Source organism: Dipodomys ordii, unplaced genomic scaffold (genome assembly GCF_000151885.1).
Source record: "Dipodomys ordii isolate 6190 unplaced genomic scaffold, Dord_2.0 Scaffold36, whole genome shotgun sequence".
In the NCBI taxonomy this organism is placed as follows: domain Eukaryota; kingdom Metazoa; phylum Chordata; class Mammalia; order Rodentia; family Heteromyidae; genus Dipodomys; species Dipodomys ordii.
The window spans coordinates 2,198,477-2,326,463 of record NW_012267252.1 but is presented as its reverse complement, the minus strand read 5'-3'; the positions used below and the strand labels follow the sequence as shown (position 1 = coordinate 2,326,463).

The 127,987-nt window shown below is 40.9% G+C and overlaps 2 protein-coding genes across 3 annotated transcripts; one reads left to right on the top strand and one right to left on the bottom strand.

Moving 5' to 3' along the window:
• The first annotated feature begins 7,208 nt into the window (after positions 1 to 7,208).
• Positions 7,209 to 24,935, top strand: Loxl4 (lysyl oxidase-like 4). The gene is made up of 15 exons (XM_013017636.1): positions 7,209 to 7,268; positions 10,646 to 10,940; positions 11,723 to 11,901; positions 12,593 to 12,798; positions 14,138 to 14,176; positions 14,304 to 14,523; positions 15,031 to 15,217; positions 15,392 to 15,546; positions 16,174 to 16,341; positions 17,414 to 17,576; positions 19,324 to 19,567; positions 20,613 to 20,728; positions 21,341 to 21,477; positions 21,776 to 21,887; positions 23,716 to 24,935. The coding sequence occupies exons 1-15, from the start codon at positions 7,251 to 7,253 to the stop codon at positions 23,784 to 23,786; spliced, it is 2,310 nt and encodes a 769-aa protein (XP_012873090.1). The 5' UTR covers positions 7,209 to 7,250; the 3' UTR covers positions 23,787 to 24,935.
• A 3,434-nt stretch (positions 24,936 to 28,369) lies between these two features.
• R3hcc1l (R3H domain and coiled-coil containing 1-like) lies at positions 28,370 to 96,146 on the bottom strand. 2 transcript variants are annotated; one of them, XM_013017849.1, is made up of 7 exons: positions 96,069 to 96,146; positions 53,504 to 55,296; positions 44,991 to 45,166; positions 41,672 to 41,742; positions 40,494 to 40,589; positions 39,464 to 39,604; positions 28,370 to 29,163 (listed from the first exon to the last, which is right to left on the bottom strand). In XM_013017849.1, the coding sequence occupies exons 2-7, from the start codon at positions 55,280 to 55,282 to the stop codon at positions 29,096 to 29,098; spliced, it is 2,331 nt and encodes a 776-aa protein (XP_012873303.1). In that variant the 5' UTR covers positions 55,283 to 55,296; positions 96,069 to 96,146; the 3' UTR covers positions 28,370 to 29,095. The 2 variants fall into 2 exon arrangements, with proteins under 2 accessions (XP_012873303.1, XP_012873304.1); XM_013017850.1 differs by lacking the exons at positions 53,504 to 55,296; positions 96,069 to 96,146 and adding an exon at positions 49,659 to 49,897.
• Between the last annotated feature and the right edge of the window lie 31,841 nt (positions 96,147 to 127,987).

The window sequence follows — 127,987 nt, the reverse complement described above, 5'->3', positions numbered from 1 at the left end:
GATAGATAGATAGATAGATAGATAGATAGATAGATAGATAGATAGATAGATAGATAGATAGATAGATAGATACATACATACATACATACATACATGCATACATACATACATACATACATACATACATACATAGACAGATAGAGCTCAATAGTATTTGTTGAACAATTAAGTAAAAGCATGATCACACCAACAGATGTCTCTGGCTGCTGTGATTCATTTCTTCACATGATATGAGTTAGATGACTTACACTGAGTGGGAGCTGGGTCTTTGCCTCTTTGTGTCCCCACAGTGCCTAGCAAAGGGCTCTCTTTATAAAACGATGGATCTATGCCCAAGGTTTTGTACAGGACAACACCCATGGTGAATGAGGCACATTCACCTATTGGCTTGAATGTATAAATCCTTGCCAAAGGCATAAGGCATTGCACCAGGTTCCCGTCATGCTGCCTTACCACAGTGACAGTAATTCAGAGTGTGGTAGGCAGAAGCTTGTGCTCATTAATTGGTAATGAAGAGAGGAAATTATTTGCCCTCAGAAGCTGCATTTCTGCTGATATGTTGGTGGAATTCCTTTCTCTCACCCTTGTTTACTAACCCTCAGTGCTAAAAGGGGACATCATGTATCTACATGTTTTTTTCTGGATAGTTCAGTCAACACGTTAGAGGTCAGGCCGTCCTAATAAAAGTGGTTTTCAGCTAGTGGTTGAGAAAGGAAGCTTTTCTTGTCCTTTCTGGGCAGTTACCTTCTATGAGAAAAGTAACAATCCTGTAGTTATTTAACTCTTCCTTTGTCACTGAGGTATCAGGAATGATGTAGACTAACAAGTCGGGTTGCAGCCCAGGATAACTGTGACTTTGAACACCAAGATCACCCATGTCAAGGGAAGGACAGACATTTGGAACAGGTTTCACATCCTTTCTGCCTGCCCAGAGCTGGTGGCCTCAATGGCATCTGTTGGATAGCTTGTCTCCAGAAAGATCTCTGACTTAAGCCTGAGAGTCACCGTGACATTGATTCTCATGGCATTGGATAGATGTTGGATTTCCTGTCATGCAGGAAGATTTTTCCAAACCTAGATGTTGACCTGATCTCTTATTACTGGATCGTCAAAGATAGGGCCTCGTAGGGGCAATAATGAGGAGACTCTCTCCCCATCCCAACACCCCCATCTGATGGATGTCGTAGGGACACTGAGGTGTTTGTAGACCAGTAAGACAGATGTGGTCCACTCACCCTACCATGAAGCGATTGAAATCCACTTAGAACAAACTGAGATATGGAAGTTGTGATTCCTAAAGACACTGCTCATCATATATGACAGAATCCTCCAAGAATACCAGAGAGGGCCCTAAATGGCACAAGTCTGGGTCATCTTTAGGGCTCTAGATTCTGTCAGTGCAAATGTTTTCTAGGAGTGTGGCCTAGAGAAGTTCTCCAATGTCAGCAGGCATTAGAATTATCTGGAGGAACACAGATGCTGACCCCCATACCCAGAAGTCTGGGGTGGGGAATGGCAACTAACATTTCTAACAATCCCAAGGCATGCTGATTTTGCTGGTCCACCACCACATGGCTGATGGACTAGGATGTGAGATTGTCAGGTGTGTCTCTAGCTCTATCTGGTATTGTCTGAATGGACCCATCAGACTCACCCTCCCCTTCACCTTCTGACCTGATGCCTGGAGTGGTCTTGGATTACTCTTTAATGCCAGTGGCTCCACGTATCTTTTAGCTCTCTAGAGGGTGTCTTGGCTTCATTCTTGCTTGATCCAGCAACTCATTTGACTTCTTTTCTGGTAGGTTCTCACCCCCAAACCCCAGCTTAAGCCAGATCAGGGAAATTTCCCCTGTGATAGCTCCTTGCTGCCCCCTACTGGTTTCTGGAAGTTGAATATAGCCTGGCTACATGAAAATGAACCCTTTGGAATCCGTCAGTCCCAACCATAAACAACTTTTAATATTAACTGGGAAGATAAAGACTAATTCTGTAAGAATCTGTACAATGAGTCAGGTGCCAGTGGCTCATGCCTATAATCCTAGCTACTTAGGAGGTAGAGATCTGAGGACCATGGTTCAAAGCCAGCCAGGCAGGAAAGTCCATGAGACTCTTATCTCCAAAAAGCCAGAAGTAGAACTGTGGCTCAAGTGGTAGAGCGCTAATCTTGAGCAAAAAAGTTAAGGAACAGCACTCAGGTACAGAGTTCAGATTTTCAAACCCCAGGACGGGCATGCATGTATGCACACACACATACACACACACACTGTAAAATGCTTACAAACATCTGCATCAACAAACTCCAATGCAAGAGAAGGTTAAGCTGCGAGTGTCTGTGTTTGAGATTAGGTGTAGCTCTCTTTAATCAATAGCTTGCTTCCTGAACTCATATTTCCCACAAGATACCTCAATCGATTCTAGAGGTAATTCACAAATAGTTGGTCCAAGGCCAGGAGTGGCTCCTAACACACTTGGGTGTTCCATTTGGCTCTGTCTCCAATCAATGAGTTTCCCCCAGGAGCCAAGAAGAAGCAAGACTCTGGGCCATGGGAAACACCATGAAGGTATTGCAGTTCCCAGGCTAGCCCACTAAAGCCTGGTAACCTCATCTGCCACGAGAGATGGGAAGAGGCAATGCTATCACTATGTCTGTTGCTGTAAAAAGACTCAGGAAAACATCAAGGGATAAGAAATGCCTTTTAATTTAACTTGTGTTGTTTGAGGAAAAAAGAGGTTCAATTACTGGCAGGTGAGAAGGTCAGTGCAGAGTGTGCAGCTCTGAAGGGGCCCCAGGGGGTTCCAGGCAGGAGCACTGTCTTCATTCAGACTACCCGCCCCCCCCCCCCAATTTATGACTTTAATTTAGTTGAACAGAAGCTAAGCACTGTGTTGTGCCTGTATTTAGCTGCTGAGACAATCAGGGGTTTGCGGGTGGGGAGGGTACAGATCACAAATGAAGCTGGTTAGAAGGGAGTTCAAAGAGGGTGTGTGGCTTGTAGGGAAGGAAGGTGGGAAGGGGTTGGCAGAGGGAAGAGGGGCAATGGCAGGGAAGGAGCGGTGACAGTGCTAAAGATGGCAAAGCAGCCTCTTTAAGGAGAGGAGTTAATCAAGAAAAATGGAGGGGAGGGGGAGGAGTAATGAAGTGAGAGCATGTGTCTTCCCAAGGGACAAGGAAACAGCTCTGGGGAACAGATGAGCATGAAGCTGTTGGTAGCAAATCAAAACCGAAGTCCAAACATCTGTGAGAACTCACGGGTATTTGTGCTGGGAATCCCGGATGTGGGGGGTGGGCGGAAGTGGGGTGGGGGTGGGGCTCTGAGTCCTATTCCCAGCCTTCAGAAACCTGGAATTTAGTGTAATCCTTTCTTAACTTCACCCTAACCCTCTTACCAGTCTCCTGTCCGCCCCGCAAAGGTTTACCTGTGAGGAGTTAAATCCCAGCTCCAGACAGAGCCCAAAATCCAGGTCAGACAATCCATTCTCCACTCACCTAATTCGCCTCAGGAAGCTCTGGGCTGCTCCCGCTCCCCACCTGGCTCTGGAGCTGGTGGCCCGCAGCTCTGTTAGCATAGGCTGCTCCTGTCCCCTTCCTGGATTTCTGTCCTCTCTGAAGGTCTCTCTCCTACCCTCTCTGCCCACCAATATCATTGATGTAAGCCCATATCAAGACCTCAATCATCTTTCCCATGAAGTGTCCCCTCCCCTCTTTCAGCCCTAAAGCTCCAAATTGGACCTAAGAGGTCAAATGAGTTTATTCTTCTGCCCTTCCCCAGGGCCTGCCTCTTAACCACATCCCCCTTTCATGCCACATCTACCAGCTCTACACACAATCTAACTCTCCGGTTGCCCTTAGACCTGGGCACAGGGTCCCTTGTCCTGGTTCTCCATGCCACAGAGGGCATTACCATGGCCCCTCTTTACATGGCCAAGGGAAAATGCCCTGCAGAACTGTCTACCCCATCCCCAAACCCAAGTTCTAGGAGTTCTTTGCCCAAGAGCCCTGAGCCTGCCTCCATCTCTTTCCCCTGGGAACTGTCTGTACCTCCATGTGCCCCAGAGGGATGGGACACCCCAGGACCTTGTGCACAGAGTTCTGCACTGATGGAACAGAAGGTGGGAGAGAGAAGAGGTGGGCCACGTGGAGGTCAAGGCCAAGGGAGAAACTTCCACAGTAACTGGTTCCATTACAAGAACTCCAAGGAATGGAGAACTTTTGAGTCCAATCAGATCCTCTAGGCTATTCCAAATGTGTATTTTTGTCAAGGTACAAGGTTGACATCCTTTATTTAGCAATGAGTCTGATTTATGAGTCTTAAATTCTTAGCTGTATATGTGGCATGAGACCTCCTTTGACTTTTAACCCCAGGCCCTGCAAATGTTGGAATGAACCTAGCCAATTTCACACCTTACTGAGTAATGGTGATTTCTCGGAAGCTTCACAGAGAACCAGGGAAGTTGGTCAGGGGCAGGGGAGGGGAGGGGGAGAGGTGAGGGGGTGGGGGTGGAGAGAGTTGCTAACATTACATATCACAAAAGTTCTATTTAGCCACCTTTGCTCTACTCCCAAGTTCCTGTCCCTCCTTTTTCCCCAGGAACCATCTCTTGGACTAGACTCACTTCCTTGGTAGGTCTTCCCTCCTGATGGCACACACCCACTGCCTCTGCCAATCCACCAGACTCCCATCCTGTCTGGATACAAGCCTGGTTAAACAACATCTATCTTGCCAAAATGAATTGTTCTCCTCATTGATCCTGCCTCCTGATATCACAGTTTGTGTGTGTCTTTAAGCCATCACTCCCACTAAACAGTGAGCTTTTTGAGGGTAGAGATGGTGTCTGGTTCAGCTTTGTGACTCTTTCCAGCACCTTGTACTTCAAAAGCTTTCATGCAAGGAGCTTTCATGGAAGAATGATCCTCAAAGGGGGCTGGAACCTGTATGTGCACCACACCACAGCTCCAAAGCACTGGTAAGTTTGTTCCTGGCCACCCCACATTTCCACCCCCCTACTCAGGGAGCTGGATCCATCCTCCCAGGCATCAGGCACTTCTTCCATGAAGCCTCCAGTGTCCCGCTTCCTTCCTGTGTGCCTTCATAGCTCCTGACTTCCTTTCCATGTTCTGGCTCACTACATTCTGTAAGTAATAGCTGTGTGACTTTGGCCATGGCATTTAACTCCTCTGTGCTCTTCTTTATCATCTGTCCCATCCCTATGTTACTTTCAAAGCGATAAAAGTACCATTTGTGGGGCTTTGAAAGGATTGAATAAGATGGTACCTAGAAGCTTGATATGCTGAATCCCAAGTACAGAACCGGGTTGTCTATGTCTCCCAGGAGTGCATTTGTTTACTCCCTAAACACTTACTGAAACTTGCTATGTGTCAGGGCCTGTAATAGAGTCTGGTTTGAGGGATAAATTACATCAAAGGGCCCTCAGAGATGAGGTAGCCACAGACCTGCATGTATAGAGTTTGGTAGAGGGTTATGAGTACTAGACTGAGGATCTGTAATGGAGGAAGTGGTATGTCAGCCAGATCAGAGCATCTAAATCCAACTAGTTGAATTGTACCATCCAACCTTCATGACATCATGGGGTGAAGAGATGACACCTGAGAAAAATCCTACCACCAGTAAGTCCTGGGGCTAGGCCTGAGCCCAAGTCCCTCACTTCTCAAAGGATGGACTCATAGCAAGTCTCCTGGAGGTCCCCCATCCACTGCTTGCCAGCCTGGGCCTCTGCCCAGCCTTGCAAGCTAAGGACTTCCGGGCAACTTCCATTCATTCACTGGGCTCTGAGGGTGCCAGCCCCTGAGCTCCAGGGTATTTTTAGCTCTGGGCAGCCAGGCCCCGTGGGTGATTGGCAGCAGGCAGAACCCTCTGTGTTGCTTCTGGCTCAGCATGAGAGGTGTCTGGGCATGGGGAGGGGCTCAGGCACACCTAGCACCCAGGTCCACAGCTGCCTCATTGTCCCTGGGGGAGGAGCTGGGCTGTGTCTGCTGCTACTGACCCGAAGCTGGGCACATTCTTTCCTGTTGATTCATCACAGGGAATGTTTTGGGCCCAGTATGGGGTGGGGCAGAGCCACTGGGGGGACATCACAGACGTGAACCTCCAGGGGTGGACAGCAGGTCACTGGCCCCAGTGTGTCCTAGTCTTCATCCAGGGATCATAAAGATCCATCTTGCCACGGGGGGGGGGGGAGAGGGGGGGCTTATCACAAAGCTGCCTTGTGACAGGCCTTGTTTGCACATCTGCCTCCTCCACCAGACTGGGAAGACCCCCTCCCCCACCCCAGCCAGTGTATAACACTCCAGCCTCCTGTCTAGCACATAGGAGAAAATCAATGGTTTGCTGAATGAATGCACCTTTGCAAGGGTGCTTGGGCAAGGGGGTACTAAGCTGGGTACTAGGCTGGAATCCTCTGCCCATTTCATAAACGGGATCCTGCTGACACCCAGGGGTGGAAAGAAACTGGGAGAGGAGCAGTGGGGAGGAGGCAGGGCTAGGGTTGGAGCGCCTGGGCACTCCTGCGGGGATTCCCTTCTCAGCCATTTTGGTATTCTTTCTATTCTTTAACCCCTCCCCCAATCCCATTCTCTACTCACACCTCTCCCCCATGAGCCTGCCAAGGCCCAGGGTCGCCTCAGCCCACCCTGTGAAAGGTTCCAGTTGCTCCCTCTTCTCTTTATGACTTGGCAGGAAAGTCGTTGTCTCCTAGGCCTCAGTGACCACTGCTCAGACAGACCACCACTTCCCACTTGCCCCAAGTAGCATACAATAGCTTCCGGGGCCATACCAGGGAGCAGAGCCGCAGCACCTCAGCTCAAAGGCATCCAAGTAGAGATTCCCCCCTCCCCCAAGGCTGCCTGCGTTGTCCTGCAGCCAGGAGCTCCTGAGGTCTGGACCCAGGACATCAAAGTACTCCCACGGGGAGGAACTGAATGTGACTCCTTTCTGGCAAAGGAGGAAGGCGTGCGCTCACCCGGTCCCCGGGGAAAGGCTGCCTGGGGGGCTCCGTCCGGAGCCTGGAGCCCCGGGACTTCCCGGCCTGGCTGGCTGACTCCTGTCCCGGGTAGCGCGCGCCTGGCGCAGGGCCGGCGGGGCGGGGCGCCCGCACTTGGCGCGCCCAGGGCGGGGCCTGTAGCTTCCTCCACGGGCCCAGGTTGGGGGCCGGCAACTAGCGGATAAAAGGTCCCCAGGGTGGCTCGGGAAGCCGGTTAGCGCTGCTCCACCACGGCGCCGGACCCTGCCCTGATGTCTGCGATCCAGCTGGTGAGCTCCCCTCCGCGCCCAGCTGGGCCTCTAGCCCTGGGTCTGATTCTTGCCTTCTGACTTCTGCCCATCTTTCTGCCTCTCTTGGGTCTGCAGGCCTCTGGGAGTCCCTGGAAGCTGGGGGATGGGAGAGATGGAGGAAGGGATCCCATGGACAGTCACCCTGGACCCTGGAGTGGCTTACAACCTGCTCTTATATGGACCAGTGATCAACTTGGGGGCTTGGCCCAAGGCCTGCATGGGTGGTACACACTGGCCCCAGGGTGCCTGAGTATGGAGTCTGTGATCATACCACGTGTAATCATTTGTCAACCAGGGGGGACCCAGAGGAGGAGGGGAGGTAGCCTCAGATGTCACTTCTGTGACCTGGGGGACTGAGCTGGGCTTCCTAGCTAACCAGCCCAGCATTGACTATGCTGGAGAGTGAGAGAGAGGGTGGGGGCCTGGAGGGAAGAGACAGAGGATCCAAGCTTTCCTTCCCCAGCCCCATAGGTGGAACTCTGCTGGCAATGTTCCAGGCCCTCAGTTGGCAATCCTGGGGAAGGGACAGGACCCAAGGCAGAAACCTCACCCCAGGTTGCTACAGAGAAGGGATTATGAGTGATCCCCAAACTGGTGTCCCCAGGACAGTACAAGCCCTGGTGCTTTCTCCTGTCCTTGCCCTCCTCCAGCCCTTACTACTGGGCCAGGGCAGGGCACGAGCCAGTGTCCCCTGGTAGCACCTGGAGCAGGTGCCTCTCTGCCTGGAGCTGTCAGGGTCTTGAATCTGTCATTTGGTAGCACTCAGTGCTGGCACCCACACCATGGTCCTCAAGCCATGGCCTGGGTCATAAATCAACCACCAACAGGGTACAATTTCATTCCCTCTTCCCTTCCCTCTTCTCCCTCCTCTCCCAACATCCACCACTTGAGGTTTTGAGAGCTGGGCCTCTTCCAGACAGCCTGCTGGAATCCTGGCTAGGCAAGGTCCCTTTGCTTCTCTAAGCCTGATCTCCTGTGTAAAGTGGAGATGAGCATTCAAGAGCTATTGTAAATGCATTTTAAAATTATGATTTCCTTCTCTTTTCTTCCCCTTTTCGTTTCTCATTCCATCTCCCCCTTCACATCTCCTTCCCCGCTCTTCTCCTTCCCATCCCACCCCCTTCTCCCTCACATAGGAGAAAGACCAGCCATAGAGGGCTAATTTGCAGCCTAGTCCTGTGCTTGGGCAACGGATGTGTGGAGTCAGGAAGGAAATGCTCCAAGTACCAGGAAGGCAGGGGCTTGAGAAAGCTTCCTGGAGGTGGTAGTAGTATTTGAGCTGGGTATTGAAGAATGTGTAGGAGTTGAACAGTCTAAGATACACAGAAAGGGCACTCCAGGTAGAAGTAGCAATGAGAGCCAAGGTGAGAAGACAAAGTTGAGTGTGAACAAAAGCTATAGGAGGTGGGAGTGCTGAGACAGGGATTGTCCCCATGTCTGATTCTTGGCCCTTGCTGTTGCCTTGGTTCCTCCTAGCAGACTACCTAGAAGGAGCTGTCTTGCCCTAGTGCCCAGAGTCCTATAGCAGAAGCCCACCCCTGGCCCTTGCCCTCGTGGCCTGGAACTGTCCACAGCCTCTAATAAGGCCTCCTCCATGCTGTGGGACTTCAACCACAAGCCAAAGCAGACCTGCTTAGCCTTCCCTGGGGCCCTTCGGAGCACATCATCCTCTAGAGCCAGCCCTCATTCTACATGGAGGGGGAATTCATAAGAAAACTCAACTCCATTTGTGGGAGAGTTAGGAGCATCCTGACTCCAGAGAATGGGGGGAAGAAAGATCATCTCTTGGCCACACAGGACCCATGTGACCACTGGGTCCTAATGGCCAAGTGACTTTGGTATGGCTCAGGTGTGAAGATGGGAAAGGGACATGGGAAGCAATGGAGAGTGTGCTGCTGATAGTGGTACCACCAGTGTTTTAGGACAATAATGTAAAGATTTAAGGGGATGTGAAGGGAATGGAGCAAACCTGGAGAATGGTGCAGAGAAGGAACATCATGCTATGCAAGGCCTGCTCTTCTGAGGGCTCAGCAAGTATCCACTGGTTAAATTTCACAAAAACCCAAATGGCAGGTGCTACTGTTACAATGACTTTACAGAGGGTCACAGTGAGGTCCAGAATTGTCCTAAATCACAAATCACCTTAATTAGGGCAGTGGAATCTGGATCCAGGCAGCCCAATTCCCCCAGTCTGTACTCAGGCCATATCTCTGTGTCTCCCTCTCCTTCTCTGTCTTCTGTCTCTCACATACACATTCGTGAAGGGCAAACCCACCACAAGGTGCTCAGACCCCTCAATCATCTGGGTCTTCCTTCTCTACTTCCTTCCCCTCTAAGACCCCAGCATTGCAGTATGGGAGTAAGAGACGGCACTCCCTGCTCCTGAACAATCTCACCTCTTTCCCCTACTTCCCTCCTCTACCCATCCTGCCCCCTCTGACTAGAGTACCCCCTTTCCTACCTAGAATTCTTACTCCTCCAACACGGCCCTTCTTTGAAAACCTTTCCTGATTCCTCTTCTCTGTGTGTTGTGAAGGTAAGGAATGTATCTCATGTTTCCATTTCTATTTTATTTTTTTTAATACTGGACTTTGGCCTCAAGATCTCACACACTAGACAGACCCTCTGTTGCTTAAGCCATCTCTCTTACCACTTTTTGCTTTAGTTGGGGGTTGGTTAGGGGTTCCTTGTTTTGCCCAGTCTCGTTTGAATCACAATCTTATTATACCTCCGGAATAGCTGGGATGATAGATGTGAACCACCACATTATTGGTTTAGATGAGATCTCAGAACCTTTTTCCATAGCTTGACCTTGAACCTTGATCATCCTGGTCTCTTCATTTGAGTAGGTAGGATTGTAAGCCAGCTACAATTGTTTTGTGTGAGACACCACACCAGGCTGATGTCTTATTTCTGTGTCCCAACACCAGGCCTACTACTGGACCAAAGCAAGTCCTCCAAAAGCGTCTGCTGCACAGAGCACACTGATAGATGGCCCTGGGACAATGGCATATTATATATTTGGCTCAACCTCCTCACCTTGGAAATAAAGAACTAGTGCCTAGTAGATTAAAGAGACGTAGCCAAGCTACACAACAAATGAATGGAAGAGATCTTGACTCTCTAATAACCCTTCCTGCCACCAGCAACCATGGGGAAAGTGGCATTTTACACCTTTGCTTGGGATGCTGGGAGTATCAAAAAATAGGAGAGGGCAGTAACTCTTCAATGAGTTTTTGTCCTCAGGGGAACCACTGGAGGCTACCCACGTGAAGACATTCTCACTCTACAGCACATTGCTGAGTGGGCGTGTGGTAGTGATTGAACATGGTAATCATTATTTACTCCTTCCTCAGGCCCTTGGAGTCACCATGACATCATCCTCACCAGTCACCATCTCCTTGTTCCTACTGCTGCTGCTAGGCCAGCCCTCTCCCAGCAGGCCACAGTCACTGGGTAACAAGAAGCTCAGGCTGGTGGGCCCAGGGAGCAGGCCAGAGGAGGGTCGCCTGGAGGTGCTGCACCAGGGCCAGTGGGGCACCGTATGTGACGATGACTTCGCTCTCCAGGAAGCCAACGTGGCCTGTCGCCAATTGGGCTTTGAGTCTGCCTTGACCTGGGCCCACAGTGCCAAATATGGCCAAGGGGAAGGTGAGTGATGGTGCTGCCCCTCAGGATGTCAAGGAGATGATAGAAGGCTTCTCTCAGGGGTTGGCTCACTGGGGCTCCAACAAAAGCTTCAAAATGTTCACCAGTGCTTAATGTCCATCTCAAATGGCTACCATGAGCACATCCTGAGTGCCCCAAGTGCAGATGGTCCCTGCTCCTGCTTTCTGTAATGAGGCCACCTCCATCACCATCTCCAAATTGTAATCTTTGAATGTGGCAATGGTGTCACACAGTGGGTTCTTAGCCAGTGTGGATGGATAGATGGATGGATGGATGGATGGATGGATGGGTAGATGGATGGGTGGATGGGTAGATGGATTGATGGATGGGTGGGTGAGTGGGTGGATGGATGAGTGGATGGATGGATGGGTGGGTGGATGGATGGATGGATGGATGGGTGGATAGATGGGTAGATGGGTGGATAGGTGGACAGATGGATGAATGGATGGATGGATGGATGGATGGATGGATGGATGGATGGGTGGGTGGGTGGGTGGGTGGGTGGGTGAATGATGGATGGATGAATGGGTGAGTGAGTGTGTGGATGGATGGGTAAGTCTAATAACTATACCTACATGCCATTTTCCAGAAATAGATTCTGAGGTTTTGACACCAAAAAGAGAATCAACATCCCCTCTTCCCCCCATTTTCTACTCAGCATTTGGAGGAGACTTGATAAGTATGGAGTACCAACCAGAAATGGAGCTGCAGCTGCCTTTCTGTACATTCTTGCATTCTTGAGCTTATCTTCCTCTCCCCCTCAGGACCCATCTGGCTGGACAATGTGCGCTGTGTGGGTACTGAGAGCAGCCTGGACCAGTGTGGATCTAATGGCTGGGGTGTCAGTGACTGTAGCCACTCTGAAGATGTCGGGGTGGTGTGTCAGCCCCAGCGTCACCGTGGCTACCTCTCTGAGCAGGTCTCCAATGCCCTTGGGCCCCAGGTGAGGAGGTTGTTAAGGCCCTGACTTGGTTGGTTCAAGGTAGACCTTCCTAGAAATTAGCCTGGAAGAGGAAGAAGAGAGCAGAGCTGGGCTGAGTAGCATCCTGAAGGTTCTGGCCTGAAGCAGGTGCATGGACAGAGGGCCCTAGCTTGATACAGGCAGGCAAGAGGGATAAGAGGCTAGGCATGCCGGGAATCATAGAAACTGCTCCCACAAGGGAAGTGGCAGTGGGGAGTGAGAGGACCACTTCACCCACAAGATGTGGCCACAATTGCTGCCTCTTCCCAGCACAAACAACCGTGAGCTAAAAACAGCCCAAGCCAAACAACAGGAGTGGCAGGGCAGGGCCCTGGTTCCCCTTCCCCCCTCCCCCACTCCACTGGCCTGAGTCACCTCAGGGAGAGGATGGCAGGGTCCTGTAGGGGGCCCCAGGGGTAAACTCCATGCCCAGGAGACGCCTTCTAAATCTCATGAGCTCCTGTTTGGTCTCCAGGAGGGCACAGACCCCACACTGTACTCTCTCTAGTTCAATAGACAAGATGGGGTGAAGACCCTAGTCAAACCCAAGTTTGGCTGCTCACTCACCCTGTGTGATGCCTCCAGCTCTGAAGCAATAAAGGGTCCAGAAGATGAACTTAGAGCTCTGACCAGGTTCTTCCTGTATGAGCCACAGTGACTCTGTACACTGCAGGGCCGGCGTCTGGAGGAGGTGCGCCTCAAGCCCATCCTTGCCAGTGCCAAGCGGCATAGCCCTGTGACCGAGGGGGCTGTGGAGGTACGGTATGAGGGCCACTGGCGACAAGTGTGTGACCAGGGCTGGACCATGAACAACAGCAGAGTGGTGTGTGGGATGCTGGGCTTCCCTAAAGAAGTACCTGTCAACAGTCACTACTACAGGTAGGAGGGGCTAGGATTGTGGAGTCATGGGTGAGTATGGTCTGGGGTAGGAGATGGAGGGAATGTGGGATCTTGCAGGGTTCAGCAAGAGCTGGGGGGATGGATTGGCAGGCTCATGTCTGTGATTAGGAAACAGCTCCATAGATGATTGGGCCTGGACTTTCTGGGTTTTACAGATACCTCAGAATAGTTAACATGAATGAGGAAAGGTAAACTTTGAGATCCTGAGAAATACCTAAAAGGGGTCAGAAAACAGAATTGACTACTGTACCAAATGAAAACATTTGGTGAATGTAAATCTACATCTCTGATTAAGAAGATAGATTTTAATGAAGAGCTATACAGTGTCATCCAAAATATAGACAAATTGCCTGCTGGGCTCAGCTCCCTCAGTAACTAGCTGTGTGGCCTTGGGGAACAATCCACTTTCCCATGAATGATGTCAACCCTAAGATTGGGTTTGCATGTTAGCAGGGCACTGGGTGGGGCCAGTTTGGAAAGAGGAGACTTAAAAAATATTCTGTCAGAAACGTGGCAGAACTGTCAGAGCAGATTACATCAGCCCAGTAAGTCCCAAGCCCAGTCCCAAGCCCACTGGCACTGTATCAGTGAAACTCTGAAGTTCTCACTCCTTCAGCAACCCCTTCCCCAACTCAATCAGTGCACCACATTTCACTGAAGCATCAAATCCCTGGTTGTTCTACCCTGTGTCTCTGACTGAGATGACCGAGGTCTTAATTAAAGGAAAAGGGGGTGCTAAGCAGCTACATGACTCCAACTTTGGGAGTCATGGGGATATGGGCCCTGGCTCCCCACTGCCTGGTAATTGTACACTGGTTCTCATTGCCTGACCCACCACCCATGAGGAAGGCAGCCCTGATTACAGCCTGGGTGTCTCTGGGTGGCAGGTCCTCCCCCTGCCTCCCCACCCCCCCATCCCAGCAAGGCCCTCAACTTGCCTCTTCACCTGTCTCTAGAGGACCTTTCTCCAGGGCAATTCTCTCAAAGCACCCTCTGAAGACACCCGTCATCTGGGCTGGGTAGAGAGCAGATCTGAGTGTTTGTCCCTGGGTGGCCTCAAACAGTAGAGATCCCACTATAGATCAAGCCCATGGACTTTGCTTGCCTTCTCAGTAAATAGGTGTCATGGTTATTTATGACTTGGTCACCCTATAAGGCTGCTGTGAAACTTAGCAATGACATAGGATCAGCAAACAAGTCTGCAGACTGTGAAGTCTAGTATACATGAAAGAGCAATGCAGGAGATCATGAATGGCAGGGGGGTGAAATTCCTGCACCCATGCCCACCCCCTACCCCATTTGCTTGCTTCTGCCATAGGAAAGTCTGGAATTTGAAGATGAAGGATCCAAAGTCTAGGTAAGTAGTAGTCCCCGTAAGGTAGGAGGAGGTGAAGAGGTATGGCATGAAGAGTTTCTTGCCCTTCCTCCTTCCTGTCTCCCTTGGCCTCCTTTAGTCTTCACCTTCAGTCTCCCTTGTCTTCCAGGCTCAGTGGCCTGGCCAGTAAGAACTCCTTCTGGATCCACCGGGTCAACTGTCTGGGGACAGAGCCCCACCTGGCCAACTGCCAGGTACAGGTGGCTCCAGGACGGGGAAAGCTACGCCCAGCTTGTCCAGGTGGCATGCATGCTGTAGTCAGCTGTGTAGCAGGGCCCTATTTCCGCTCACTGAAGGCCAAGTCCCATCGCAAAGAGTCCCAAACAGAGGTGAGCTCCAAGATGTCCTGTACCCATCCTGTACTTTCAACAAGACCCTGCTGCCCAATGGGGGGGAAAGAGAGGACCCAGACAGGGAGGAGGGGACCAATTTACAGAATGGAGTACCTTGGAATTAATTTAAAAGGGATCATTTATAACCCTACTATAAATGGAAAGCAGACATTACTTGCCATGAATACTAGGAAACCATATAAACAGTAATTAAATCATAGCTGAAGCCCATTGAGGCTAAAGGTATTGATGATGAGCCAGGTTCTTTGTTACAAAAGTAGGTGAGTCCTATGAGGCATTTCACCCAGATTAGTCACTGATGAAGTAGAGGTAGAGAAAACCAGCTTGTTCAAGGTGGTACTTACACAAAGTCCTAGGCAGAATCTGAACGCATGCCTTCCTGGCTTCAGCTCAGACTGTGGAGCTTGAAGGCCCTGCCCTGGAGTCGCAGTGAGCTCAAGCCCTTTGGCTGTCCTTTGTGAAGCTGTTTTGTTCCTCCCCCAGCAGGAACTGAAGGTGCGCCTGCGTGCTGGGGCCCAGGTAGGTGAGGGCCGTGTGGAAGTGCTCATGAACCGCCAGTGGGGCACCGTCTGTGACCATGGATGGAACCTCATCTCTGCCAGCGTGGTGTGTCGTCAGCTCGGCTTTGGCTCTGCACGGGAGGCCCTCTTTGGGGCCCAGCTGGGTCAAGGTGAGCCCGGAGGCTCAGGATAGATCCAGAGAACCTAGATGTGCCACTGTCTTGTCTCCTCTCTTGGAGGCTTTGGGGTACCAAGGCTCAGAAGGGTCTCCCCTTCTGGGGAGAGAAAGCACAGTGTGGCCTACAGAGGTGGCAACTCACACAGCCTGTTCTCATCCCCCCTAGGACTAGGGCCCATCCACTTGAGTGAGGTGCGCTGCAGGGGCTATGAGCAGGGCCTCAGTGACTGCCTCACCCTGGAAGGGTCCCAGACCGGCTGTCAGCATGCAAATGATGCTTCTGTCAGGTGCAATGTCCCTGACATGGGCTTCCAGAACCAGGTGAGTGCAGGCTTGAGTATCTCTCCAGCTAGGAGTCCAGGAGCCACTGGGACACCCCTAGGACACCTCCTTGAGCCAGGGGGAGGGAACTCAGGAAACATAGGGCCAGTAATCCCACCTGGGCAATCCACTCACCTTTGGAGCCAGCCTGGAAGTCTTCTGTCACTTGTCTCATCTGCAGCCCTAGAGATAGAGGGACACATGGCTAGGCACACACTTACCCACACACCCCTGGGTCCTCACTGAAGCTGAGGAAGAAGGTGCCTAAGGCCAGAGTCACAGGCTGCCAGCACCAGGGAGGGCATTAGAGATGCCCAGGTTCGAGTGTCATTCATGGTGGGATTTTAGGTAGGAGGAAAGCAACTTTCAGGGAAGAAGCCAGGGTCAGATTCCTCCAGTGGGCAGGGATGATAGTGACCATCTGGAAACCTGTCCTCACTTTGTAGAGGAAACAAGCCTGGGGAAGGTTAATATCTGGTCTACAGCCACACTCAGCTGGCATGTCTCCAGACTCACAGTCCTGTGCTCCTTCTCCTGGGCGGAACAGGCCCATGGCAATCTCGGAGAAACAAGTGAAGAAATTGAAGACATAGCCACATATCCCTCACGGGCCTCTACCCACTGCAGGTGCGCTTGGCTGGTGGCCGCAACCCAGAGGAGGGCGTGGTGGAGGTGCAGGTGGAGGTGAACGGGATCCAACGTTGGGGCACAGTGTGCAGCGACCACTGGGGGCTCACCGAAGCCATGGTGGTCTGTCGACAACTTGGCCTGGGTTTTGCCAACTTTGCCATCAAGGTAGGTCGCTGTCTTGCTCCTTCTCTACAACCTCAGCCTCCTGGATGGAAAGGACCAGAACTTTCAGGCCCTTTATTCATTCACTCAGCAATTAATTTAGAATGAAACCATGAGCTGACATGCTGACTGGAGGAGCCACATCTGAGGGAAGGTAGCTCTTATTAGTAAAGTGTTCACACAACCAGATACATAGTTGTATTTTTAGAAAGGTGAGAAGTCAGCCAAATGAGGTGGGAGAGGAGTAAAACAGCCCACACAAGCTCTGTGGCCAGAGAAAGCTCATTGTCGATTGAGGAAATTTGGGAGAGAGGCTGCAGTGTCTCTTTCAAGGGAGTGTGTGCAAAGTTCAAAGTTCAAGAAAAAGATAGTAAGATGACTTACTACCTGCACCCCAGATTTTTAGAAGCTTTCTTACTTTGCTACCTGGAAAACATTTGAGTGTTGAACGTAACTTGAATAGATAGGCTACAATAGCGGTCCAGCTAAGAAAACATGCTGGGCTGGACCAAGCTAATGACAGTTTGGGGAAAATAAGCAGATTCTTTCTTTTTTTGGGGAGGGGGTATCTGGTCATGGGGCTTGAACTCTGGGCCTGAGCGCTGTCCCTCAGCTCTTCAGCTCAAGGCTAGCACTCTACCACTTGAGCCACAGCGCCACTTCGGCTTTTTTTTCTTTTTGCTTATGTGGTGCTAGGGAATCGAACCCAGGGCCTCAAGTATGCAAGGCAAGTGCTCTAGACCACTGAGCCACCTTCCCAGCCCCAGATACTTGTATCTACTGTGTGAGTAGCAACTGGGGTAACCAGAACAGCATCTCCTCTAAGAGGACTGACTTCCAAGATAGGGATGGGAACAGCGTCAGGTGGAAGCCATAGGGAGTGAAGTTTTGCCTCCATACATGGAAGAAATTCCTACTCCTACAGGGGTCCAGTGTGATGATGGGTGATGATGGACTACCCCAGGGGGCGGAGGGTTCTCATTAGTGAGGATTTTGGGCGGTGTGGCCTAAAACTCAGTTGTACCTCCGAGATGGCTCTCTGGCTCTGACTGGGAGATGCTGGCTGTCTTCTTAGGACACCTGGTACTGGCAGGGGACGCTGGAGGCCAGAGAAGTGGTGATGAGCGGGGTGCGCTGCTCAGGCACAGAGCTGGCCCTGCAGCAGTGTCCGAGGCACGGGCCTGTGCACTGTTCCCACGGCACCGGGCGATTCTCAGCTGGAGTAGCCTGCATGAACAGTGAGTTACAGGAGCGGCTCCTGGGTGTGGACAGGCGCAGGTGGGGTTGGGAGTGGAAGCACCAGCTCTGTTATATCAGGATGCAAAGCCTGGCCTGCCCCTCTGGAGTAACTGGGCGAATGAAAACTGAGAAAATGATACGAGACAGGAGATACACGGGGATTTTTCAACTTGGGGTTTATGACTGGAAGTTTTTATTTTTTAAGGAAAGTAATGGAAAATATGAATGCATGACACTTAGTAAGGATAGTGTTTCTTTCTTGGAACTATGTGTATGTGTAAACAAAATGTTATTGTTTGTAAGAAAAATAGCTTGAGAGCCCTTGTATGGGATATATAAATGTGAGGCACATTAGGGCTGAAGGCCTGTGCGTTCTCTTCCTGAGTTCTGAGATTTACCCAGAAGACCTGAGAACAAGACCAGTTTGTGGCGAGGCTTTTCCCACAGAGCCAGACTCGAAGGACAGCAGCATCTGTTGACACCACCCAACATGGCCTAGGCCCAAATGACTATATGTAGTTCAGAGGTGGCAGGCTGGCTCCAGCCCTAGTAACCATTTGACCTTCTTCCCTGACACACTTCAGTCCAAACCATCCTGAACTCATCAGGGAGCTCTAGACTTCCTCTCAGTGCAATGCCTGCAGGGCAGAGCACCAGACCCACCCATCACACCCTTCTCTGCAGAGTGGTGACGCATCAGAGCGGCTCCCCAGCACCAAGGCCTCAGCATGCTGAAGCACACTCTGCATCCTTCCACATAAAGGGTTACTGTCCAAATACCTAAACTATGGCCTTGTGTTTTGTCACAGACAAGGACTGAGAAGGGGCCCCTTTTGTCTACTGAGGTTACATGGCAACAGCTCCAAATCTCCGTATTTCTGTACTGACACAGGGACAACAATGGTAGAGACATGTGGTATCTAAGATTAAGGGTCCCTGGAAGAGTAGAGGGCAGAGGCTGAGCTGCTTTATGAGATCCAGGCAGCAGCTGATTGGATTTTTTACATACAGAAAACTACCAGACATGCCCAGCATGGCCTCAGAGAGAAGCACGGGGAATACCTTAGGTGGCAGTCAGGCTACACCAGGATCTGGAGGGAGCACAGACCAGGGAACCCTAGCATAGACCAGACAGGTAGAACTCAGGAACAGGCATCCTGGGCAACAAACTCCTCCAACCCTCCTTTCTGGCTGACCCTGGACACTGAAGCAAAGACAGGGAATTGGCTAAAGTAATGAAGTTCTGTATCAGCAGAAAATTTCAAGAGTATTTTATGTATGCACTAAGCTATGTAAAGGCAGTTTAAACAGTGAAAAGCATTTTACAAAAGAAATGGTAGTTTATATCCATTGCCTGTTTATTGTGGGGCAGACAATGATCTACATGCAGTACATATATTATCATATTCCTGCCTGTAATCTTATCTCCAGCTTGCAGATAATAAAAACAACACCCAAAGAAGCCAAGCAGTCACAAGCTGGCAAATGGTGTAGTCCGACACAAGACACAAGCATGAACTCTGGTGGCCTGGCTCCAGAGTTGATGAGCTTAACCATGACCCTTGAGCTATCTCCTATCTTCAAGTGATGGATTCTTCCTTTCTTCAGTTATTAGAACACACGTGACTCAACTGCCTTTTCTGGGATCCCATCAGAGAGCTTAGTGTGGAGGCAAGCATGGGCTGGGGCTGAGGAGCAAGACCGCTGCTTTTCTACCTTTTCCTCTCACTCTGTTTTCTGCTCCAGGTGCTCCCGACCTAGTCATGAATGCCCAGCTGGTGCAAGAGACAGCCTACCTGGAGGACCGCCCACTCAGCCTGCTATACTGTGCTCATGAGGAGAACTGCCTCTCCAAGTCCGCTGACCACATGGACTGGCCCTACGGACACAGGCGCCTGTTGCGCTTCTCCTCACAGATCTACAACCTGGGGCGGGCAGACTTCCGCCCCAAGATTGGACGCCATGGCTGGATTTGGCACCAGTGTCACAGGTTAGTACCCGCCAGAGCCTTGGTCCTAGAACTCTTGGGACAAAGAGACAAACAGCAGAGCTCAAGGACCCAAGGACCTCAGACACACTTGGCAGGGAGCACTGTGCACTCTGCATGTCTTCCTTCCCATACACCCCTGTAAAGAGGAAGGGGTGTTTACAAAGGATCCTTGTAGCATCCACCTACCCTTTTCATCCCTTATCTTCCTTGGATGTACCTAGGCGAATGGTATTCACAGGACCTGCTTCCCACAATTAAGTCCCAGAGAGAAGCCAGTTGCAGCAGCTGGTACTGCGAACATGGCCTAATATAATCTTTGTATGTTTGGACCCTCGCTTTGTCTTCAGAATTGGGGAATCCCAGAAACCTGGAGACCCAACATAGGATTCTGGCACTGCAGACAAAGCTTGCTGGATCCTGCAGTAGCACAAAGCAAGGCCCCCAAAGAATGGCAGAAACAACTGGTGCTAGAAAGGAGACAATGAGCATTCTTTCCTATCAGGCTGGAGAGACACAAAGCCTGTGACAAAGGCAAAATTGAAGGGAAAAGAAGTTTCTGGTTTTTTTTTTTCCTTCAGGACATAGCCAAGGGTAGGGAAAGTTGAGAGGAATGGGCAGTGACTTTGGGCAATGGCTTGCCTGAGATAATGAGCATCTTTTCCTGTAGCATGAAGAGTTGTCATTATACTGAATGGGAAAATGTGGTAGCAATTTGGTCCCAGCTGTTCCTTAGGCCAGTGGTCCTTCCTCCCACCTCTGCCTAGGGCTTGTAGCCAGGCACCAGCTACCCCGAGGTGATCAGGGCAGTTTTTACCTCTCCTACTCAGGTTATGACTAGGTGATGGGGACAGTTGTGTCTTGCTGCCAGCCAATGGAGTAGGCTGTGAGCCACACTAATCTCAGGTCTGGAAGGGAAAAGGGCACTGCCCTACTATTATAACTTTCCTCCCTGGGTAATGATGGGGCCTAGTCCCTCACTCTTCCCCAACTCCTCCAGCGTAGACCCTCTGTTACCATAGACCTGACAGCTCTGCTTCTTCGGCAGGCACTACCACAGCATCGAGGTCTTCACCCACTATGACCTGCTCACACTCAATGGCTCCAAGGTGGCCGAGGGACACAAGGCCAGCTTCTGTCTAGAAGACACAAACTGTCCCACAGGTACACAGTTTCTTATCAGTGCATCCTATGACACCCTTCGCACTGTCTTCCTCTATGCCATGGACAACAGGCCCTGTTTAAAAGCCCTAGACATCCAGACTCCAATATTCAAGGGAATCCAAAAAGATCAACTTCAATGGTCTCCATTCCCTCTAAATTCCCAACATACTTTGCACCACATTTTAGAAGGCTAACCAGTTTCTATCTTGGATAATATTTGCTGTCTACTAGGGTAAGGCCAGGGATTTCTTAGGAATGACCTGGTGTATATACACTGGATCTTCAGAGGGTTGGACAGATGGACAATTTTGTTCAGTAGGGTGAGAATCTCTCAGCTACATTTCTTAGGCCAGCAAGGATTTTTTTTTAATTTTAACTAGCACATCTAGAGAAATTGTCTTTTTGTCACAGACATTGTTATGATACTAGGTTCAACATTTTGGGTACTCAGCAAGTCATTTGACTGAAACTGTAGCCTCAAATCTGTGAACTGGTCTTAACTGCACTGAGCTGACAAGGGCTGGAGTGAGGATTATATGCTAAAGTACATGAAGCTCCTCACAGTGTCTGGGCCCACTTGGTACCTCAGTCATGGTGTGCCTTTCCTTGCAGGAATGCAGCGGCGCTATGCATGTGCCAACTTTGGGGAGCAGGGAGTGACTGTGGGCTGCTGGGATACCTACCGGCATGATATTGACTGCCAGTGGGTGGATATCACAGATGTGAGGCCAGGGAACTACATCTTCCAGGTAAGGAGGCCCAGGGACTAGCCACTGGAGCCTTGTCTTTTTCAAGTCCAAATTAAGGCGTTTCCCCTTACAGTCCCCTATCGTAGTCCTGTCACTCCAAGCTTTGCTGTGGGAAAACACAGGATGGGGGAAGAATATTCCAGGGATCCCAAGGGCCTGGGTGTGAGTCCCAATTCAGTAGATATTGCATAGTTTGGTTTCCCTCTGTAAAATGGAGACATGAATGCCTACTTCCTGGGGTGACTGAAGGGATCTTACACATCAACTTTCTCTTTTATCATCCCCCATCTCACTCCAGGTGGTTGTGAACCCCACAAACGAGGTGGCAGAGTCAGATTTCTCCAACAACATGATGCGCTGCCACTGCAAATATGACGGGCAGCGGATCTGGCTGCACAACTGCCACACAGGTAATTCAAGGGCCACTGTGAGACTACTGTGTGGGTTTAGGGCACAGGAAGATGTTAAACACACCCAAGAGTGAATGGATACATCGCTAGGGATGGGACAGAGGTAAACTTCTAGAATTGGTCAGACCATCAACAACTCACCCAATAACTACTTCTGAACACCTATTTACCCTTTAAGGCTATTTGACTTTAAACTTAAGTTTCCAATCTTCCTGTCACTTCAAGCCTTGTCATGACTTTCTTTCCCAATCCATTTCTTTTCCTCCTTTCTTATGACTTTGCCTGCGACTGTAGGAATTCCCACCATCTGTATTCCTACCTCCAGCTGTAATCACTGCTTCCAAGACTAGGACAAAGAGAACAGAAACACTTACAGGGAAAAAGAAGCAACAAGGGAATCGAGTAGGGAAGCTGCTGCTCTACTTCATCTTCTTTGTGAATAGGACAGCCATTCTTGCATTTGTGGTGTGAAGTGGGACAATTTCGCCTGCAGTCAGCATGTATTAAGGCCAATTACCATGTGAACACTGTGCCAGGCACTCTTAAGATACACGAGCTCAGTATTGAGTACAATGTATAGACATACAGATAACCACAATCAAATGAGTAATCCAAATAAAAATGAACTAAATGTGGAGCAAACAAAGACAGAGAACAACATAGGGACCAGAAAAGGTTTCACAGAGGAAGAGATGCAGAAGACAAAGAAGGGAGAAGCTGGAGAAAGAGCACTGAATTTGGCTTCAGACAGCTTCAATGGATTCCAAAACTTTTACTGAGGACAGTAAGGAAATCCCAACTGTCCTCTCTTGTTCTTCTGTAAAACAGAGCTATGAACATCCAACCTACCAAAGTGCTCTCCAGGGAGAATTATGGTAGTTCTGGAATTTTTCTTGTGAACTTCTAGGACACTGATAAATTTCAGTCAAGGGAACAAGGAGATTATTTATTCTTTTTCTTTTCCTTTCCTTCTGCAGTGCTAGGGGTTGAAGCCAGAGTTTTGCACATACAAGGCAAGCAGTCTACTATGGAGCTACCTTCCTAGCCTCATTTGTTTGCAAAAAATGGCTGGTAATAAATAGGAGAGAGTGAGGAATAATTGATCCAGGGCAGATTTTGTTGTTGTTGTTTTTTCTTTTTCAGTCTGGGCACTGTCCCTGAGCTTCTTTTTGTTCAAGGCTAGTGTTTTACCACTTGGGCCCTAGCACCACTTCCAGCTTTTTCGGAGTACTTTATTGGTGGTAAAAGTCTCATAGACTTTCCTGCCCAGGCTGGCTTTGAACCATGATCCTCAGATCTCAACCTCCTGAATTAGCTAGGATTTATAGGTATAAGCCATTGGCACCTGGCTCCAGGGCAGACTAAGAAGAGAAAAACTACACAATTCTGCGGATCCTTCTACCAAAGGGAGAAGGGGCATCCTTGAGTCAGATGAGAGCCACAGCTATGGTGAACCTGGCCAGGGCCTATCGTCAGCGCGTCACTGCCAGAACTGTAGAACTACAACATGCAAAGAAATGGCTGCCCTCTCTTCTCTCTCTACTCTCTGGCCTCCAGGGTGGTGCAGGTGGGATCAGTTCTCCAGGCAGAGAGAGAACAAAGGACACAAAATGAATCTGGGGTGGGAACAGAACAGAACCACCATGGTTCTTCTCACTCAATAGCCTGTTCTTCCTAATCAAGGTCTGTTTATAAAGAATGACTGGCACCTGTGTCTATGACTGACTTGATGGCAAGGACAAGCTGGGCAGAATAGATCGGTCCAAAGTCATGGAAGGAGAGGGGCTGTGGAAGAGGTGGTTACTTAACCATTTTTCTTTGGCCACAGGAGATTCATATCGAACCAATGCAGAGCTCTCCGTGGAGCAGGAACAGCGACTCAGGAACAACCTCATCTGAAGTCATCACTACACGCTCCCAGCTCTGCCCACACACTAGATACCTCAGCTTACTGGAGCCATGCCCTTCACAGAGCTCTGACTCAGAGGAAAAAGGGCTAGTGCCAAGTGGCACCAAGAATCTGCTCAGGAAGCCTTTTGACGGCAAGATCACCAGGCTGGGTGGTACTGCTTCCTCAGGATGGCTCTGGGCTTGTCCCCTGAAGACCTGTGGCCCACATAATATGGCCTCCAGGCTGCAGTCAGCTAAGCTCCTCTTCTGTAAGGGGAACCAGTTTTTTCCTCAACTTGCTGCAGTTCCTTAGGGATGAGCTGTGGTCCACTCCCCCATCTAAGTGGTGCTTTCCTAATGTCCTAGAGGAGCAGAGGATAAAGGACCATAGTATACAGAAAACAGAGTTAGTTCTCTGATAGGAGCTCAATGAGACACAACTGTGTCAAAGTCACACTAGAGAAGTGAATTGGTGAATGCAGTCTCTTGCTTTACCTGTTTTCCTCTAGGACTCAGCGCTTATCCTCTGCGAAGTGTCTGTTCCTTAGTGTCTTTTCCCTATCACATATTTGGGCGTTTCTTATACCCCTATAAACTCAGGCTTCTGGTACCCGCCATCATCTCCTGATGGGTCAATACCCCAGTTACTGAGGCTTGAGAAGGGACAAATTTCATAAAAGTAGCACAAGAGGACCCTCTTATAGAACTGCAAGCCATCAAGCAGAAAAGGCACTGAGGTGCTATAGACTCTGTCTTTGTCGGGGCCTCTTGCCAAAGAAAACAAGGTGTCCTATACCTGGGGCAATCCAGTATCTTTCAGGATCACCACACACCTAAGTTGCCTTGTTTTTTAGTTTTTTTTTTTTGGGGGGGGGTCTTTTATAGCTTTTTTTCCCCAGAGCTGAGGACTGAACTCAGGGCCTTGCGCTCGCCAGGCGAGTGCTCTTCCGCTGAGCTAAATCACCAGCCCCCACCACACACCTTAGGATTGGCTTAAATTTCAGGTTTTATCCAAGTCAACTGTGCCTTGAGTAAATATTTTACAACAGAAAGAACCTATGTTAAAGAAGACACTATAGAAACACAAAGTCAGATCTGGTAGAAGAGACTATGGAGAAAGCAGAGGGGGAACATTAAAAGAATGAACCTAAAAAAGGCCACCACCCCTACTTGATGTGGTTGCTATGCTTTTGCTCAAGTGGTTTAAAATCATATAGTCTTTTCTTGGATATAACTCTTGACCCTTTCTCCACTGACTCACACCTAAAGAAATGATCCTCCACTGGGAATGTGGCTTAGTGGTAGAGTGCTTGCCTAGCATGCATGAAGCCCTAGGTTCAATTTCTCAGTACCACATAAATAGAAAAAGCTGGAAGTGATGTTGTGGCTCAAGTGGTACAGTGCTCAGGCCCTGAGTTCAAGCCCCAGGACTGGCAAAAAAAGAAAAGAAAAGAAGAGAGAAGAAAAGAAAAGGAAAGAAAGAGAAAGAAAGGAAAACAAAGAAGAAAAGAAAGAAATGATCCTTATAGGTCTGACATCCTAATGCCAATAAAGGTTGTTCATTATGGACTCCTACCAAGGCAAGACCAGCTGTGAGTCTGTGGTTTCCAGTACACTAACTCTAGTTTTTATTCCTCCCTTCAAGCTGGGAATGAGGATGTGCTAGGAAAGAGGATGTACGGGGCATAAAGACTACTCATGAGAGTTCTACCCCATATGCTTCTTTACGCTGGTATTAGCCTACTCTGCTCCCCAGTTATCCTCCCCAGGTTCACACTGAAACACAGGTCAGAGGGCAAAAGGCAGGAGAGAGAAGGTAAGATCTAAGGACTATAAACTTTTATAACACAGGCTACAAAAACAAAATAAATGGTAGCAGACAGAACAGACTTATAACAGTACTCTTCTCCCCACTAAGAACTATCCCAACACAGGGAGTTAACAGGAACATGTCTTGGGTGCCTTCTGTGAATACAAAGAAGTGCTTTCTTCCTTCCTCTCCTCCACTTTCTTTTGCACTACTCCCTCATCTCCTTTAGGCAAAGTAAGGGAACCTATTTTGGCCTGGCAATTTAGGTAAACAAGGGAAGGACTGATTTCCTGTTGGATCTAGCAAACATCTCCTAAACAGTAACAACATTATACTCACACATTCAGCTAATGGTCTGTGAAAGAATGTGCAGCTCGCAGGGCCAAGTGTGGTGACTGATGACTAGATGCAGGTAGGGAGGTTCCCTCGGCTTCCTGCTCTATCTAGTTTCTAAGAGGCCAGAAAAAGCAGGCCAAGTCGACAGCACTGGCCTTAGTCTCAGTCTTGCTGCCCACATCACATGTTTGATAGGTGTGGCCACTTCTAATTCTTGGAAAAAGCTATACAAGGGTTGTGCTGTTACAGCTTGTTGAAAGGGAAGGACATGGGAAGATTGGTGGCTGGCATGACTTATAACTAGATGAGGAATGTTAACAGAATACTGACCACTGAATTCCAGACAGAGTAAAAAACCTCAGAAGACTTTCACGACACATTTTGGCCTCAGAGAAACTGAAGCGCTAGGAATCTCAGCTTACTCTGTAGAAGCTAACCCACAAACTTTCACTCTATGAAATTAGAACTCATTTTTATTATAAATTCCAGATAATCCTGGGGTATAGATGTTTGACACACATGAATCATATATGTACAGCAGAGTGTATAAGCTGTCTTCCCAAATAGCTAACATTTTCTTTTAAAGCAGCCATACTGTATAAACAGATCTACTTATCTTAGTTTGTTCCCTGAGCCTGTAGCAGCCTATAAGTGTTTGCTAGCAAATCCTATTTGTGAAGGCTTGGTTTAGACTTGACTAAGGAATAGTCATTAATGGCCAGTATACAGCAGCTCAAACTACTAGAATATTATAAACTCAAAACTTGGTAAATACAGCAATATTCTAAATTCAATATTCTAAATTCAGATGGTTCTTAAAAAAAATCTTTTCTCTGCTATAAAACTGAGAGGCTGATTGTGAGCTGAAAAAAAAACACAAGTTTTTACAACACTATATTAAAATGGGAACAAATATAACTTCTTAAAATTATGAGCATTACAAAGAAACTGGAGCCGAGTGCCAGTGGCTCATGCCTATAATTTTAGCTATTCAAGAAGCTGAGATCTGAGAATCACAATTTGAAGCCAGCCTGGGCAGACAAGTCTGACAGAATTTTAGCGCCAGTTAACCAGCAAAAAGCCAGAAGTAGAAGTTTGGCACAAGTGGTAAAACACCAGATATAAGTAAAAAGCCAAGTGAGAGTATGAAGCCCTGAGTACAACCCCCAGTACCAGCACATACACACAAAAAGAAATGCAAACTGGATATAATAAGCACACATTACCATTAGCAATGCCTTGAAAGGCAACTTACAGTCAGAAAGGGGATACACCCTCAGAGGTAAGTGATAGGAACACTTATTTTTTCCTACACACAAGGTCACTCTTAGGTTAAGACAATTAAAACATCAGCTGGGGATGTAGTTCAATAGTAGGGTACTTGCCTAATGCAGAAGGCTCTGAGTTTGATCACCAGCACTTGGGGGGAAGAACCAAAACAGAGCAAAGGCATCTCAGAAATATGCCATTCAGTATGAAGTCATGCTGTAACTTCCTTCCCTCAATTTTCATTCAAAGAAGCTACACTATTGCAATAGACCTATATTATCTTAGAGGTATTTGTTCCACAAAGACAAGAGAAATGAAGTCCGACAGCTATAAGCCAAAGTCAGAAAGAGTGTCAGAAGGTCAAGAGAATGACTTATTTATTCTTCCAAACTTGACATGGAAGCATTGATCATAAACAATGGCCAGGAATTAAGACACACAATGCTGATGAGTGGGGACTAGAACTGTAGCAGGAACAGTTAGGCCAGGCCTAAGACCCAAGGCCATTTAAGGTATATTTGAACAGAGTCCCACCCCACCATGTTCTATAGCTTTTTCCAAGAATTAGAACATGCAAAGAATCGATCATTGTTATGAGTACTAAACCATAAAATGAAGAGGCTTTGGCTTAGTCCAAAGCCCAAAGAGATACTGTTACTTCTGTTCTTTAATGGCCTAGCACTTCTTCAGTGCAGAACTACTTTCTAAACACATTGAAAAAGCAGGTATGAGGTAGATAGAGCCTGAGTTGGTGGCTCTGTCCTGCCTGTGTCCTTTGGAGAATCTCTCACTGCCTAGAGGTATTTATTTCATCCTGGCTGCTTCTCACTATAATGGATGGCCTGGTGCTGCTTGCCAGGTGCCTCTGGCACAAGCTGAAAAGATCATACCAAGAACGTGCTGTGTGCCAGATGTTTCCTGCAGGATGTCAAATTTGACAGAAAAGGGGGAAGATAGGAAGTTGGGGTGCACAAGGAGGTCAAGGTCAGAGAAGCTGCAACCTATCAACTCAAAGATAAGTCAGGGGCAGAGAAATGGTCAGCATTCCACTCACTGGGGTTCAAGAAAAGCAACAGATCGATTTAAACCATGCATGGCATTATAGGCATGAAAAGGAGAGGTGGTCTCCTGTTTTATTTTTTGTGGGAAAGACAAACTGATAAATACCAGGATGATGTATGTCATAAAATGGCCTTTAATGTCTCCCTCTTACAACATATTGCTGCTTAAATTGGAACTGGCACACAGCTCCTCAGACTGGCTTCCTATGAGAAGAAAGCTGGCAGACCCCTGGCTTAAGTGCAGCTGGAGCAGCCCCAGGCACTGAGATCAGTATGAACTCAGGAGTCCAAATACCCATAGCTGCTGCTGTTCACCATCATTGGAGTGCTGGAACTGGCAGAGTAAGTCTGTGTATGCCAAGTACACCAGTCATTCTTCTTGTTGTTGTAACTGCTCCCCCTACTTGCCCCAGTATTACTATACTTGGCTTTGTGAGGTACTAAGGAACATTCTGCCTTTACAAAGTCTCAATCTCCCATCACTACAGGTTTGAATCCTCTGTTGTGCTCTTCTTTTGCTTTAGACCTCTTGGGAAGTATGAACCATACAAACACGATGCGTACACGACCCTTTCCAAAGGATTCTTGGATGGCACATCTTCCATGTTTTGATAGTTCCCTTCTGTATCTACCATGGTAGGAAAAGTCGCAAAGAACTGCAACTAGGAGTGAGCACAGGATTTTACCTTCTCTCTTAGCCCTGTCAGTCTTTGTCTTGACCACTTTTTCTTTTTCTTTAACATGTACCTCAGCATGTACACAGCTCTAGAATGATCCTCTCATTTGAAGACTATGAAACATTTGCTAATGCATGGGAATTTATCCTTTTCATTAAGCAATGTTCAAACTGCAGACAGGTCTCTTCCTTCCCAGATGTCTTCCCGTTGTTTGGCTTCCAACCGCTTTCTCTCTGTAAATAAAGCATAGTGTTAAACATGATTGTATACTTCAAAAGACTAGAATCCAAATTGCAAAATACTTTAATCATAAGACAGGTAGACCCTGATCCTAAGGGTTAATTCTTTTCGTTGTCCATGTGTTTTGTTGTTTTTTAACTAGAAATACACACTACTAAATCATTTTTGTTTCCGTGTGTGTGTGTGTGTGTGTGTGTGTGTGTGTGTATGTGTGTGTGTTACAGTAACAGTACTGAGGATCCAACTTGGGGCATTGAACATGCTAAGCATACCCTCTACCAACTCTACCCACCATGTCTCTTATGTAGTAAAAAAGGGCTAATAGAAATAAAAAGTACATGAAACATGCAAGGCACACACTTTTCATCCCAGCTATACAGGAGGTTGAGATAGGGGTGGGGGAGAGTAGAATCACAATTCCAGGTGAGCCCAAGCAAAAAAGTTTATGAGAACACATCTCAACAGAAAAAGCTGTGTGTGGTGGAATATACCTATCATCCCAGCTACAAGGGAAGGGTAAATAGGAGGATCACAGTTCATGCAGGCCCAGGCAAAAGCAAGACCTATCTCAGAAATAACCGAAGTGAAAGGGACAGCAATAAGACTCAAGCAGTAGAGCATGTGCCTAGCAAGTGCAAAGCCCTAAGTTCAAACCTCAGTACCTCTGTAAAGATAGAGCCTGGTGCTGGTGGCTCACGCTTGTGATCCCAGCTACTTGAGAGACAGACCTGAGAATTATGGTTCAAAGCCAGCCTGGGATAGAAAAGCCCATGAGACTCATCTTCAATTAACTACCAATAAACCAGAAGTGGAGCTGTAGCTTAAACAGTAGAGTACTAGCTTTGAATGAGAAAGGTCAGGAACAGTTTCCAAGCCATGAGTTTAAACCCCAGGACTGTCACATGCATATGTGCATATAAGCATGCATACACACATGCATACATACACACACAATCAGAATCTAGCAAGACAGATTTTTTGAGTCTTGCTAGTATTTATTTTACTTCTACTTTTCTGACCAATACTTCAGAATAACTTCACATTATTCTTAGTGCACTGCTGTGTATGAATGTTTCAGTAAGGATTAAGAATATGTTTTAATATTCCCCTTCCACTGTGTTGTTTAAATTGAAGTAGCAGCCATTGGGTTCCCCTCATTATTTCCCTACTACAAACTTCTTGAATAAATATTTCAGAGGCAAACCAAATTTTTGCAGAATACTTCTAGGAATCAAAAATCTTCAAAAAGGGCTGGGAAGGTGGCTCAGTGGTAGAGCACTTGCCTTGCATGCATGAGGCCCTGGGTTCGATTCCCCAGCACCACATAAGCAAGAAGAAAAAAGTTCGAAGTGGCGCTGTGGCTCAAGTGGTAGAGCGCTGGCCTTGAGCTGAAGAGCTGGGGCTGGGAAGGTGGCTCAGTGGTAGAGTGCTTGCTTTGCATGCATGAGGCCCTGGGTTCGATTCCTCAGCACCACATAAGCAGAAAAAGCCGGAAGTGGCGCTGTGGCTCAAGTGGTAGAGCGCTAGCTTTGAGCAGAAAAGCTCAGGGATGCCGGGTGCTGGTGGCTCGCGCCTGTAATCCTAGCTACTCAGGAGGCTGAGATCTGAGGATCGCGGTTCAAAGCCAGCCCGGGCAGGAAAGACCGTGAGCTGAAGAGCTGAGGGACAGCGTCCAGGCCCAGAGTTCAGGCCCCACTACTGGACCCCCCCCCCAAAAAAAAAACTTCAAAAATACACAATTCCAATATGGAAAAATTACCATATATAATTGGTAAAAAAAAGAAATAACTTTTTAAAAACAAAAAAATGTACAAATCTAGATAAGCAACCTCTAATTTTAATCTAGAAACTTGGTTTTCTCTCTCTCTATCTCTTTTTCTTGTCAGTTATGGGGCTTGAACTCAGGGCCTGGGCGCTGTCCCTGAGTTTTTCTGCTCACGGCTAGCACTTGAGCCACAGCTCCACTTCCAGTTTTCTGGTTGTTAATTGGAGGTAAGAGTCCCATGGACATTCCTGCCCAGGCTGGAATCTTTAGATCTCAGCCTCCTGAATAGCTAGGATTGCAGCCATGAGCCACCAGTGCCCAGCAGAAACTTGGTTTTTTGTATGCCTGTAGTTCCAAAAGGCTAAGGCAGAAGGATCACTTAGGTCTAAGACCACCCTGGGTAACATAGCAAGATCATGTAAATAACAAACATGGTTGGGTGGCCCACGTACTGTTAGATGCCATAATACTAGTTCTAATTTTATGGCTAGTCATTTATCTTGACACCATAAAATGCAGGTGATAAGCCTAAATGCTTCTTTTCAAGGACTATTATTCCATATTGATAATGTCTGTAAAAGGCTTTGCAGGTTATGAGATAGGTGTATTACAGAAATCAAGGTGAGTTTAGAGTGACACTTGCTATTTCAACATACCTTTCCAAATTAGCAGAATCCCTAACAAAATTTCTCAACTATATTTGACTGTACTTTAAGGGAAAGTGACTGGCACTTGGAAATGTGAGCAACAGAAATTCCCTGCTATTTGGGCACCATCTTGTGGCATTATCTGAATATAGCAGCAGTTACAAATGGCAAGAAATGGGGGACTCCTATGTAAGTAAGATTTAGACTGGGCTGGGATTCTCCAGAAGAGTCAAGTATAACTAATTTGTCCAAAGGATGCCAGTATTTCTTAGGTAGGCAGTGTAGTTTTGATGCTTAAAACCATGGATAAGTTAAGAGGAGAGCTAACTGCAAGGCACCTTTGAAGAATATCCATCAAAAACTGGTTCTGAATTCCAAGGAAAGGAAAAAAAACAAGAAGAATGAATTATTAGAACTCAAAAATTTTAATAATAAACAAATAACAAGACAATATGGACAGTTATAAAAAAAAGCTATCCATAGTGTGAAACTATGACTGTCCCACAATCTACAATTCTAAAATCCAAACATTTCTGAAAGTAAAGTTTTTGTTTTTATTTTAAAGACTGGGCCCAAACTCATTGATAATGGTAAATCTAATCCAAAAGAATACAAGGTGTTTCAGTCTTTACATATCTCATTTAATATAGTCAGTCACACACTTTGCTGCAGATATATTAATGTTAAAGTGTTTGATTTTGGTGTTATGAAATATACATTACAGATACTGTATTATCTTTCTAAAGTTGTAAAAGTTCACACATCTGATAGCTTGTACTGATGCTTTCTACTAAAACTAAAAGCTCTATACTGCCAATAATAATGTAAATAAAAGTAAGAAGAAATTCTGTTGGCAAACCAAGACAAAACTAAGAATAATGGGAAAACAAGTCAACATATACATGGAAAAACAAGTCAACATATAAATAGAAAAAATTTAAGAAATATAGAACAGCATAGAGAAATACAGGGTAGAATGAGACTTCAAGGAGCTAAGAGCTCTCAAGCTTTTGTGTATGTGTGCGCTAGCCTTGAACTCTGGGCTTAAGCGTAGTCCTTGAGCTTTTGTGCTCAAAACCAGCTCTCTACCACTTGAGTCACAGTTCTACTTCCAGATTTTTGTGGTTAATTGGAGATAAGAGTCTTTTCTGCCCAGGCTGGTTTTGAACCACAATTCTCAAATCTCAGCTCCTGAGTAGCTAGGATACCAGGTGTGAACCACTAGTGCTGTCTACTTCATCAATTTTAAGACAAGTAACAGAAACTTAGGAAACTTAAGTGACTTCTCTAAAATTACATAATCAGTGAAAACTGAAGCTGGAATCCACTACCTTCATATATGAAAATATAATCTGAAATATCTAAAGTATCTTTAATAAGGAGAAAAGAATGCCAATAGTATCTGGTGGATTATATGAAAAATAATTCCTATAACTTTAATAATAAAAAAGGGAAATGGATTAAATAGAAAGCCATAAGGAAGGACAAGGAACTAAAGTAAAATAGAGGATTAGCATGAGATAACATTTGCAAAAACTTTCCATAAGACTTTCACTCTCTACTATAAACAAGTGGACAGAAATGACTACACTATGTGAGTTGATTTGAAATCACTGAGGGAATGGAAAGGGGCCAATTTATTGTCATATTAAAAAAGTGAATAAAGAAAAAGGGCTGCAAATGATGGACTTTCAAGTTTTACTTCCACATCTAAGAAAAATGATCACAAATCCACTTGTAGTCATCTATAGAGTAATAACACACTTTGTGAAGAACAAGCCTAGTTAAACTAATTTAATTGCTTTCTTTTATGGCATGACAGACCTAGTAGATCAAGACATAGCATAAGTAACCCTTAATTTTAGCAACATTTCAGAGTGTAACCATTAATATAATACTGGGAAAATACAATTTAGATCTCATCAGGGGGTATTTAACTCCAGAGAGAATGATTATTTCAAGGAAATATATGCTATTTATTTTAGCAATACTTGGCAAACTGGTCAGTTAGTTTTATGATTGATATTTTTTATCTCTGATTTAGGAGTTTATTAAAGAGCAACCAAGAGCATGGTGGCACATCTAATCTCTTAGCACTTGGAGGCTGAGGTAAAAGGATGGTGAGTTTCAGTCCAGCTGAGGCTGTATTTCAAGACCCTGTCTCAAGAAAACAAAAACAACTGACACCAAAAAACAGGTAAATACTGCATGGGGGCGGGGAGGAAATCACACTAGAAGTATATACTCCAGTAACAAGGAAGACCAAAAAATTACCTGAAGGCCTAGATTATGAGGCAGTAATGTAGCATTGCAGAATAAGAGAACTCCTAAAAAAGTTTCCAGGAGGAATCAGCTGTAGTGAAATTTATCTTATTATAGTTGACTAAGTTGACAGACGATTTTATGGTTTAGTGGTTTAATTAATCAAACTAGATGATCAAATTGTTTACTTACTCTGTCTTTTAGGCCTATGAACCAAAAGATGGCCTTTCAGAGCCAGCTAATTAATCACTTCCTCCCAAGAGTAAAAAGAAACAAATTTTGAAATAAAATTATAGGGTAGCTTATTCTGAGAGGCAATAATATCTATCTCTAATTTTAAGTAGGAAGCAAATGTTTGGAAAAATGGAACATGGGAAGTTTTTATATGTATTCTTGAGTTCAGTTTTTTAAAATGTGGCACTCCAGGTGATAGATGCTTTTATTTTCTACTTAGTATATCTCTGATCTGTTATATACTCTGCGGAACTAACGTTTAAGGCCTATGTACTAAGTAAACTTCCTCTTGATATGTACAAGTGACTTGCTGAAAATGATTTAGGAATTTCCTTTTCCTCAATTCCTCCAAGAGTAACTTAAATTCCCCAATATCTTTATAAAAAATTATCTTTCACTAAAAGGGTAGGAAAACCCAGATAGGATGGAAAAATACTAGCAGAAAGAAAAAGTATTTAAAACTTAAAATAACAAATTACAAGTTCATTAATAAGGAATGTTTCAAATATAGTGGTCCACTATGGGTTCTAAAATAAAAAAATGGAGGACTTGAATAGAGTTCAGAAGTAAAATCAAAACATTCATGAAAAAAAAACTCTAAAGAAGCCAGTATCATTCATACATTCAGTTATGAACATGGGGTAAGTCATGACTGATTAGAAATATCTGCCACATATAATGAAGAAAGAGCAGCAATATATAATAAAAATTTGTCATTACTGGCTAACATTATTATAATACAGAAATTCGCATTAGCTACACACCTTTTTTTTTTATTATCAGTGCCTGGACACTGTCCCTAAGTTATTTCACTTAAGGTTAGTGCTCTATCACTGAGCCACAGCACCACATTCTGGTTTTTTGGTGGCTAATTATATGTCTCACAGACATTTTTGCCCAGGCTGGCTTCAAACCACAATCCTCAGAGCTCAGCCTCCTAAGTAGCTAGGATTATAGGCATGAATCACCAGCACCTGGCTATATAGCACCTTCTAAAACATTCTTACATAGATAAGTGAGATTATATTGCGCTGAAATTCTCCTTGGTTAGATAGGATAAACATTACTTTCACTTTGTTTAGCAGAAAGAGGTATAATGGACTTGGCCAGAGCCACATAGCTAATTAATGGCCAAATTTCTAGTTCAGCCTGCATTCCATTATTCCTAAACAATCTGCCCTTGATCTTTATAGTTAAAAGTTGTTAGAGGGGCTGGAAAGGTGGCTCAGTGGTAGAGTGCTTGCCTCGCATGCATGAGGCCCTGGGTTCGATTCCTCAGCACCACATAAGCAAAAAGAAAAAAGCCAGAAGTGGTGCTGTGGCTCAAGTGGTAGAGTGCTAGCCTTGAGCTGAAGAGCTGAGGGACAGCGCCCAGGCCCAGAGTTCAGGCCCCACGACTGGACCCTCCACCCCCCCAAAAAAAAGTTGTTAGAAAAGAATGTGTCCGGATGTTTTGTAATTCTATTATGAAAAAAGAAAGAGGAAACTGGTTCAAACTACCCTGTGGACCATGGGAGGATTTTTAAATTTTTATTATTTTCAAATAGTTGTGTAATGGAGTTTCAATTTCACATCTCTTCCATCATTCTCGGCCCCCTCACATATGTCACATCCCCACCAGTCTCCCAAGTTGCCTACTTCCATTTCCACACATATATTTCAGTAAGCTAACTGTATTTGCCCACCAATTCTGTCACCATTCATTGGTCCACCTGCTCTCAGTCATGTTTCAGTATCCTGGTATTCACTTTGTTACACTATCTGTTAATTATTCAAAGGGAAATCCACCCCTGCATATACCATACTTTAATCAGTTTGCTCATGTATATATAGATGCATACACCTTGTATACATTTTCATATATGATTCTATTTTAGGTTTAACTGCCACATTAGAGAAAATATGTATCTTTTGTCTGAGTTTGACTTATTTTACTCACTTTGACTTTTTCCAGATTCATCATTTATCATTCATTATGTAAATGACAAAATATTATTCTTCCTGATGAATAAAATTCCATTATGTGCATCACCCAAATTTTTTTTGATCCACTTGTGTCTAAAGGAATTTGGATTATCATAGACAGTTTTTTTTCCGCACAGTGAAAGCTGCTAACCACTGATACACATAAAGAAGCCTCTCACCTTTTATTCTCTAGAAACTTAAAATACTTTTTTGTTTTCCTGGTGCTGGTACTAGAGTTTGAACTCAGAGCCCTGGGTTCTAGCTTGGCTTTTGTCACTCAAAGCTGGCAGTCTACCACTTGATCTTTCAAGTTCTGGCTTTTTGCTGGTTAGTTGGAGATAAGAGTCTCTCAGATTTGTATGCCTGCTTTGGCTGCATGCAAATCTTGATTCTCAGACTTCAACTTCCTGAGTAGACAGAAATATGTGTGGGCTACCAGCACCTGTTCATTTGTCCATCTTTACAAAGTTTTCCTCTCAGGGGAAAATTTTTTTTACCTGCCCCAAAAGTCCTTCAAGAGAGATTATACTATTGTAGAGGAAACATTAGTTCTAATTAGAAAGACCTACAATCAAATCCTTCCTCACATTTTCCTTGGTGGTCAACTATAGGCCAGTTACTTAGCTTCTTGAGGCCAACTCTAAACTGCAGATAATATCATCCATCACAGAGTGATCATGACATAATACTATCACAACATGTTACAATGCCTGGAATTTCCTTTCAGACCTTTTTATAACAAAACCTTTTCTATGCCTTTTAATCTTAAAATCTTCAGAAATGAAATAGGAGTAGAGGCTGAAATTGTAATTCAGCAATAGAGTGTTTAACTAGCAAAAGCAACAACATGGCACCAGCACCACAGAGAAAGAGAAAGTAAGAGAGAGGAAGAGAGAGATGGAGAAAGAGAAAACAATTGCTTAAAATATGTAAATATAGTTCATATTTTGTTCCTAACTCAAGTCAGACAGAACAAAACCTCGTCTTTTAAGTCTCATAAATAGGCAAGACAATATTTGGCACAGGGTAGGTAAGCAGGGAACACCAACTGGAGTTGACAGTATTACAAAAACTTTAAAATAGAAAGAAGAAGAAAAATGTATGCACTCAAGTTTGTCTTGGAATCACAATTTAACATACTGCTACTATGAATAATTTTGCTATTATTACAAATATAGCTACTAATATCATATACTTAAATATTAGTTACTAACATTTGCCTGATTGAAACAGAAGCAAAAGTTCCTATGATTTTTGAGGATGACTAAATATCTTTCATAAATTATCTTTTCTGCTTCCCATTTTTATGGCCGAGGCAACAGGAGTCTCTGGAGAACAAATAATTATTGCCTAAGGTCACCTAGCCAGTAAATGGAAAAGCTAAAATGACTCAGGTAGTCTGATTTTAGCATCTATAATGTTATCAACTATGCTGTACTAATCCCACTGGGAACAAAAATATTTGTTCTGTTCTTTCAATACCTAAAAAGTTTTTTGAGTTTCCACAGGAAAAAAATTAGGTAAGAAATATAGATTCTATGTAGACAACTATATGAGCATCTGCTCATACTGAAAGGTGCCAGAAAGAGAGAAGCCATGAACTTTTCCATTTTCTTCATTTTCTCAAATATGAATAGATCTCTAAGGTGAAACAAACAGGATCTTCTGTAATTTATGCATCAAGAGATAGAAAGAACCTATCACAGTGGATCTCTCTATTTACAAATAAAGGTATCCTTGAGTCCCAGCTACCTAGAAGGTTGAGGCAGGAGGTCTGTAAGTTTGAGCATAACCTGCAACATAGCTATACTCTTATCCCCAAAAGGGTAGATACATAAAGTAAGTCCTTTTCCTAAACAGTAATAGGGTACAATAGTCTCATTTTTAATCTCATCATTAAATTGTCCTTTGTATAGCCAGGCATTTATTTAAAACAAATACTTCCAAGTAGAGCTGCATGCTAATGTGTCTATAGACAGCTAGAGGGGAATAATTAGATGATATTCATGTGAAACAACTGCTGCAGTAACTGTAAAGCACGGTACACTGCAGAGGGAGTATCTCCTTTAGATATTGCTACTACTGCTCTCTACTCATCTTTCTTTTCTTTTCTATCCCTCCCTCTTTCGTCCTTTCTTTCATAGTACAGGGGGTAAAACCCAGGGCTTTTCATATGCTAGGCAAACACTCTACCACTGAGCCACTTTCAGCTCATCTTTTGGGATAACTGTAGTTGTCACATAGAATTATTTTCTCCAGATGTAACCAGTAAGAGGTTAGGGATACTGAACATTTTAAAAAATCTAGTTCTTTCATTACCACACTGTGACCAGAGGAATCTGCTCCTGTTTCTGTAGTTTATGAGATGTTTTGATTAAACAATGCACCCAAAAAAATAAAAACTGCCTCAATATAATCATTAAGGTTTCAAAAATTAGTTGGGTTCCACTCTAAACTCTAGCACCTGCCATGACACACTCTGTCACTGGTTATCTAGCCAGTACAGCCGAGAGTCCAAAAGCTGCCTGCTATCACCAAAGCAGAGTGGACAGGAAGTATTAATGGCCTTGTTAGACTGGCAATAAACAAGCAGTGTGAAACTTCAATTGGTTTAATGGAAAAATGAAGTTACTTCTCGGCAAGTGGAATTTTCAGAATAAATTGCCTCCACAGATTTCACAGATCTTGGGGCTAAGGCAATAAGACTGTCTAAAGCCTAAAGGTTGATAAAAAGCACTTAAGTGTCAAGCCTGAGTTCCAAGTCTTTACATACAATTCAACAGCTTATAAAGAGGAGACCTATTTTAACCCCAACTCCAAGGAGAGAAAATCCTTGCTTGTAAATCTGGAGATATTTTCACAAACTCTTAGGGACTAGAAAATAATTAAAAGACAGGGGGATCTAGATGTATTCTAATTGAGCTACTCAGTACTGTCTGTAAAAAGACAAAAAACCCCTTTACAGTTACCATCACCAATGTCAATTGCAAACTTTCCCTTAATTTGTCTTCTACCCAAGATCTAAACCATTTGATAACATCATGGCAATATCATGGCAATCATGACCCGGTAAAACCACAGCAAATAAGGTTTTCTGTCTGGAAGACAATTATGTCTTCACAGGTAATTGTTCTCAGAGCTTGGAGCAAAAACTAGAAAATTCCAAGAATGAGCTGAGGTCAAACCTACTTGTAGATAATCAGAGCATGGACTAGAATGCCTCTGTATGTGGAACAGGAGACAAATCTTGAAAAGTCTTCCTTCTGAAAATAAAGCTTGAAAATACTTTCTATATACTTGAAAGGCTTCTAGAAAATGGAAATGACAAAATGTAATGGGCTTCATTCATTTTTCATTATTTAAATGCAAGGCTTATGGTGAACTCTAGGGGCACTAGAGAAGATCACTGAGTCAACTCACCTCGGGCTTCTTGCAGTTTCTTAAGCTCTGCTTCTCGTTCTGTTTTGCTCTGCTTGCTTCGAACCCCAAGGGCACTGATGACCAACCTTCTGGCTAGGGCTGCTGAAGTCTCAGGTCGCTCTTTTGCTGGCTGGAGGAACTCTGAATGGGAGAAGAGGAGGGAGGAATAGGGAGGAAGGAAGTGAAAGCACTCCAGCTCCAAATGATTTAACTCAGTAATTAACATGCAAAATTGACTAACAAGGGCTGCATCAGCAGTAATTAATACAAGCCTTATAGATGATGATCAGAGGAAATTAACATGGCAAAGCACAAACAATCCTGACTTCATTATCTGCATTAACACACTTTCCTTCAGTGACTATTAAAATAGCAAAAACAGGTATACTAGGTAGCAATATCGCAAACTAGCTACTATATATAGTATTTGCAGTTAGTATCACCTGTTCTTCAAGTGGATACTCAGATGGAGTATTTCCAACATGATCTTTTTTCCCTTTCTGTCCTTAAATGAATACTTCTTTGTTGGGTATGATAGCATACATCTGTAATCCCAGCTACTTAGGAAGCATAGTTTGAAAATAGCCCAGGCAAAATTATAGAGACCCTGTTTCATAAAAAGGACTGGGAGTGTGGCTCAAAAAATGATTAGAGTTTGTAATTCAGGTAATAGATCTGTTTTTCTTAACAAAACAGTAAATTTTACCATACATTTGCTGCTGTCAAAAACATATAATGCCAAAGAACAGGTCACTGACTATGGAAAAGACTACCAGCTTACAAGACTACCAGAGAATAAAAAAAATGGATACATAAAATTTACAGTTCTATACATTTAAAAAAATGATTATAGAATGCTTGTCTAGCATGCTTGAGATTCTGGGTTCAATTCTATAAAAAAATAAAAATAAACAAAATCTGTACTTCCCCTAATAGGAAAAGTAAGTCTTTTAGAATCCTGGGTAGGATGCAAGTACTGGAAAGAACAATAATATCATCAATGAGAGAACTGCAGAGATGACAGGCTCACCTGCATAAGCTCTAGCTTTAGCCTTGGCTGCTCTTGTAGCTTGTGACAAGGGCCGGATCTTCACCATGGTATGTTTAATACCCAGAGCATCACGAGCTGCAAGGATGAATAAATATAAGGAAGTGGAAGACATCATAAGAAAATTTAGGGCTAGTTCTTAGAAACTATTTCTAGATGTTATTTTTTATAACAAGAAAAAAATTATCATAAGATATAAAAAATCTGTAAAGAACAAATTGGTAGTGATTATTTTAGATCAAGGATCAATAAACTATGGCTTTAATACCAAATCCAGCCAACCACCTGTTTTCATAAAGAAAACTTAATAGCTGGGTGCTGGTGGCTCATATCTATAATCCTAGCTACTCAGGAGATTGAGCTAGACAGAGAAGGAATGTCTGTGAGACTCTTATTTCCAATTAACCACAAAAGCCAGAAGTGGCACTATGGCTCAAAAGACTGGTGGCCTTAAGCACAAAGAACACCCAGGCCCTGAGTTCAAGCCCCAAGATCAGCACTAAAAATAAGTATTCAATAAAACAGAGTCATATCCATTTGTTTGTAGACTGTGTTCTACCACAGCAGACTTAAAGAGTGACAGACCTTTTGTTCCACTACATCTAAAACTGCTTTTGGCTTTTTACAAAATAAGTTTGTAGACCTGTATTCTATATTGTTCAGATAGAAACTATTCTAATGTCTTTAATTTCTGTGAATACCTCTGCATCAGATCTATTATAAGCCCAATTATATGTGTATGTATATATGGATATGTTCACAGGGTCCAACCAAATATTCAGCATATGTTCTGCAATTTCTCACTGGTAGGTCACTTCAAATTCATTTGTCTCAGAGGGAAAAATAACAACTGTATGATTTAGTTCTACTATCTTCTTGAGACCTGTTAGTGTTTGTGCACTATAAGGCTGTTATCACATTAACACCACAAATTATGTTGGAAGGAGGAAAGTATTTCTCCAAATATCACTGGAACAAAGTGAAAAAGGAAAAAGGAAACACATGCATAACCAAAGTAGCATATTTCAAAAACAAGTATCTATTCTGTGTCATGTATTAGTTGAATAAAATGACACTGACTAGAATAGAAGAAAAATAAAAACAAGCAAGAGGAGAAACAAATGATAAGAATGGAATACTAAAATTCACTGAATGAATACCTGTAATCGGACTGGAGAATACTCCTAGAGCATGTGTATCATCTACCCATTTAATATCAAATCCTTTCTTTCTGTAAAAAAGAAAACAATTTCTTAAAATAAAACTTACTTTAATAAAACATCTTCTAAATAGACACTTCTAAAGCATTTCATAAGACAGAAGAAGCACATTAAGACAGAAGAAGCACTCAATGAGTGCAGAGGTGGAATGGGAATAATGACACAAAAACAGCTTGAAGGACAGAAGAAGCCACTGAAATTTAAAAGCAATAATACTGTCATAAAGATTACCTGGGAGCATTTTATGTTTCCAAACATTTTATAGACATCAACTAATTAATCCTCACAAGTCTCTTGGGAAGGTAAAGTATTTAATGTTCTATTTATAAAAGATGTTCTTACAGTCAGAAAATGAGAAGAGATGAAAAGAGGTAGCAGAGAAGGGATAAAAGAATATAGGAGGAGGAACCAGGCAAGGTCACTTGGACTTAATGCAAATATAAAGCATGTCCTTGAGAGAAAGACAGAGAAAGGGAATTACAATGCAAAATGTCATTCAAATTCTTTTTTTTCTTAACTCAAGTAATGATAGCAACAACTATAAACATAGAGGTTTTCTTAGTCCTTCTTATTTTTGTAGAAGGGAGGTAAGAGAGATAATAGGAAAAACTGTGGCAAGGTCAGAAAACTTCAAAATAAAAGTGGTCACAATAAGAGAAATTAACATACCAGATTAGAAGTAATCAAAAGAATGATCACTTAGTACTAGGCACTATCTTTATTTTGAAACAATCATTACAAGAGATATTAGGTATTACAAAACTGTTCATGGACTCAATTATTCACTAGAAAAGAACATGGGTTAGAAGGCCAGATATAAATGGATCCAAGGTTCTCCCATCTTCAGACACTGAGCAGGTTAAATCACTCTTGAGATTAAGTTTGCTATCCATAAAAATGGGCACCTTTCTCAGAATTGTTGCAAAAATGGTAGGCAGTAAGAACATCTATTACAAGGTCAAGAACATGGTGTTGAGTACTCAGTAGGCATCTTATAAATGAATGGTACTCATTATTTTTAACTGCAATGTTGATCAGGAAAATTATTAATATTGATGAATATAGTGATAAAACAGAAATCTGACTTTTCTGATTCATAGATATTATAGCTTTTATATCATGACCCTTAAAATTATAATTACTATAAGGAAAAACAATGCTAATATCTTCCCACTTTAACAATGAATCAAAAATATTCCTTGTATGGAATAATAAGTTTTGGAGGTTAATCAGAGATTTTCCTGAATATAAGATGAGTTTGACCATGATATAAAGTGACCACAGATTGAAGACCAAAAGATTTTAACAGTAAAAGTCTCTGCTATAATATAGTTTATAACATAGATGGGAAAAGACCTAGAAGGATTCTGAAGAGACTTTTAGACTTTGGGATTTCATAATACTTTTAAATTATCTTTTAGGAATAAGTTTGGCTTTTATCGAAAAACTGTCTGTGGCTTGTTAAGGTTGGGGAGAAACAAAGCAAATAATTCAGAAGAATTAACTATTCTAGAGGAAATTCTAGACATCAACAAAATCATGATTTAAGAATTATGATTATTAATGACAATCTAAGGTAGTTGTGACTGCTTTTAAAGATCTGTTATGAACTGGTCAGAGATTAATATTGGGTCTGAACATAATTGTAATCAAATAACTGACCTATACTACATATTTAGAGTAAGATTTATGGCAGAGATTAACTCTCCTCTAGGATCTATTCACTCTTTCTTATTTCATTCAGGTACAGCATGGCTGCTCTCCTCAAATCAAGTTTAACTGATTAAATAAATATGTAAGTGCTACATAGTTTTTAATCCATTCTATCACTTTATATAAAGACAAGACACTTTTATAAATAACGTTTTATTTTAAAATTATTTGTTTAAATATTATCTAAACAAGTACATAACTGCTACATATTTTTATAAATAAAGCTTTATTTTACAATTATTTACATATTATCTATGGCTGCTTTTGTGAGACACAGCAAGTTGCCTAAAAAAATTTGCTACTTGGCTGTTTAAGAGTTAGGCACTCAAGGCTGGGAAGGTGACTCAGTGGTAGAGCACTTGCCTTGCATGCTTGAGGCCCTGGGTTCGATTCCTCCGCACCACATAAGAAAAAAGCCAGAAGTGGCGCTGTGGCTCAAGTGGTAGAGCACTAGCCTTGAGCTGAAGAGCTGAGGGACAGTGCCCAGGCCCAGAGTTCAAGCCCACGACCGACCAAAAAAAAAAAAAAAAAAGAAATGACAGTGGTGAGACTGTCAGCTGACCTCTCATCACTGAGAAGAAGCCATAAGACAGTAAAATATCTTCCAGTTTCCGAGAGAAAAATAACAGCCAATCTAGAATTCTATACCTAGCAAAAATTTTCAAGCTGAATATCTGGAACTATAGCTCAGTTGTAGATAAAGCACTTATATCTAGTATATACAAAGCCCTGGATTTGATCCTAAATATTGTAAATCAAAAGAATGAAGGACAAAGCTTTACAAAACAAAAGTTTGTAACTAGCAGACTATTACTAAGTTAAATGATAAACCACCATAGGAGGAAAAAGAATAGTCACAATGGCATATAAATTAGGGGAGGAAGAAGAGGGAAATTAAGTTTGAAAGTCCTTGTAGGATTTGAAAGAGGACATGAAATTAGCTTTAGCTATTAATAAATTAAATACACATTTTATAATTTCTGAAGGAACTACTAAAGAATAAAACACATGACCTTTTTTTTTAAATCATGGAATGAGAAAAAAATACCTAATCAATCCAAAAGAAGGCTAGAAAGAAAAGGATAGGAAAAGTAAACACATACAATAAAGACAACAAGCAAATATAAAAATATATATTTAGATGTGAATCCAAATATACTAATATTACAACAAATATAAATGGACTAAAAGCATCATGAAAACAGATTTAGCAATCATCAGAAATAGTAATCTTCTTAAATGATAAAATGAGGTCTAGCAAAGTTACCTGGCATTTTTAAGGAACTTAGAAGTTTGATATATAATATTTGAGTTTAAATTTTTCTTTTATTATTTTAAAATAAACATTATGATTTACTATCCTTAAATAGTCAATTCAGCATGTCAATTCATATGCAAAATACAACCTAAAAAAGCATACAAAGCTAATGCTAAGGTAAACAGTGGGGAATATAAAAACAACAGATAATCTTTCAGTGAACAAACCAAAACTTACAGTCTACCTTCCCCAGCATTGATAACTTACTGGTAACTTGCAAATACTTACTGGTAACTGCAGAAAACCCGGAGAAGGTCTTCTGTACGAAATTCTTGGGGGAAGTCATAAATTTCAATGACATGTGGGAACTCACATTCACTGAGGTCTATATCAGGAAGTTCATTGTTGTAATAATCAAATCTAGGTTCCTGAATGCTTTCTCTGTTCTTCATGTTCCCTGATAACTAGGGTGGGAGAAATACATGTGACTGTTCATATGAAATCAAGGCATTATAAACAATCCCATCCCCTATCTCCACGTTCCTTGTTAACCTTTGTCATTTTGTCTAAACTAATGCTGCTCATGAATACAATGATGACCAAGTATTTACAACCTAGTTTATATTATACATGTGGACCATTTGAAAAGCTGTTGAAAATTCCAGCACATAGGCAATGAACGCATAAATCTTAATTTGTATCTATCAACTAACATGTAAGAAAGTATAGACTTGTAAATTTGTAAGCTCAATGATAAGCACATGATAAGGTTATGTACTTAGAATATATAACATCCTAGGACAAAACCCAGCACAACCAAAGTCAAGTTAAAAAAAAAAAAAAGAAAGGAAAAAGAAAATTAGTGGATTACAAATGGCACTATTAGCTCTCTCATGAGAACTTCATCTTAAAATCATGAAAAGAGTCCAGGACTAGAAACTCAAAAGCACTGATTCTAATACTAACTCTGGCACTTGCAACCCGTAGCTAGGTAATAAAACCTTTCTGAACCTAAATTACTGTATGTATAAAACAAGAGGGCCCAGACTACATTATAGGCTTCGCTAGCAGGTCCAGAGTAGCCTCAATGATAAAAAGAGTTTTTAGTCTTGTGTTAGTAATAAGACTATCTCAGAAATGACATTTTAATCAAAAATACTTGGAAGTTGGGCACCAGTGGCTCATGCTTGTAATCCTAACTACTCAGGAAGCTGAGATCTGAGCATTGCAGTTTGAAATGAGCTTGCAGGAAAGTCCTTGAGACTCTTATCTCCAATAGACTACTCAGAAAATGCTGGAAGTAGCACTAGCCTTGAACACAAAGAGGCCCAAAGCAGCACCCAGGCCCAAAGTTCAAGCCCTAGGACTGACAAAATACACACACACACACACACACACACACCAAAAAAACCCCAAACTATTTGAATTGTACCTATATATGGGGTACTGTGTAATAATTTGATACATGTACAAAATATGTAATGATTAAATCAAAGTAGTCAACATTGCAACTCAAAGATGTTTTCCATGATTCAGAAAATACTATTAGTTTCTGCAATCAAAAACATGAACATAGGGCTGGGAAGGTGGCTCAGTGGTAGAGCGCTTGCCTTGCATGCCTGAGGCCCTGGGTTCGATTCCTCAGCACCACATAAGCAAAACGAAAAAAGCTGGAAGTGGCGCTGTGGCTCAAGTGGTAGAGCACTAGCCTTGAGCTGAAGAGCTGAGGGACAGCGCCCAAGCCCAGAGTTCAGGCCCCACGACCGGACCCCAAAAAAAAAACAAAAAAAAAACATGAACATAAGACCTTACATCATGCAGTGCATTTATCCCTGTACAAATGGAAAAAAATTAAGTTTAATGTTTCTATACCAACATGGCTATTAATTCTTATACAATGCCAACTCAACATAGTAATCTGGCACAGCTGTTTCAAAAAATTCAAATTATATGTGTGGGGGTGTTTGTGTGGGTATATTTATATAAAAGACCAATAACAGCAGTATGTTTTGCATAGCAACAGCAGCAACAGCTTTTTAATTGCAGCAACAGCGTTTCCAGGTTCTGCAGTCACGTGAACAAAACTAAGAGACATTCAACACACTCCATTAATAAAAAGGAAAAAGGGGAAAAACAGATAAAAACCAAAACCTCAGAAAAAATGTGAAGTTCTGTTACTTTTGTGGTACCCGGCACCATTTTTTTTTTTTTAGCTTCAATTTTTTTTTTTTTTTTGCTCAGTCCTGAAGCTTGAACTCAGGGACTGGGCACTGTTCATGAGATTCTTTGGCTCAAGGCTAGCACTCTACCACCTGAGCCACAGCGATACTTCTGGCATTTTCTGTTTATGTGGTACTGAGGAATCGAACCTAGGGCTTCATGCATGCTAGGCAAGCACTCTACCACTAAGCCACATTCCCAGCCAGCCCTCCAATAATTTTTGTAAGAGACAGAGTCTCACTACAGATAGCCTAGGCTGGCCTCAAACTCTTACTCCACCTGCCTCCACTTCCCAAACTGTGAGGAGTTTAAGCATGCATGACCATGCCAGACTTCAAAATTATGTTTTGAGGTTTTTGACTAACAAATGAAACTACAAATGTATGAGGTACCGAGTGATTTTTCTCAATGCGTATATACAGTTAAGCAAATGGTAATGAACATTTCCATCTCCTATTTACTTTGTTTGGAGTCTTCAAGCTCTTCTCTGTTATTATTCACAAAATACACAATAGTTTATTGTGAACTACAGGCAGCCGCTGTGCTGTAGAACATTACAACTTAAAACTCCTTTGTGTTTCAGTACCTGTTATTTGTCCTCCTTCCCAGCTTTCCTTGCATCTAGTAATCACTATTCTACATGAAAAGTGACATTTTTTAAAGGCATTCACATGTGAAAGAGAACATAGAGAACTTATCTTTCTTTGTCTGACTTATTTCACTTAACATAATATTCTCCAGTTCTATCCATTTGGGTGCAAATGATATCGTTCTTTCTTATGGACAAGTAATATTCTATTGTACATATATTTCTTATTTCCTTTACCCATTTATCTGCCGATCATCTCGGCTGATTCCTTATCTTTGTCATTGTGAATAATACAGCAATAAACATGCATATGCAGATATCTCTTAGTTATGCAGATATAATTTCCTTTTGATATACACTCACTAGTGGAACAACTGAATCGTATGGTCCAAAAATGATTTCCAATACTAACATTGCACTTTTAGAAAAGACTGCTTGTAAAGTTCCATCTCTAAGACATGATAAAATTCTAGTTCCTAGTCCTTTATAGTTTAAGAGCTATTAATATAATGATAACTCAGGTCTTGGAAATTTGTAATCAGGCTATCCTTCTAAATACCTTTAATTAAAGTGTTCAATATAATAAACTAAACTATAGTGAGGACTATATAATTACAAAGTATAATAGATTTCTAACTAAAATCAGACAGAAGAGACAAAGAAAGTCACTTCATATTTATATTTGGAATCTATGAAGAGGAAATTATAGTGGTTAACATACCTTTACCAAATAGTGATACACCTAGGTTGAGACTCTAGGCTCAATCATAGTGGAAGGCTTCAATATTCCCCACTCTCACAAATAAATAGGCCATTCAAACGAACAAAAAAATCGAGAAACTTCAGAATTAAAAATACCATAAATGAAAAACAGTATCTACAGAATATTTCATCCAACAGTTGCACAATACACATTCTTCAAGCAGCCCATGAAACTTTCTCCAAAATAAAGCATATTCTAGGGCATAAAACAGACCTTAGCAAATACAAGAAAACTAAAATAACTACTTGTATTCTACCAGACCATACAGAATTAAATTAGAATTCAACAGCAAAGTTACTACAGAAAACATTCAAACACATGGAGACCAAACAACATATTGTTGAATGACAGACAAGTGAGTCTGTTGTTCAACATGAGCAATCAAAAAGTTCCAGAATCAAATGCAAATGAAAACACATCCCACCAGAACCACTGGGATGCAGCAAAGACAGTGCTGAGAGGAAAAATTGTATTACATCATCACCCCCCCCAAACACACACAAAAAGAGAGTTCTCAAATAATGATGTACCTCAAACATCTAGAGAAAGAGGAACAAATCACAGTATTAACAGATGGAAAGAAATAGTAGATTGGGGCAAAAATGAATGACATAGAGACTAAAAAAAATACAAAGAATTAATGAGACAAAAGTTCTTTGAAAAACATATAAGGTTGATAAAACCCCAGCTAATTTGACCAAAAAGAGAGAAAAGATTCACTTAATAAAATGAGAGATGAAAAAGGGACTATCACAACAAATACCAAAGAAATCCAAGGGGTTGTGAGGAATATTTTGAAAAGTTATACTCAAATAAGCTGGAAAACCTAGAAAAAGTGGATAAATTTTTAAATACATGCATGCCACCAACAAAATATAAAACCACTTAAAACATAGCTAAGCCGGGCACTGGTGGCTCACACTTGTAATCCTAGCTACTCAGGAGGCTGAGATTTGAGGATCACGATTCAAAGCCAGCCCAGGCTGTGAAACTCTTATCTCCAATTAACCACCACAAAACTGGAAGTAGCACTGTGGCTCAAGTGGTAGAGCACTTGCTCACCTTGAGCTGAAGAGCTCAGGGACAGCGCCCAGGCCCAGAGTTCAAGTCCCACAACCACAAAACAAAAATAAAACATAGCTAATAATAAACAATGAGAAACAATGAGTCTTCTGACAAAGAAAAGCCCTAGGCCATATGGATTAATGGCCCACTTCCAGCAGACCTTCAAAGAAAACTAACACATCTCACTCTCCAATGCAATAGAGAAGGAACACATGTATTACACCCATTCCAAAATCAAACAGAAGTACAACAAAAAAGAGAATTATAGACCAACCTCTTTGAGAAACACTGATGCAAAAATTGTCAATAAAATCCTTACAAACTAAATTCAGCAACACATCAAAATGATCAATCATAGTCCAGTTGGTTTCATCCTAGGGATGCAAGGATTGTTCAACACATGTGAACTAATAAATAAAATACATCACATAAACAAGACCAAGAACAAAAATCATCCCAATCAATGTAGAATATCCTTACACAAAATTCAACATCCTTCATGATAAAAGCTCTGAAAAACCTAGAAATATAAGGACTGTTATCTGAACTTAATAAAGGATACATGGAAGTGGCGCTGTGGCTCAAGCAGTAGAGTGCTTGCCTTGAGCTGAAGAGCTCAGGGACAGTACCCAAGCCCAGAGTTCAAGCCCCGTGACCGACCAAAAAAAAAAAAAAAAAGAGTAAAGAAATAAAGGATACATATAATAAAACTACACACAACATAAAAGGTGAAAAACTGAAATCACTTCCCTTAAAGACTGAGATAAAGGTATCCGTTCTCCCCACTATTACTTAGTATGGTACTAGAATTCCTAGCTAGAGTAAAAAGACAAAAAAATGGGTTAAAACATGTAAGGAAGTAGTCTAACAAATTATCCCTATTTACAGATGATATGGTTTTATACTTAATAGACCCCACAACAGGATATAAAACTAGCATTCAAAAAACTTAATAGCTCTTCCATATACCAACAATGAATAAGCTAAGAAAAATATCAGGAAAACAATTCCATTCACTATAGCTTTTATAAAAAAAGGCATGTTTTCACTCAGACATGGAAGACAGACCTAAAGACATCATGCCAGGCAATAGTGGCTCATGACTGTAATCCTAGCTACTCAGGAGGCTGAGATCTAAGAATTATGGTTCAAGGCTAGCCTGAGCAGGAAAGTCCATGAGACACTTATCTCCAATAAACTACTCAGAAAAAGCCAGAAATGGTGCTGTGGCTCAAGTGGTAGAGCACTAGCCTTGAACAAAAGCAGCTCAGATACAGTACCTAGGCCCTGAGTTCAAGCCCAAGTCTCACAAAAACAAAAACAAATCCCAAAGCATGTTCATGGATATACACATGTGTAGACACTTATATACGTAAGTTTATATGCACATACATATACATACACACATAGATATATGTGTTATTTTAACTATGAAGTTATGTAAGATGATGAGAGGAAAGAGGGAAAAATAAGATGCAGGGTAAAGGTATGAAATAGTCTGTGAACCCTAAGAAAAACTGCAAAACTAACAGAATTTGGGTTTATTGTAATTTTGCCTAGTGCTTCATTTCTCTGATACTTGTGTGTACTGTGCAGGGCTGTTTGCTCCTAACAAAATTTCTCTTGGAGTATTTATTAATTTTTGCCTATCCCTCTTAGCAAACAAACAAAATATACTTCTTCAATAGCAGACTCAGTCCAATTTGACTCAATCTTGACCCAGCAAGGCATAATCTACAATCTGAAGGATCAACAAAATTCAGTCAGGAGCCCCTTGGAATTTCCTTAATGAGCCTAATAGCTGGCCAATCTAGATTACTGATTAGCCCTTATATTTCCTGTATCAATTTACACCCGAATACCTTGAATGAGTGCTATTCCAACTCCATTTTCCTATGAGTATACTAGGTTAGTAGATTTTTTGTACGCAAAAGACTTCCCAAATGAAAGGCTTTAAAATATAGATACTCCTTCCCCATTTACCTCTATCTTTAAACCCAAGTGAAGACTGGATATGATTAATGAAGGTACCAAATGCCTATCTATCAACAGTATTAGTTCTGTGTGCTGACATCTCACTACCCACCCTCCTATTAATAAATTTGCTGACCAGTACAGGAGGCAGCAGGGACTATGAAAATATTTTTTTCTGGAAACAGTAGTATCTATGACTTTGTACCAAGATCTTTTGCCTTTACCAGTTACTAACTTAAATCTCTGAGTATTCTAAATCAGAGCTTTAGGTGATTATGTGATCTTTGGAAATTCATCAATAGTTGCAGAAGAACAATAGTGACACAATTATATTCTACCTTTTCTGGGCAGTCTTAGAGGTTCAACTACACAAGAAATTCCTTCAAATGCCAATGGCTGCCATGCCTTATTCTACAACGTATCTTCCTACTTATTAGAAGCATTAGACATGCCTCATATGACCAGCCATTAACAACAAATAAACCACCTAGGAAAAACAGCCAAAAACCTTTGGTTGGAAATTTTTCAAAGTAGACAGGCAGTCTGGCTTAGCACTTAATAAGGCATGTTTGAACAATATAAATAATAAACTAAGAGCAAAAGTCATGAACAAGAAATTGGATTTGTGGCATTTTAGAATATTATCATTGTTACATCTTCTAAAATACAAAGCAGAAAAATCAGAAAAATACTTTGGAGTTGGAGTTGCCTGTATTCACACCCACGTCCTTTTTTGTTTGTTTGTTTGTTTGTTTTTTGGTGCTGGTCCTGGAGCTAGAACTTAGGGTCTAGGTCCCTGAGCTTTTTCACTCAAGGCTAGTACCATAGGCCACAGCTCCATTTCTGACTTTTTGGTGGTTGGACATACAGTCTTACAAACTTTCTTGCCCAAGCTGCCTTTGAACCGAAATCCTCAGATCTCAGCCTCCTGAGTTACTAGAATAACAGGCATGAGGTACCAGCACCCAGCCTATCTATAGACCTCTTTTCTTCTTCTTCTTCTTTTTTTTTTGGTCAGTTGTGGGTGCTGTCCCTGCGCTCTACAGCTCGAAGTTGAGCCACAGCGCCACTTCTGGTTTTCTGGTGGTTTACTGGAGATAAGCTTCACAGACTTTCCTGCCCGGGCTGGCTTTGAATCGAGATCCTCAGATCTCAACCTCCTGAGTAGCTAGGATTACAGGCATGAGCACTGGCACTCAGCTCTACCTCTTTTCTTAGAAACAAAAGACTCATCACTTAGTACTCCTCTTTGTTAATAGCTCAAACAAAACCCTTCAGCAAGGAGATGTCTGGTAGAAAAAGTCAAAATATAAATGAAAGAAGAAGACTGAAGTCCTGATTCTGACTTTTCTTTCCTAAAAGTGTGTTCACTAGACTTCAATTTCCTCATTTATAGAATGGGAATTTTACAGGGAAATTATTTTTTCCCTTGCAGGCAAAGGTTATGTGAACCCACAATAAGGAGTGAAAGAAGAACTACCAGTTGGCAATGGTAGTTCTAATTTATAGCAAGGAAACTAACTACTTGATATAATGTAAATATTTAAATTAGGAAAATGAAGACTGAGCTAAGGAATTTGTAAGATGGCTTCATGCTAACATTTTATATTTATGAGCCCTAACTGGCCATAGCCAGCATGTCATTATTCACTTACATTTTCTACATATACTCAATACTCATTTATTCTTCGATTTAAATCAGCAAAAACTCCTTAAAATATAGCCATACATTTTTACCTTTTCCTTCTCTACTTCTTTCCCTCTACTGTGACCAATGGCATTCCAATATCCACCAAAATTAAATGTGTATGAATAACAAGTTATAAATTATTTCCATCTTTCAAGTGGATCATGTACACTATTTCCTATCCATACAGAAAAAACCTTTTGAAGCTCTCCTCTATATGTCCTCATCAAATAGCAAATGATCCACTAAATTCATCTTCAATAGATGCACTAATATCTCTTAGGACTTGACTGTAATAGATACTGCTCAACTTTGTATAGTTTTAACCTTTAAATATCAGATACTTTTCTTAATTATAAGCCTATTAAGTTATTTAAGGAACTCTTAAATTGAATGAAAGTGAATATATGAATGTACATGATGCCTACAAAAATTACTTCCAAAATCTACGTTGCCCAAATTAATAAACTGCCTAAACATCAAGCAATTTCAACTAAACATACCTCTTGTAGAAGTCGTGGATCCACGCAGTCACCATCATCATTAAACATAGACTCCCAGCTCTCCTCACTAGCAGTACTTCCCTGTATGTGAGAAGTTTCATTTGCTTTTAGCTCCACAGATATTTCTATAGATGATTCTCTATCAGGAAATGATACAGTAAATTCTGTATTTTCTAAGTCATCTTGCTCTTTTGTTTGGACCTGTTCAGCAGTTCTTAGTTCATGAGATGCCTCTGTTATATCACCAGTACTATCCAGATCATTGCCCAAGGCATTCTCTGAAAGTACTTTTGCCCCATTTGACACAGTGAGTTCTGAGTCCAAAAAAGTATTACAATTACTATCAGCAATCTTCTTTATAGGTAAGGAAGAAGCACAATCTGACAAGCTCTCTATCAACTTTCCTGTTGACTCTGTAAAACTCTCAGCATAAATATCTAAGCAAGCAGTCAGGTTGCTGACATTTTCAGAGTCATTCTCACTTTTAGGTACATGAAGAGGAGCTGCATCTACATTCATTCCTATAGACTTTGAGAAAGTACTTATATTGCTACATGTCTCATCAGGTAGTCCAATTCCAACTATACAAGGGCTGCCTATAGTTATGTGATCACACACGGTACCTGCAATGCCCATCATACATGCCTCACAAGCACTAGCACTTACTCTTCCAGACCTATTATCTGTATCTGTTTCATGAACAAGGACAGTTGTATCAGAAGGCTCACATTTTCCACGTAACTCATCATCAGTGTTGTCATTATCACTCTCTCTAATCATTGTTGGCTCAATAATGTCATTTGTGATCTCTAATTTGCTGACTACAGTTACTTTATGAGAGATGTGACCCATATTATCAAGAATGAAATCTGCATTTTTCTGACCCAAGATGAGACTTGTACTATTGGATATATCACTTATATTCTCAGCTTTAGAGTCTATACAAGTCTGATCAATGACATCATCTGGACTTCCAGAAACAGAAGCAGCAGTGATGCTCTCAATGGTGAGCTTTAACATTCCATCCAATGTCTGTATGTCTTTTGGTAAGATTTGAGAATCAGAATTTATTTTTACTGGTGCAAGCATAGTATCTGGTGGTGTCAACACAGTAGTACAAACTCTGGGAAACTGAGAGAGAATCTCCACAACTTCAGCATCAGTTTCAATTCTGCTTTCTTCTGAAGTTTCTCCATTTAACTCATGCCTACTGAAATCACAGCATTCCATCTTCTGAAATGGTTTGTTTATAAGCTGAATATCACTGGTTTCTGAAGAAGATTGTGATAGAAGTGTCCCCTCATATCCTGCCACAGCTATATTTTGAACTTCTAAACACTCCATGTCCTTTGGTTTAAAATGTCTTTGTATAGGTACACTAGACATGATCCCACAACTTGGGACTGTTTGCTGAGGTTCTTGGGATAATACAGCTTTGGATTCCATGGTTATTTTCTTAGTACAAAGCCTATCTTTATTCCCTTTTTGAAGGCATGTGTCTCTCCTTAATCTTGATGAAGATTTCTTGCCTTCCCTATAATTATACTCTTTTTTATTTAGATTTACACTCAGTCTTTCAGTCTCCAATTTGTCCACAAAAATCTCCTTTTGAGAAAGACTATCTTCTTTTTGTTCTTTCAGCACAGAGTCAGGAAGATTGCAGTTTTTTTCTTTAGCACCTGTCTTGAGGAGTGCTGCATCCCTTCTAGCTTTGGGGACATAAAGTGCCATGTCAGGCCTTTTGGCTCGAACTCTGCACCTCTCTGCTTCTGGCTGCATGGCACCACTTCAATCTGAAAGGAAAGGAGAATGATTTAATTACTAAAAACTAATTACAATGATTGAACCAAAGATTTCTTTTTTGAAACCAAGAGATTTTTAAGACTAGATAGGCCTACTAATCCATCCTATAGAAATCCTCAAGTTACAAAGCAAAGTAAAATCTGTCATAAAATCTGCCAATAAAATGTACAACTAAGGAAATATTTTTAATTATGAATCTGTATCCAAATATCCTTGTTCAGACTCTCTTAAATTACCTCTGCCTTTCAAATCTCTACTTTTTAAATAAGCTTTAAATTATGCCGAATTAAAGCCAGATTATGCAGACAATGATAGACACCCATCACATACTCATAAAACGTAGTTATGTCTACTGTATTTAGGAGCTTAGGTTTTTACTTTGAAGAGTATATTCAAGGAAGAACCCAGTAGTGATGGATATAAATACATACATATAACTAAAAGTATTTTTAAGAGCAACAAGTATCAGCTACAAAATGTAATAACTAATCAGGGAATGCTTCTGATCTAGAAGAGTGCTTGCCTCTTAACTACAGTTTTATGGAAATAAAAAAGTAATGGAAAAGGTAAAGGTATTTAATTAATCTGATTTGATCATTGCATTTATATGTGTGTGTGTGTGTGTGTGTGTGTATATATATATACATATATATGGTGGAGGGAAGAAAGGAAAGCAAAGGAAAGGAAAGGAAAGGGGAAGGGGAAGGGGAAGGAAAGGAAAGGAACTGAAGTTATTTCATAGTAAGGGATACAACAAACATGGTGTCTATTGATTTAATTAGTAAGCTATCTATCAAAGTATACCTTGATGGATTTCTGAATGAGATGTAGATTACTTAAAGAATCAGTAAGTGGACTTATAATCAATTAATTAATGAAGACAAGGCCAGGGAAGGTGGTTCACATCTGTTATACCAAATTCTGGGGAGGTGGAAACTGGAAGGATTGTGGTTTGATGCTAACCTAAGCTAATGACACTATTTCAACCAATAAATTGGGCATAGTGGCATGCATCTGTCACCTCAGCTACTGGGAGGCATGAAGTAGGATTATGGTCTAGGCAGGCCCATGCATAAACCTGAGACCCTATTTAAAAATAGTAACTAATGCAAAAAGGGCTGAAAAATGTGTGGCTCAAGTGGTAGGCCCACAGCCTTGAGTTCAAACAGGAAAGAGAGAGAGAACTCAAAAATCAGCTGCACGTGGTGATTCATACATGTAATCCCAGCAGTTAAGAGGCTGAAGCAAGAGAATCATGAATTTGAGGCAAGTTTGGGCTACCAATAAGGGGCAGGGCAAGGGAGATCAGGGGGAAGAAAAGGAAAAAATAAGAAAGAAACTCTACTTCTAGATATCTCTAATGTCTACTATCAGGGGCAAGGAGATCTTTTATTAATAATTGACATAAAGTCTAGATGACTGACATACATTAGAGAATATAATTCTACATACATTAGAGAATATAATTCTACTTATAAGAAAAGTGATCTATATTAATTTTAAGCACCTTTCAATCTCTAAATCTTATATTTGTATTCTTCTGTTTTAGAGGTTAATGACCCTTTTATTATTGAATTATACTGTGACGTCTACATCTACAATTAGTCAAGAAGAAATGCATCAAGAACAAGTTTACATTTACTCTAATGAAAAAAACAGTTGTATCTGTACTTCTAACTTGTAACTGACCTATTAAAGACTTAACGTTCCTCTATGATCCATCTCCATAAGCAAGTAAACTAGCACAAAACAAATCAGGCTTTTACATTTTCACAACAGTATGTTAAAGCTGCTTGTCCTACATTTGTGATCTATACACAGATCCCTATCAATCAACAGGATATTAACCCTCCAGAGAGTTAAATGGATTATTTGACAAGGAATTGATTTGATCTAGTATTTGCTAAAGGCTCACTTAGGTTATCTGATTGAGAGAAATTAGCTAATGGATGTGTTAACTATGTAAGCCTCTAGAATAAATTCTCTAAGCTCTATTACTTTTTAATAGAAATGCATCATAATAAGCCATTTATAGTCTCAACTTTTATTTGAAATAATTAAAACCCCATATACAAGTTGCAAAACTAAAAACTGTAGTGTCCACATACCTTTACCTATGTATTAATGTGAATATGTTACATCTTTTATCATTTGCAACATGCATGTTCCTTTCTCTCTTTCTCCTTCCCTCTTCCCTTCCTTCTTCCTCCCTCCCATCCCTTCTATTACATGGACACTGAATTTTTTCCTGAGCCTTTGAGAGTAAATTATAGGTATTATGGCCCTTTGTTCTACATCCTGCAGAGTGTGTATTTCCTATAAATAGAAATATCTCTCATACAACCACTGATAACAATTATCAATGTAAACAAATTTAACATTGATATAATACAATATAAATACAGCTAACATTAAGTAGTCTAATTCTGCCAGCTAATCTAGAAATATTTCCCTTTCCAAAACAAGATCCAATTTAGGGTCAGGCACTACATTAGATTCATGTCTCTTTAGCATCCTAATTTGAAACATTTCCACACCTTTTCACTATCTTTATGACAATGACATTTGGAGTATCTCACCCCTTCATACTTAATAAAGACAGCATACCAAGCTGGGTGCTGATGGCTCACCTTGTAATTCCAGCTACTCAGGAGGCTGAGATCTGAGAATCACAATTCAAAGCCAGCCTGGGCAGGAAAGTCCATGAGACTCTTTCTCTCTAATAAATTACCAAAAAAACTCAGACATGATATAGCTCAGGTGGTAGTGTGCTAGCCTTGAGCAAAATAAGCTCAGTGACAGTGCCTAGGCACTGAGCTCAAACTCCAGGATCAACACACACACACACACACACACACAACACACACACACACCATTCCTCACTATCTCACTAAACTTTATCTACAGAGTATCTCCCTGTGTCATATATTTGCAACTAAACACTACAAGTTGGTGATATGTCCTCAAAGAAACATATAAAGGCATCTTCTCGTCAGTCTCTTAACTTTTGTCATCCAGTTCAAGGTGTATCCAATTTCTCTACAGTCTAATAACTGTATTTTCTCATTGCAAAAAAAAAAAAAACAGTCTGCAGGGTACCACTTTAAAGACAAACTTCCCTCTTGAGTTAGTATTCAGAATGGTAAATCTGATGGTTTTATCTAATCCAGTTTTTATGAGATGGTTGTAAAAGGATGGTTTGCCAATACTAGCAGTCTTCCCACGTTTACCAGTCAGCCTTTGGCATTTTTTCTGAGAACAAAAGCAGGCTATGTATCTTAACGCACAAGATAGTAAGGCTCTTTAAGCTAAATTTTCAATGTTAAAATTTCACATTTCATGATTGGTCAATACAGGAAATGTCCATCTGAAAAACATTTTCTAACTTCTGCAAAATCCAAGTTAAAAGCAACTATTACCTTATCCCCAATGTCCCACTAATAAAAAGAAAAGAGGAATGCTCCCAAAGTTATATGGTTCCTTCACTAAAAACAGCATAATGTGCCCCTTCTGCTCCCTCTTTTCCAGAAAAACAGAAAGCTGAGTTTGATCTTCAAATGCAATGATTAATTCATCCCAGATGTCTGGTAATATTTATTTCACTGTTCCTTTTTAAAGTCATCTCAAATTCCTTCAAGAAAGCTTTAAAAGGCAAGGTACAGTCAATTCACACATGTTAATAAACAGAAATGTGAGGGTATAGGAAGAAAACATCTTTCATTGAAAATATGGCAGCAACATGTTTATTCTAAATCCATTTTCTGGAGTGTTTCTTTAAGTTTTATCCACTTAAATGTGACTAAGTTATAAAATGCTTTATGGAATAAATGTCTCAAGTGAGATACGTATTGGGTTCTGACCACACTACTTTCTTCAAATGATTGGCAAAATGTATGCAATATAAAAACATATAAAGCCAGTCAGTACAATTCCCATATACTGACACACTAATGCATATATCTTGAATGCAAGATTCAACAGGTAGACATAAAATTCAAGATAAGAGACTAAGTAAAAATAAATCTATCTTCATTAAGGGGTTTTTGTGTGTTTGTTTACTTGGTTTGTTGTTGTTTTATCTTGCTCTACATTTTAACCCATGTAATGAGCTTTTAAATTTTAAATGGTTATGGTGTGTGTATGTATTGTCTACTAATGCCGTATAAGGGAATTATAATTTAACATGCCATTTATGTGTTCAGAGCATCTTAATGAGTTGGCCCTTCTATCACTCTCCATCCGCCATGGCTATGGGTTCTATTACACTTTTCCCTTTCCTTTATTATGCCTAATCTTCTTGGTTGCATTCTTTTTTATTCTGCTAGTTTTTACTTTACTCATATTTTTCTTCTACCTTATTTTAAACATTTTTATATTATCTAATTATAATGATTATAGCACTTATAATATTAATGCTAACTTACAATTGCGCTAAATATATTGTGGTTTTATATTTTATGTTTAACGCTATTTTCTTAAGTTCTCAAGGATTTAATTTTTCTACTTACCCTGTGTCTGACTTTTGCTTAAGGCATTTTTGTTGCCTGTTTGTTAAGGCATTTTTGTTGTCTGTTTGTTATTTTAGTAACTTTGGGTAGCGAATGGGGCTTTACAGAATTCCATGCGACAGACAGCAAGTTTCCTCTAGAGAGTTTCTACAATAATATTATAACAACACATTTTCTTTTTGAGGTGTTACGGACCAAGTAGTTAGTATGCATCTGAAACACAAATCCACATGAGAATAAATCATTAGCTACAAATTCTCCAAGAAACTTTTCCCTTCACTCAGAGCCCAAATAAAAACAGAAAAGCTTGTTTTCTTTCTGTGATGCACTGAACTGTTTTTATGGCCTACCCTTTGAGTGAAAGTACAAGTCTTTCCAAGTTAAGGCTTTTGGAAGTGAATTCAGTATCCAAGGCCTCTTTCTCTCCAAGGCCAAGGCCTCCATTCCTATTTCCAATATACCAATGAAATCTAAGTCTCAAGTTACTAAAAACTAAAAGTAAAAAAAAAAAAATTAACAGGTTGTAATCCTCAATTAGAATCTCAACCCAACTTGACTATGCCTTACCTTGACAAATTATTTAACTTTATAGTAAAAGACAGTGCTCAAAGTCTTAAATTTACTCGAAGTATAAAATGACAATAGAAGACATATCTCACAGACATATCAAACAGATTAAACAAGATGATAGCTAGATCATAAGTCTTCATGAATGATAGGTACTAGTAGTGCATGCCTGTACTATTTTGAAAGGCTGAAAACAAAAGGATTGAAGATGGAAGCCAGTCCAGGCAGGAAAAGTTGTCAAACTCCTTATTAACCTATGGCTGGACACAGTGGTGCATGCCTGTCACCCCAAGCTACATGGGACTGAGACTGAGAATGGGAAGACTATGGTTCCTGGCTAGCCAGGGCAGAAAAAGTCCAGGAGACATCATCTCCACACAAGATAAACTAGATACAGTAGCACTCCCTGTGATCCTATTAACAATGGAAAGCCTAAACATAGGTGACTATCAGCTCAGAAGTATGTCAGGGTGGGATGTAAGAACCTATTCTAAAAATAACCCATGAAAAACATGGCTGAAGGCATGCTGAGCATTATCATGCCAGACTAGCAAAAGTGAGGTCTGTAGTTCAAATTCCACTACCACAAAAAATACCCAAAAGTTTTCTTAAAGTTAACCATCATTAAATAGGCAGTTGAGTTCTTTAAATTACAAAGTTTACAAAGGGAATCTTAAGTCCTAATAAAATACAACATACCCAACCAACTATAAAATCTACTAACATGTACTACATCTATACATCTGTCTTTGCCCATAATCCAAGCTCTCACTAATCACTTAATCTTGTAAACATCTAATAAAATAAACACAATGCAACCAGTCATAATGTGAAAATGTAGAATTTCATGAAAATAATATTCAAGTAACTCATCTCACAGAAAACTTGGATTTCAGCAAAATCAAACCAATAAACAACTAAAAGAAAAAGTTCAACAAAGATGATGATACAATAGGAATCAAGGGGGAAAAAACATGTCAAGGGATTAAGAAAATCTTTTGAAAAACTGTAAAATCCTTCAATAGTTTTTGTTAAAAGTAGATGCACCAGTCTAATGATAAATCAGTACCTTATAAATACTAGGTAGACAAATGCTATCAGACTAAAACATTAGAAAAATCATGCCAGTGACTTTTTGTTAAATACATGATAAAATAAATGTATTTCTGAACAATGTCCCAAACAAGCCAGGCCCCAGTAGCTCCCAACTATTAATTCTAAGTACTCAGAAGGCTGAGATTTGACGATTACGGTCTAAAACCAGCGAGAAAGTCTATGAGATTCTTATCTCCAAGTTAACCATCAAAAAGTCAAAGTGGAACTGTGGTTCAAGTGGTAGATTACTAGCCTTGAGCAAAAAAGCTTAAAGACAGTGCAAGGTTCTGAGTTCAAGCTCCAGTACTAGCACCAAAGTCACTAATAATTCTTTTTTAATTAAAAAGAATGAAGTTTTAGCATCCATTTGAGTTTTTATTACAGTCCTACAGTTTAGACTAGGGCCTCAAGCTTGCTAGGCAGGTGATCTACCACTTTTGCCACATCCTCAGTCCTTTTTACTTTAAATTTTCTTAAATAGGATCTTTCATTTATGCCCACTACAATCCACCTACTTTCACCTCACTTTACCTACAGTAACAGCTAGGATGACACAGACATGTACTATCGTATCCAGCTTATACAAGACCTTGTACACTTTTTGCTCAGGATGGTCTTGAATTGAAATCCCCTTGATCTTCATTCACTTTGTAAGTAACTGAGATTGCAGATAGTGAGCTACAATGCTGGGCTCCTATAGTTTGCTTATGAACTTTTTTGTGTGTGTGAAATAGCAAAGTTTCTTAGGAAGGGAATGTAGTTTCAATACACTGAAAGTGGGTCATATCTAGGGTGAGAACAATCTAATCTCAATTTTTAATAGGCCATCTTTTCAGAGAACCAATATTCTTCATTAGCAAGAATTTCTCATAAATATATAATGGTAAGGAGAAAGACTCATACACACACACACACACACACAGACAAAATATAGCTGTCAGTGGTACAGCTAGGAGAACATGAAACAAGAGAGGAACGAAATTAAATAAAAAAAGAACTGCTATATTTGTATACTACATAACCACAGTATTGTTTAAATTTATTATATTTGTTCCATGCACTATTTTTATTATTAAAAGCAATAATGGCCCAGTATGTCTGGGCCAGAAGTAGTGGCATATCCTAGTTACTCAGAAAGCAGAGACAGTATGATGCAGTTCAAAGCTAGATCTTATTTCAAAAACAAGCCAGGCCTGGTGGTACATACCTGTGGTCCCAGATTCTTGGGAGACAAAGAGGTAGGAGAATTGTAGCCTGAGGCTGGCCAGGCAAAGTACAGAATGCTAAGTGAGATTATAAACTAAAGTGTACATGGCTCAAGTGGTAGAGCACTTGTCCACCAAGTCAATCTGCAGTACTGCAAAATAGAATATTAAAATTTAGATACACTATTTTATAGTAAAGTAGAATACTGCTATAAGTTAGTATAAGAGAAAAAGCAATGAATATTTGTAAACACATCTTTATTACACAAAATTTTAAGTAGAGAAATGATGAACATAACAGAGGACTCTTTAGCATACCTGACAGCATAATAAAACAAGCAGCACATCTATTACTTGGGTGTTGGAAAAACAGCTTCAAATGTTACCAAATGCTGAGCAATCTTCACTTTTGGGTTTAAGAATGATCTAGGAACTATACTGTCCAATCACTAGCCACAGCAGCTATTGAGCATTGGAAACATGGTTAGTATGGATTGAGACGCGCTGTAAATAAACACTTGCAGATTTGAAACACTTAGTTTAAAAAAAAAACTTAAAATATCCCATTATTTTTACAGACTAGATGTAACATACTATTTTGGATATATCAGGTTAAATAGAACATTGACTTCATCTTTTTTTTAAGTACTTTTAAATGTGGTACTGGATAATTTAAAACTTTTAGTAGTTTTAAATTTAAATTTGCTGCCTATATTACATTTCTAATGAAATAATATGTCTAAAATACTACCATAACCGTAATATGTCCCTATGGAAAAAAGAGCCTTTTTCCCCCTGAGCCCTGTTTATATCAACAACATGAGAATATACTAAATCAAGAATTAAAGTGCAAATGAACAGATATGCTTGTGTTTACATATACTTTAATATTCTATAAATTACTGTTTTATCAAAAGAAGTTCTACTAATATTTCACAATCCCAAAATTAAATCAGTCAGACAACACTCCCTTGACATAAAAGCTATCCTCAAGTTTAGGATCAATTTTTTCCAACTTTTTCTTTTTCTAAAAACAAGAGCTTTGTATTTATTTGAAACTATGGCAGGTACTAGATTTAAATTATTTTTTCACATTTGAAAGCAACTTTCTTGATTTTTCTGTATAATCAAGACAATTCTTTATTCTCTTTGTATTATTAATAAACTGGCAAAATCAACAAATGCCAAGATTCTTCAGCAGTGCTGATATCCATGTGTAAAGAAATAGAAGTATGTTACAAGTAAATTTAGTATGTTTATTAAGCTACAAAACATATTAAGTAACAAAAGTAAGCCAAAAGACTTCTGGGCACTAAGATAAGTATGTACTTTACAGTTCTAGCTATCTTCTAAAGAAAAAGCTCACTATCCTTATCTCTTCAACTTCATAATCTGTTGAATATTATAATGGCTAACCCAGTTTTCATAGCTAGAACTTTGGAACTCACTGCTTGACATTTCAACAAGTTTAGTCATTTCCATGGTTCAAACCCTTCAGCAACTCTTAGCCACAGAACTTAAAAGTATGTTGACTAGCATATACAGCCCTACGTAAGTCATGCTTACCCTACAACTTCCTGCCTAGGCTCACCTCCAATTTAATTCCAGACTATTGTCTATCAATTCCAAATGCTTCAAGTATAGCCGAAGCATGCCCAGGTGTTATCTCATCATACCTCTATGGTTTAAAAAACAGACTATCTTTAGCTGGGATAGGTGGCTTACGCCTATAAACCTAGCTACTAAAGAGGCTGAGAACTACAATTTGAAGCCAGGAAAGTCCAGGAGAATCTATCTCCAATTAATTAACCAGCAGAAAGCTGGACTGGAGGCATAGCTCAGCTGGCAAGAACACCAGCCAAGCAAGCAAGCATGATGCCCTAAGTTAAAAATCACAGTATAAGCATCCATTTGGAATGAAACAAATGTGCTAAATCATGACAACAGAATCTCTCAAGAATCTCTTCCACACCAAATTGAGATTTCTGATCCATTCATTCATTCCACAAACATTTATTGAGTACCTACTACGTGTCAAAGTCACCTTAGAATCTAGAACATAGTAATGAGTAAACCAAGTCCCTGACCTCATGAAGGTAACATTCTAACTGTGAAGATAATAAACTTTTAACCATATACTATATGTGATAGTGATGCTACGGAGTAAAATGAAGCAAGGATCGCATACTGGGTGTGTATGGCTATTTTAACAGAAAATTATGTAGGTAAAGCAAGGACACCCCTATTAAGGAGTAAACACACCATAATCAAAGTTGGTGAGACACAACAGATATGGGGAAAGAAAGATCTATGAAAAGAGGAAGAAAAGGGGAAACGCTCTAAGGCATATACAGAAAAACAGTAAAACAAATGTGGTAATAGCAGCGTAAAAGGGATAGAGTAGACCAGAACAAGTAGGGGTATTTAAGTCATAGCAAGAACTTTGGTTTTTATTTTCAATGTGTTTGGTAATTACTGGATATCTTCTAGAAGAAAAACCCAGACACAATCTAACTTGTTTCTTCTAAACACCTTCTTAGCAATATGTGAATATACGAGGATAAAAGCAAGAGGAAAATGGTTTTAGTTAAGTTACTGCAGGATGTCTAGGCTAAATGTTGAAACATCACCAGAAATGATTAATGACACGACTCTCCAAGCAAAACTAGCAAAATGATGTGTTGACTATACAGGATGTAAAAGGAAGAGTTGCTGAGACTTTGTGGTATGATTAACCTGCGTGACAACAGTTATATATATTTAGATGGGAAGACTGGAGAAGGAAACGAAAAAAGCAATCAACAATTCTGCCTACTGGATATTCTGTAGTTGTTAAGAAAATAACAGGGAAATAAGTCTGAAGTTTAAAGGAAGTGTAAGCATGTAAGATGAATGTTTAGGAATCATCATGAAGTTTCAAAGAATAAACTACTACTAGCTAGGGAGACATAGAAGGTCATAATAGGCATAATAGATATAAACAGGCTTTGAATTCTAAAGTATATAGTTAGTGCATGAGCTTAGCTATTCTAATAAACCTGCTTCATCATATCTTTATTAGAAATAAATGGAAAATAATGTAGAGAATAAAATAGTCTAGATTGCTCAACTCTTCACTAGAGGACAATTAAAGCAATTTCAACCTCAGCATTTTTGTACACAAATAAAACTCACAAATTACAAGTATTTTTATAAGTTATTCAGACTTAGAAAAGTTTAGGATTGGGGGAGGGGGATATGAGAAGGGATGGGAATGGGAAACAAAGGAGGAGGTAACAATGCTTGATAAGAAATGTACTCGTTATCTTGCCCATGTAATTGTAACCCCTCTGTTTGGTATTTTCACAACAAAAAAATAAATAAATAATAAAAAATTTTAAGAAAAGTTTAGGATTAAAACCTATACAAAATCAGTTCTTCAGTCATTTATATCCAAACAGTCTAAGGAACAAATGAGTAAATAAACACATACTTTTTTAGTAATGGCCATTATATACCTTTGTAGAACTGGGCAACAATGGGATATAGCAATAATATTCATTGATCAACCTTTATACAGTGGTCAGTACTCTGATGACAACACTAGATTTCAAAATTCTATTTCTTGGTCACCATAGACTATTTTATTTCTTGGTCACCATAGATTAAAATATAAGAATAAGGTCTCCAAAGTAGAAAAAGTATGATTTTTTTCTAACACCTTAAAAAATAACAGATGGCTCAAGATCTGAAGTAGAAGGTAAAATACAGTTTTATAAAAAAAAAAATTATTAGCTGGGTAACAGTGGCTCAAGCTTGTAATCCTAGCTACTCAAGATGCTGAAATAAGGATACAGGGTTACCCACTGTAACAATGAGATGTACAAGACACTAGGTTGAAAACGAACTTTACAACTTGGTGGGGAGGGAGGAGCTGGGGAGGTGGGGAGCTAAGGGATAGTAAAGGGAAAAATAAAGGAGGTGGTAACAATGCTCCATAGGAAATGTACTCATTATCTTATTCATGTAACTGTAACCGCTCTAGAGGTACACTATTTTTACAATAAAAAAACATTTTTTAAAAAGAGGCTGAAATCTGAGGATAGCAGTTTAAAACCAGCCCAGGCAGGAAAGTCCACAAGACTCTTATCTCCAATTAACCACCACAAAACCAGAAGTGGCGCTATGGCTCAAAATGGTAAAGTGCTAGCCTTGAGTGAAAAAACTCAGGGACAATACCCTAAGTTCAAGCCCCACAACCAACAACAACAACAACAACAAATATATATATATATATATATATATGTATATATGTACATATATTTAAGATGTTTTGTACTTATAATAATAGATTATAGCATAAATTATTTTTTAAACTTTATATTCCTCAAGGTTCAGCCAAGATGTTATAAGGAAGGAATTACTTCTTTTTAAAGGTAGAATAATATTCCCCTATGTATATACATCTCACATTTTTTGATCCATTTATCTGCTAATGGACATTTAGATTATGCCAAATCTTAGTTCCTGCAGATAATGTAGCAATGAACATGGGAACTTATTAGATTCTGTTCAGGATGCTGCTTTCAATTCTTTTTGATATATATATATATCAAGAATAGGAAATTATTGAGTCACATATGTTTCTATTTTTAACACTCTGAAGTATTTCCACACTGTTTTCCACTTCACAGTCCCACCAATACTTCCATATTCTTGTTAAGAGTGCTTACCTTGCATAAGTAAGGCAGTGGGGTCAACATGTACCCCCTTACACATATACACACAAACACACACACACACACACACATCCTTAGTCCACATAAAATATGTTTACCTGACACTGAAGGCTCTCTATGATTCAATAGCTATCTACTATTCCAATCATATTTCTACTACTCAGATAAAATCCTCCATTCTAGGATGGATGGCCTTATAACCTGGTCCTTTTAACTTCTGTGAAATGCCCTCCATGAATTATCTCAGTTTAAATAGTCCTAGTCACTACTCATTCAAATGGCTTGTATCAAATTCAGCTTTTTCCTATAATTATTGGAAAGCAATTAATTTCATCATCCTGTGAATTCATATGCACTTATCACCTATGATATTCATTGTCATGATATACATGAATTATATTCTTATTTATATGTTGCACTTATAGCCAAGCACAGTGGTATATAACTGTAGTCCCAGCTACTCAGGAAGCTCAGGCAGAAGAATCATTTGAGTCCAAGACGTTGAGGACAACCTGAGCATCACAGTGAGACCCTGTTTCTTTTTTATATAATTAATAAATCTGCATTTACTCAAGTATTCTCGAACTCTCTAAATTTCTTAAAGACAGTCTCTCACGTTTCTTACATCTATGTAAATACAAGTGCTAAATATTCAGAGAGGACAATTAATTTATAGGTTAATTTTAAATTGTAAAACTACATATTAACTTTAATTCAATTACTTTTTAGAAAAGTAACTGAGAAAATGAGGCAAAGGACACTAGACTTAGGTCGCTGGGATTTGCATCTGTATCGCATGCATCTTCCTACTGCAGAGTTAAGGACTGTACCTGAAGCTGGGCGTTGGTGGCTCACGCCTGTAATCCTAGCTACTCAGGAGGCTGAGATCTGAGGATCAAGGTTCAAAGCCAGCCCAGGCAGGAAAGTCTGTGAGACTCTTATCTCCAATAAACCACCAGAAAACTGGAAGTGGTGCTATGGCTCAAGTGATAGAGCTGAAGAGTGCAGGGACGTGAGCTCCCAAGCCTAGAGTTCAAGCCCATGACAGACCAAAAAAAAAAAAAAGGACTGTGCCTGACACGTGGAAAGCACTAAAACATTTAAATACTTAATAAAATGTTGTTTTCTACAACCATAAACAGAACATTAGAGTTCTGTTTTAGTCCTCTAGAGATTGTGCAAGTTATTTTGTAGTAGTCTCTAAATTCTGTTTGTTTACCTATTACCCCTGAATAGACTCCAAGTGCCAAAAGACAAAAACTGTACTTTCTTTTCTGCTTAAAGATTGTAAAGCAACTATCATAGTACTTGTAATGGGAGGCACGAAATATCTCTCAAATTTTTAGAAGTTATTCAAGGGAAGCTCATATATACTTATCTGTCCTATGTAAAAACATGTTAGTTACTCTTCCCACTATGAAGATTTATTTTTCATCATCTTTGGCACAAATCTAAACTGTTATGCCAGGTCCCATGTCCCAATAAATATGCATCCACAAGCAATTATAGAGATAGATAGCTTACGGGGAGGGGGCACTCGTTGGTCAGGTCCCCATGCTGGCCTGTGGTTAGGGGAAAAGGAGAGTGGGGGGAGGGGTGTGGCCCTGTGATTAATCACTGCCCACTCTGCTTAGGGGTATTTATCACAGCCCACTGTCAGGTAAATCACTGGAAAAACACCTCTTCAGTAATTAATGTGAAGTGACGGATGGACAGCCCCTGGGCCCATTAATCAGGAACATCAGCAGCCTACTGAGATTATGAATGTCAGGATGCATAAACTGCTGGTGGATCAATAGGCCCAGGAATTCATCCAAAGCTCTCATTTCCGAGGCATCTCCGGTACATTAGGCTCTCTCAACCCCTCCCTCAATCTGAAATGAAAATCAAGGCTTCTGAACAAAGAACATGAGCTGAGGTCAAAGGTGATCACTATAAGAAAACAGTCAAGGAAGCTGACCAGGAAAGACACCAAGATAAGAACATGAGGATGAAGTGCTATACTATCACGCTCTCTCTTGGAAGGTTCGGTATACTGGAAAAGCAGGGGAACCAGAAGATATATTTAACATTCACATATTTAGACTGATTATTTTAGGGATTACCCAGTTTCTTTCTTCTAATTTTGCAGCATTTTTCTGTCCATATTTTTTTCCTTTCACATCAGAATCACCAACATTCACATAAATAAGAATGAAATTTCAATTCTATGTAAGAATCTAGGTAAACTTTTTAACTTAAGAAGAAATTGTATAAAATGAAGTCATTAAACTACCTTTGAATTTAATTTAATTTTAGCCTTTATCATCATGATGGACAAGGAATTGCCAGCAGAAATGCTTATAGTGTTAAACAAAAACATTCTCCATCAAAGTGTTTGTTCAATCTAGAGCTGAAAGAGAATTACTGTTTACTAATCATCCCAAATTTTCCATGAGAAGGAAAGCTACCTTAGGTATTCATACTGAATACATTCTAGACCAGCAGTGTCAGAGAAAAAGACTGCCCTTTACCAAACCCCACCAAATCCCAGTACTGTGTTCTGTGGTCAGACATAGGCCAGTGCAACAATTGTTGGTTAAAAAGTGTCTCAGAGTTACGGCTGCCTGTTCCGCTAAATCTCATTTCATCGGCCTGATGGATGGATGGACAGATGGCTGCTTGGTGAAAGCAGCATTATCAGCCAGCTTCTATGGAGCCTCTAAATGATGGATAGCCCTCTTTCTACTTTCTCCAAACCACCATCGATCCAAGCCATATTTCAGCGGTCAGAAGCCCAGTAATATTAAGACACACAATCAGGTTAAGTTACTTGCAGTGTAAACCTCTAGAGCAGAAATCTTAACACCTCAGCTTTGCTGTCATGAACCAGGCTAAAAACGTTATAGTTTCATTCTTTCTAGCTGCTAACACAATGAATTCCAACAGCTCAAAGCCCAAAGGGAACAGCTGGGCTCTATTCCTAGCTAGCTTGCCTGCCAATTTGTTTTTACTAGCCAGTTCATTTCTGGAAAATGAACTCTGCAGTAGTGCTGAGTAGATCTGTGAATATGTGTATCCAGTGTACTATGAAGCTATTAGAACCATAAAACCACCTAGAGTTTCTCGGTATACAATCACTAGCCTCAAATGTGTGTGGCCTTACAACTACTAAGATGACCTACCAACACCAATGGTGGTGATCAAAACCAGAACAGATTAAAATTCTGTCTTAAATGTTTTGTTTATCTACTCTGCTTGATTAAGTTCTAATATCATGCATATGTATCAGACGGTAATCCCTTGTCTATTTTCACATGTACATTTCTGTGTCCATTTTTGTCACCTTCTAAACACTATCTCAGCTTGTGTATTTTAATTTCCACACCTTTCTTTGTACCTTTGTGTTATTCTCAGCTCTCAAACAACTTAGATTCATATCAATGGACAATAAAACAAATTATTTCCACTAGTATCACTAAAACAGGAAACTGATTCTAGCTTTGTGATATGGAATTCTAGAACTCACATGCTCTCTTTTTTTATGCTTACTTAACCTCAAATGACCTTCTCTAAATGCTAGCAATTGTACTATTAATATAGCTACAATTGTACTACTACTCTAAATGTTATCAGGATAACCTCGCTCCTAGTCTTGGCAAACTGTTGACTGAAATGATGCTACCTTAAGCTCAGAGAATTTGTGAGGAAAATGTCTAAGGGTGTGGCAACTTTCTTTTTGCTGTATGGTAGTCTAATACTTCAATATCAATGCCTTAACAATATCTATGGTTTAGTTGGTAAGTGATCTAGATTTTAGTTTGAGTTTCTACTCATGCAGCTGTAAATCTTAGATAAGTTTCCCAACTAGTTTTTTATTTAAATTTTTAGAATGAGGAGGTTATACAACGTGACTTAATGGTCTTTTTTAGCTTAAGTTATCAAGGTACATGTGGAGGTAGGATGTTAATCAGGACGTGCAGTAGTGAAACATCCTGGCCACCACAGGGTGAAGTCTAGTTAGTCATCTTGTCCTCCATTTTGACCAGAATGTGACATTTTTGGACATGAAGAGGATAAATTGCTATGTTTAAAAGTACTCCTATAAAATAATATTCTATGATTGAAAGTACTACTTTATTATAAGCATACTTATGAATGAGAGGCACTGACCACAAAAACATTCAAGAATTTTTATAGAATCTACTGAGTGCAGCAGGACTGAAGTTAGAGGCCGGCCTGGGCAGAAAAGTTTGAGAGATCCTATCTCCAAAATAACTAGAAAAAAAGAGATCCAGGGGCATGGCTCAAGTAGTAGGATGCCAGTCTAACAAGCACAAAGCCCTAAGTTCAAACTCCGATATTACTCTCCACCAAAGAAAACATTTTACATAACTTTTGGGTTTTTTAAATCATTTAAAAAATTATCTTTAAATAGTTGTACAACAGAATCCTACAGTTCTATTACTGGAAGGAATCATAGGTCAGAACTTAATATAACCAATTTTTTTTCAAATAAAGATATTGAGATTCCAAAGTTTTAAGTGTGGAGTTACATTAAATACTAAATATCAAAACAAGCCTGGTACATAGTTTACAATACTGTGCTCATTCTAGTCAATTTCTCAGGCTTTCTATTTTTATACTAGGGATTTCATGAGGAGGGTAAGTGACGAGGGGCTAAGTGTTGTATAAGTGTGTGCCCGTACGTTTGGATGGGGAGAGTGTGGTCACAAAGAAATCTGATTGCCTATACTATCGTCCTTCCCATCATTGTGGCACACAGTTCATCTGAGAGCCATTTACTAGCTGAAGGAACAAAATCAGAGAAAGCCTAACAACTAGAAACCTCTATTTCTCTCCTTTACTCCAGTTCTATACAGGAGGTTGAAAAGTAATAAAGTAGAAATAAATAAAAATCAGAGTCAGAAGCCCTAAGACAGTATAAATAGATGAGCTAAGGCAGCAATTTATCCTCTTCATGTCCAAAAATGTCACATTCTGGTCAAAATGGAGGACAAGATGACTGACTAGACTTCACCCTGTGGTGGCCAGGATGTTTCACTACTGCACGTCCTGATTCACATTCTACCTCCTCATGTACCTTGATCCTTACAGCTAAAAAGGACCCTTAAACCATGTTGTATAACCTCCTCATATTAAAGATTAAAAAAAAACTAGTTAGGAAACTTACCTAAGATTTACAGCTGTATGAGTAGAAACTCAAACTAAAATCTAGACCACCTACCAATTAAACTAATTTTATCACCATTATTGCTGTATCACCCAGTTTTCTACCCAGTACATACTCAGGATATATGCTGAGCAAAGTTTAATGAGGAAGTTAATTGTGCTGCAAAAATAACCACATAATGCACATCAAATCCAAATATATTATCCACACTAATGCTCAATTGCGTTAATGTAAATGATTAGGATGACTTTTCTACTTCATTTCCACAAAAATGTGCCTCCTACACTGGACAAGACACTACAACTACTCTTATTATGAAGAAAAAAAGCATTTTTTTTCTAAGAATCCCCCCAAAAGGGCTTTAACTCAGAAATAAATAGCTATTTTAAATGAGTAATAAGGAATGAAAATTCTTTCAACTTTTATTTCTATATAATCCATAATTTCATAGATGCTGTTTTATTTGAATTAATAAAATACACTTCAGAAAAATTAGTTTTTATACTTATTTGGACAGCTATCTTAAACCAGTATGAAGATCTTTAACATTTATTTATTAAAGTCTCTTAGTGGAAAGAACGATTACTCCATGCCTAAGAGAAGAATGACCTTTTTTTTTTTTCCAAACTGTGGCTGTAAACAATGTCAATTACATTCTCTAAGTTTAGGTTCTACAAACAAAGTTGTAACAAAGTAATACCATTAATAGTAGTAGAAGAGGGCTGGGAAGATGGCTCAGTGGTAGAGCGCTTGCCTTGTATGCATGAGGCCCTGGGTTCGATTCCTCAGCACCACATAAGCAAAAAGAAAAAAGCCAGAAGTGGCACTGTGGCTCAAGTGGTAGAGCGCTAGCCTTGAGCTGAAGAGCTGAGGGACAGTGCCCAGGCCCAGAGTTCAGGCCCCACAACCGGACCCAAAAAAAAAAAAAAATAGTAGTAGAAGAAAAAGAACAAGATCAGCTACTGTTTGAGTATTAACAATGTCAAAAGGACTATATTAAATACTGTATATACACTAACCCATTTGATTCAACTACAACATGAGGTAACTTTAGCTTTACAGATGGGCAATCTAGACCTTAAATAACTTGTAACCAGCTTCTGAGTATTGGTTAATTAGTCTCTGCACTTGACTATAATACTAGCCTGCCAGATACTCAGCAGGATGGTCCGTCTCACAATAATGTACTAATTTCATAAATATTCCCAATCTTCTTAGACTATGTGTAAATAAATATAAAGCAACCAAACAGTTCAAAGACTGATGCTTCAATAATTAAGAAAAACAATCAGAGTAACAATGGAAGAACTTTAATGCTAACCTTCTAGACTTAAAAGTGCTGACAATTATAATTCACTATTGTCTCTGAAATTTCCTCATTCACCTTGACTCACCCTCCAAGCCATATGGTAAAGAACTTCACCAGGTGTCAGGAGAAGAACTCTTCCTCTTCTATTTCCCATAAGAATAATTTCTATACTTCTCTCCAACTCCCTAAGCATTTGGAAGCATCCAGAGGTACATGAAATATGGGACTAACAACCAGTAACACGGATTAAAACAGATCTCAGGCTGAAGAGAGCTTCAAAGCACAGCATAAAATATACTCAATCTGAGCAGAGGAAACTAAACTGAATATGACAGTACATTCCTGTAATCCCAGCACTGGGAAGGAGGGTTGTGAGTTCAGGGCCCCGACTGAAAAAATAAATAAAATTATGGGCTGGGAAGGTGGCTCAGTGGTAGAGCGCTTGCCTTGCATGCATGAGGTCCTGGGTTCGATTCCTCAGTACCACATAAGCAAAAAGAAAAAAAAGCCAGAAGTGGCACTGTGGCTTAAGTGGTAGAGCACTAGCCTTGAGCTGAAGAGCTGAGGGACAGCACCCAGGCCCAGAGTTCAGGCCCCACGACCGGACCCAAAAATAAATAAATTAAATTAAAACTTAAAACAAGAAACATATACAGCAAATACCAACTGTACCTAGCATGTTCAGATTCAATCTTGCACAGAACATGTTAACAAGGGGCTGGGAAGTTGGCTCAGTGGTAGAGCGCTTGCCTTGCATGCCTGAGGCCCTGGGTTCGATTCCTCAGCACCACATAAGCAAGTGGCGCTGTGGCTCAAGTGGTAGGGCACTAGCCTTGAGCTGAAGAGCTGAGGGACAGTGCTCAGGCCCAGAGTTCAGGCCCCACAACCGGACACACACACACACAAAAAGAACATGTTAACAATATTTTAACTAGTTTTCCACAGACATAAGTCTTTGCCCCTCTACATGTAGTTGTACAAAGAATACAGCTTGTACAATGAGAAGAAACAATTCACGGAAAATCTGGGTATCTGGATACAGGATACATATTCCATTATTATCTTGAGAGCCCCAAAAGACATAAAGATACTATGGCATGAAAACTTTTTTTCTCACAATCCATCACAATTAATGTCTTACCAGGCATTGTCACCTACTGATTTCATATTTAATAGGCGGGGACATAGGCCCCAGCTGAGTCTCTTTCACAATCCACTGACATGGGAACTCCATGGTTCACCAACTTAAGCATTTCAAGTTCAATCTTAGCATCGATTACAGACTCCTTTGAAAACACCCAGATAAGCCTTAATATAACTGAACAGCAGCAATATAATATCTAATAGAAAAGTAACACAAAAAATACATTTCCTACTCTATAAATGCCTAGCAGGAGGGAGCAAGCAGAGAAGGGGGAAATAAAAAACCCTAAGTGGGAGTTAGTCTGTGTTTAACATTGGTTTCTCTTGTTTGAGTTAAACTGACATCTAATAAGTGACAAAGAAAGAGCACAAACAGGAGTTCTATCTCAATCCTGACATGTATTACAATTTGATATCTTTTTCCTCTTTAGGATGAACAGACTAAAGACTAATAAACCACTAAGTAAATTTTTTAAGTCAAAGACACTATTTTAATCTGTGCTTAGTGTGTACATATAGTATCTCATTTGATCCCAACTACAACTAAGTAGGAGCTACTACTATTATCTCAACTTCCTGGATCAGAAATCTGAACCTTAAGTCACTTAAGATCACCATGTTCCTAAATGTTGGTTCAGATGTCAAAGTCCTTGCATTTAACTACTATACTGGATTAGAATACATACCTTTTAAAAGTGTGATAAAGCACAGCAAAAATACTTAAATTTAATAAACATCAAAGTACAGTAGCAACAAAAATGAGTAATTGTAAAGGAGGCAGAGTCTACATACATAGCAATACAGTCAGAACTCTATTTTCTAGCTCTTCTTTCCATACTTCCTCTATCATACTCTATCATACATGCTATACCAGCACATACAAAAGCCAATTGTGCCTGATAAGACACCAGAAGAAGCAAGTTTCACTTTAAGCAGGCAAAGAAAATATTAGGTGGATAATAAAAGCTTTCTTCTATGCTGCTTGAAAGTTTACTAATTAAGAGTTTCAAGTATAACAATTACTTTAGACTACATCTTCAGAGCAATGTTATTTTAAGGATCAGAAACTAGTACAGAGGGCTACAGATTGCTTTCAAAGAATAATCTACTAAACAAACATTGCCCAGATACTTAAAGGGCATTCTAATCTATTATTCTTATGATTCAAAAAGAAAGATAAATGTTAGAGAGAGATAAAAGCTAATAATAGGTAATGGTATTTTCTCACCATCAAACAAATATTTATTAAGTTTACACACTGTACTGACATCTAGGCTGGGATAGAGGAGATTAAAATCTAGGATTGTAAGTAACAATGTCATTTGAAACAGATAAATAAAAATGCAACCTCTCCACTTAAGGTGTCTCTACCTTAAGATGTAAGGAGGAAAAAATAAAGAGGTTGTCCAAAGTGATCAAATATAGGTGCCACATAAAGGGAAAAGGAGTAAGTGATAGAAACTCAAGGTAAAGAGGTATCACACAGGGCCTGGAATGGTTGAGGAATATTTCATGAAATGGGTGGTACTGGATGGAGATAGGTATTCAGAAGCTGACACTGAATTTTAGGGGAACCATTCCAAACAGAAAGAAGATTTTGTCAGAAAGATTGTATTCAGCCTGAAAGATCTTCAACACTAAGGAGTAGGCATTAGTACCCTATGCAGGAGAAAATCAAGCCTAGACTCCACAGATAATGTGAGAATAGTACTAGTCTTTCTAGGCTTGCACTTTCCCTTGGATCATTGCATCTGTCTTTCCATTTGCCCCTAGCATCTGTTTTAAATATATATATCTCACTATAGAGAAAACAGGACAGCAAGAAACTTTAAGAATGGTATCTATCTATATCTCTCCCTCCCCCCTCTCCATCTCCATCTCATGCTTACTTAATCCAATGGTAGCTGTGCCAACTAGTAACATATTTAATCTAAAAACACAAATGAATCAAGAGAATGAATGGGTTCCAAAACAATGGGTCTGAAATCTAATCTTAGAATTAGACATTATACTTACTAAAACAATCAAATACACTTACAGGTTGAATCCCTTATATGAAAAGCTTTGGGCCAAAACTGTTTCAGGTTTCAGGTCCTAGAATATTTATGTAGACTTTATGAACTGAGCATCCCTAAACCAAAAATCTGAAATTCATTCCTTGATATCTGACAGAGACTGTATGATAAGCCATGTATTTCTGAAACAATACTAGCCAACAATGTGTGTGTTAGTAAATCCAATCAAAATAAGCAATCAATAAGTCACAGAGACATATTTGCCTGAATAAAAGTCCATACACTATGGATCTAGAAATGGTAACTGGTCTTATTATTACCATCTCCATTACCTTAACTCTTACAGTTTCATTTCCTGGTATAAAGTTCCATTTAATCCAGCCACATAGTTTTGGTAAGAAAATGAAACAACTACACATTAAAAGACTGAGTTTCCACGAACCAAACAAGTTTTAGGTTTTTGTTTTATATTTTTATTAACAGAGCCTAACAACTAGAATAGCTTCCATTCAAACTACCTATTAAGCCTGAGTTCCTCAGCTCACTTCCTCCCACCTCATCTCATCTTTAACTGACTATAGCCATTTTATTCTGCTGTCCACCTTCCCAAACTGCTGCTCAACAATTCACAGGCTGTCACAGATTGTCAGTACTGCATTTGGAGACAAGAAGTACTCTTATGGGACAGTTACAGTGTGTTAGTACAGCATTTTCCCAGACACAATGTCAGTTTTTATAGCCAGTTGCAAATTAGCTTCTTCTTTAAAAAAAAATAATACTCTTAATAAGACAGGTACAAGGAGATTTTAAATAACCAAGATTAAAACTTACTTTGGTTTCTCTGAGACATAAGCTGTTTCAGTCATATACAAAAAAAAAAAAAAAACAACTCAGCAATCTACTTTAAGCCACACACATCTGGAAATATCTAAAGAGATTTCTGATACTAAAAAAAAAAGCAAAAAGTCTACAAAAAAATGGAACAAAGGAGAATCTTAATTTTTCCCTTTTTTTGTGCTTATAGCTCCTCAACTTTGTATACTACTTGAGAACACTGTTTAAACTCATTTCAACATTAATATTTATTTCTCACTATATCTATCTGTAAAACAATTTAAAAGAAAATTCTGAACCAGGACTTATAACACAATCTGTAATATTAGCCTTTGGGAAGCTGAGGTTGGAAGATCAAGAATTCAATGACAGCCTGAGCATACTGCTTCAAAAAAACAAACAAGCTGGGCACTAGTGGCTCACACCTATAATCCTAGCTATTCAGAAGGCTAAGATCTGATGATGGAGGTTCAAAATCAGTGCAGGCAGGAAAATCTGTGAAGCTCTTATCTCTAGTTAACAGACACACACAAACACACATTACATACACACAGAGAGAGACAAAAGGCTGGAAATGGAGGTATAGCTTTAGTGGTAAAGCACTATCCTTGAGCAAAAAAGTTCAGGAATAGCACCCAGGATCTGAGTTCAAGCCCCAGGACAGGCACAGACATGCGTGCACTCCCCCACACACCCCCCTTACCCCCAAAAAAGGAAGGAAAAAAAGAAAGGGAAGGAGGGAGGAAAGGAGTGATGTTGCTATAGTTGCTATCTAAGTTTTGTCATATAATTGAGCAGCAGCACATGAGTACCAATGCTGTGACCAAAGCTCTTATTCACACTAAAGCCTTTACACTATTACACATGAAAGACTGAAAAGATCTTAAGAAGATACAGATAAGAACATCTCACAAAACAGTAGTTCATATGAATTTACCAAGTCTTCTCTGGAGAAACACACATTAACTGAAAAGAAGTATCTACAAGGTAATATTAAGCATTAAAATTAGTTATCTAATTTTAAAGTATTTTAATAACATTATTCATCCTGCTTTATTATACTTTACTAAGGATTTAAAATAGACATGTATTCCTCCTAAATAAATTCAACCCCTACAGTAACACTACATCTTTGCAGTTCCCATTATGAATTGTAAGAAACCTAGAGCTTGATAAGAAGGCTAATTCTCAGTTGCAGTAGAAAGACTAAACAAAAAAAAAGCTAGTAATCCAACTCTTAAAAACTCTACCACAAACAAATACAAACACAAAGAAAGATACAAATACAAAGAAAGACACTGAACAGAAGCAAGAAAAATCTACTAAAGACTCTTAAGTGTTTCTAAAAATTTATACTTTAAAACTTACTAGTTACAAAATAAGCATTCAAGTAATACATATAAAGCAAACAAAAAAATAACTCTATAATTGCAACAATGAGAAGTACAAGTTGTCATGTCCAAAACTAGCTTTACAACTCGGTGGGGGGGGAGGGGGAAGAGGGGTAAGGAGAAGGATTGGGATTGGGGGGGAGGGGGGAGGCTGGGAAGGGATGTGAAGGGTAAACAAAAGGAGGAGGCTGTAGATGCTTGGTAAGAAATGTACGCATTATCCTGCCCATGTAATTGTAACCCCTCTGTATAGTATGTTCACAAATAAAATAAAATAAAAATAAAATAAAATTCCTAATAAAAAATAACTCTATAAAATATTCCTAAGTGTAGGCAACTTACCACGTTTTTTTTGAATAATAAAACTCTACAATATGCAGACAGACTGATGGCAAATTATACAAAAATTTCCTCTGATAGCAGCCTCACCTGGAAATAATAGTAACAAGAATTATTTTTAGGCTGGGAAGGTGGCTCAGTGGTAGAATGCTTGCTTGCATCCATGAGGCCCTGGGTTCAATTCCTCAGCACCACATAAGCAGAAAAAGCCAGAAGTGAAGTTGTGGTTCAAGTGGTAGAGCACACTAGTCTTGAGCTGAAGAGCTGAGGGACAGCACCCAGGCCCAGAGTTCAGGTCCCATGACCAACAACAACAACAAAAAAATTACTTTTATAAAAAAAACATACAGTATTTCTTTGACATCTATTTGACTTTTCATCATATTTTGTAAATGTTGAGATTTTTATATTCTAGGATTGAATCGATAAATAATAAATATAAATAATGGGACCAGGTTTCTCACTATTGGATGAAGCTATTAATATGGAATAAAGGAAAACAGAATAAACCTGTAGTATTAGATTGGAATCAGAATGTGCACACACATGCAGACACACACATAAGCTTACATGCACACACACACCTCACATATATCTTTTTCATAGATGTCTACTGAAAAGGCCTTTTAAACAACACTACCAAGTAGCAACTAAAACAAAGAATGCTTGTAAAGCCATTCTCTATTAAAAGGAGAATGATATGAGAGGACATTGATCAAGATGCATGTAGTCACAAACTAATAGATCAAACTGAAACCCCTGTGTACAATTACTTGAAGGTAATTTTTTTAAAACCTAAAATTTTTTTTTTTTAAAAAAGGAGCACTCCTTGAAAACGTTACTCATTCTAGGGTTGGGGCCTGTAAGGTTGAAAAGTGAGCCTAGACTATCTTATGTTAAGAAGTGCTCAAAGAATGACAAGTATATGTCAAAATGAGGCAGAAATCAGCTTCAAGGGGTTCCTAATGACCAAAGCAGAAACAAAATCAGAATAAAGTACTACCGTAATTAAATATAGAGGGAATGAGAGAATTAGAAAATCATCAGAAATCACACTTGGGGGGGGGCGGGGGGGGGGAGGCTGGGAAGGGATGGGAAGGGGAAACAAAGGAGGAGGCTACAATGCTTGATAAGAAATGTACTCATTATCTTGCCCATATAATTGTAACCCCTCTGTACAGTATTTTCACAATAAAAAATAAATAAAAATTTAAAAAAAAAAGAAATCACACTTCAGTCAGAAGTTACCAAAGGATAAATTAGTGCATGATAATTCAGGGAATAACAAAATATTAACAAGATCTCAAGGTATTTTTTCCACAAGCTATTTTCAAACTACTAGTAATTCACAAATAGCAAAGAGAATGCAATACCACTGAGCCATACACCTAAAAATTAATGAATAAAAATACATTTTGTTGCATTCATTTTATCACACAAAATAATTACAAAAGGGAAAACGGTTAACTTTACAGTGAAAAGCCCTCATGAAGTGATCCAAGATTACATACATCAATATTTTAATATTTTCTTTCAGTATTCTATGCTTCCTCATGTATATTCAGAAGCACACAAATTCTGTGGTACTCCTGCAAGAAATGGATAACCTGAATCCAATCATCAGACACCCAAACTGAAGGCATTCTATAAAATAAGTAGCCTGTACATTTCAAAATTATCAGTATCATAAAAAAAAATCTGAGCAAAACTGAGGAACTACTCTAGATTAAGAGATAATGACAATTGAACGCATTCCATGATTGGAAATTTTTTCTTCAAAATCTGAACAAGCTGTGGATCATATTAAATCAATGCTAATTTCCTGCTTTTGACAACTGGTTGTATAAGTGAATGTCCTTGTTTTAAGAAAATAAACAATGAAGTTATTTAGAAAGAAGGGGCAATAAGGTCTACACCTTCATCTCTCAAGAAATTTAGCCATGAAGCCGGGCACTGGTGGCTCACGCCTGTAATCCTAGCTACTCAGGAGGCTGAGATCTGAGGATCTCGGTTCAAAGCCAGCCGGGGCAGGAGAGACCGTGAGACTCCTATCTCCAATAAACCACCAGAAAACCGGAAGTGGCACTGTGGCTCAAGTGGTAGAGCGCTAGCCTTGAGCTGAAGAGCTGAGGGACAGTGCCCAGGCCCAGAGTTCAGGCCCCACGACCGGACCCAAAAATAAATAAATAAATAAATAAAACCTGTGTTAGCCATATGTTTATGGTAATGCTAGTGTAAAGAAATCTACTGAAAGCTGGGTGCTGGTGGTCACGCCTGTAATCCTAGCTACTCAGGAGGCTGAGATCTGAGGATGGCGGTTCAAAGCCAGCCCAGGCAGGAAAGTCTGTGAAACTCTTATCTCCAATAAACCACCAGAAAACCGAAAGTGGCGCTGTAGCTCAAGTGGTAGAGCGCTAGCCTTGAGCTGAAGAGCTGAGGGACAGTGCTCAATCCCAGAGTTCAAGCCTCATGACCAATCAAAAAAAAAAAAAAAGAAATCTACTGAGCTTCGAGTTGTATAGTGTTACAGCACACACAATTATATATAGAATATAGTAGTTGATAACAGTTATAAATGATAATGCTCTAGTTTGTGTACTTATTATAATTTTATCATTATTTTAGAATGTAGTACTTACGAAAAATTCTGTACAACAGCATGCTATGCTACAAATGTCTTGATTGCATCAAGAGGCCACATGGAATTACTGACCTACACCACCTAGATTTGTTAAGCATGATATGTATACAATAACAAAATAACCTAAGGATACATTTCTCAAGACATAGTCCCATCATTAAATACTACATGACTGTATATGTGTTAGATGATGCAATGAAAAGACAAAAAGGAAACAGTAAAATGTTAATATTTGAGATCTGAGTCAATTCTTTCCACCATTCTTAGAACTTTTCTGCCGGCTGAAACAACAGCAGCAAAAAAATGTCAGCACAGTACCTGACACATGACCAACACTCAAATTCCTGATAGCTGTTAGCTGTTGTTAATGAGACCATAATCTCAAGATACTGTGCACAATGAAGTTCTCTTGACTCAAGAGGTACATTCTTTTACAGCAGGAGAAATGGAAGGAACAAAAATGTATGTAGTATGCTCCATTTAAACATACAAATACAGAAGACACAAAAAATGCACACTAAACTGTTGCTATCACACTAGTGATAGTCTCTGGATAGTAAAATTAAAGTGATTCTTACTTTCATCCTCATACAGCAATGCTTTCTTATAACAAAGATGACATTTGTGTCTTTTCCAAAAATTATTTTTAGAAATTGTTACATTTGAGTACTGTTACTTTCATCTTATTAAAATTATAATGATCATGTAAGTATTACCATACATAAGAATGTCCTACCCTGGGTTCAGTTCCTGCCATCATAAACAAACAAACAAAAAACATACTTTCTTCTCAAATCATCTCACTCTTGTGCATTAAGTGAGAGGCATGTACATACACAGTAATTTTGCTTCTTCCCAAAAATCTTACTAACAGAAAATTTCTTTTAAGACATAAACTCATAAAGATGGAAAGCAGGAAAGAACAGCAATAAAACTTTCAAAGTTGAAACATATAAAGCTTTACATAAGATTAGTAATCTATTTTGTTCAAAGAGATTGTGTGTGATCAGATACTCTAGAGAGTAAGTTATGATCTTGTCATTCTTTGATAACAGGATAATAATGTAGACAAAGATAAGAGGAATGGAAAACAGGATAGCCAACACAACACAGAAGTGAAATAGACTGGTAATTGGGGATTCTTGGATAATAATGCCATACCAAAAGCAAAGACAACCAATCCACACTGGGTTTATGTGACAAACAGGCACATTCAAGGCAATCATACACCTGCTTTCAGCCACAGCAACCATCTACTCAGGCTCAACTATTAGAGAGCAAATGAAAAGAAGATACAAAAGTCTAACAGTACTAGGAATCAAACCTAAAAGGAGAAGAAAGTCTAAGGACTGCAACAAAGGGAAATCATCCCAGAGAAGAGCTGTGCAGTGGGCCTAGAGATTAGACTTAGCAAGAATAAGGAAAAGTCTTTAGAAGATTTTGGAGGGAGAAAGGGAGGGAGAGAAGAAGAGCTGAAAGATTAATTAACCTTGTAGAAAACCACACTAAGGGGGTATTTAAGATACTATCAGGGAATAAAATTTTTCCTGACATAATAGTGTAAAAACAATACTAACAATATGATTTAACCAAATATTATGACTGAATTGTGAAGGGAAAGCAACAAGGAAGATCATTATTTAAAAAAGCAAAACTTTCTCTACCATAATGAAAACTCCATATTATGAATAAATCAGTTAATGAAGAGACAGCATTAAAATATATTATTTTTTAAATATAAAGATACATAATATCAAAAGAAAAAGGGTGTGGTTGGGAGTTTAGCTCAGTAGAAAAGTGTTTGCCTAGCAAGTGCAAGGCCCTGAGTTCAGTCTTAAGTATGTCAAAAACAAAACAAAACAAAAAACTAAAAAGAAACAAGGACTTGAAAATTGTTAGAGACTAGAGAATAAAGACAATGAGAAAAAACTACTCATTACATTTTATGAATCCTTTTTATTTTTTTACTCTTTGACTTTTAAAATTTGTCTATTGGTAACATATAAAGAATAATTTACAAACAAACAGCCAGCCAGGCACTAGTGGCTCATACTTGTAATCCTAGCTACTTCGGAGTGAAGATCAAGAAAATCATGGCTCAAAGTCAGATGAGGCTGACCTTCATGAGACCCCCATCTCAATCAATAGCTGGGCATAGTGGTTGTATCTATCATCCCAGCTATGCAGGAAGCTGAGATCAGAAGGATCATAGTTCTAGGCCAACCCAGGCAAAAGTATGTGAGCCCAATGCCTGTGGCTCATGCCTGCAATCCTAGTTACTTAGATGGCTAAGACCTAGAGGATCACAGTTCAAGGTTAGCCCAGGCATTAAAATCCATTAAACACCATCTCCAATCAATTAGTAAAATATAGACCTGGAGACATGGTTCAAATGGAAGAGCACTACCATGAACAAGATAGTCAAACAAGAAAAGTTCAAAGCCCAGTACCTCAAAAGAGAGTAAAAGGAAAACAAAAAACAAAATGCAACACATCTTTTTATTTTAAATAAATTGCTTATTTTAAAATGTATAGAGCCTATAATCCTAGCTACTCAGGAGGCTGAGACTTTAGGATCGCAGTTCAAAACCAGCCCAGGCAGGAAGTCCGTGAGACTCTTATCTCCAATAAACCAACTAGAAAACCAGAAGTGGCACTGTGGCTTAAGTGGTAGAGCACTCGCCTTGAGCTAAAGAGCACAAGGCCAGCACACAAGCCCAGAGTTCAAGCCCCACAACTGACAAAATATAAAATAAAATAAAGTAAAAATAAAAATGTATAAACAGCTAAGTGCCAGAGGCTCAGCCTGTAATCCTGGAGGCTGAGATCTGAGGATCACAGTTTGAAGCCAGCCCTGGAAGAAAAGTCCCTGAGACTCTTATTTCCAATTAACCATCAAAAAATTGGAAGTGGTGCTGTGACTCAAAGTGGTAAAGTGCTAGCCTTGAGCAAAAAATCTCAGGGACAGTGCTCAAATTCAAGCCTCATGACGTTAAATAAATAAATAACAGCACAAATAAACTGGGCACCAGTGGTTCATGCCTATAATTCTAGCTACTCAGGAGACAGATCTGTGGATGGCAGTTCAAAGCCAGCCAATCAGGAAAGTGTGTGAGATTCATCTCCAATTAAGCACCAATAAAGCCAGAAGTGGAGCTCTGGCTTAAGTGGAAGAGGAGTAGCTATGAGCAAAAAAGTTCAGAGGCAGCATCTAGGCCTGGAGTTCAAGGCCCAGGACTGGCAACAACACCAACAAAAAGGTACAAGTAAAGTATTTTCAATTGAGCCAGGCACTGGTGGCTCAACCTATAATCCTAGCTACTCAGGAGGTTGAGATATAAGGACTGTGGTTCAAAGCTAGCTGCCCAGGCAGGAAAATCTGTGAGATGCTTATCTCAAATGAACTACTCTAAAAAAGCCGGAAGTGGTGCTGTGGCTCAAGTGGTAGAGTGCTAGCCTTGAGCAAAAGAAGCTCAGGAATAGTGTCCCAAGCCCTGAGTTCAAGTCCCAGGACTGGTAAAAATATATATTTTTTCAATTAAAAAAACAAAAAAAAATCATAGGAGAAAGTCTCTTTTTACTAGAAGATTTTTATATTTCTAACATAGAAAGAGCATAAGCACACAAAATGTGAAATATTTTTATAAATTAAAAGCAAATAATTATCAGGAATGGGAAGACAAAATTCAGTAATTGTTATACTGGGAAGATTCTAGGTCTGACCTTACTTACAAATTCATTAATGATCAGGAGACTGTGCAAATAGGGCATTTAATTAAATTTGTTCATTTATCTATTTTGGGAAGTACAATTAACAGCACCATAAGAGAAAAGTAATATAAAAAGACAGAGATGGATTAAAAAATTGGCCAAAACCCAATCAAACTGGTAAGCTGGTGTCAGCAAAACATTACAGGCTTAAAACCATAAGACGAATATCAGAGGTTTATCATCAATTTCTGCACACTGCTATCATATGAGGTAGCTGTAGTCAACTTAATGTTAAGTGAGAATATATATGTGTGTGTATATGTACATGTACCTATATGTGTATGTGTACATGTACACACATACACAACAGAGAGGATTATGTTCTAAAAAACAATATACTGATTTAGAGGTCCTTATCCAAATTGGTTGGGGGCAAGAAGTGTTTCTGATTTTAGAGAATTTGGGGTTTCAGGGTATTTCAGGTTTTGAACGTTCATATAATTTTCTAACTATACTAATTCTACTAAAGAATACCAATAATGAATTAAACTGTCATTTTAAAAATACTGGCTTTTATTCTTTTATTCCTCTAGCCACACTGTTCTTAACTTATTCCAAGGCAGTGATGATTTGAAATAATAGCAGCAAGCTGTGGCTGTATTAATAAGTTTCATCAATAGAAAGCAAATCTAGTATATAAAACCTCCAAGAAGTATCCTGTAAAGAAGAAAGGTGAAATCTCTTTCTTTCTGCTAGTTGGAGTATAAATGAGATGGCTGGGACTCTTCAAAGACTTTGAAAAAGAACTGCATCCATGCACAGAGGACCAACAACATGTTACTACTGCAAGCCAATCAGTCCTAAACTAATGTCTGGAATTCTTCACCTTAACAGAAATACCACTTCTATCATGTTTAAGTCAAGTTTCTTGACTGCGACCAAATCTAATCCTAATTAATATAACCTCTAGCCAGGAATTGATGACTATAATCCTAGCTACTCAAGAGGCTGAGATCTGATGATCAGGGTTCAAAGCCAGTCCAGACAGGAAAGTCTGTGAGTCTCGCATCTCCAACTAAAAAGAAAAAAGCTGTGGCTCAAGTAGTAGACTCCCAGTACCCCCTCCTTAATCTTTCCTGCTCTTCCCCAAGATGTTCTAGGACACTGTAAAGAAGCATCTTTATGTCTGATATTTTCAGATCCAGTTTTATCTCCAGTAAGATATGATTGCACTAACATGAGACATAATTATAAGATCATAATTGATTTTTAAAACAGACAAAAAAGACAAAGTGATTGTAGTAGTTATGGTAAAAAAATAACTAGTATTTATTGAACTCTTAATATTTGCCATTGTTCTAAATATGAGCTAATCCTTACACCAATCTCACAAAGTTAGTATTACAACTCCTATTTTACAAATGAAAAAAAAAGACCAATACAAATTGAATAAATTACACAAGATAACTAAGGGAAATCATTCAAACCTAGGTTTCCAAGCCCATCCTCTTAACCAGTGCACATTAACTAGCATGATGTTCCTAAGGTGCCAATATAGCCTAACACTTCAACAACCACAACACATTTAAATCTCCTGCATGATAATAAATCTAATGCCTTTGCAGATTAACTTGTAGAAATTATCAATTATTAGAGACAACTATATAAATAAGATGGGTGACCAAACAAGACAGTATTCTTTTTAGGGTCAAGGGATATAACCATCAAGTGATGACATTGATTTTTTCATAAGACTCTATTGGTTCTAAAAGTATTTCCAAAAGACAAGATATTTATTTATTAAAAGAAATATTTACAACATGTTTGCTAAAATAAATTTGTGACCTCAAAAATAGACTACTTTATAGGGAATATTAAAATGATAATTTTTTAAGTATCAGACTTTCCATATCACTTATATATCCATATCAATATCGACATCACTTATATCCGTATCAATTATACCCCTAAAATTTAACGCATCAGAGAGTGAACTCATCATCTCTCTCCGAGATCTGAGACCTTTTTCCAGACACAATGCACTTGATATGTCTAGCTCAAACTCTTCAAAATTTTTGAACCCCATGTCTTAATATTTTTCCTCCACAAAAGACAGCCTATGTCTTATTTCTATACAACCCCACATTACTATTGAAATGCTCTATAGCCACTTGGTATTTGGAGTTCTCACATACAAAAATGGCAAGACAACCTTTATCAAACATGGCAGTCATTATATGACTTTCAATGGAAGTCCTGTATTTATTAGATCATATCCAATAATATTAAGCAATTTGGATGAAGTTCTGGGGTAAAACACTACTCTAGCAAGTATAAATTCTCAATACCACCAAAAATTTAAAAACGAAACAAAAATTAATCTTTCTGTAGAAAAAGTATGAGTTGTTATACTACAAAGAACAAAGACTATAAATAGCCTTATATCAGATGACTTTGCTACCAACTGAGTTTACCATAAACTAAAAACTTCATTTTCGTAAGTTTGAACTTAGGAACTATGAATAAGAACTTATGATTAAAATGACAATCTAAGAGGTAAGATTGTAGACTGATTCTGTTTCTTCCCTAGTTCTGCATATTTTCTACAGTAAGTATATATCATATCATTTACAAAATCAAAGCTCCTGTTTTAAAATGGAGTGAGGCAAAGCCCAAGCACAGAACTGACCATCACAATAAGTTAAAGAGATAAGAGCAAGGTATGTACCTCAGTGGTTCAGCAGTTCCCTACAATGCACAAGGACCTGTGCATTAGTAATCTCCATTACCAAAAAGAGACACAAAAAGAACAGACTAAAACAACAAGAGTGAATGAGTCTTCCTCAGAGCTTAAAAGTAAAAAAATATATTTTTAAAAACCTTAAATGTTGTTATAACTTAAGTGTAAGATTTAAAACTAAGTTAAAAATACCACTAACAATAGGGCAAACCTTTACACATTTACTCAATGACATTTTTGTGCACTGGTACTAGTACTGGGATTCGAGGCCTAATTTTTTTTTTTTTTTTTGCTGGTCCTGAAGCTTGAACTCAGGGCCTGTCCTTGAGCCTCTCTGTGTTCAAGGCTACTTAGGCCACAGTGCCACTTCTGTTTATGCGGTACTGAGGAATCCAACCCAGTGCTTCATTCATGTTAAGCAAGCACTGAACTACTAAGCCACATTCCCAGCCCAGGTCCTCATACTCTTCTGCTTATGTGGTGCTGAGGAATCGAACCCAGGGCCTCATGCATGCGAGGCAAGCACTCTACCACTGAGCTACCTTCCCAGCCCCAGGTCCTCATACTCTTGCTTGGCTTTTTTACTCAAGGCTATAGCATTCTACCACTTGAGCCACACCCCCATCTCCTGCTTTTTGATGGTTTGTTGGAAATAAGTATCCTGAGTAGCTAGGATTACAAGGCATGAGCCACCAGCAACCCAGACCTTTTTTTTTAAGTATTAGGATTAGCCTGCTTGCTCAGCTGGTACACTACTACTTGAGCCCTGCCTCCAGCCCAGCTTTTTGCTGGCTATTTTGGAGATGGACTCTAAGGAGACTTTTCCACCCAGGCTAGGATCAAACCAGACCCTCTCTAGATCTCAGCCTCCTGAGTAGCTAGGATTTCAGCCATAAACCAGGCTCAAAAGTGAAACTATTTTCTTAACTCATTTTTAATCTATTACAGCTTTCACCTATCTTCCATCCCACCTGTGGGACGTGGGTTCATGGAACCACACTCTCCTTGATTATGCCAAGCTCTGTCACAAGTCATTGACTTTCAAGGCTAGTTCACAAAAGGCAATGCAGCCTCCATTGGTTTTCTTGGAGTGTTCACTTTGAAAACAGTCACTAACCGCCAAGCAGTGAAACAGCTCAAATTAGCCTACATATGTGGAAAGATAGGTCATCTGAGGGACAGACAACTTCAACCATGAGACTTGTAAGCAAAGAAGCCTTCAGGTTCTAGTTCCCAGCCATCAAGTCACAACCATCTTTCAACTCTTCCAAGTTAAGGCTCTGGCTAGGCTCTGGAACACAATCTCCACACTGCCCTGTATAAAGTCCTATAGAATCCATAGACATAACAAAATGTTCATATTATATTAGTAATTTTTGGAGCACCTTGCTATACAACAAAAGACAAAGCATCTTTTCCGAATTCAGTAGCTTCCTATTAATCATACATATATTCCATAAAATCAACTTTAAAGATGGTCCAATTTACCAAAGTGCAATTAGGCAGACCTATTTAAGTAAGACAATTTCTGCTCAGAGGACTTCATAATTCATCTAAAAAATATTCTAACTACCTGCATATACACTATACTTCGGCAGAAGCTTAAAACAAAGATAATTAACAAATACAGCCTATAGCTTACTAATGAGTCAGAAAAAGAAATGCATAAAAAGCTTATAAAAGTGTCAGATTGAGTACAAAAAAATCCTGCCACAAATGGTTAATTTACAGTGTAATTTTGGATTTATGAACAGCTTCTTTACTCCTTTAGGAAAGCCAAACTTTAGTAAATGCTTAGAATAAAAAGACTGGGAGAAGCCGGGCACAATGGCTCACGCCTGTTCTTGCTACTCAGGAGGCTGAGATTTGAGGGCTGCAGTTTGAAGCCAGCCCAGGCAGGAAAGTCCATGACACTCAACTCCAATAAACTACTCAGAAAAAGTGGAAGTAGAGCTCTAGCCTTGAGCACAAAGAGACTCAGAAACAGCTCCCAAGCCCTGAGTTCAAGCCCCAAGACCAGCAGAAAACAACAACAACAAAAAAAAAAAACCATGGACCTTCTTATGTACTACGTTCAGATTGTGAGATTATGAGTGTTTTATCTTTCCCTGTATATTCCAAGTTCTCTAAGACAAATGTATTTTTTAAAAAGGAAACAGCCGGTTGCCAGTGGCTCATGCCTGTATTCCTAGCTACTCAGGAGGCTGCGATCTGACCTGACGATTGCTGTTTAAAGGCAGCCCAAGGGCTGGAAACTCTGTGAGACTCTTATCTCCAATAAACCCTTAGGAAAGCAGAAGTGGGGCAGTGGCTCAAGCAATAGAGCACTGCCTTGAGCAGAAGAACACAGTGACAGCACCCAAGCCCAGAGTACAAGCCCCACAACCAACATAAGTAAGTAAATAAAATAGAAATAAAAACTGCTGGGTGTTGGTGGCTTATACTTGCAAGGGCTACTCAGGAAAGGCCAAGATCTAAAGATCACAGTTCAGAGCCAGCCTGGGCAAGAAAGTCCACAAAACTTTTATCTCTATAATTAAATTCGAAAATGCTGCACTTGGAGCTATGGCTTAAGTGGTAGAGTACTAGCCTTGAGCAAAAAAGCTAAGCAACAGTGTCCAGGCCCTGTAAGTTCAAGCCTCAGGACCAACTAACCCCACCAAAAATACGAAGGAAAAGAATAAATAATTTTTTAGAAGCATGTTTAAACTACACTATGAAGAGTCAAGTAAATAACAAGATTGAAACTGCCTTGGTAGATGCATGAAGACTATGTAAAATAAATACTTAAGTAGAAATGCTAGTTAAAAACTGCAGAAGTGTGTCACTTCATTACTATGTGATTTTCTTTCCTTTCCTAGCAAGCTATAAATAGTTACAAGTTGTCCTCTAATAACAGACAGAAACTAACTCAATTCACTTCTCATCTCTTGATCACATTTCCAGTTGTTCATTCACACATTTGCTTTTTGTCTCCCTCCCCTGAACTGTCAATCTGTTATGTCTCTCATTTCTCAAGATGACCTTCTAATGCTGCCCTTCTCTCTGTATCTCTGATTACCTGACTTTCTAACTGCCTGTGTAACTATCCACCTCAGTGGTTATAAAACTTCTGTCTCTGACAGGCTCTCAATCTCTGCCCATTGTGTCTATATGACTGTACTGTTCAGATTCTGCCTTACTCTTCTCTATATCCACCCCATATTCAAGACATCCTTCTTGGCATCCTTTAACTTTTACAAATAAGCAGGTATTATTATTATCCCTATTTTGCAGGAAAATAGAAACCGGACTATTAGCATAAATTGAAAGAATTTATACTTATGTACTTCCCTTCTTTCTTTAGTAAGTTTTTGACTTTCCACAGCAAACAATTTTAAAACAACCCAACTATAAGCCAATATTAACAGATTCTTTTCTAAGCAGTAAATCCAATATTAAATTCATATCACCATGTTATCAGGTTAACCTGTGTTACTATACTACACATGAGAACTTGAGGTTTTTAACAATGCTTCTGTTTTTATTCCTATGCCCAAATCAGCCATTTTTAGAAGAAGGAAGAGAGAGAAAGATAGTGAGAAAGACAACAAGAGAGGTGGGAAGGAAGGAAATGGAAGAAGAAAAGGAAAGTGGGGGCGGGAAAAACAAATATTAATAAAACAAAGGAAAATCTGAAGAATGGAAAATTACATGCAAGGCTAGTATGGAACAATGAAGAAGTGCATACCACAGACTTGTAAGTTGGAGAAAATTCTCTTCAAAGATAGGCTTTCTGTTATAGAGCAACACTCCATAAGGTTTCTTCTATCTAATGCACAGACAACTAGAATTTCTCTGTAAGTCTATACAGTTAGGACCTACCCAGCCCCATCCATCCTCCTACTGGGCTCATTAATAGAGAACTCTAAATATTTTCCCACTAGCAAAGAATGCCTTTTCTTATGGGATACATAGAAATTTCAACCCAAAAACAGTTTACTTATTACTTTTCTTATTGGTGAGAAGTCATCAACAAATATAATTCAACAACTAAAAGTAATATCTAGATTATAATTCAGGTTAGTGGTTGTCAAAGTCATCATATATGTTAACAATTTTATACATACCATAAGGACTAGTCTTCTAAATATTTAAGACTCTATACAGGGGCTGGGAAGGTGGCTTAGTGGTAGTATGCTTGCTTAGCATGCATGAAGCCCTGGGTTCATATCCTCAGTACCACATACACGGAAAAAGCTGTGGTGTTGCTCAAGTGGTAGAGTGCTAGCCTTGAGCAAAAGAAGCTTAGGGACAGAGCCCAGGCCCAGAGTTCAAGCCCCAGGACTGGCAAGGAAAAAAAAAAAGATTCTATACAGTTCCTCATGCGTTCATTCATTGTACTTATGTCTAATGAACTACATAAATACCAGACAAAATACACTTTTTTTCATTTATTTCTGGTGGAATATTTGTATTAAGCTAATGGAGACAAGGTCACAGATTCACATTCCATGTTTGCCACTTAGCTTTGTAATGTTTCAGGTTTCATGGTCACAATCAACAATCCTGAACCCTGGCTAACAAGGACATACTCATCACATGAAGGATTAGGAGAATGACTACAGGTGTAAAACCAAATCTATTACTATTAGAAAAACACAATAATAAAAATTAGAAATAAGCAGAACTAGTATATGCTTAGTTCAAATAATCTTTAATCATTTCAGCCATGTAGAGCTAATAACATTGTCCCTGCTTTACAGATGATGATAGTGAATAGATAATGACTATGTGAACCAATGTCACACCCAGCAGTCTGGATATAGACCTTTGTCTCACTCCAAAGCTTAGGTTATTCTCACTATACAAAGAAGCCTCTCCTGAGCATGCTTCCGTGACACAAGATAATAAATGTTCTTATTCAGAACTATTCAGCACCATCACTAAGCACCCAATATGCAGACTTAGCTGCTACATTTGAGAATGAAGTCTACCTTCCAAATTCCTTTTAATTAAGAGTCAACAAGCAAAGGAAATAGCACATAATGGCAAACAAAATAGTTTTCAATGAAAATGACTACTGCCAGAATTTGGTGGTAGTAGGGTGTGAATTCAGATCCTCAAGTTTGCTAGGCAGGTGCTCTACCACTGAGTCACACTTCCAGTCCTGTTTTTCTCTAATAACAAAAGAAAAAAGGAAAAAAATCTAAGTAGAAGTTCTCAAAATGCAGGGTAATTTCTTTTTGCAAACAACTACATTTCTGACACAAATTATAGGAGCCAATATCTAGTACTAGGATTGCATGTCAGAGCAGCGCAAGAGAATTTTTTAAAGCCTGCCAATTAACGTTAACTATCCTCATTTTACAAATAAGTTTCCTGACAAATGCCTAATCATGTTTTCATCATCATCACAGTCAAAAACAGCAACATAATAATTTACTTTCACCTGACATTACTATGCCTTTTATTATTTTATCTCACTTCATCCTAACAACATTGTTAGGTGGTAAATGCTACTAAATCCACTTTAGAAATTAGTAAATAGACTCAAGGAAGTAGATTTGTCCAAAGTTAAAAACTAATAGTAAGCCTCAGCACCAGAATTCGAACTCTAGTTCATACACCAAATATCAGTGGCATTTTTACTGCCATTCTGTATTTTCTGAGCCAAGTACGTCAGGGAAAAACACAAAAAAAAACAACAACAAAAAAAAAAAAAAAACAGCTGAAGACAGGCTGGGAATGTGGCTTAGTGGTAGAGTGTATGGCTCGCATGCAAGAAGCCCAGGGTTTGATTCTTAAGTACCACATAAACAGAAAAAGCCGGAAGTGGCATTGTGGCTCAAGTGGTAGAATGTTAGCCTTGAGCAAACCAAGCTCAGAGACAGAGCCCAGCCTCTGAGTTCAAGCCCCAAGACTGGCAAAAAATAAAATAAAGTTACCTCCTAACTGTATCATAAGACTCTGTAACAACTGGTTACAATTTCCTTTTCTCTACAAAGGAAAGAAAAAAAATAAGCAACCTGCTTAGAATTTGTGCTCAACCTATAGAAAATAGGCTGGAATATTAGCTCATTATACTCTGAATTCTGTGAACTCAAATATAACCAAGATAAGTGAAAATAATCCTAGTATTTCTGCCAGCATGAGCACAGGTTAGTGAGTGGGACTGTGTAAGAAGCAGAGTATGTTTAGTTTAGTGCATGAGTACTACGTGTAAGGAAGAAAAAGACATATGAACTGCTGGAGGCTGGTTATCAATCAATTCAGCAACATAGCTGGGGGCCAAAGTGCCTCCTCAGATGCTTGGACCTGTGTAGTGCTGAAAAGGTTCTAACAGAGCATAAAGGGGTAGATGGAAGGCTGTGTTGGAGAATAGAGAAGAATCCGAATGGTGAGCCTTAAAATCCAGAAGTTTAAACTTTGGTCGACAGGAGGTAAGGCACTCCTCCTCCCTTGGGTCACCTCTTCACTAAGAAACCTGGCATATATCGACTGTATTGGTTCCCAAGGGCCGTTTATTAACTCATTCGATCTTATAAACTCATTTGACTTTTTATAATGAATGTGTAGTTTTAAAATTCGACCGACCAGGACTAGAGACAGGAGGAACATTAAGGTTATAGTTGTACTCCAAAGCTTTTGCATGCATGTATCACTTCTGCTGACTCCTACAACCCTGGAAGGGAGAAGAGCAAAAAGACCCATTTTTTCAGATAGGGATATCAAGGCAGCAGCAAGCGGGACTACAAGAAGATCCTAGGTCTAGAAAGCGTCAGGACTCCTCCCAAGACATCAGACACCACACCGGGAAGAAAACTTTGATACCGGGACTTGGGAGAGTTCCCGGGGCCCGACCCAGAAGAGCAGGAAGTGCAACTCCTCCCCGCAGACTCCAGTCCGTAGCCCCGAGCTCCGGGACAGCCGGGCCGACGGGTTCGCCAAACTGACGGCCCAGGAAACCGCCAGCGTGTCCGGGGTGCGGGGTCCGGAGCGGGGGGCACGCCCTGCGGCCCTCGTCCAGGGAGCCCTCCGGGGTCGCTCCACACCCTGCCCTCGCTACCTGTTGAACCGAGGAAAGGGACGAGCCCTGCGGCAGGGAACGCTAGCAGCGACGCCGAGTAAGGACAGCAGGGGTCCGGAGGTCCCCGAGGCCGCCGGGCCTGCGGGGGTCCCGGGGTCGAAGGGCAGTAGGTCACCAGTAACCTCCGCCCCAGGCGGAGGCCGACCCTACGCGTCACGTGAGGGGAAAAATTTACCGGTAACAAACACAACAAGAGAAGAGATTTTTGTCACACGCCACGAAGAGAAAAGTAGGGACCATGAGCCTCTGGTCGGGGTGTGAAGGGACAGAGAAATATGGGGGGGGGGGCGGGGGTCGTGGTTACCGGGACGCCGTGACTCTCTGCTTCCGCCGCCTCACCGCAGCTCCCGCTCTTCCGCTCGCCGCTGGGGCGCGCACCAGGCCTAAGCCACGCCCCTTCCGCAGGGCCTTCTGGATACTGTAGTCCGCGCGGGATGCGGCGGCGCCTCCACGTTACGTCACGTTGAGGCGGGGCCTGTAAGTGGCGGGGCGGGAAAACGTCGAGCCTCCAGCCCCCTTCCGCCCTCCACGGCGGTCCTGCTGATGTCTCCTCGCGTCCGTCTCAGTTATCCGTCTCCTCTCTGTTCACAGCCACGTCCTCCGAAGAGTAGTCGACACTCAGAGTCTCCGCTTCCTCCACTCTGCACCCCCGCTTCTGTTCGCCCCGCAGCACACGTCCTTGTCGCCCGTCTGTGTCCCTGCAGCCAGGCCCACTGGAGGTGTTTTCGAGCTCGTCAACTTCAGCGTTAGTCACGAGACGCTGTGAGACGTTATCATTTATTTTCTATGACACCTACCCGGGTTTGCCCTCCGCCTTTCCAGGCAGTGCACTCGGTCCCCTTCGAGAATGCACCGACGCACCTCTCAAGCATTGCTGTGGACGCTGGAGAGGCGAGGCTCCATCCCTTCCCTCCAGAGCCCCCGCTCCGCAGGCGTCTCCGAAGTACCTAAAGTTGGTGGGTGTAGCTCAGTACTCCCGGATTCAACTTCCAGCACTACGAAAGGGAAAAAAAAGCGAACTACTACCCCTCTTCATATTCTCTCTCTCTCTTCCCCCCCCTCACTCTCTCTCCCTCCTCCCTTCCTCCCTTCCTCTCCTTCCCTCTCCTTCCCTCCCCACTCTCCCCCGCCCCCTCGGAGCCCTCTGCCTCTTTCGCCATGTTCAGATGGTCAACAAATATTGTCGTTTCTCTTATTCCAACTCCTTGTGTCTGTTTCCATTTCACCTCCACTGCGGGTGATTTAATTCCTGCCCGCCTCATTTCCTAGCTGATTACTGTGTGGGCTTGCTTACTGATCTCAGTACCTCTGTGGGGTCCTCCCTACTGCCTTAGGCCAATTAATGTAAATAACAAGTTTAATCAAGTCGTGTTTGTGTTAAAAATCCTTTAAAGACTCCATTTGATTGAGTTTGAAAAGAGGAATGGAGGTTAACACCTTGCCTACCTTTTTCAAAACAGGAATCCCAGAGGCTGGGGATGCAGCTCAGTGTTAGAGTGCTAGTCTAGCTTGTGCACTGCAAAGCAGAGGGGCCTCCCCAGCCCAGCAAGAAAACAAAATATATGAACCTTACTCAAAAAAAAAAAAATCCCAATCCACTGTTATCCCTCCCATGCTCTATTGTGGTTGAGAGGTTTAGAAAAGGAAGATTTACATCAAATTTTATTGTAAGGTAGGTAGGCATGGGCATTTTTTTTACAAGTTCCCCAAGGATTTTTTCAACAAGAAATGTATTTTGTTGTTTCTTATGTGTCAGTGTTGTTTACTGAGAAAATAATAATGAACAGAAGATTCTCTTCCCCTGTGGGGTTTACATTATCTTACAAAAGATGTATATTAATCAAATAATCCCATACCAAAAAAAGTAACAACAATAAACGTAGACATAGTTAGGCAAACATACTACCATATGTGATAAGAATAATGGAAGAAAAGTTATTGTCCTTTTTCCCTTCTATTTGCCACCTGCCCCAGTCTAATTTGAAAATCAGCTTATGTTAGCCTAACAAGCAAAGCCTGTAGGAAGCCAATCTTACACACAAATACACACACACACACTTTTTTCCCACCTACGTCTAAAATTGCCAAACTATTGTATTATACTTGTTTTCTCACCTTTGCATAAGCTGTCCCTTTTTTAATTTCCTTTCTCCCTTGACTAACTTCTGCTCTAATTCTCCTTTGTTAGAGTCAAAGCAAACCCAGGAGAACTCCAGCCACATGGAAGGATTTGCTGAGAATTCAACTGAATTGTTTGATAATGCCAAGGTAAGCAGAGATGAGCTGAGTAGAAAAACCAGGAACAGTTGATTGTGGACTACTGGGAGCAGGACTGTGTTAGCCAGTTTAGAAGCTAGAGGCCTGAAGTCAACAAACCACAGAACTAATATCATTTCCTCCAGGAAGCCTTTCCTGAGTATTCCCTATCCCCAACTCTTTTCCTGAGCACTCATTGTTTTTGTTTGGAAAAACCAAGTAGGAGTCTATCTCTTGTAGTAGGCAATGAGAAATAATGAAACTCTTAACAATAGGATGAAGAGAAGTGAGTAGGTTTGACACATTAAGTCAACAAGACTTGCTAAAGATTGACCACAATGGAGGATGAGCTAGTGAAGAAAGATCAAACCCATGGTACAAATAATTGGTTAGATCCATCTCCATAACTTCAGCCTAGGATTAGGTCTGGCACATAGTTCATATTCAATAGTTGAGCTGAATGAATGCTAACCTGTACCTCACAAACGTCAAACTGCTTAAGACAAGCCCTCTACTAACCCATATAGTAGCACAATTTGCCTCTTGTACAAATTAAAAAGACAAATAGTTTAGAGCGCTAGCCTTGAGCTGAGGGACAGCGCCCAGGCCCAGAGTTCAGGCTCCACGACCGGACCCAAAAAAAAAAAAAATACAAATAGTGCCACCTTCCTTCAGGGTACAGACTGGTAAGCAGTGTATGGACTGCATTCCATCCTCCCTCTACCGCTCAGCAGATGCCCTTGTGCAGTGCACAGTCTGCACGACCACATACAGCAATACAGTTTAACTTAGCATCCCTGGGAGACAGTTCTGTGGCATCAAGCCCAGTATTCATGGGGAGACTTTGAGGTCCAGAGGAAGGAAGCTACTTGCCTGGGGTCACCGGAGCTGCTGCTGTGACTGAGACTCAAACCTTGCCATCCAGCTCCCTGAGGGCTCTTTAGCCTTGGAGCCACATTGTCTCTCCCAGATCACTCAGCCCATCAATAAAAAGCTAAATTCAAAATGGTGACTTTGCTTCCTTGAGTTTCTCATCTGTCTCAGTTACTATTGTTAGAGTCTTTAACATTTATATAGTGCCCCTGTATGTACCGTGCCTTACAAAATACAATCAAAGAACATGAAACCAAAAGACTTTTTTTCAAAACAGAATAAATAAGGAATGGCTAGTTTAAAGGGCCTTTAGCCCTTGAATGAACATGAGCTGTGGCATATTGGTTTATGGTGATATTGTAATCACTATCAAACAATAATGGATAATAATTGCTCACATGCAAGCTGCTTTTCTTTACATCCCCAACCAGAAGAAGGAGAGGCTATTGAAACAGCTGGTTCCACAAATGTGAACTAGAGAAAGAGTCAGGGTGGAGATTTCAAGGATATAGGAAAGAAAAGAAACAGAAAGAAGAAAATCTCCCTCCTTTAATAAACAATAGCATTTAACAGTTAACAGCATTACTAATGTGTGCCAGGAGCCATGCCAAATCCTTTACGTGCCTAATCTGGGTTGGTCCTCATACAAATCCTGTCAGGGAGGAGCACGTGCACCATCATTTCACATCTGGGGAAAAAATGTAAGCATACACATAGAGATTACATCACCTGCCTAAGGCTATACTGCTAATAGGTGACAAACCAGATATCTGAACAGAGACAGCCTGGCTTCCAAGTTTGAGCTCTCAACTACTCTATTATATCACTTTATTCCTCTCAGAGGCTCCTAGGGCCAGATTCCTAGCTTTAATAGTGTGACCCTTTTGAGTCATGACTAACAAAGGGTATCTGATTCTCAGACCCAGGGATTTGGTATTGCCCATCTGCTCAGTAATTGGGGACATGGTTATCTCCAGCCTAGTTTAAAAGTGGACAGTTTAAACAAAGCATATACAAGAGATAAGAAATATATATTTGTATATATATATATATATATATCGATAATAAAAGTCCTAAACCTGCTGGAAGACATCTCTGAGTTTCAATATTCTTCTGATATAATATCTGTAAGGTCTGCTCCTGCATGGTGAGCAGACTTCACCCTCCTCACAGCAAAGTCTCCACCCAGTATCTGCATTACCTAGGCAACTGGCACACCTGGAAGAGGTCACACCTGCATCCGCTGACGTCACATCTGAATTTGATGTGGCCACACCTTTCTCCACCATACCCTAGATAAGGCCTAACCCAGGGCCCAGATGCCCTCTTGCCCAGCTCTCTCTCTTTCCCAGCTCTTTTTCTCAGTTCTCTTTCCCAGCTCTTTCCCAGCTCTCTTTTCCAAGCGCTCTCTTCTCTTTCCCAGCTCTTTTTCCCAGGCCTTTCCCAGCCACATGGAGGGCCAACATGGCCTGGTGCCAGCCAGAACGATGAATAAACCTACCCCTTACCTGAATACCACATGCGTGGTGCTGTTCTTACTCACCTCTTTTTAAAAACCTAACATACCTTAATTACCATACAGTATGGAAGGTGGAAGAGAAAATATCATCAAGAAAGGAGTAAACAAGCCTTCCTCTTGGAAATGTGGGTCCTGATTAGTGCCTCCTAACTTAAGGGTTCTTTTCATTAGTGATTTTCAACACATAAGCACAGAGAATCCAAATTTTATTGGGCTTTTGAATATTAAGTCCTTCCCAGTGACTAACCAGTCAGTTCTACTATTTTGAATGCCTTGGGTCCAAGACATCAAGTAGAGGATCTGGGCTTTTGTTTTGTTTTGTTATAGGACAATAGTTGGGCAGGACATCTACAGACAGCTCCCTTTAATTAATGGAGAAAAGTAGAACGCTTATCAAATGACAATGACTCCAGACTACAAAGTCTAAGTTTAGGAACCCAGAGGACTCTCAACTGTCACTGGAGCCACTTGTTAAAGTACCTAGAAGCAAATCCTGCTCTGGCTGCATTTCTGGGCTATGAGGTCACAGCCTCTTCTGCTATTATCCAACTATGTGAGCTGTGCCAGCAGCCACCACCACACCAGCACACATATCCACCCACTTTCTACTTAGCCTTCCTGCACCAAGACTGTCCGACCCTGCTCTTGATCTCTAAGCTAGTATGACTCGGCTCTGCAACACCACAATTGCCCACATAGTGGGAAGGGCTCAGCAATATTGTGCTGACGTTCATCTTGACTGAATCATCTGATAATAATTTGACTCCTTAGAGCTATAATTCATTATTAGTCTGGGTTTGTGTGTGTGTGTGTGTGTGTGTGTGTGTGTGTGTGTGTGTGTAGTAGGGCTTAAACGGAGGGCTTGGGCACTGGCCCTGAGCTTTTTTGCTCAAGGCTAACATTCTACCACTTGAGCCACAGCTCCACTTCTGGCTTTTAGGTGATTGATTGGAAATAAGAATCTTACAGACTTTCCTGCCTGGGCTGGCTTTCTACCTTGACCCTTAGCTCTCAGCCTCCTGAATTGCTAGTATTACAGGCATAAACTACCAGAGCTGGGCTAGTCTGTATTTTTCTATTCCAACATGGTATCATCTATACCCTGATTCTGATACCTTCAACAGTTAAATTGGGATATACTACAAGCCACACCTCCTACTGCAAAGTGCTGTTGGGGACCTCTAGCCTGCCTTAGAGGCTGTGCCACGTACCCAGCAGGAGTGGACGATGAAATGCCTTGTGTTAGTGAACAAATTGAGACTAAGACCCCAAAATGCCTTCTATTGAAAAAATATAGCTAGGCATTGGTGGCTCACACCTGTAATCCTAGCTGCTCAGGAAGCTGAGATCAGAAGATCAAGATTTGAAATATCCCAGGCATAAAAGTCTCAAAGACATCTTCAAAGTAAAGCCAGGCTAGAGGGGCTTAAAGGTGTGGCTCAAGTATAAAGCACAGGCTGAGCAAGCAAATTGAGCATGAGGCAGGCCTAAATTTAAATCCCAGTACTAGCCCCCCCTCCAAAAAAAAAGCATATAACCTTAGAGGATTCACTAAAACTCAAATATAAAATGGAGACCCAATAAGACCCACTCTGTCAGTTAACATTGAGTACTAAGTTACAAAAGGAATGAAAAACGGTTTAGTAAACTATTTTTAAAGGGGGGGGATAAACATAACACAAAGGGACAGAATATGAACAGGAAACTAATACATTTTAAAGTTGCAGTGCTAATCCTCTTTTTCCCTTCTGAGAGGGGTGGAGGCAGTTCCTTTTCAGGACACAACTATCAGTCCCAGGCCCTTTCCTATAGCCCTGTGTTCTCAGGAAGGCATGGTTCCCTCACCAGAACTCCTAGTGCATTGCATATATTATCTGGTAGACAATTATCCTTTCTATTCCACAGCAAAACACTAAGATGAGAGCTTAGCTAGCAGGTATGTCCCAGAGAGTTACATTTCAGATACTCCCTGGAATTTGTAACCCAATCTTTCATCCAAGATTGGAAGCCCCAAATTGATCCACATCACTGAAGAAAGCAAGAAGCATAATTCCAGTCTCTAACTCCACTGTGTTATTTCACAGTTTTTTCCCTTTGCTCATGCTGTCCTTTCTCTCACCTACTTCCATCAATATCTAACTTGTGGCATCTCTAGCAAACCTTCAGTATCCTTGGCCTCCTCCCTCTTCCTTCCCCTCAGTGAACTCACACAATTCTTGGTTATAATGCTCTCAACTAAATCACAATTACTTATGAATGTCTCTGCACACATTAGTGTCACCATGGAACTCAGTGCATGGTACATGGGCCCCAGGTTCATTGGATAAACTGATTGCCTCTCTGTCCTTTTAGGGAGGGCTTGCAATGGGAAGCCAAGGGAAAAACAGAAGAAATCCAACAACCAACAACTTAGTTTACACTCTCATTCTTCAAGAATACTTTTTAGCCAGGTGCCAGTGGCTCATTCCTATAATCCTTGCCACTTGAGAGGCTGAAATCTAAGGATTGTGTTTGGAGCTAGCCCGGGTAGCAAAGTTCAGGAGGCTATTATCTCCAATTAAGCACCCCCCCCCAAAAAAAGCCACTGGCACTGTGGTTCAAGTGGTAGAGCACTAGCCTCGAACAATAACAAAAAAAAAACCCTCAAGAACAGTGCCTAGGTCCTGAGCTCAAGCCCCAGTACACACACACACACACACACACACACACACACACACACACTTTTTTTTTGCAGACCCCCACCCCCTTTCCTGTAATTCCTTTACCTCCAGAAATAAGCTTGCAAAGTATATGATGAATTGACTGGGAGTAGGCAGAATTTCACAAAGAGTAATTCCACTTGACCTTGTCCCTCTATCCATACCTAATCTGGTTCAGAAGAGATAAGACCTTAGAAACTAAACAACCTACATTTGAATCCTAGCTCTACTAATTACTTACTGGGCAAACTTGAAGTTACTTAATTTTTCTGAGCCTAAGTTTTCTGACGCACACAATAATAGTGGTATCACAGAATGTGCACATGGGTTGTGAGAATTAAATGCTACAATCTATGTAAAGTGCCAAGGTCCGTAAATGGTAGCTGGTTTGTAGACAGTTCAATCTTAAAGATGACAAATCCATTCTATTTAAGCCTTCTGAGGGCTGGATTTGTTCCAGGGCAGCCTGGAGAGGGAGGAGGTGTCGTGGCCACTCTAGAGTTCTGTCTGGAGGCTCAGACAACTGGTGTCATCGACCTTTGGTTCTAATCTGGATCCATCGCTCACCAGTCAAGGCCCCAGCCTAAGTAGCTTATCTTCCTGAAGCCTTATGTCCCCAGTAGGGCTAGCAGTACTGAGCTGCCTCACAAGGGGGTGCTGAGAAGATCAATTCGTGTTAGCAAAGTGCTTTGAAAATGTAACATGCTAAATATTAATGGGTCTCTCTGAGTGTCGGGAAATGTGCAATCTGAACTCTGTTCAGGGCAAGCTGAAGGTGGGGAGAGCAATTCTGGGCAGCCCAATTGCCACATCCTTCGTCTAATTGGGAGATAGTGCTGGGTGAGGGATGAGTGAGTACAGCAGGCATGTGGGGGCTGGGCAGGGCTGCTGCAAGGAGGATGGAAGGAAGGATGCTCTGGGACAGCACCAAATCCCTCGCGAAACTAGAGCAGGCCATGGGCAAACCCAAAACTCTCTCTTTCTCTCTCTCTCTGTCTCTGTCTCTCTCTCTCTGTATCTCTCTGTCTCTGTCTCTCTGTCTCTCTCTGTCTCTCTGTCTCTCTCTGTCTCTGTCTCTCTCTCTCTCTCTCTCATCCTGGAAAAATAGCTCTATAAGGATCTCAGCCTTCTGAGTTCTTGTCCTGATCTTAATGTCCTGACCACCCCCCCCATGAGTAGGATGATCAGTAGATATCTTTATTAACCTTAGACAGAACTTGCAATTTGAAAACTTCTATGTGGCCAGACATCAGGGACTTCTTGCATTGAGCTATCCCTAAACAGCTGTGGAGCAAGATTTCCCTTGGATTACTGCTCAACTGTTACCTCATCCAGGAAGACTTCTTAGACTCAACCAGGCTGAGCTGGAATCCTTTTAGGATTCCACAGTGTGCTTTGCTTGTTTCTTAAATGCACATAAGAGACACTGTCAGTGTTCTTGTGGAACTTCTGTTTCCTATTCCCTCATTACTTCCTACTTCCTATGTCCAGGAATACACTTGTCCAAAAATTAGAGCAGTCAGGAAGATGATGGTTCCTGGGATAAAACCTCAGCTCCTCACCCTCAGATGGGACAACACTTCTCCTCTTTCTCTGAGAGGCCTGCAGTGGGACTAAACTCCAAATCAGTGACGTGACCAACACAGCTTGTACACTCCTCCCTTTCTTCATCTCCTCTGTTGGTAATTCCCGGGATCACTTCACGACTGTCAGACACCCAACCTCAGATGTTGACCCATCTGGCTTTTAGAGAGTTATCTATGTTTGCCTCTCTTTGTCCATAGACATGAATTTCCTGAGGGAGAAACTTACATCTTTCATCTTTTTTTCCTGAGTTCTTTGTATTGTGCCTGGAATATAAATGTTCAGAAAATATTTGTTGAATGAATGAGTGAATCAATGAATTAGTGAGTTCAATATGGAATCAAAGGATGATATTAAGAATAACAGCTGACACTTATTGAGGCTTATATACCATTTCCCTCTCTAGTCTCAAGGGATTCTATGCCAGGGCTTAGAAGGAAAACAAATACTTGTAATAAGGGAACTTTCCAGATGTGGTCAAAACTTGGCCTGCACCCTCTGGCACTTCGTTTGTATGCCAGACTGCCTGTCCCTGAGAGCCTTATGTGTCTCCTGCAGCTCTGGCCTCTGGGAATTCATCAGCTGTGGTAGGACAGCGGCTTCTGCCGTATATAACAGCAAATGTTCCTTTTGCCTCATGCCAACTCCTCAGGCCTTGCTCTTTTCTGTTCTTCACATTAAAAAAAAATTCTGGCTGGCTATTTTTCACGCATTTTTTTGCAGGGTTGCCTTTCTTCTTGACTTTTTTACTTTCTCAGTGCTAAAAGAAAGGGAAGAACATGAATCTAAAAGAAAAGCATCCAACTACCTGAAACCACAGGGTGAACTGGGGCTCCAAGAAAAGGTGAAAGCAACTGAAGAGAGTCAGTAGCTGTGTTTGCAGGGGGACATTGGGAAAAGGCCAAAGCTTCTATTGCTAGTAACTGTAAAAATGAGTGTGTGGCAGAGGAACAGGTCAAAAGACTCCATGAATGCTTTGAGGTTCATTTTCTTACCTTTGTCAATCTTTAGATAGACCTGTAAGCTACAAATTATATGATAATAAATATAAGAATGTGAAGAATTCCAGCAGAAGGAAAGTACCTTTGCAATTTTCAGTGAGGTCACATCAGATAAATGCAACTATTGGCCTTTGGGAAAAGAGAAACAAGAGAAAGAAGGTAAGAGAACAAGCAAGCAATTAGTTTGAACAGTCCAGCACATTCTGGCTGCTTTGCCACCCACTTAGTGTATGCCTTGATATGAACTTCAAAGAGAGATAGTAAACTGTGCCAGGTCATATGAGGTCATTCTAACGACTATACATTAATGGGTTTGGTGTCAACCTATCCCTTTGATAATGAGGAAACTGATTTTGTAGAGAGCTTGGGTAACACTTGTTTGCAAGCCACATGACAAGTAAACAAGTGTTAGAGGCAGTACTGACTCAAAATTTAACAGTCTGACCAGGAGCTGATGGCTCACATCTGTAATCCTCGCTGCTCATGAGGCTGAAATCTGAAAATAATGGTTTGAAGCCAGCCCAGGTAAACAAATCCAAAAGACTCTTATCTTCAGTTAACCAACAAAAAGCCAGAAGTGGAAGTGTGGCGCAAGTCATAGAGTACCAGCCTTGAGCAAAACAGCTAAGCAAGAATGTAAGGCCCAAGCTGGGCGCTGGTGGCTCACGCCTATAATCCTAGCTACTTAGAAGGCTAAGATCTGAGGATCAGGGTTCAAAGCCCAGGCAGGAAAGTCCTTAAGACTCTTATCTCCAATAAGAAACACTAGAAAACCGGAAGTGGCACTGTGGCTCAGGTGGTAGAGTGCTCGCCTTGAGCTGAAGCGCACAGGGGCAGTGCTCAGGCCCAGAGTTCAAGCCCCACGACTGATAAAAAAAAAAAAGAGTGTAAGGCCCTAAGTTCAAGCCCCACTACTGGCACAAAAAATAAAATAGAATAAAATTAGTCTAACTCCAATATCCATACTTTGCTATACCAGGAAATGTAAATACCCGTTCTCAAAGTCTTAATTCCCAAACTCATTCCAATAGGAAAAGTACCAGTCAGGCTAAGAGTGACTGGTACTCTCAGAGCCATACTTTTCACATAGGGTTCTTAATATAAACAATTCAATTCCTTGGATGCACAACTAGGAACCAGTTCTCTGTTGTGATGCTGAGGATGTTCAAGGAAAATTCCAGTGATATGTCAATTTTACCTTTGCATGCTGACTTGAAAATGTAACCTTATGCTAGATGAGACTCCTCTGTGCATGCAATTTGTTGGTACTTCACCCTAGGTAGAAAAACCTCCCAGGCAGATGGAAGAGCTTGCAAATCTTAGAATCACAGTCAAAATCTTTTGAGAAATCATATAAAGAAGGAGATACCATAAGATTTCAAATGAGAAATGATTTGGTCTCATTTTGCAGATTGGACTTGTTTCTAAAACACGGCAAAATATCCTGGATGTTAATATTGCCTGCTGCTAGGTTTTTAGAACTGATTATCAAAAACATTAACTCATTCATTCATTTCACTGATAGAAATCCATGCTTCTACCAAATCACATACTACTAGAAACTGACAATAAATAAACAGAAAGGTAGTTTTAGGTAATAATGATGGCTAGTAAGTAAAGAAGTAGGGAGATAGTAAGTGATGCATCATGGGACATGGGGGAGGTCTCTGGGTAGCTAACAGTGAGCAGAGACTGAATGATGTGAAGGAGTAAGTCATGGAGACACCCAAGGGAATGAAGGTAACCTGGAAAATGAAAAGTAGAAATGGGCAAGACGTCATATGAACAATGAGAAGTGACCAGGTGCCAGTCATGCAGGTTCTGCAGGCCACAGTCAGCACTTTGGGTTCAATTCTGAGTGTGATGGGAAGCCTTGAGGAGTCTTAAACAGACATAATGCCATCTGATTTGGTTTGGAAAGAGATAACTCTGGCTGGTGTTGAGACAGGATGACAGGTCATCTCTGATAGCTACCTCTATACTTCCTCAGTATTTTACCTATGTCTCCTTTAACAGTATTTATTTTACTTTTTTATGTGTATGAGTGTCTCCACTGGAGTATAAGTTCTTTGGAGACAAAAGTTGGGGTTTATTTGTCTTGGTTCCTCTTCTTGATTACCCACATAGAGCACAGTTGCTTTCCATACACAGCAATGCCTAGAATAGCACTGAGCAAATGAAATGCTTAATATGTCTGAAAAATGGCTAATGTTGCCATGAAACAGGTTTCAACTGGAAAGGAGAACTTTTGAAGAGAGGAGACTGCCTTCAAAAGAACAAAGTTTCCCATTATAGAAGAGACTCAAGACCTCTAATCCTTTGTAAGTTATATTATAGACTAGTCATTTAATCATCAGATAAGAGATTGTGTCTTTTTTAAAAATCTTTGTGACTCTGAGCTTTTATATTTCTAAGAATAATTTTAAGTCATGAAAATAACAGGACTTGGTTCATATAAGAATCTACATAATCTATCCCAAACAAGTCATAGATACATTTGCAATGACTTCTCCCTGCTAAGAAATACCTTGCTGTACTTTGTTAACCTGGTACTTTGTTAACTCGGTCATCTTCAGAATGACCTAGGTCAGGCATGATGGGCTATGCCTGTAATCCCAGATATGCAAGAGGCATAGAAGATCTCAGTCCAACTTGGCCCAGGAGTAAAACCACAAACCCTATCTGAAAAAATAACTAGAAGAAGAAAAAAAAGGTGGAGGCATGACTAACAAGTAAAAGGCTCTGAATATTCAAACTCAAGTATTACCAAAAAAAAAAAAAGCTGGGTGCTGGTGGCTCACATCTATAATTCTAGCTACTCAAGAGGCTAAAATCTGAGGGTTATGGTTCAAACCCAGCCAAGGCAGAAAAGTCTGTAAGATTCTTTATATATATTATATATATAATATATTTACACATATATATAACTATAAATATATATAGCGAAAATACTGTACAGAGGGGTTATAGTTATATAAGTAGGGTAATGAGTGCATTTCCTATCAAGCATTGTTACCCCCTCCTTTGTTTTTCCCCCTAACCATCCCTTCCCGCCTCACCTTCCCAACCCCTCCGTCCCCCCACCCCTGACATTGTAAAGTTCATGTTCAACATAGTGTCCTGTACATCTCATCGCCACAATGGGTCAACCTGCATCCCCATGTAAGCATTCTGTTATATCCCTTCCCCTCCCCAAATTACAAAAATGTATACACAAAATGCAGAACACTGGAATCAAATACAGTGAAAACAGGAGTTACACCGCGGGGGAAGAACATACAAAAGAAACAAAAGAATCACATAGTACATTACAAGTACATTGAAAACAAGAGCAAGAAGGAAAAAAACCACTGTGTCCCTGTCTTGGGGTACATTTCATTTAACATCATCTCATATGGTCATATGTACACAGCCTTTGACCTTGTCTGCTTGTCCTAGACATGAACTAGTAATCTCCAGTTAACCATCAAAAATCCAGAAGTGGAGTTGTGGCTCAAAGTGGTGAGTGCTAGCCTTGAGCAAAAGAGCTCAGGGACAGCACATAGGTACTGAGTTCAAACTCCAGAACCAACCAAAAATAAGACTCACCTAAATATCCCTGCATCCTAGTGTGCTGGTTTGTACTGTGATTACAAATAAGTACTGTGTGTGCCTGGTTGCTCCAGAGAGTGAGAAGTCTGAAACCACTGGAATGACTTATTCTGGAAGAAAAAAAAACAAAACCAAAGACAGAGGTGGAGAGAGTGAAAAGGCACAAGCTACCTTCAAGTGTTGGAAAGGGTGGGCACATGGATAGGGACAACCTTATTCAGTCATCCAGAAAACAAGTGGAGAGCCAATGAGAAGCAGGTAGGAGGAAATTTCTGCCTTGTTTAAGGAAAGGACTTCATAACACTTAGCCCAAAATCTTTCCTGTGGTAAAAACGTAATGGACTTTAACTGAACTGGAGGTTTAAGAATTTGAACTATTCAATAAGGAAATAATGTTCACAAGGCCTCCAGAGCAGTTCCTCAGCAAACTATAGAAACAACCCTTTCTGGAATGGTGTTAGATTGATCCACACTGATCACAGCCAACCAGAGCTGTGTACTAGTGGCTCCTGAAACAACAGTTAATAAAAACATTTTGAGGCTGTGGCCGGGCTCAGAAGGCAAGTGTATGTCAATGAGCCATGTCTACTGTGGGTAGAAGAGCAGAGGATGGCAGCCAAAATGCCATTTGCAATGTCTAAAGCCTTTTTCTACTGTTCCCTTTAATATTCCTCTGTTGCTACTCTATATGCTTGGTTGTTGGGTCTATGGTGGTCCAGGTTCACTTGTTGATATAACATTCAATGAAGTGTTTTCCAGTCTCCCAAACAGGAACATAGTGCAATATCCTACAAAATCATCATGGAGCCTTCCATCCATGGGCCCCATACCTTTCAGATCTGCTTTGAGACCTAGAGCAGCTGGCATTGATTCTGTTTGTTTTCTTAGAAGGAACAGTATTGATCTCCTCCACTGTGAAGTCTGCTTCTGGGTCGCCTAGTTCCAACAAGCAATTCCCTTGTCTTCAGCAGCCATTTCAAAGTCCCCTAGATACTCTGCTTCTATTTGACTCAGTCTCCAGCTAACAGCCTATTTATGCTGGTGCCACCATACTACCCAGAGTTCAGTTCGTGTCACCAACCTTTGCTGCCTTCAAAGTCACTGCATTGAATATTCACCACTTCACTGCTGGGAAGCACTGAGCACTTGAGTGAGGCTGGCTTCTCACCTCAGTCTTGCCTAGACAAAAGACAAACAGATACACAGCAAATCTGATAAAGGGAAGTGAAATCAATCCTGGGAGAAGGTAGAGGAGGGAGGCCCAGCTCTGTGGGGGTGGGATGGGAAGGGACCAGCAGAGACTTCTGGGAGCCCTTTGATGGAATGCTCAACAGAGGATGGAGGTAGGTCTTGAAGAATGAGATCCCTCCTAATTAGTATAATGCTGTAAGTATGGAAGTCACCTCTAATGACCTGCCAAGAGTTCCGAAGATTGGTCAACAAAGTGTGAAATCCTGGCCAGTGCTGAATGAATTGTAAGCTATATCAAGTGTGGCAGTTTCTTTCCTTCTAGATCTTCGACCTCATGTCTGAATACTTCCTTAGACCTAGAAAAATAATCCTCTTCTAATCCCAGCCTACTCTGGAATATGCTGCCTCTTCTAACACAGGGCTTGTCTGTACAGGGTCCTATTGGAGCCCTATTACATGTGAATTCTGCCACTTCGAATCCTGCCACTAAAACTGACCTTCCTTGTCATGTTCCGGCATTATTTACGATAGCCAGAAGGTGGAAGCAACCCAGGTATCCATGAATGGATGAATGGAGGGACAAAATGAAGTTAACACAAACAATGGACGAATTTTTAGGACTTTACACTAAGTGAAATCAGCCAATCACAAAAGGACAAAAATTATGTGATTCCACATATAGGAAGAATCTAGAGTAGTGAAATTCATAGAGAATAGCATGGTAGTTGCTAGAAGATGGGGGAGGGGAGAATGGACAGTTGATTTTTCCTGGATAAAGAGTTTAGATTCACAAGATGAAAGAGTTCTGGAGATTGGTTGTACAACAGTGTGAACAAAACTTAACAGTATCGAACTAAACATTTAAGAATGATTAAGATAGTAAATTTTATGTTATTAGCATTTTACCACAATCAAATTTTTGTTGTTGTTGTGTATGCTACTACTGGAGCTTAAACTCAGAGCTTCACACTGTCACTTTTTTTCCCCCAGTCATGGGTATTGAACTCAGGTACCTGAGCTTCTTTTTGCTCAAGGCTAGTACTCTACCATTTGAGCTATAGGGCCTCTTCCGGCCTTTTCTGTTTATGTGATATGGAGTAATTGGACCTAAGGCTTCATGCATGCTAAGCAAGCACTCTACCACTAAGCCACATTTCCAGCCCTGTCACTTGGCTTTTTCATTCAAGACTGTCACGATACCACTTGAACCACAGCTCTACTTCTGGCTTTTTGCTGGTTAATTGTAGATAAGAATCCCATGGAGGGGCTGGGAAGTTGGCTCAGTGGTAGAGCGCTTGCCTTGCATGCCTGAGGCCCTGGGTTCGATTCCTCAGCACCACATAAGCAAAAAGAAGAAAGCCGGAAGTGGCGCTGTGGCTCAAGTGGTAGAGCACTAGCCTTGAGCTGAAGAGCTGAGGGACAGCGCCCAGGCCCAGAGTTCAGGCCCCATGACCGAACCCCCCCTCCAAAAAAAAGAATCCCATGGATTTTTCTGCCCTAGCTGGCTTCAAACCAGTATGAACTCAGTCTCTTAAGGAGTTAGGATTACAGGAGGAAGCCACCAGCACCCAACAATAATATTTTTAATTAAAAAAACATAAGCAACAATGGAATCCCTGAACTTGCTCCTTGTACTTGGTGTCAGTTTTGTCCTTTCCTCTGAGCATCCTATCCCATGATCTCTGCCAGGAGAGGCCAGTGCAGCCAGCAAACCAATTGTGCCAAAGAAGTGATACCAGAATAAAGCAAATCTCTTCCTCATTGATACATTGTAATGAGAACATTCTGGAATCATTCCTTGAAGCAAAATACCTTATTTAGTGGACAGACTTTAGGAACTGTGGCAGTCTATGTAGTGACAGGTGTTGGGGCCCTCCTTGGACTGGAGCTCTGTGGGAGAAGGCCTGTGCTTGTCTTCATCATGGCCTTACTCCAGAGCCTCACACTGGGACACTCAAAATCAGGAGATACTCAAAATGCTTGCCTTTCTTCCAATAATGGTAAATGAATAAATCAATCTGCTGGGCACAAAGCAGGCAGTCTTATATAGAGAGCATTCTATAGTTTAGATGTTAACTGCCTCCTCCCCCCCCCCACCAATGCATAGTCTCTGGGGTTGTTGTTTAGAAGGCAGCAGAACCTTTAGGAGGTGGAGTATGATGGGAGGTCTTTGGGTCATTGGAGGCATGACCCTTACAGTGGCTATGGGACCTTGATCTCTTCCTCTTTGCTTTCTTTGCTTCACCATGTACTCCCTAGCATTGCCATCTGACACCCCTCACCAGAGGCCTAAAGCCATAAGATAATTTGGTCTTGAACCAGAATCTCCAGAATCATGAGCCAAATATGCCTTTTCTCTTTGTAAGCTAATGACTCCACACATGTTGTTATAACAACTCAAAGCTGAATAATAGATTCATCTAACAGGAAGTAGAAGTGATATTTTGTAGTGTACACACAGTTGATCTTGTCTTCCAACATCCTTTCTTTTGGAGAAACTATTTCTCATTCATTCATTTGCAATTTGAAGGGCTGTCCACTGCTGTGCCCTTCCTATGGCCACAAGCAGAGGCAAAGCCAAGATTACCCACTGACTAGCTCAGATGTGGCATAGCATGTAAGCAGGATCTATGAGAATTTGTCCATGAGATTTGCACATAGACACAAAATAGAAAAGACCTTTCCCTTTTGGCTCACAAGTCAGCAGCCATCTTTACCAACACCCAAGACTGAAGACAGAGGAAGGGTCCAGAGCTAGAGAAAGAGGCAACATCTTGACTTCCGTATTTTAACCCATTAACTCAGCTGGACTTAAATCCTGGTGTTTCTCAGTGATAGAAGTAGATAAATTATGTCTTTTTCCCTCTTTAAGCTTGTTTGAATCGGGCATGTGGACCTTCAACAAAGAATCTTGATGAACACATGTTATTCATTTCCATTCAAATATTTTTCATACTTGCTTCACCTTATGACATTGACCATTTTTGAGCTCACAAAATGTATTCTACACACTTTGTATGCAGCACACCAAGACACGGTGTGAAAATCTGGAGAGAAAGAATTAGCAGGGCCAGTGTTTGTCCTTAAGGTACATTCTAATGGAGGCGAAGGTTTAGGAGCAAGGAATATTTCCATTTGAGAAGTATTTTAAAATTATCTTCTGTGTGCCAGATATTTTCACAAGTAATTGCAGTTAAATACACCAACTCTGGAAAGAAAGCATTTCATATCGACTGTATATATAAATCATGCTTCAGAGAGGTTAATCCATTTGCACAAGATCACCAGCTATTGGGGGGTAGAATGAGCCTTTAAATTCAGTCCTCTAACTTAAGGTCAGTGTCTATCCCTCTACTCAATTCTGCCTCCTGGAAAGAGAAGAAGATAAGCTCAAGAATAAGATATAGCCTGGCATGGTGGCTTGCACCTGTTGTCTCAGTTACTCAAGAGGCTGAGATAGGGAGGATTAAGATTCCAGGTAAGCCCACACAAAAAAATGTGCAAGACCCCCCCTCTCAACTAATAAGTCCATAGACTCACTGACATATGCAGATTATCTTAGCTGTGAAAAAAAATAGGAGGATTATGGTCCAGGCCAGCCAGGACCATTTGAAAAATTACTAAAGCAAAACAGGTTGGGGACATGGATCAAGTACCTGCCTAGGAAGCACACGGCCCTGAGTTCAAACTCCAGTGCAGCCAACAAGAATATGATACAGTAAAAACAAGAATTTGTGTATCAGTCCACTCAGGAAATACCTCTACACATTTGTTATTTTCTAACATTAGACTGATAGATGCTTCAGAAATGTAAAATATTGTCATCATATGTGAAGCACCTTCAGAAGGCCATGTAACGTCCTATAGAAGGGGGCACATAGAGATGAACACTGTAGCCATTTTCCTCAGCAGCATACAATAGAGTCATCCTAGAAATATCACAGGACAAAGCATGATTAATGGCATGAGGGAAGTTCAAAGTGCTGTGAGAGTTCTGAGCAGGAAATGTTTACATCTGGTTGAGGGAGAGGGAAAGACTTCGTGGAAGAAGTATATTAGGTAAGTGCAAATGAATGTACTGGTAATGATGTGTTAGCCCAGGTACCAGTGGGATTTGGGAAAATGTGAAAGAGAAAGAGATCTAGTGTGGGGCTGCAGGCCTGTTAATCCCAGCACTACAGAGACTGAGGAAGGAGAATCTTAAGTTTGAAGCTAGCCCAAGTTACATAGGAAAAATAAAAATAACAAAAATGCAAAGACAACAAAAGACAGAAAAAGAGTAGGAAAAAGGAGGGAAGAGAGAGAAGGAAAAGTTGGAGAGGCAGGAGGGGAAGAAAGGAACAAAGAGCAAAAGGAGAGAAAGGGGAAAACAAAGGAAAAGATAAAAGAAAAAGAAAGAGGGAAAATAATCTCTGGGTTACTCAGTCATCCATAGCCAAGCAACTCAGTTACAAAATCCAGCAGCATCACATCTTAGAACAGAAGGAAGTGTGTATTGGTTACATTCTGGACATTTTTAACTCAAATAGGAATAAGAAACCTAGCCCAATTGACACCCAGGCCCCATTTTTAATAATACTGGTTTGTACCCAGGGAATATGCAGATTTTAATCACTCAGGAAAATCTGAAGCAAATCTTCTTGAGAAACATCGCAACCTAGCCCTAGTGTTTCCCAGGTAAAGAAGCTAAAGGTTCCCAGAGAAATTAAACTTGTTCATACCTGATGTGGTAGCTCAAGCCTGTAATTCTAATTACTTGGGAGGAGATGATCAAAGGATAGAAGTTCGAGACCAGCCTGGGAAATAAAAGTTCACAAGATTCCATCTCAACCAATGGCTGGGAGCAGTAGAATGTACCTGCCATCCTGAACTACGGAGAAAGGATAATGGATGTGTGTCCTGATGCATGTCTGTCATCCCAAAAACGCAGAAAAATCACAAATAAGAAGACTGAAGTTCAGGCCAGCCCAGGCATAAAGCGAGACCCTATCTTGAAAATAACCAACACAGAGAGCTGGCAGAGTGGTTCAAGTGGTAGAGTACCTGCTTTGCAAGTGTGAATTCCTGAGTTGAAACCCCAGCCCTGGAATAAAGAAAAGGAAGGAAGGAAAGAAGGGATAAAACCTTGTTTAAGGTCCCACAGTTGACAAACAACACAGATCGATTGGCTCTTGGCCCCTGGATTTTTTCCCACTAGTCTTAATAGTTATAACGACTCACTTTTTCCTAAATGTGGATACAAATAAAGGTAGATCCTCCCTCAGTTTCTAAAAACATCCAATGCTGGCCATATGCTGAGAACTACAGCTCCAATGCAGTCAGAGTCAAGGGGCTAAGACCACTGGTTTGGGTCATGGCAACTGATGCCTGCAGACTCTAAAGGACAAAAGGTTAAGGAAGCTCTGAAGTTTCCAACTTTGACAATTGACTAATCAGATACAATGGAATAGCAAAGTGAGATTGATTTGGCTTAGGTGTTAGGTTACATTGTTGTTGTTAAATGTGCTAAGATTAAAGCTTCATAAACCATTCAGTATAGCCACTCAGCACAAACAACAAGTACTAAAGTTAAAGATGAAGACAGGTGGTAGCAAGGGGTACAGAGGAATAATTATCTATGGATATATGATCCTGGAAAATGTGACAATGAATGAGTGAGAGCAATGAGATATAGAATATAAAGAGAGAACCGCAGAAAGGGTTATAATAGTTCCATGTTTAAATTGCAAATAACAGAAATTTCTACACACTATGGTTTAATACAAGAAATGTACAGGCTGTGCAACAGAAAATTCTAGTAGAGTAGGCTTCAGGCATAGTTTAATCAGGGATTTGGATCAGTTCTCTCAAGTCTGCTCTTTTCTTTGTTTTGCTTCTTTCTTCATAGTGGTTTCCCTGTAGATCATAAAATGATATCAGTAATAATTATGTTTACATTATTATTACCTATGCACAGGGTGGGGGGAGGACTCATTTCCCTCTACTAGCAGACAAAAGTCTTGAGTTTGCTCTAATTGGATCTCCAGAGATAACATGTTGATTACTCTGGTCTGGTTTCCCTGTGATAGCTGGAATGCATTTGTAGTTAAGGACTCAGACCAGTCATAGCTTGCCACCAGGGCGGAGGGTAGAATCAGTTCTGCCCAGTTCTCCTGGCTGCTACACAATGTGAAGCAGACATAATTTAAAATTTAAAAGATCCATGGCAGATTCCTATAGCAATACAATACCGATAGGATAAGCAGGGGCTCTAAGGAAATTGCACTACTATGGAAATTCAGTCAGGAGCATGTCTCAGTGCAGACACCACAACCAACAAAATAGTAGGGGTGATGACTGATCAGGGCCATTTGTTTGAGTGACTAGGAAGATTGTTAGCCAGGTGCTGGTGGCAAACACTTGTAATCCAACTGCTTAGGAGGCTGAGATATAAAGCTATCAGTTCAAAGCCAGCCCAGATTAGAAAAGTCTGTGAGACTCTTATCTCCAATTAACCATCAAAAAGCTGGAAGTAGAAGTATGGCTCAAGTGGTAGGACACTAGGCTTGATTGAAAAAGCTAAGCAAGAGCATGAGGCCCTGAGTTCAAGCCCCAGAACTGGCACAAAAAATTCATTATTAGCATCTTTGAGATGATTGTGTTACCTGAGTGTTTGTCATGGATGGAAAAGAACAGCAGACTGAGAAAGAACTGGAAAAGGAGAAGGGGACAGATAGGGTACACTGTTTTTTCAGAAGATGGATGGCTAAAGGGATGAGAGTAGTTCAAAGGCAAAGAAAAGTTGCTTATTGCTTTTAGACAGAGGGATATTTGAGGCTCTTTGCAGGCTGGGGGGAAAGAGCAGAAGAGGATAGAAGGGTGATGGGAAAGGGGGAATAAGCAAGGTAATATGGGCATGAAGAGACACGAGGAAGGAATGAGGTTAAGTATACAGGCCAGGAGGTTGGTGGGAACAGAAATTGGAAATGGCTTCCTCAGAGAGCAGCCAAGGAAGGGCTCAAGATGAAATGAGAAATGTTGGTGTAGAATGAAGTTGAGAAGACTCAGGGACATCTGGAAGGGTCTCAAGAAAAATCACCTCTGGAGTGTCAAGGTGGCTGGATGCCCAAAGTAGACCCAGAAGAATTGGAATAGTCCCTGGGGGAATTCATTAGGAAGCTACAACACAGGAATAAAAAGACTGAAGAACTGCAAACCAGCCTTGTCTTTCTGGAGAGCAGTCTGGCGCCTCATGAGCCCGGCCATAAAAGTGTTTCTGGCCTTTGACCCAATAATTCCTCTTCTGGGAATACATACCATAAAATAACTGAAAAGGAAATACAAACTATTTGCAAAAGGATGTTTATTGCTATCTTGTTCATAACGGCAAAATCTTGGAAAACACCCAAATGCTCCACAAATGGAGAATGTTTAACTACAGAACATTAATACCATAGAATATTATATAACCATTACAAATGATAAATTTGGGCACTGTGTCAATACATGAGAAATGTTAGGTGAACACGGTAGAGTATAAAATAGGCTGGATGGGTTGAGTTCTACCCTGGAAAATGATGCGCATACAATGGTGTGGTTCATGAAAGGTCACCAAGTTATGTAAATAGTTCATGCAAGATGATGAAGGGAATGTTTTCCCTTTCAGAAAATTGTTTAAATACACATTTGTTTTAGCATTGGCAAGCAACTGAAGCTAGTCAACATACATTTGTAGTGAGGCTGACATGCAGGATTTTCATGCAGTCTCTCTTTCCAGAGAAAGAAAAATTGGGGACATTAAGAACCAAATGACTGCTAAGGTGGGTGGGCCACGAGGCTCTGTGGGTTACCAAGAGATGACCAAATTCTTCACTGAAATGGCTTCTAATGGTGCAGGTTTTATAGGAAGAAAAACAGGGACAGAAGGCAGCCAGGCATTGGTGGCTCACACCTGTAATCCTAGCCATTCAGGAGGCTGAGATCTGAGAATTGCAGTTCAAAGCCAGCCCAAGCAGGAAAGTCCTTGAGACTTATCTCCAATTAATTACCAAAAAGCTGGAAATAATGCTGTGGCTCCAAGTGGTAAAGCACTAGCCTTGAGCAAAAACAAGCTCAGGTATAGCATTCAGGCCCTGAGTTCAAGCCTCAGGACTGGTGCACAAATGTGCACACACATGCGTGCACGCGCGCGCACACACACACCCACACACACAGATACACACACAGGTAATGGAACCTTGAAAGATGGGGGAAAACAGATGAGAGATAAAAACAAACCTCCAAGGCAGATGAGAAGAATGAGGAGAAGCAACTGGAGTCCTGAGGTATAAGGACTTGGGGGTCCCAGAGATGAGGAGAATAAATAAGGATGCAGTGGAAGGAGAGGGTAGAAACAGTCCCTGGAGAAAAGGGGGCTGAAGGATTGATCTAAGGTAAACAGATCTTGAATTAATAGCATATACAACAATCATCAATTTGGTTTTTCACCCAATAAATACTCCTGCTCCTAACCACCAGGCACTGTTCTGGGTACCAGGGAAGCAACAACACACAGAGCAAAACACTGTGATTTGTTCTACCATAGATTGTATCCCACCAGGTGGCCCTGAACCATATTCCTCTCCATTCCTGGAAAGGTTGGCACTCAGTAACCATATGTTAAGTAAATATAGAAATGGCCTGAGTCCTGTTCTCCACCTAAAGCAGGGTCCCAGTGTGCAAGGGTACTGGGAGTATAGGCAGAGGAGTCATCTGGGCCCACTGGCCGGTGCCTTAGGGCAATTAGAGAATTGGTGCTCAAAGAAGAAGGCAGAACAGAGATGAAGAGGCAGAACAGAGATGAAGAGAGACCACTCTTTCCAGAACTAGAGGGATAGAATGGATCAAGATTGAAAGTGTTGAATTTGAAAAAGTACTTGTGAAATCATTCTGGGCTTTCTGGGAGTCATTAATTCCCATTTACAAGGCACCTGTCCAGGTGCAGAGCTCTGGAATAGGGATGGTGGGACCTGCAGAATCAAGAAAAGCTTAGCTGCTACCCTTAGGGAGTTTACAAGGTTGTAAAATTGGCCTTGGTCTTAAAAACTGGGGCCCATGGAAAGGAGTTACTGCTAAATACAACAGTGGAACAAAGACAACTGTCCAGGGCTCTGTCCCCCTCCAGAGTTGGCTGGAACCTGAGGACAGAGACAAGGCAACTACTGTTCTGTTGGGCTTTGCCAGAAACAAGGCCTAAGGCACGTGGGGACTGAATTGTTGAACTGTTGGTGAGTGAGAGAGGAGGGCCTGTGCTGCCCGCATTGCAGAAGCCGGGGAAGAGGACAGGGAGCTCAAGGACAGAGTTATCTGTGATGGGATTGAGTTCCAGAACAGTGAGTTTGAGGCCAGCCTAGAGTCCATAGCAAGTTCCAGACCAGTCTGCACTTTGAGATCCTCCTCTACATATACACAAGTACAACCAAACAAAAACTACAGTCTCCAAGAGTGATATAAAAATAATATATTTGAATGCCCCCAGAGTGTTAAGCCCTTCTTTTGTTAAGATTGTGCATAGTCCTGTGGCTCTCCTCCCCTTCCTCCCCCATAATGAGGGAGGCAGATACAAGAACAAGAGATTACAACCCAGTAGGCATTGTTGAAATAGAATGTGCTTTCTGGTGTGGGAGCTGGAAGAGGAGTAATTAGTTCTACCTGGAGAGGTCAGGGTGGGCTTCCCAGAGGAGGAAACACTTGAGCTGGGTCACTAAACAGAACCCCTGGGAGAGAAAAGGGAGGAAGTACCGGCAGAGCAGTGCCTTGAGCCAGAGCAGAGCAGCCATGGGGATTGGAGGAGGAGGGATCTGACCTGATGCCAGTCTGGGAGGGTAGTTTGTAGCCAATCTGGACGGCTGTCTGCATGTTGGCCTAGGGTACTGGTCTAATACATGGCTGTGCTCCTGTTATCCCGGGTGATTGCCAAGCATTTGTCAACAGCCACTGACATGTTCAGGAGAGAAGACCAGTAGGAGGGAGGAGTCCAGATGCAGGGAAAGCAGAGGCTGCAGTCCAAACCAGGTCCTGTCCCCTGCAGCCACACTGCAGCACTGTCCCCAACCAGTTCCTGTCCAGGGATCCAGGGCCCTTCGGCAGCAGTCCCCATGGCTATGCCCAGCCTGCAGCTGCCACCCCACCACCGCGTAGTCCCTGCAGCTGGGGAGAGGTCCCCTTCTGTCCACAGTGCCAGGACCCTGAGGGTCCAGAGAGCGCCGCGTAGGGGAGCTCTGTGTGCCCTGCACTGGCAGGAGGCAGCCTTTCTCTCTTTCCCAGGAGGAGGGGAAAGACAGCCCCCACCTGCTTCGTTGATTTTCCTTTTCAAAAAGAGAGCGCTTTGCTGATGAAGAGCGATAAGTGTCTCACTGGTGGGGAAAGGATTTTAATAACGTCTGCTGATGACTCTCGCCCTGCTCCATAGAGATACAGGGGAGGCTCATTCTTCTTCCCTTTAATAACCTCGTGTGACTGTGCTGCCCAGGGAGCCAGCTCTGCCTCCTTCTTACCCCAGTGGTGCTGCCACCCCCTGCAGCCCAGCAAGGGTCTTTACTTTTTTTCTCAGTCACTCTCTTTTTCTCCTCTGTTGCTCCCTTTACCACTTTACTTCTCTCCCTTGCTTCTTTTTTTCTCTGAGAGGTATGTGGGCCTGGGAGGTAACCTTATGAACCAGAGACTTGGTCCACCAAGATAAGTGGACTGGCTGGCTAGGAGTGAGCTCTGGGCCACTTTGCACTGATGACAGTGAAGAGATGCGTGTCAGCACTTAACATGTGGTTCCCAGTCTCCTGTTTTATTAAAAGCAGACTTCCACACCTGGGCTGAGCCTCTGTTCTCCAGGTCTGCAAAGAGTCCAGAGAATGATAGTTCCCACCAGCCCCACAGGCGTGCAGATGGGAGAGGAGCCTGTTGATCACTCTGAGAAACTCAGAAGTGAGGTGGGACAAGTCATTACCTCAGACTTCCCCACTGGCTGATGTCCTCCAACTCTGCTCTCTGTGACATCCACATGTTTAAGACCTAAGCTTTTCAGATGGTTTGGGAACCTGGCCGATGGTTTACATTAAAGCTGCTTTTGTAGTGACAGTAACTAATATTTACCTAACACATGTTTATAAGGAATCTGGCGAAGGCAGCCATGGCTGAAATCTGAGCTGCCAGTCCATCTAACTCATAGCCCTAACCTTTCACACCACTTACACCATAAGCACACTGTAGGTTAAAGCGGAGGACACACATGAAGGTTGGGGGAGGGAGATGGTTACAGGAACTTATGTTTCCCATTCAAAGTTCAAAGGAAGATTGTCCTTAAAAGAAAATGGCAGCCAGGCATGGATGGCTCACACCTGTAATCTTAACTACTCAGGAGGCTGAGTTATGAGGATCATGGTTCAAAGCCAGCCCAGGCAAGAAAGCCTGTTGAGACTCTTATCTCCAATAAAATGACTCAGAAAAAGCCAGAAGTGGTGCTGTGTCTCAAGTGGTAGAGTGCTAGCCTTGAGCAAAAGAAGCTCAGGGAGAGGGCCCAGGCCCTGAGTTCAAGCTCCAGGATTGGCAAAAAGGAAGAAGGAAGGAAGGAAGGAAGGAAGGAAGGAAGGAAGGAAGGAAGGAAGGAAGGAAGGAAAGAAGGAATGAGGGAGGGAGGGAGGGAAGAAGAAGAAAAAAGAAAAGAAAATGGCTGGTTTCCATTTCTTTACTTCCTCCTAGATAAGGCTCATCCCAACTTCAACACAAACTATTTATCTGGCCTCCCAGGTTCTCATGTCTGTGCCATGATGATTCCACCTGATACTTCCCCTGGAGACCCACCCGTTGAGCCTCTCTAGCCTTCTCTTGATTATTTGTTCTTTTTTGTTGTTGTGAAAATACTGTACAGAGGGGTTACAATTACATGGGCAAGATAGTGAGTACACTTCTTATCAAGCGTTGTAGCCTCCTCCTTTGTTTACCCTTCCCAGCCTCCCCCCCGCCCCCCCAATCCTCCCCCCCCCACCAAAGTTGTAAAGTTCGTTTTCCACATGACAACTTGTACTTCTCATTGTTGCAATGGGTCCACCTGTATCCTTATTTAAACGACCTGTTTTTCCCCTTCCCCTCCACAAATTATACCGACATCAAATACAGTGAAAGCAGGGGTTATACTGTGGGGGAGAGACATACAAAGCAACAAAGAAATCATCTTATAATTGCGTTAGAAACAATCGCATGAAAGAAAAAAAAAACATTTAACTACATTTCTTAGGGTTCATTTTCCTAACATCACCTTATCTGACCTTTTCTGCTTGACTCAAACATATACTAGATATTGCAAATAAGGGAAACCATGGGACCACCTCACCCCAGTTAGAATGGCAAAAATCAAGAACTTTAATAACAACAGATGCTGGAGGGGATGTGGACAGAAGGGAACCTTACTTCATTATTGGTGGGAGTGTAAACTTGTTCAACCACTTTGGAAAGTAGTATGGAGGTTCCTCAAAAGACTCCACATAGAGCTTCCCTATGACCCAGCAATCCCACTTTTGGGCATTTACCCAAATGTTTGCAAACAAGACCTCACTAAAGCTACAAGCACAACTATGTTTACTGCAGCATTATTTACCACAGCTAAGATATGGAACCAACCCAGATGCCCCTCAGTAGATGAATGGATCAAGAAAATGTGGTCTATATACACAATGGAATTCTATGCCTCCATCAGAAAGAATGACATTGCCCCATTTGTTAGGAAATGGAAAGACTTGGAAAAAATTATATTAAGTGAAGATTATTTGTTCTGTAGTACTTACAGCAGCACCCGCCCCACACACCATCCCCACCACTACTTCATGCCTGCAAGCCTTCCCTCATTACCTCCCCAGCCTCAATAGCCACTGTTCTGGACTATCTACCATCAGTTAAATCTCCCTAAGCCCACTTCTGTTTTCTCACTTTGCTCTGTATAACCACCAACAGTGCCCCAGCATTACTTCCTATACTGGTTTAAAACCTCTGCCACCCAGCCCAACCCTTGCTTCAGTAGTATGAATTCTCCTTTCTGCAGGACGAGCGTATTAAATGCTGTGTTCTTTCCACCCGCCCCCACTCCCTCCTCATTCATTCTCTCTAATCCTGATTCTTCATTCCTGTAACAGCTCAGTTCCAAACCTGTACCTCCACAGCCTCTGGTGACCAAATCTCTCTCCCAGCCCATCTAATTCCCAGCTTCTCGGTGTACACGGTTGGCATCACAAGCTCTCACACTTATTTATTTGTGTCTAAGAATTATTCTACGATTGTTTCAGGTCTTTGCATTTTTTCCAGCCAGATGATACAGAATTTTAAGAACAATAACTAGACCTTTTAGTTTTTTAGTACCTATATCCTTAGAATACAGTGAGTGTCGTTAGTAGCTTTGCATTGAATTGAAACAATTCCTAAATGACCATTCCTTTCATTACAATGAATGAGTCCCAAGTCCAAGCTACCAGGGTGTGTGCTCTGTGGACTGAGATGACTGGATGATATAATGGTGACAATGAATGCAGAACTAAATAGTAGATGTTTACTTTATAATTCCAGATTTGTTACCACTGATCTGTTGTGTGGTCCCAGGTAAGTTGTTCTAAGGGGTCAGTCTAGATCTCTGTGAGGCAACCTGTCTCAGCCTTTTCTTTTCTTTTCCTTTTTTTTTTTTGGAGGGGGAGGCGGGAGTCAGTTGTGGGATTTGAACTCAGGGCCAGGGCACTGTCCCTGAGCTCTTTTGCTCAAGGCTAGAGCTCTACCACTTTGAGCCACAGCTCCACTTCCAGTTTTCTGGTAGTTAATTGGAGATAAGAGTCTCACAGACTTTCCTGTTCAGAATGGCTTTGAACTGTGAATCTCAGATCTCAGCCCCCTGGTTAGCCAGGATTACCCACATGAACCACCAGCGCTTATTTTCACCAGGGCTTGTTTTCACAGCTTTTTCATCGCCAGTGATCTGTGCTAAGCCATCCATCCTTTCTCCTGGCCAATGGTCAAGGGCACATGGGTCTCTCTGGCCTTCCTTTTACTTACATGTGAAATGAAAATTACAGTGAGAGTAGCTAATTTACAGAGTTGGTGAAAGGATTAAATACAATGTTTCAGAAAGTTCTCTTAGCCTAGAACATGGCCCAAAGAAAGGGATCAATAAATTATAGATATTATTAAGTCAAGTTAGGAATATGAAGTGTGCCCAAGATAGAGAAGAAGGTCATCTGTCCCTGTTCTGATCAAGTGGGAAACCTGAGAGTGGATGAAACCACTTAAACCCTGAAAAGGTCAGCTTGGGCTCTGATGCTAGGGTACTTCCTGCCCCCTTGCAGTGACTAGAGCACCAATTGTCCCATTAATGACAGCACTGCTGGCAGGTGGGACGACACTGTTGGATGGTCCCATTGATTTTCCCATTACCCTGTAATGTTGTATATTAAAAGCATTGCCGATCTACTACCTTCTTTCTTTATTATCTCCAGGGCCTGCCCATCCACTTGAGAGGATCAAATTGTCTGGATGTAGTAAACTTCCACAAAGGGCAAGAAACCTCTTCTTGGGCAGAATATGAAAGCTAGGAACCATACTTGTTTCCTAGATCATCCACACATTGACAGGGAAGCCCAGACTGAGTACAGACTATCACCAACTGGAGTGGGAAGGACTCATACACCAGTTGCCTTTGCTGGGTGACCCTTCTGGTCTTGCCTGGTTTGCTCCTGTTTCTGCTTAAGATCTACCTTAGCTTGATCCTTTCTTCCTGTGTTTCACTTCTTACTGTCTGCTGGCTCCATCTGGTAGTCATGGTCTAAATCTCAAAATCCATCCGCTAGCCCTGGTTCTTTGTTGTTCTCTTTGTTCAGTAACTCCATCTAATATCATGAGTCCTAATACACATTCAGCTTCACAAGAGAGCCCTATTCGATCTAGGCCTATTGGTGCCCACCTACAATTCCAGTACTCGAGATCTCAAATTCAAGACCCTGGCTACATAGCAAGATATTATCTGAAAATGAAAACTAATTAATTAATTGAAAAAGAAACTTATTCAGAACTTACATTACCCTTGGTATTCTTATTTGTAAAACTGGAACATGAATGCTTCCTTTAAGACCTGTATGAGATGACATCCATATGGCTCTCCGAGCATTAAAAAAAAAAGTCTAGAGGAGAAAAGGCACTGCTGTTAGTTTTGAGGTATGACCAAAGATAATGAGGTTGGTATTTCATACTACAACTCGTCTATGCAAATTAATTTTCTCCCATTCACCTTGAAAAGCAAATCACAAATTGAGAATTGTGCCTGCAACCCATTTGCAGCTGGCATCCTCATCAGCAAGTCTCCATCTTCTGAGATGGGCTAGGTCTGAGTTTTGGAAATGATTATTCAGAACTAAGCCTCATGCACAAAGCAGGTGATCAAACAGAATAATCTCCCTTCAGATGATATAAGGTAAGGAGACAACTTTATTGTTAAATTGATACTATGGATTATCTCACCGAGGACTTCTAAAAACTGCTTTGGAATAAGTGTGGCTTCCCAAGGTGACAACTTTGAAGGGAGATATACTTCCATGATTAAGCTTTGATCTACTTATATATTAAGCAGGAGCTTATTAGTGAAGAGTGAAAGAAAGTAAAAAATTGGCTTAAGGGAAAACATAATTTATTTCTCAATGACTTGAAAATCTACAGTTAGATCAGACCCAACTGTATAGTTAGAGAAGGTCATGTCTGAAATAAGTTTCAGACATGGCTAGACCCAGGGGTTTAAATACTGTAGCCTTTCTTAATCTCTCAGCTTTCCTCCTCCTCTTCCTTCTTCTCCTCCTCCTCCTGTTTCTTTACCTTCCTCCTCTTCTTCATTTCTCTTTGTCTCTCTCTCTCTCAATCAGACTTAACATGGAAGCCCCCCAGCAGTTCAATCTTCAAATACAATGGAGAAAGAGAGAGAGAGAGAGAGCAGACTAGTCTCAACAAAAGCCCCAGGATACAATCTCATTGGTCAAACTGGTGTGATGACCCTCCCTAAACAATGACCACAGCCAAGACTGACCCCCACATGAACCAAGAGTGAGCAAGGAGTGTCTCCATGTTGGAAAAATATTATTCAGGTACCAGAGTGGGGGCAGATATATGATTAGAAGGCAAAAATAACAGATTCACTGTGATCTTTTTAAAGATGGGTTTCATAATTGTCAAATTAAAGTATTAGAATCATGAAGGGTTTTCTTTTAAAAAATGTACTTTAAAGCATGTGTGCAGTTCAGTGGTGAAGCAATAGCATGTGTAAGACCCTAAGTTTGATACCCAACACCCACCTACCCGCCCCACACACAAATTAACTTAACTGAGCACAGTGATTCACACATGTAATCTTAGCTACCACATGGACCAAGATTCAGAGTATTGTAGTTTGAGCAGAGCAAAAACCTCATGAGGCCCCAATCTCAACCTGTAGCTGTTCACAGTGGATCCTACCTGTTATTCCAACTTTGGAGGAAGCTAAGATTAAGAGGATCTCAGTTCCAAGCCAAATTTAGCATAAAACATTTTCCATCTTAGTGGAAGAAATGAGGGGATATGTGCTTGTCACCATAGCTGCTACAGAAAACATAAAATAGGAGGATCAAGATCCAGGTGCCAGCCCAAGCAAAAAGCACGGCTCTTGCTCAAAAATAACTAGAGCAAAAAGACATGACTGCCCAGCAAGCCTGAAGCCTAGAGTTCAAACCTCAGGACAACCAATAAAAACCTTTATTTTGTATTGTAGTTAATAAAATAAATAGAAAACTATAGGTATTCCTACAAAGCAATTTATAACTTGAGGGAAAAAAATCTTTTAAAGGATTTTGTTTTTTACTTTTTTTTTTGAGAAAGGGTCTCAATATGTAGCCCATGCTAGCTTCAAACTCTCAATCCTCCATCTCCCAAATGCTAGGCTTATAAGCATGAGTGGCTTCATTCCTTTCTGGTGGCCATCTTATTGTGTCCTTGCCCTGAAGGGTAGGGTTCTTGTCTGGAGAGGCTTTCAGGAAGTTCTAGCCAATTAGTGTGGATATTTTCTCCTTTGTTTTCCTTTTATACAACATCTGTCTGTCATGTTGAGCAATGCTCTGTGGTTATGAAACAGAATTGTGGTTTTCAAACCCATTTTGAAAGCAGAACTCTTTTTTTTTTCATAAACCATCCCTACACCTCTTTAATACACAGATGAAGGCAGAGCTACTCTGGCTTGGCCTGCTAAACTTTCTCTTTTCCATGTTCTCTCTTTTCCATTCAGCCTTTGATTCATGACTTCAGAATCCTGAAGCCCCAGGAAATGTAATCTGAAAACCACTGGAATATGGCAAAGTGATTGGCTCTTTAGAATCAGTGCTATTAACTTCCTGGAGCTTCAGTACCATTGGTAGGAGGAACACAGACTGGACATTTATTGAGCACTTATTGTCACATGCTATCCCTTCATTATCTCACTTGTGTCGAGCCCATGGGGCAGCAATTAGTA

Coding starts and splice junctions, on each gene's coding strand:
- Loxl4 (XM_013017636.1), top strand. Junction 17,577..19,323: donor TGGAGTAGCCTGCATGAACA/GTGAGTTACAGG, acceptor TTTCTGCTCCAG/GTGCTCCCGACCTAGTCATG. Junction 21,888..23,715: donor GCTGCACAACTGCCACACAG/GTAATTCAAGGG, acceptor CTTTGGCCACAG/GAGATTCATATCGAACCAAT.
- R3hcc1l (XM_013017849.1), bottom strand. CDS start 55,282: ATGCAGCCAGAAGCAGAGAGGTGCAGAGTTCGAGCCAAAAGGCCTGAC. Junction 40,590..41,671: donor ATTCTCCAGTCCGATTACAG/GTATTCATTCAG, acceptor TCATCCTTGCAG/CTCGTGATGCTCTGGGTATT. Junction 29,164..39,463: donor GAAACTGCAAGAAGCCCGAG/GTGAGTTGACTC, acceptor CTTTATTTACAG/AGAGAAAGCGGTTGGAAGCC.